Raw genomic sequence first — 144,179 nt, 5'->3', positions numbered from 1 at the left:
CTACGCCCGGTGAGCTTCGGCCCTTTAAAGGGCAGGTTACCACACGATGTCCATCACCTCCACAATAGAGGCAGAGGTTTGAGGTGAAGCGGCGCTGGCGCTCTGCAGGAGTGAGGGAGGCTCGCCCAATCTCCATAGGCTCAGACTGATCAAGCTGACCTGGGTGAGTGGCAGTAGATGACAGGAGCCCAGTCGGATCTCTCCGAATGCCGGTAGTAGGTGGACCTTGGCGCCCCCTCTCACGACGACGGGTCTGTATCCTTCTGTCGATCCTGACAGTCAGTGCGATGGCTTCATCAAGAGTGGAAGGCAGTTCATGGGAGACCAACTCGTCCTTGATATAGTCAGCCAAACTATGGAAGAACGCGTCCACCAACGATGGTGTGTTCCAAGAACTTCGTCTAGCCAGGGTTCGGAAGTCGATGGAATGGTCTGCGACTGTACGTCTGCCTTGTCGAATACTGAACAGTTCACGAGACGCCTCTGCGGTGGGTGAATCCAGGTCAAACACCTTCAGCATCTCCTCAGCAAACAGGTCGAAGGTTGCACATGCGGGGGTTTGACGTTCGAACTCTGCTGTTCCCCAGAGTCGAGCTCGGCCCGTCAGGTGAGTGATGGCATACCCAACTTTAGCCCCCTCCGTGGCGAAGGTCCTTGGCTGCAAGGAGAACTGAAGTCGGCAGCTAGTCAGGAATGGCCGGACCTGGGTTGAATCGCCGTTGAACCGCTCGGGGTTTCCAATCTTGGGTTCCGGAGCAGCGGCTGCAATGACCGGGGCAGGTAACTCGGGGGGCTGGGCTGGTGGGCAGACTGGCTGGGGTAAGGTTGGTGAGGAGTTGAATGATCATGGCGAGTTGTTGTTGCTGCTGCTGGAACTGCTGCTCATGCTCATCGGTTTCCATGTCGGGGAAAGTGTGCGCTGAGTCCATAATGGTCAGATCGTACTGTCACGATTCAGACAGACGACCAGAGGACCACAATTGCGTCACACCAGAAAGTTTATTAAACTTAAGGGAAAAGGGAAGTAGGGGAGTGAATGAAGGCTCCAGGGGTAACAGGGATCCCGTCCAATGCGCTGGGTCTGTGCCCCCCAGTGGCAGCGATACGTCCTATGAAGCCGGTGGTGGGTGGTCCAGAAGTCCTGGGGGGGGGGAGACACAGACACAACAGGGCGGAATGAAACCAGGCAGCAGTACAGTTCAAGGGAAATCCAAAATACGTAGTAGCAAGGCAGAAGGCTGGTCAGAGTTACCGGGATTGAAGAGTAGTCAGGAGTCGTAATGGCAGAAGCAGGTCTGGATCTCCTGAGGCAGAAGAGTATCCAATAAACAGGCAGGTCCGGGGTCACAAAACCAGGGTGAGCCAGAAGCGCGAGCAAACAGGTTCCGGGTGTGAGCTTTGCAGACGATCTGACACCGGAGAGCTGAAAGACAGGGCCTTAAATACTGGGAGAGGTAGTGGGTAATGCAGCGCAGCTGGCAGAGTAATTAGAGCAGAGCAGAGCAGGGACAGGTGGAGCTAGTTAGGCTGAGTAGAGAGAGTGGTGAGCAGAGTGGAAGAAAATTAAGGTGGTAACCCGGTGGAGTGAGAGGCCCATGACAAACAAAAAAATCCAGAAAAACGCATGTCAAAAATGTTATTAATAGATTTGCATTTTAATGAGGGAAATACAGTGGGGGGAAAAAGTATTTAGTCAGCCACCAATTGTGCAAGTTCTCCCACTTAAAAAGATGAGAGAGGCCTGTAATTTTCATCATAGGTACACGTCAACTATGACAGACAAATTGAGAAAAAAAATCCAGAAAATCACATTGTAGGATTTTTTATGAATTTATTTGCAAATTATGGTGGAAAATAAGTATTTGGTCACCTACAAACAAGCAAGATTTATGGCTCTCACAGACCTGTAACTTCTTCTTTAATAGGCTCCTCTGTCCTCCACTCGTTACCTGTATTAATGGCACCTGTTTGAACTTGTTATCAGTATAAAAGACACCTGTCCACAACCTCAAACAGTCACACTCCAAACTCCACTATGGCCAAGACCAAAGAGCTGTCAAAGGACACCAGAAACACAATTGTAGACCTGCACCAGGCTGGGAAGACTGAATCTGCAATATGTAAGCAGCTTTGTTTGAAGAAATCAACTGTGGGAGCAATTATTAGGAAATGGAAGACATACAAGACCACTGATAATCTCCCTCGATCTGGGGCTCCACGCAAGATCTCACCCCATGGGGTCAAAATGATCACAAGAACGGTGAGCAAAAATCCCAGAACTACACGGGGGGACCTAGTGAATGACCTGCAGAGAGCTGGGACCAAAGTAACAAAGCCAACCATCAGTAACACACTACACCGCCAGGGACTCAAATCCTGCAGTGCATTTTCAAGGTCCTGGAGTGGCCTAGCCAGTCTCCAGATCTCAACCCCATAGAAAATCTTTGGAGTGAGTTGAAAGTCCGTGTTGCCCAGCGACAGCCCCAAAACATCACTGCTCTAGAGGAAATTTGCATGGAGGAATGGGCCAAAATACCAGCAACAGTGTGTGAAAACCTTGTGAAGACTTACAGAAAACGTTTGACCTGTGTCATTGCCAACAAAGGGTATATAACAAAGTATTGAGAAACTTTTGTTATTGACCAAATACTTATTTTCCACCATAATTTGCAAATAAATTCATAAAAAATCCTACAATGTGATTTTCTGGATTTTTTTTCTAATTTTGTCTGTCATAGTTGACGTGTACCTATGATGAAAATTACAGGCCTCTCTCATCTTTTTAAGTGGGAGAACTTGCACAATTGGTGGCTGACTAAATACTTTTTTTCCCCACTCTAAGTATTTGACCCCTCTGCAAAACATGACTTAGTACTTGGTGGCAAAATCCTTGTTGGCAATCACAGATGTCAGACGTTTCTTGTAGTTGGTCACCAGGTTTGCACACATCTCAGGAGGGATTTTGTCCCACTCCTCTTTGCAGATCTTCTCCAAGTCATTAAGGTTTCGAGGCTGACGTTTGGCAACTCGAACCTTCATCTCCCTCCACAGATTTTCTATGGGATTAAGGTCTGGAGACTGGCTAGGCTACTCCAGGTCAAATACTTATTTCCCTCATTAAAATGCAAATCAATGTATAACATTTTTGACATGCGTTTTTCTGGATTTTTTTGTTGTTATTCTGTCTCTCACTGTTCAAATAAACCTACCATTAAAATTATAGAATGATAATTTCTTTGTCAGTGGGCAATCATACAAAATCAGCAGGGGGTCAAATACTTTTTTCCCTCACTGTATTTTGTTTTGATACCTAAAGGGGGCTCTACAATTCCATATCAAATAGCTATATGATCCATGGTTTGACCATCGTAAAATAATTCCAAATGTAAGCTTAGTAGAAGCCCCCATGCCCCCCCCACATGGCTTAGACTTTTAGGTAAAGATATTGTGATAGCTTCGCCTCGTAGCTACAGTGCCTTGCAAAAGTATTCATACCCCTTGTCATTCATTTTTCCTATTTTGTTGCATTACAACCTGTAATTTAAATTGATTTTTATTTGGATTTCATGTAATGGTGAAGTGGAATATAAAAAAAACTTGTTTAAAAAAATTCTACAAAATAAATAACGTAAAAGTGGTGCGTGCATATGTATTCACCCCCTTTGCTATGAAGCCCCTAAATAAGATCTGGTGCAACCAATTAAATCAAATCAAATGAAATTGTATTTGCCACATGCGCCGAATACAACAGGGTGTAGACATAACAGTGAAATGCTTACTTACAGCCCTTAACCAACAATGCATTTATTTTTTAATAAAAAAGTAAAATAAAACAACAACAAAAAAATGCTGAGAAAAAAAGACCAGAAGTAAAATAAAATAACAGTAGGGAGGCTATATACAGGGGGGTACCGGTGCAGAGTCAATGTGCGGGGGCACCGGCTAGTTGAGGTAGTTGAGGTAATATGTACATGTGGGTAGAGTTAAAGTGACTATGCATAAATAATTAACAGAGTAGCAGCAGCGTAAAAAGATGGTGTGGGGGTGGGGGGGCAGTGCAAATAGTCCGGATAGCCATGATTAGCTGTTCAGGAGTCTTATGGCTTGGGGGTAGAAGCTGTTGAGAAGCCTTTTGGACCTAGACTTGGCGCTCCGGTACCACTTGCCGTGCGGTAGCAGAGAGAACAGTCTGTGACTAGGGTGGCTTTGACAATTTTGAGGGCCTTCCTCTGACACCGCCTGGTATAGAGGTCCTGGAAGGCAGGAAACTTGGCCCCAGTGATGTACTGGGCCGTACGCACTACCCTCTGTAGTGCCTTGCGGTCGGAGGCCGAGCAGTTGCCATACCAGGCGGTGATGCAACCAGTCAGGATGCTCTCGATGGTGCAGCTGTAGAACTTTTTGAGGATCTGAGGACCCATGCCAAATCTTTTCAGTCTCCTGAGGGAGAATAGGCTTTGTCGTGCCCTCTTCACGACTGTCTTGGTGTGTTTGGACCATGATAGCTCGTTGGTGATGTGGACACCAAGGAACTTGAAGCTCTCAACCTGTTCCACTACAGCTCTGTCGATGAGAATGGGGGCGTGCTCAGTCCTCTTTTTTTTCCTGTAGTCCACAATCATCTCCTTTGTCTTGGTCACGTTGAGGGAGAGGTTGTTATCCTGGCACCACACGGCCAGATCTCTTACCTCCTCCCTATAGGCTGTCTCATCGTTGTCGGTGATCAGGCCTACCACTGTTGTGTCGTCGGCAAACTTAATGATGGTGTTGGAGTCGTGCCTGGCCATGCAGTCATTGGTGAACAGGGAGTACAGGAGGGGACTGAGCACGCACCCCTGAGGGGCCACCGTGTTGAGGATCAGCATGGCAGATGTGTTGTTACCTACCCTTACCACCTGGGAGCGGCCCATCAGGAAGTCTAGGATCCAGTTGCAGAGGAAGGTGTTTAGTCCCAGGATGAGCTTTGAGGGCACTATGGTGTTGAACGCTGAGCTGTAGTCAATGAACAGCATTCTCACGTAGGTGTTCCTCTTGTCCAGGTGGGAAAGGGCAGTGTGGAGTGCAATAGAGATTGCATCATCTGTGGATCTGTTGGGGCGGTATGCAAATTGGAGTGGGTCTACGGTTTCTGGGATAATGGTGTTGATGTGAGCAATGACCAGCCTTTCAAAGCACTTTATGGCTACAGACGTCAGTGCTACGGGTCGGTAGTCATTTAGGCAGGTTATCTTAGTGTCCTTGAGCACGGGGACTATGGTGGTCTGCTTGAAACATGTTGGTATTAGAGACTCAGTCAGGGACATGTTGAAAATGTCGGTGAAGACACTTGCCAGTTGGTCAGCACATGCTCGGAGTACACGTCCTGGTAATCCGTCTGGCCCTGCGGCCTTGTGAATGTTGACCTGCTTAAAAGTCTTACTCACATCGGCTATGGAGAGCGTGATCACATAGTCATCCGGAACAGCTGGTGCTCTCATGCATGCTTCAGTGTTGCTTGCCTCGAAGCGAGCATAGAAGTGGTTTAGCTCGTCTGGTAGGCTTGTGTCACTGGGCAGCTCGCGGCTGTGCTTCCCTCTGTAGTCTGTAATAGTTTTGCCACATCCGACAAGCGTCAGAGCCGGTGTAGTACGATTTAATCTTAGTCCTGTATTGACTCTTTGCCTGTTTGATGGTTCGTCGGAGGGCATAGCGGGATTTCTTATAAGCGTCGGGGTTAGAGTCCCGCTCCTTGAAAGCGGCAGCTCTACCCTTTAGCTCAGTGCGGATGTTGCATGTCTTCTGGTTGGGGTATGTACGTACGGTCATTGTGGGGATGACGTCATCAATGCACTTATTGATGAAGCCAGTGACTGATGTGGTGTACTCGTCAATGCTATCTGAAGAATCCCGGAACATGTTCCAGTCTGTGCTAGCAAAACAGTCCTGTAGCTTAGCATCTGCGTCATCTGACCACTTTTTTATTAACCGAGTCACTGGTGCTTCCTGCTTTAGTTTTTGCTTATAAGCAGGAATCATTACCACATATATCACATAGTTAGTTACATAAAGTCCACCTGTGTGCAATCTAAGTGTCACATGATCTGTCACATGATCTCAGTATATATACACCTGTTCTGAAAGGCCCCAGAGTCTGCAACACCACTAAGCAAGGGGCACCACCAAGCAAGTGGCACCATGAAGACCAAGGAGCTCTCCAAACAGGTCAGGGACAAAGTTGTGGAGAATTACAGATCAAGGTTGGGTTATAAAAAAATATCAGAAACTTTGAACATCCCACAGAGCACCATTAAATCCATTATTAAAACATTTAAAGAATATGGCACCACAACAAACCTGCCAAGAGAGGGCCGCCCACCAAAACTCACGGACCAGGCAAGGAGGGCATTAATCAGAGAGGCAACTAAGAGACCAAAGATAACCCTGAAGGAGCTGCAAAGCTCCACAGCGGAGATTGGATTATCTGTCCATAGGACCACTTTAAGCCATACACTCCATAGAGCTGGGATTTACGGAAGAGTGGCCAGAAAAAAGGGGGGTTGAATAGTTATGCTTTTTCTGTTTTTTTGTCTTATTTCTTGTTTGTTTCACCAAAAACATTATTTTGCATCTTCAAAGTGGTAGGCATGTTGTGTAAATCAAATGATACAAACCCCCCAAAAATCCATTTTAATTCCAGGTTGTAAGGCAACAAAATAGGAAAAATGCCAAGGGGGGTGAATACTTTCTCAAGCCACTGTATGACCACATCACAGCCATGATAAAAATGTCATAACACATGGTCTCTCATTTATTTGTGCATAATTAATGTTTGATCCCATGAAACCACACAATCCTTAGTTTTGGGCTAACAATATGCTTTTGCTTGTGGGCGTGCAGATGTGTACCAATTTCTATTAAATGTCTGTCCATTTAGGGAAGCCATTTTGGCACAAGGGAACCCCCAAAGGTAAAAGTTCTGTTGCCTCTTTAAAACAGACAGCTCTGAAAAGTAATATCTCAAGAATACCCCAAGCATACTCTGCCAAATTCTAACCTTAACTACAACAATTTGTTTGTGAACAATGTCCTCGTATGGCTTGTCCAAGGTCATTGAAACCATTTGGACATTTTGTGATTCATTATATTCTCAGCTCCAGGGATAGTTTATTTTTCTAGTAAAGTAGACTGGTAATCATTTGGATGAGTACACAGTGTACTTGTAGTAATCACATTCGTCCCAGACAATTTGACTCATAGCCTCCAATAGATGTAATGGCGATATTTCTCACACAATGTTTAGTATTTCGTGACAGACTGTTAACATAAATGTTAACTACACAAATCGAGTAGCTGGTCAGCATGTGAGATTTGGTTCTGGGCAGGGTTGGGGTCAATACCATTTCAATAGGCATAGAAAATGGATACGCATGGATGCGCGTCACAATGGTAAAATGTAAACACAACTGTCTCTAAATCTACAAGGTGTTTCCAGTAATGTTTACTTTTTGACGTTCTAAGACGTCTCCACTTTCCAAGCATATTCAGTCAATCCAGGAAGTTAACAGAAATTACAATTAGAATTTCAGTTTACTTCCTGAATTGTCTTAATTGAAATGGAATTGACCCCAACCCTGGTTCTCAAATCAAATACATTTTTATTTGCAACATGCGACAAATACAGGTGTAGACCTTACAGTGAAAGCATCCTTACAAGCCCTTAACCAACAATGCAGTTTGAATTTTAAAAAATAGATAAGTAAAAAATAATTAAAGAGCAGCAGTCAAAATAAAATAACAGTAGGGAGGCTATTTACAGGGGGTACTTTACAGAGTCAATGTGTGGGGGCACCGGTTAGTCTGGGTTCCTATGTTTGACAACTAAATATTTGACAACTATAAGTGGTTTAGTCTTACATCAATGCTTCTTACCAGCAGCGGACACTGTACATAAATGCATGTGTAGTAGTGGCTATATTACTTTTCCAAGGCCAATCAAAATCGAGTATTCAACAAAGTCATGGTATATCACTTTGTATGACAGAAACCTAAGACACATTTCCGTGGACAATAAAGTTGTATTGCATTGTATTGTTTTTACAGTTCCCTCACACTTTGCCAATGGTCTTCTCCATTACTCCCTATCCCTTATGCATCCTGTTGTTTTAGTCCTGCATGAGCCTGACACTCGGCTTCCTCTGCCCACTGAGTACAAGAGTGAGTATCCTGTCAGGAAATGTTGTCATTCAGTTACATCTCACCTTCAAAGTTCTCACACCCTTCCCTATGGTATTGGCAGAGTGTGAGTGAGGGGCACTGCACAGGGTAGACACACATACGCTGCGTCCGAAATGGCACCCTATTCCTTATATAGTGCACCATTTTGACTAGGGCCCATATGGCGCTGGTCAAAAGCAGTGCACTATATAGGGAATAGGGTGCCATTTGGGACCCAAGATACCCAAACACGCAACCACACCGGTCCCATTGAAGCCGTTCTTACACAACATAGGTTAAGAGAGAACAGGGGGATTTGAGGGAAATGGTTGTTTACTCTTGAGGATATAGGAAACATCACAGTAAATGTGTCATCAAGGCATATTTCACGGGTCAAAGTCAAAATAATATTAATTCTTCCCCGCATTTAAACTGGTTTTATAAACAGTTTTGGGGGTTGTTTGTGTTGGTTGCATCCGTTTGTTTATGCCACAAAAAAAGATTCCATGATGCACACCTGGTATGCTAAAATCCAACTTGACCCATAGCCACTATTCCACAGCCAATCCTGTAGATCTGAAATGATTGGGCACGTGGAAGCAATATATTGTCATCGCAACCCAGCCAATCATAAGGCAAGATAAACTATTAGCATATTGCTTATGTAATGTAAGCCTATATACACACAAGCCTATCACCTATATGCTTATCTATATGTGGATGGGGGAAGGGGCGGGGGTGTTCTACTAAGCTTACATATGGAATTGTTTTAAGATGGTCATACCATGGATCATTTAGTTATTTGATTTGGAATTTTAGGACTCCTTTAGGTATCAAAACAAAATATGTACAAATTATTTGATTAAATATTTTACTACTATAGCCCATAGAAACACATTGAATAACACATTCATAAATGGCAAAAAAAAATACATTTAAAAAATGTAACATAAGGAATGAGATTTTGAAGGATCTGTCCTATATCTAAGAGATAAGCTCAGGAAATATTTGTGTTTTTCTGGACACATATTTAACCCCTTATTTTTGTTGCTACAAAACTACCTCGGGTTACCTTCAGACGAGTCCCGTGACACTTGTGGGGGTCGTAGAGCAAAACAGAGAACACCATAGTGTTTGAGAGAGTCTACACTTTCCATAGAGTAGTTATGTAGACCAAACCGTTTGGACGCTACAGAAGTTTTTGTGAGAAGACCGGTTTTCGGGATGCATCATGGTCTGACAAACACCGCAGATGCAGAAGGCTGACATAGGCAGATGTGGTGGATTGAGACACAGCCCATGAACAAAAACGGATATCTCTAGTTTACACTGATGGGGATTTTTTGTATTATGTTACTTAGATTGACGCACGGGTGTATCAATAGACTCTTAAGAGTCTTTACAGATTTAGGTAATGGAGATGATACAGTGCATTCAGAAAGTATTCATACCCCTTGACTTATTCCCCATAAAATTACAGTTACAGCCTGAATTCAAAATGGATACAAAATTATAATAATCTCACCAATCTACACACAATACCCCATAATGACAAAGTGAAAACATGTTTTTAGAAATTTTAGGAAAATTATTGAAAATGAAATACAGAAATATTTCATTTCCAAAGTATTCACACCACTGAGTCAATATATGTTAGAATCACATTTGGCAGTGATTACAACAGTGAGTCTTTCTGGGTAAGCTTTCCACTCCTGGATTGCACAATAATATACAACGGGTGGGACTAATCCTGAATGCTGATTGGTTAAAACCGCATTCCAGCCGGTGTCTATTCCAAAATTACCACCGGCTAAATCTGTGACGTTAAAATGGCTATTTACTTTGTTCCATCTGACTGAGTAATCCACTGTCTCATCAGCCCAGCCAGGCAATTTACAAAGTTGATATCCACTATAAAAAGCATCTAGACATTATTTCACATTATTTATTTTAGACTAACATTTAGTTTTCAACAGCGGAGATTTGTATAAACCTTGCTGTCTGCCTCTCTGTCATTTGCAACATTGTTTGAATATTCAAATTCGATCTCCAGCTGTCCCATAGTAATGAACGTGTCGGGAGTCGGGACGAGAGTTGAATCAGCTGGTATCATTTGTATGGATATATACAAAGAAATGTAAATTGAAAAAAGGGTTTAGGCCTGGGCATAGCACTATTACAGCAACCACTTTAGTTGTTAATGATCTTGTCAATGCTCTAGACACTAAAATGAAATGTGCTTTTGATATTGTTGATACATTTTCCCTCTAAACTGGGCCTGCACGCAGTAGCCCCGTCCGGGACTGCTGTGCAGAAGAAAATCAGTATTAGCCCATGGAGAGAAGCACGAGATTGAATTTCACTAAACTTTCTAGAGTTTTCCCTGTTAGTTAACACTATCAACGTTTCCCTTTACTGTGGCAATTGTGAACGAATCAACGCAAAATTAGCCACTTTCAATGCAACATACCGAAACAAAACGAAGTATGCAAGACTTAGTATGCGAAGCTAACTACACAATATATTTTGTTGTAGGCAGAACACATTGGAGTAGGATTCTATTGCATTGACATGCATGACTCAGCGCTGCAAATCCAACTCGAACGTGTACACCGTTTCGGACAAAGAGGGCCAAATTTGCCTTTTTTAAGGACAAAGTAATGGTTAAAAGCCAAGGAAAAATACTTGCTGGCACGAAAATAGGCATGATTGATCAGTTCCCGAGGGAGATTGCAGAACGGCGCAAAGTTCTGTACCCAATCTTCAAGGAAAACAGATTAAAAGGGAAGCGTGTTGCTCTCGTTGTTGATAAACAACAACCAAATGTTCCGTGACACAAAGACTACTCCATGGCTATTCTGAAAGTTCTAATAGAGGAGTCGAATAATGGAACACCCAATACTAGTCATGGTATGGATTGTAATAATAAAACATATTTATAGTAGGTATAGTAATTTATAGAGGGATAAGACAGTATTACAAGAAAAGATAACAAGGTAAATAATACATCTTCAAATACAACTAAATTAGAACACAAGTACTCAACCTACATAGTGGAGATAAAAACATAGCAAACAGAAGACATAGAAGGCACAGTATGTGGGTATGTGTGGATGAATTGTGATGGAAGGCGTGGTGTGCGTTTTGGTGTTTGAATAAGTGTGGCGTTAAGTGAGTGAGAAAGGAAATGGTTGCATATCCCAGAACCAACATATGTCTGTGAGCAGGGGTTGTGAGAGAGAGCTTTCAATTTTGTGCAGATGAAGGTTATACATTTTAAAGTATAGTATACATCTAATATATATTTTATTGTCCTATCATGATGGAACGATCCCCAACCCTATATCCTAGGCACCCACCTGAGCGACCCATACACCAAAGAGAAGTCCCCATCTGTTTTATGGACCTGCTGTGAGTTGCCTATATGCAGCCAAAACAGGAAAATAAATGCGGTCAGAGACCTACATGAGCAGCACCACCCCTCAAGATTCTGAGCCTGCCTGGCAGGGTTGGTCCTACAAAGCCAGAGCCCCCTGATGGGAGAGCATTATATACAAGGAAATTCTCAAAGCTGCTAATGAGAACCTTGACGACCTTGTACCTAGCCGGTGGGGATTACGGTGGTGTACCCCCACCCAGGTAGTGGCAGTGCTGGCAACACTGGCTGCAGTAACCCATGGGGAGGGGGTCACACTCGGACAATCAGAGAGGGGGCTTATCATTGTGGCCCAGGTGGCACAAAATAATCAAAGGTCTGACTGCACGAAGATGCTTGGGAAAAATGGTTACAACGGGGGACCAGAGTGTTTGTGTCTGAGGTGAAGAGGGTGGATCTGATCTCCATCACCTAGGACTTGACATAGATTAAATAAATTAACCAAATCTCACATTGTTTTCAATTTCTGCTCAATCTTGCATGCTTTCTCAATCAGCTGTAACTGTATATGCATTCGTAAATCAGGTCCTTTCTTGAGTTGGGCTCTGGGATGTAACAACCATTGAGCATCTGATTTTATGGTTGATTGTGGAGGAAAGGGGTTGTGTGTTAGAGTATGTGAGTATGCGCGTGTGTGTTTATCCCACATCTGTTGCAAGGGGGTAAGGATGTTAGGGAGAATATAGGATGAACCACAATAATTGTTTGCTAAAATAATAATTGCTCATCAAAAATGAAATGTGATACAATGGCAATCCGGGTTATATGTTAAAATCCTACGCATGAACTGCCGACATTATTACATACTAATTGATAATGATGGAAAATAAGATATGCAAGATATTTGAGAATAGATATATATTTTTTTTAATAGTTATATATATATATATTGAGGTGACAGCATTGGAAATGCTTTTGGCGGTTAACCTGCTTCTGTTTTGTGGGTGGCACTGTGTGCTGTTTTCGATGGATGGGTCCTGGCCTCTCGGGGCCCTAGGGATACGGAGGGACGGGGGTGGGATGCCGATCACTGGGATGATGGCTCATCTTGGGATGGGGAGGGGCTTTAGCGGGGGAATTAGTGGAGAACAATTGGAGGGTTACTTAGTAGTAATGCAAATATCATGGTACAGCTATATGGACACTCAATCATTACGGTATTTTTTATTGGTAAATTTACAAAATATATAATGATAAATAGACTTGAAACTTGTATCTCATTATGGTGTATGATGAAATAAGTATAGCCAGTTATAATTGTAATGGCTTAGCTGATAATAACAAAAGAAGAACAATATTTACATGGCTCAAAGAGAAGGAATATAATATCTATTGTTTACAGGAAACTCATTCAACAATTCTAGATGAAGTTGCGAGGAAAAGGGAATGGGGGGGGGAGAAATATACTTCTCCCATGGGCAAAGAAACTCAAAAGGGGTGATGATATTAATTAATAGTCATTTCAATCCGAATGTGCAAATTGTCCAAATAGATACGCAAGGTAGATGGATTATTTTAAATATGTTATTGGACCATAAACAGATATGGCTCATTAACCTTTACGGACCAAATAATGATGATCCACACTTCTTTGACAATATATATAATAAATTATCAACCCTGCAAGCAATTCAAGACAATATTATTATGGTGGGCAATTATAATACTGTTTTAAATAGCTCAATGGACCATAAAGGAAATCACACCACAAACAATCACCCTCATGCTCTTAAGAAAATCGTGAATGTCATGGATACATTAGAACTAGTAGATATATGGAGGCTTAAATATCCTGATCTAGTGAGATATACATGGCGGAGACTCAATCAAGCTAGTCGTCTTGAGTTCTTTCTTATGTCCATCCGGTTTGCTTCTATATGCCATATAAAAAAAGTGTTGATAGGGGACAGAGTGCGGTCGGACCATCATATAATTGGCATATACATTACTCTTACTGAATTTCCACGTGGGCAAGGATATTGGAAATTTAATCAAAGCCTATTGGATGATAATTTATTTTTAACTAGGACAAAGGAATTTATAACGGATTTTTTCCGACATAACATAGGTACAGCAAATCCCCTTATTGTATGGGACGCCTTAAATTTGCCTTTAGAGGCCATGCAATTCAGTACTCATCCGAAAACAAAAGCAATTTAGGTCAAAAAGTTTATACTAACAAAGGAAATAGAAGGTCTAACAGAACAGATAGACGGCAATAAAAACTGTAACATAGAGGCTCAGAATAAATTAGAGGAAAAACAAAAAGAAATGGAGAAACTTATTCAAGAAAGATCAAGTGTAATCAGAGGTGGGTAGAGTAGCCAAAAATTGTACTCAAGTAAAAGTACTGTTACTTCAGAATAATATGACTCAAGTAAAAGTAAAAAGTAGTCATCCAAATAATTACTTGAGTAAGAGTAAAAAAGTACTTGGTGAAAAAACTACTCAAGTACTGAGTAACTGTTGAGTAACGTCTGATTTATTTTTTAACACAAGACAACAATCAGACAGACAAAAATACAAAATAATCATCTTTAATGAATTACAAAATAGCTTAAATTAAAATAATTCAGGTAAATTCAAGTATTAAAAAATAAAATAATAAAAAATAAAAAATAAATAAGCACAAGTAACACAAATTTCCAAACCTTTATACTTTTTTTTACCAGGCAGAACTAGAATGAGGCAGCCCATAAACTCTCATAAACTGTGTGTGTGTGTCTCCACAGTGACAGAACAACAGAAGGAAACACAAACATTTCATACCAGGCATGCTGAACAGAAAACTGCACACCAGAAGGAAGCGGTCAACGTAAAATAATCAATAGGTGTTGATTAGGCCTACTCAGTACCTTTGTATTGCATGGCAAGCAACAGCCCTTTTTCCGTGTGCCTAGAAATGAATACTCTGATCTGTGATTAGGCCACACTGCACATCTCACTGAGCAGAGGAAAAGAGCAGCAGTACACATCAACTGAAAAAGCACCAGTCCATGATAGATGGCCAAATAAAACAATATTGCAGGCCTAGTATCCCAGAACACAAATTAAGCTGAATGCATGTTCTCTAAAAGGCATTAGAGGAGAGTGATGTAGTTGTAGATTGGGCATTATGTTTACTCCCAGTTCCAATATCTAACAAGAAAAGTCAGCAAAAAAAAGTCACACTAACTATATTGCCACCCTGTGGTTTGTCACTGACACACTATAATCCTAAATGACAGTAACATTATACAGAGTTATATAGGTCAATGTCTACTGGTTCACATTTGAATTGATAAACAAGTATATTTACTAGCATTTAAGATGTTCTCCTCTGTGGTCCAGGATGTTCTGAATCTTGGTAGGAGTATTGCTGCTGCAATCAGCTCAGGCTCTTTCATGACATCTCCAAAACGTTTCTGGATCCCTTGCTGCAGGGCGTGAATAAGAGGTGTACACATTTTGCAAGTTGACTCCAACTTCTTCAGCTTGTCCCGCAACTGGTAAAGTGTTGGCAGCAGGAGGCCCATATGCACAGATGATTCCCCTTGGAGGATATTAAGGGCCATGGCAACAGGCTTCATCACAGCAGCATACTCGACCAAAACCCATTTTCAGCTGGATTGAACCTATAAAAGATGTAACGATAAAACAATTACTTATAGCTATTTCTGGTACAATGTCTTTATTATGCATTGTACATGTTAAATACAAAAAAAATATATATACATATATTTCATTCAAGTCATCCACAATTGTCACACCACCATGCAAAGAAAACTTAGTTACTTGAGACAAGTGGATTCACCCATTAATCAGCAAGGCTTATTTACTTTTATTATTCTTTAAAAACAAAATATACATTTTGTCAACTTACATCTTTATCTTTAATGCTGTGCAGACATTGCGAATTGCTTGTTCTCCTTGCTCTCGGTGAATGCGCACAATCCTTTCTACAGCGAGGAACAGGGAGCTCCAGCGTGTCTGATTGGGTCGGAGAAACTGTAGCTTGCATTCACGTTCCACTGTTTCATGAGCCATGGTTGACCTGCTGGTTTTATTCCAAAGAGCATGACATTTTGCAAAAGCAGACCGAGACAGCCTCTTGTAGGTTTCGTTTGCGCAGTGGCATCAACTGTGGATATAAGATTGAGGAGATGGCATGCACACTTTTGGTGCCTTGGAAGTTGGTACTCAAGGCCTGTGTTGTCATCCACGATTGCAGACATCTTGATACTCCACCTCTGACTCACTCTGATCTTCTGTTGCATCATCAAGGATGGAGTCACTCTCCTCTTGTACATTGATGGCTTCCTCCTCTTTCTCCTCACCATATAATCGAAAGGAAGTTTGAGCCACTGTCTGTTGTCGTCCTGGTCACTTTTTCCCTGATGTGGTACTCGGAATGTATTTCCTCTAATGCAGCAGCAAGGACATCAAACGTGTGTGAGCCTTTGACAGGTCTACAAGCCAATGTGGAGTGCCTATCCAGTGACAGGTGACACCTAAGTAGCTACGTTAGCAACATAGTTCACAGCACTCAGCTTTTGATGATTATGCTCTTCTTGTGTTTTGCAGCTTCTTGTATTCTTGTGCATAACGTTTTCCTTGTCATTACTGTATGAGGTTGCAAGGTTTCTATCAAAGTATTGAAGGATGGCGTCTCAACCACAGAAAATGGTTGGTTGGCCTCACATACAAAATTTAGCATCAGCTTGTCAAGCGTTGCTTGTGTTACCTGCCCTGGGGCAGCAAAGGCTGTGATTTTTGCATTTTTCACAAGAGTATCACTGGAAGAGGAGGACTTACGCTTTCTGTGGTTCTCTAGTAAGTCTGTACTTTGCCAGTTTGTTGGGGTGAATCCTCTGTGGACAAAAAAAAATATGTGAGGCTACAGGGAGATCAAGACATTAAAAGATACTTATTATCACATCAAATGTGGATATATATATATATATATATATATATATATATATATATATATATATATATATATATATATATATATATATATATATAGAAAATGTTTAAAACATATGTAACCTAAAAGACAAACATTCGCCTATCCACAGCAAAAAAAAAACGAATTTAGGAAACTTACCGCTACATGTTTCCTCAAGTTAGATGTTGAGTTCTTGAATGCTGAAATGTCCGTTTGTTTTGGTAGACACAGAAGACACCGCATAATGTAGCTGTTCTTTCGCACTTTTACTAAGGTAAACATGCTTTCAATATGAGGCCAGGGGGCGGGTGTTCCTCCTCGTCTGTGTCTGCATTGCCGACGGCTAATTCTGACATTTTTGTGTTGCTATGACTGTAAAGCCAACCCGTCCCGCCACTGAGATTGAGTATGGTAAAGTGACGAGACTGCACAACTACGTTTGATTGGTGAAACACAGTCACGTGGTAGAGCCTTAGCGGAAGTCTCTCTCTGTCAAAATAAAACATTAAAATAAGGCATATGCGGGGGGATAAAGACAATGAATACCAAAGAGGTAAAAAGAAAAGTAACGACCTCAGTGTAGCCTAATGTAGCGGAGTAAGAGTACAGTTTCTTCTTCACAAATCTACTCAAGTAAAAGTAAAAAGTATAGTGATTTAAAACTACTCCTAGAAGTATATTTTTTTCAAAAACTTACTCAAGTAAATGTAACGGAGTAAATGTAACTCGTTACTACCCACCTCTGAGTGTAATATATTATCAAAATAAAGCAAACTGGATGGAATATGGGGAAAATGCACCAAATTATTTTTTTATCTACAACATCGGAATGCTACCAAAAATAATTTAATGAAACTGGTTACAATTGACCCATGATTCACCAAATTATATTTTGAAGGAAGAAACAAAGTACTTTAAGCATATGTTTTTGTTTCAGTCGCCTCCATCTCCTCTAACTGAAGCTAATTGTAGAGATTTTTTTTTCTATTGATAATGTCAAATTAACAGCCATACAGAAAGACTAATGTGAAGGTGAAATTACAGAGGAGGAACTTCTGGATGCAATTAAAGACTTTAAGTCCGGGAAAACTCCAGGGTTGGATGGCATACCAGTCGAGGTATACCAAACCTTTTTTGATATACTAAGAGGACTGTTGTTAGCATGTTTTAACCACTCCTATGTAAATGGTAGATTATCAGACACTCAAGAAGAAGGTCTGATTTCATTATTACAGAAACAGGATACAAGTGGAAAATATAAAGATCCAGTCCATTAAAAAAATTGGAGGCCCCTTACACTTCAGTGTTGTGATGCAAATATTCTAGCAAAATGTATAGCGCATAGAATTAAAAAGGTTTTGTCGGACATTATTCATTCTAATCAGACAGGTTTTCTACATGGAAGATACATTGGAGATAATATAAGGCAAGTATTGGAAACAATAGAACCCTATGGAAAATCTAAGAAACCAGGCCTGCTATTCATAGCAGACTTCGAAAAGGCATTTGATAAAGTATGACTGGGGTTTATATATAAATGCCTGGAGCATTTCAATTTTGGAGAATCTCTTATAAAATGGGTCAAAATCATGTATAGTAACCTTAGGTGTAAAATAGTAAATAATGGCTATTTCTCAGAAAGTTTTAAACTGTCAAGAGGAGTGAAACAAGGTTTTCCACTATCGGCCTATCTATTTATTATGGCCATCGAGATGTTAGCTATTAAAATCAGATCCAACAATAATATCAAGGGATTAGAAATCCAGGGCTTAAAAACAAAGGTATCATTGTACGCTGATGATTCATGTTTTCTTTTAAATCCACAACTAGAATCCCTCCACAGCCTCATAGAGAATCTAGATACATTTTCTAACCTCTCTGGATTACAACCAAATTATGACAAATGTACTATATTACGTATTGGATCACTAAAAAATAAAAATTGTACATTACCATGTAGTTTACCAATAAAATGGTCTGATGGTGATGTGGATATACTCGGAATACATTTCCCAAAGGAAATACAGTGAGGGAAAAAAGTATTTGATCCCCTGCTGATTTTGTACGTTTGCCCACTGACAAAGAAATGATCAGTCTATAATTTTAATGGTAGGTTTATTTGAACAGTGAGAGACAGAATAACAACATAAGAATCCAGAAAAACGCATGTCAAATATGTTAGAAATTGATTTGCATTTTAATGAGGGAAATAATTATTTGACCCCCTCTCAATCAGAAAGATTTCTGGCTCCCAGGTGTCTTTTATACAGGTAACGAGCTGAGATTAGGAGCACACTCTTAAAGGGAGTGCTCCTACTGTCAGTTTGTTACCTGTATAAAAGACACCTGTCCACAGAAGCAATCAATCAATCAGATTCAAAACTCTCCCCATGGCCAAGACCAAAGAGCTCTCCATGGATGTCAGGGACAAGATTGTAGACCTACACAAGGCTGGAATGGGCTACAAGACCATCGCCAAGCAGCTTGGTGAGAAGGTGACAACAGTTGGTGCGATTATTCGCAAATGGAAGAAACACAAAATAAATGTCAATCTCCCTCGGTCTGGGGATCCATACAAGATCTCACTTCGTGGAGTTGCAATGATCATGAGAACGGTGAGAAATCAGCCCAGAACTACACGGGAGGATCTTGTCAATGATCTCAAGGCAGCTGGGACCATAGTCACCAAGAAAACAATTGGTAACACACTACGCCGTGAAGGACTGAAATCCTGCAGTGCCCGCAAGGTGCCCCTGCTCAAGAAAGCACATATAGTGGGGAAAAAAAAGTATTTAGTCAGCCACCAATTGTGCAAGTTCTCCCACTTAAAAAGATGAGAGAGGCCTGTAATATTCATCATAGGTACATGTCAACTATGACAGACAAATAGAGGGAAAAAAATCCAGAAAATCACATTGTAGGATTTTTAATGAATTTATTTGCAAATTATGGTGGAAAATAAGTATTTGGTCACCTACAAACAAGCAAGATTTCTGGCTCTCACAGACCTGTAACTTCTTCTTTAAGAGGCTCCTCCGTCCTCCACTCGTTACCTGTATTAATGGCACCTGTTTGAACTTGTTATCAGTATAAAAGACACCTGTCCACAACCTCAAACAGTCACACTCCAAACTCCACTATGGCCAAGACCAAAGAGCTGTAAAAGGACACCAGAAACACAATTGTAGACCTGCACCAGGCTGGGAAGACTGAATCTGCAATAGGTAAGCAGCTTGGTTTGAAGAAATCAACTGTGGGAGCAATTATTAGGAAATGGAAGACATACAAGACCCCTGATTATCTCCCTCGATCTGGGGCTCCACGCAAGATCTCACCCCGTGGGGTCAAAATGATCACAAGAACGGTGAGCAAAAATCCCAGAACCACACGGGGGGGACCTAGTGAATGACCTGCAGAGAGCTGGGACCAAAGTAACAAAGCCTACCATCAGTAACACACTACGCCGCCAGGGTCTCAAATCCTGCAGTGCCAGACGTGTCCCCCTGCTTAAGCCAGTACATGTCAAGGCCCGTCTGAAGTTTGCTAGAGTGCATTTGGATGATCCAGAAGAGGATTGGGAGAATGTCATATGGTCAGATGAAACCAAAATATAACTTTTTGGTAAAAACTCAACTCGTCGTTTTTGGAGGACAAAGAATGCTGAGTTGCATCCAAAGAACACCATACCTACTGTGAAGCATGGGGGTGGAAACAACATGCTTTGGGGCTGTTTTTCTGCAAAGGGACCAGGACGACTGATCCGTGTAAAGGAAAGAATGAATGGGACCATGTATCGTGAGATTTTGAGTGAAAACCTCCTTCCATCAGCAAGGGCATTGAAGATGAAACGTGGCTGGGTCTTTCAGCATGACAATGATCCCAAACACACCGCCCGGGCAACGAAGGAGTGGCTTCGTAAGAAGCATTTCAAGGTCCTGGAGTGGCCTAGCCAGTCTCCAGATCTCAACCCCATAGAACATCTTTGGAGGGAGTTGAAAGTCAGTGTTGCCCAGCGACAGCCCCAAAACATCACTGCTCTAGAGGAGATCTGCATGGAGGAATGGGCCAAAATACCAGCAACAGTGTGTGAAAACCTTGTGAAGACTTACAGAAAACGTTTGACCTGTGTCATTGCCAACAAAGGGTATATAACAAAGTATTGAGAAACTTTTGTTATTGACCAAATACTTATTTTCCACCATAATTTGCAAATAAATTCATTAAAAATCCTACAATGTGATTTTCTGGAAAAAAAATTCTCATTTTGTCTGTCATAGTTGACGTGTACCTATGATGAAAATTACAGGCCTCTCTCATATTTTTAAGTGGGAGAACTTGCACAATTGGTGGCTGACTAAATACTTTTTACCCCACTGTATACAGGGCCGTCTGAAGTTTGCCAATGAACATCTGAATGATTCAGAGGAGAACTGGGTGAAAGTGTTCTTTGGCATCAACTCAACCCGCCGTGTTTGGAGGAGGAGGAATGCTGCCTACGACCCCAAGAACACCATCCCCACCGTCAAACATGGAGGTGGAAACATTATGCTTTGGGGGTGTTTTTCTGCTAAGGGGACAGGACAACTTCACCGCATCAAATTGACGATGGACGGGGCCATGTACCGTCAAATCTTGGGTGAGAACCTCCTTCCCTCAGCCAGGGCATTGAAAATGGGTCGTGGATGGGTATTCCAGCATGACAATGACCCAAAACACACGGCCAAGGCAACAAAGGAGTGGCTCAAGAAGAAGCACATTAAGGTCCTGGAGTGGCCTAGCCATTGTCCAGACCTTAATCCCATAGAAAATCTGTGGAGAGAGCTGAAGGTTCGAGTTGCCAAATGTCAGCCTCAAAACCTTAATGACTTGGAGAAGATCTGCAAAGAGGAGTGGAACAAAATCCCTCCTGAGATGTGTGCAAACCTGGTGGCCAACTACAAGAAACGTCTGACCTCTGTGATTACCAACAAGGGTTTTGCCACCAAGTACTAAGTCATGTTTTGCAGAGGGGTCAAATACTTATTCCCTCATTAAAATGCAAATCAATTTATAACATTTTTGACATGCGTTTTTCTTGATTTTTTTATGTTATTCTGTCGCTCACTGTTCAAATAAACCTACCATTAAAATTATAGACTGATCATTTCTTTGTCAATGGGCAAACGTACAAAATCAGCAGGGGATCAAATACTTTTTTCCCTCACTGTATAACATTGTAATAGCTACATAGTGATATATACAAAGCCAAGTTAAACAACAACAATTTCGTCTGTGTTCACGCATCCCATGCGCATATGTCCACCCATACTCACAGACTGGAATAACACTGTTCAGGTAAGGCAATATTTACTCCCTTGGAGAGTGTGGGTGAGGCTGGCTAGCCAATCAGGACCTGGAGAGACTGCATGGCTAGAGCATGCACAGGGGTGACACACATGGCTATTGTCCGATTGGCTGAAGCCATGAGCTGGAGGAGATGTCATCTCTCACGTGAGGGGGAGAAAGGGTGAGGATGGGTGCGAGAAAGCAAATAAACAAATGCTCACACAAACAGTGTTAAGGGCTGTAAGTAAGCATTTCACGGTAAGGTCACCTGTTGTATTCGGCGCATATGACAAATACAATTTGATTTGATTTATATAGCGTCCTGTAGCGCCCTCAGCAGGGGGATTCTGTAACACAAATTGTGAGATATTTGGCGAAAAAGACAGACATGTCTGTGTAGAATTTCCCCATAGGGAAACAATGGGGCAGCCTCAGAGTTCCAACAGTAATGTCTAATTTCTGCCATTTTAAAGGCTAGCGTTTGATGACAGCGGAGCTCGCTGTCCAGCCTTACGTCATTACAAAAGAGGAGATTACCCTAATTAAAGTTCTAAGAGCAGTTTTGTATTTAACCAGCTAACTATTTATCTACTACCATTTGCCTTTTTAGTGTTTTACATTTATTGGTATGAACTAGGCTTCTATGTGAAAGTGTGGCAATAACTTATTCACGTTTCATTATTTTACAGGTCTACTCCTCTGATGGCAGGCAAACAGGCAGGCAGGTGGCACACTTCTGAAAACAAACTTCTCAGAAAAGCAAAGCCTCTTTTGAGAGCTACCAGATAAAAAAAGAGATTTTCAGTGTCCGTGTGTTTATATACACTGCTCAAAAAAATTAAGGGAACACTTAAACAACAAATCCTAGATCTGAATGAATGAAATAATCTTATTAAATACTTTTTTCTTTACATAGTTGAATGTGCTGACAACAAAATCACACAAAAATTATCAATGGAAATCAAATTTATCAACCCATGGAGGTCTGGATTTGGAGTCACCCTCAAAATTAAAGTGGAAAACCACACTACAGGCTGATCCAACTTTGATGTAATGTCCTCAAAACAAGTCAAAATGAGGCTCAGTAGTGTGTGTGGCCTCCACATGCCTGTATGACCTCCCTACAACGCCTGGGCATGCTCCTGATGAGGTGGCGGATGGTCTCCTGAGGGATCTCCTCCCAGACCTGGACTAAAGCATCCGCCAACTCCTGGACAGTCTGTGGTGCAACGTGGCGTTGGTGGATGGAGCGAGACATGATGTCCCAGATGTGCTCAATTGGATTCAGGTCTGGGGAACGGGCGGGCCAGTCCATAGCATCAATGCCTTCCTCTTGCAGGAACTGCTGACACACTCCAGCCACATGAGGTCTAGCATTGTCTTGCATTAGGAGGAACCCAGGGCCAACCGCACCAGCATATGGTCTCACAAGGGGTCTGAGGATCTCATCTCGGTACCTAATGGCAGTCAGGCTACCTCTGGCGAGCACATGGAGGGCTGTGCGGCCCCCCAAAGAAATGCCACCCCACACCATGACTGACCCACCGCCAAACCGGTCATGCTGGAGGATGTTGCAGGCAGCAGAACGTTCTCCACGGCGTCTCCAGACTCTGTCACGTGCTCAGTGTGAACCTGCTTTCATCTGTGAAGAGCACAGGGCGCCAGTGGCGAATTTGCCAATCTTGGTGTTCTCTGGCAAATGCCAAACGTCCTGCACGGTGTTGGGCTGTAAACACAACCCCCACCTGTGGACGTTGGGCCCTCATACCACCCTCATGGAGTCTGTTTCTGACCGTTTGAGCAGACACATGCACATTTGTGGCCTGCTGGAGGTCATTTTGCAGGGCTCTGGCAGTGCTCCTCCTGCTCCTCCTTGCACAAAGGTGGAGGTAGCGGTCCTGCTGCTGGGTTGTTGCCCTCCTACGGCCTCCTCCACGTCTCCTGATGTACTGGCCTGTCTCCTGGTAGCGCCTCCATGCTCTGGACACTACGCTGACAGACACAGCAAACCTTCTTGCCACAGCTCGCATTGATGTGCCATCCTGGATGAGCTGCACTATCTGAGCCACTTGTGTGGGTTGTAGACTCCGTCTCATGCTACCACTAGAGTGAAAGCACCGCCAGCATTCAAAAGTGACCAAAACATCAGCCAGGAAGCATAGGAACTGAGAAGTGGTCTGTGGTCACCACCTGCAGAACCACTTCTTTATTGGGGGTGTCTTGCTAATTGCCTATAATTTCCACCTGTTGTCTATTCCATTTGCACAACAGCATGTGAAATTTATTGTCAATCAGTGTTGCTTCCTAAGTGGACAGTTTGATTTCACAGAAGTGTGATTGACTTGGAGTTACATTGTGTTGTTTAAGTGTTCCCTTTATTTTTGTTGAGCAGTGTATTAAGGGGTTCTTACTTTGGCAGATAATGTTACCCATCTAAAGAAAGTGTTTTTAAATTATTAACCAAATGTATTGTGTTTTTGTTTTACGTGTATGGCCCATCAGTTTCATTGTTTATTGTTATGCTGTAAATTGCAGTGGCGATTTTAGCATGTAAATCTTGGTGGGGCAAACTCTAGCATTTTTTTTTAGATGCATGCCAGCAAAAACACTACACAAAATGTTATTATTTTATTAGGCCTAAGTGGTTGAAAAAGGGAGGAAAATACAATCTTGAGAATCCACTTTTAGACAATATACCAATGCACAGACAGCGCATTGCACAAACAAAACCACCCTCACAATATCAACTGGAATTACATGTCTATTACTGAAGTTTTTGTTGAAAAAAAATATGGAATGGGAAGAGAATGTCACTGGTAAACATGGTTACAGATCCAACAATATATATCCCCTCCTCATGAAGAAAAGCGCGAGCTAATTATAATACATAATGTAAACAAAACAATGAAATAATTCCAACATCGCCTAAAATGATTAATAAGACACTAATGAGATATACCTATATAAGCAATATAACAATTGAAAAAGCAAGAACGAATCATGACGTCAGTGATCTTCAGATTGGAGCTCTAGAAAGAGGCCTGAGTTCCCGAATTCGAAATCCGACTTGGATGACCGAATGTATTTTCCCAGTACAAGCACATTTCTTTCCGAGTTCCCAGTTGTTTTGAACGCACTGAACCAGTTCCGAGTTTCCAGTTGTGGATTGACAGCATGGCCAATGTATTTAACCATTTCTGGCCCATCGTGTTGCGTGTGAATGTTTATCCTTTTAAACTTGGAAAATACCCTTTCAGACAGATGTTATACATCCTTAAACCCAGGCTTGGACCACACACACACACCTTCTCCACCGAATAGCAGGCAGGGGAAGCAAAATAAGGATTGCTTTGCGACGCTTGAAGTTTGCCATTGATTCCTTCCAAGCCACTCATTGTTGAATTTGCGATTTCCGACTTGTTGTGTGATGTTTATGTCCAATGGCTGATGAGCACTGATACGTTTGATCTATAATTTCTATTCATATATCAAGGATTGAAAAGGATTTGCCAGTAGATTTGTCGACATGATACATGATGACTGCTTGTCTAGCTTGCTAGCGAAGACTGAAAGTATGATGTTGACGTGTTCAGTCCAATCAAAGCTACAGTAGATATAACTGCTAAATGACTAAACTGCTAAATGACTAAAATGTAAAAGAAATTAAAAAATAACGTGATTTGACGTCATTCTATCTGTGGACAATGACCTTCAGCGTTCTTGGACGGGCACTTCTAATGTAAATCTATGGCAGAACCCAGGGGGGCTTGAACTGCCTAGCTCCCCTGTAGATTCGGCAGTGACGTAGTGTCCCCATGAGTGACAGAACACTGAGCCAATCACGGTACAACTAGAGAAGATTACCACCTCATACGCTCTGTATTTTCACTGGCTGCCCCTCCACGACAGAAAGCACTGAGCTAGGCTGAAACACCTGCATTTTGGAGCTGCCTTACTCAAGAAAGAGACCATGTTTGCATGCGGCTTTGTAACTCAAGAACATTTTTTATTTTTGTATTGTTTGTAAACTGATGTGAGACACGAGTTAATGCCAAAATAACATGCAAAACATTTTTTCTTTTTTTTGCTTAACAGGTGGGGCTCAAAACAGGTGGTGCAGCCACCTGCCCTGAATGACAGGTCGCCATTGGTTGAAAGTGGAACCCGGGCGGCAGGTAGCCTAGGGGTTAAGAGCATTGGGCCAGTAACAGAAAGGTCGCTGGTTCGAATCCCCAAGCAGACTAGGTAAAAAATGTATTGCTTTGCCCTTCAGCAAGGCCCTTAACCCTAATTGCTCCTGTAAATCACTCTGGATGGAGTGTCTGCTAAATTACTAAAATGTAAATGATAAAACTAACTAGCAAATGTTTTATTTATTTATATTTTTGCAATTCTGAGTAATTACTACTTCAGTAAGAATATACACTTATTCAGTGACTTTTTGATGATCTGATCAACAGTTTGAAAATGAAGGTAATGCAATTGCTAAATACTTCCAATAGATGGTAGCATAATATCATGAATGACATTTCTGAAGATCAGTTTTCTCCTTGGATACACGACTCCCCCTCAGCCTCACTATCACAGGAAAACTCCCACGCACGTTTTCTGTCCCTTTCCATACTGCAGGCCTATTTGTATTAGGCCAATGTCTCCCGGTTCTTGTCCCGGGGGCTCAGCACTGGGTTTTCTCTAGAAGGGATACAGCGTTTGTCAAAATTGACTTTTCGTAGCAGGTTTAGGAGAACTTATGCATCAGGTTAGGATAATTAACGTAGCAGGTTAGGAGAATTAGGTTAAGGTTAGGAAAAGGGTAGGGTTAGCTAAAATGCAAAAAAAACTAAATAAAATAAAAACATCTATTTGACAGAAGCTGTATAGCATCTAGACATGACCGTAGCCAAAGGGGATGGGGGTGTGTGCCCTTCTGGGCCCCCGGGGCCAAGATTGGGAGACAGTGTCGGGCATATGCAATCATCAAATTAATGATGGTTAATATTGATGAATTATTCTTTGGACGAGGCTGCGGATCCGACTTTTCTGAACCCATCTTCGGAACCTTGTTTTCCTAACCCAAGCTCACAACCTAGTTGGGGTTTTTGTTGTCAATTGTTTGGCAGTGTTGTCTTGTATGAATAAGTTGTTTACTCTGAGATGCTTTGTGGATACAGGCCCTGGTTGGTGTTCTCTCCTGTGTGTGTTCTTTCGGATATGATACCAGCATATCACCCAATAGAACGAAGTCTTTTTTGTGAGTTCTTATTTTGTAGTCTAGACAGTCTATCTACAGAGATGCTTTAGGACTGGCAGGAAAGTGATATGACAAGGGGCCTACAAGGTAACTCCTTGAATCCCAGTTTATAAAACACACTTGGTTTTGCTCACTAAAGCAAATCTACTGAGTGGATCTAAATCATCCATATGATACGATACCAGTAGATACTGATAGGAAAGTGTAACGATACAGGGGGCCTCCAAGGTAACTCCTTGTTAAACTTGAATGGCAGGTTATAATCATAACTTCAGTCTCTTGATTTGAGTTCTAATATTTAGCTTTGTTGCTCTCCCGAACCCAAAACAAAGGCTCTTTAAGAGCCAACTCCCACCTTCCCATCCCAGCCCCTAATCATACTCTCTTTATAAGACTGTATATATGCATTATTTTTATATGACTTCTTTGTATATTGTTTTAAATGTCTGCCTCTCACTAGCTCTAGTTGGGGCTATATTGAAATGCACCAAAAACGTGTGATTACATTCACTAGCATATGAGTGTCGGTGAAACAATCTTGAACACAGTTTTCTTTGACAAAAACCAAAAGCTTTTTTAAGAGCCGAATCATTAATAATGAAGTGCAAATTTCCATTGTCTGTGTGTGTCTGTTACATTTTAGATATTACCCAGCTACAGATGAATGATTATTATTACCAGTTTTTAATGGTCATATTTAGAAATTATACTTGATTACTATTTCAATAACAATTATCAATAATCCTGAACATTAATTCAGTCGCCTCTGGTCAAGAAAACCAGGTACTGCAATTCTCAATTATACCATAAGGTGGCAGCACGACCACAAATTACATTTTCTCTGAGGTTTCTTTAAGATTTCAGACGCTTGTGACTGACAATAGAGTGCTAACCTAATTTACATAGTTCAATAGATATATCAGTAACATTGAAATGGCATGCCATTGCCCTAAAAATAAAAAAGTAAGCATCACGAGTCAATTGAGCAAATCCACTATGAACTAAGATGCACGCAGCTCATATTATTGACACTTTCAAGAGGGCACATTAGCAGGAAGATTCTCGCCTGGGAATAGTAGCCAATCATATGCATACATTTAAGTTGCTCGAGACCATTGCCCGAGTCGTGACGGACTGCACACAATTAGCCAAGGACATGCATGCAAAAGATATTTACATTATTTATGAACATTGGCATAAAAGTAAGTCGCTCTGGATAAGAGCGTCTGCTAAATGACTAAAATGTAAATGTAAAAATAAAACAAACTTGTATTTTGAGTTTTGGGATACAATTTATATTCTTCAAGAATCAAAAGGGATCAATGGTATTCATCATTACTTGTGGTCCTCTGTAGCTCAATTGGTAGAGCACGGCGCTTGTAACGCCAGGGTAGTGGGTTTGATCCCCGGGACCACCCGTACGTAAAAATGTATGCACACATGACTGTAAATCGCTTTGGATTAAAGCGTCTGCTAAATGGCATATTATTATTATATTATTTATAAGTCCAAAATTGGATGTAGCAACTATGAATTTTGCTTTAACATACAGTGCATTCAGAAAGTATTCAGACCAATTCCCTTTTTCCACATTTTGTTACGTTATAGCCTTATTCTAAAATGGATTACATTTTCCTAATCAATCTACACACAACACCCAATAACGACAAAGTGAAAACAGGTTTTTTGAAATATTTGCAAATGTATTAAAAATAAAAACAGAAATACCTTATTTACATAAGTACTCAGACCCTTTGCTATGAGACTCGAAATTGAGCTCAGATGTATCCTGTTTCCATTGATCATCCTTGAGATGTTTCTACAACTTGATTGGAGTCCACCTGTTGTAAATTCAATTGTTTGAACATGACTTGGCAAGGCACAAACCTGTCTATATAAGGTCCCACAGTTGACAGTGCCTATCAGAGCGAAAACCAAGCCATGAGGTCAAAGGAATTGTCCGTAGAGCTCCGAGACATGATTGTGTCAAGGCACAGATCTGGGGAAGGGTACCAAAACATTTCTGCAGCATTGAAGGTCCCCAAGAACACAGTGCCCTCCATCATTCTTAAATGGAAGAAGTTTGGAACCACCAAGACTCTTCCTAGAGCTGGCCGCCCGGCCAAACTGAGCAATCAGGGGAGATGGGGAGATGGGAGAACCTTCCAGAAAGACAAACATCTCTGCAGCACTCCACCAATCATGCCTTTATGGTAGAGTAGCCAGACGAAAGCCACTCCTCAGAAAAAGGCACGACAGCCAACTTGGAGTTTGCCAAAAGGCACCTAAAGGACTCTCAGACCATGAGAAACAAGATTTTCTGGTCTAATGAAACCAAGATTGGCCTGAATGCCAAGCATCACACCTGGAGGAAACCTGGCACCATCCCTACGGTGAAGCATGTTGGTGGTAGCATTATGCTGTGGGGATGTTTTTCAGCGGCAGGGACTGGGAGACTAGTCAGGATCGAGGGAAAGATGAACGGAGCAAAGTACAGAGAGATCCTTGATGAAAACCTGCTCCAGATTGCTCAGGACCCCAGACTGGGGCGAAGGTTCACCTTCCAATAGGACAACGACCCTAAGCACACAGCCAAGACAACGCAGAATTGGCTTCGAGACAAGTCTCTCAATGTCCTTGAGTGGCCCAGCCAGAGCCCGGACTTGAACCCGATCGAACATCTCTAGAGAGACCTGAAAATAGCTGTGCAGCGACGCTCTTCATCCAATCCAACAGAGCTTGATTGGATCTGCAGAGAAGAATGGGAGAAACTCCCCAAATACAGGTGTGCCAAGCTTGTAGCGTCATACCCAAGAAGACTCGAGGCTGTAATCGCTGCCAAAGGTGCTTCAACAAAGTACTGAGTAAAGAGTCTGAATACTTACACTACCAGTCAAAAGTTTGGACACACTTACTCATTCAAGGGTTTTTCTTTATTTTTACATTGTAGAATAATAGTGAAGACATCAAAACTATGAAATAGCAAATATGGAATCATGTTATAACCAAAAAAGTGTTAAACAAATCAAAATACATTTTATATTTGAGATTCTTCAAATAGCCACCCTTTGCCTTGATGACAGCTTTGCACACTCTTGGCATTCTCTCAACCAGTTTCACCTGGAATGCTTTTCCAACTGTCTTGAAGGAGTTCCCACAAATGCTGAGCACTTGTTGGCTGCTTTTCCTTCACTCTGCCGTCTGACTCATCCCAAACCATCTCAATTGGGTTGAGGTCGGGGGATTGTGGAGGCCAGGTCATCTGATGCAGCACTCCATCACTCTCCTGGTTAAAAAAGCTCTTACACAGCCTGGAGACGTGTTGGGTCATTGTCCTGTTGAAAAACAAATGATAGTCCCGCTAAGACCAAACCAGATGGGATGGTGTATTGCTGCAGAATGCTGTGGTAGCCATGCTGGTTAAGTGTGCATTGAATTCTAAATAAAATCACAGTGTCAGCAGCAAAGCACCCCCACACAATAACACCTCTTCCTCCATGCTTTACGGTGGGAACTACACATGCGGAGATCATCCGTTCACCCACACCACGTCTCACAAAGACACAACGTTTTGAACCAAAAATCTCAAATTTGGACTCCAGACCAAAGGACAAATTTCCACCGGTCTAATGTCCATGTTTCTTTGCCCAAGCAGGTCTCTTCTTCTTACTGGTGTCCTTTAGTTGTGGTTTCTTTGCAGCAATTCGACCATGAAGACCTGATTCAGACAGTCTCCTCTGAACAGTTGATGTTGAGATGTGTCTGTTACTTGAACTCTGTGAATAATTTATTTGGCCTGCAATTTCTGAGGCTGGTAACTCTAATGAACTTATCCTCTGCAGCAGAGGTAACTCTGGGTCTTCCATTCCTGTGACGGTCCTCATGAGAGCCAGTTTCATAATAGTGCTTGATGGTCTTGCGACAGCATTTAAATAAACGTTCAAAGTTCTTGACATTTTCCGTATTGACTGACCTTCATGTCTTAAAGTAATGATGGAGTGTCGTTTTGTTTGCTTATTTGAGCTGTTCTTGCCATAATATGGACTTGGTCTTTTACCAAATAGGGCTCTCTTCTGTATACCCCCCTCCTACCTACCTTGTCACAACACAAATGATTGGCACAAACGCATTAAGAAAGAAATTCCACAAATTAACTTTTAATAAGGCACACCTGTTAATTGAAATGCATTCCAGGTGACTACCTCATGAAGCTGGTTGAGAGAATGCCAAGAGTATGCAAAGCCGTCATCAAGGCAAAGGTTGGCTATTTGATGAATTTGTTTAACACTTTTCTGGTTACTACATGATTCCATGTGTTATTTCATGGTTTTGATGTCTACACTTTTATTCTGCAATGTAGAAAATCGTAAAAATTTAAGAAAAACCATTGAATGAGTAGGTGTGTCCAAACTTTTGACTGGTAGTGTATGTAAATGTAATATTTCAGGGGCGGTTTTGGCAAATATTTATAGAAACCTGTTTTTACTTTGTGATTATGGGGTATTGTGTGTAGATTGATGAGGGGGAAAAAGCTATTTAATCAATTTTAGAGTAAGGCTGTAATGTAACAAAATGTGGGAAAAGTCAAGGGGTCTGAATACTTTCTGAATGCACACAGACAGGAAATTAGTTGTTTTTAATAAATATGGTGGCCTTTGTTTCTGCTGAGCTGTTTGCTGCCTGCAATGCCTGCCGTCAGGAGTGGACCTGTGAATATTCAAAGAGACAGCTGTGAAATAAAAAAAAGTATATTTTTCTTATTAATTCCAGAGATCAGTCTCAAACCTGCCCACGCCAATTGCTGGTCTTTCACATTGAGGTTCCTAGGTCACACCCAGTTCAAACCACATTTGAAATAATAATAAAACAAATTGGCTTGTTTATTAGAAGTGTTCTGCCTTGCAATAACAAATACCATAAAATTCAAAAACAGCAAATACTTTGGTTTATAAAAAATAAATGAAAATGCTATTTAGTCCTATAATGGTATTTACTAACAAAATATAAAGAAAAAATAGTTTCTAAAAGTGTTGTAGGCTACCGTACCCTAGGGTTACTGACTGTTGTGGGTTAGGGTTAAAATAGGTATAACCAAAAATGTTTAATGGCTATACCTAGGGTTAGATTTTTCTTTCCAGCAAAAAAAAAAAAAACTGTATGGGTTTATAACTCTTGCTCCTTGCCGTGGCCATCTGCGGGTACTACATACCTCTTTCGATGGGCTCATAATCTGAGGTAGCAACTGCATTAGATCCACAAATCAATGAGCTAGTCCCATCCATGTGGTTTGAACTCAGTGAGCATATGCTCAATTCAATGCCTACAAACGAACAGATTTAGACGCATATCAAATGACCCAGCAGCCATTTAGTAACAAAAATGGTCAAAAAAAATTATCCTGCCAATTTAAATTGCCCACATCTTGAAAAAGAGGACAGGGACAACTTTCTGAAAAAAATCGTCAACCATGACCAGAAAGGTTGGTGCCACAGTGTTCAATAGAACTAATAGCAGCTGACAGGGTGAAAAATGCCCTAAAATAATGCCTGTTTTTCATGATTACTTCAAAACTACGGCAAGCAGCTGGGACATACGGTAATATTACGAAATTGGACTCCATGGCGGATGTAATTAATACATTTTAATCAGGAAAAAAGCGTTGTTAAAAATGTAATGTGTCCAGCCTAAGAAGAATCGCGCTAGCTAGCTTAGCAGCTAGCTAACTTAAAAATAGCTTGCCAAATAACTTTACATAATCAATTTCGGTAGATAGCATCAGACTACAATGTTAGTTACCCTTGTAGCAAACTCTTAATAACAATGACTTGGACAATAGCTTCCAAAAACGAATTACAAAGAGAAAATAAAGCTTGAGACCTAGCCAGAAAAGACAGACCTTTTAATTTACAGATGGCTTCTTCGTTGGATATGCGCAATCAGGACATGCGCAAGCAGATTGCACATGTTGTGTTTCGCTTAACAGGTTGTACCAGGAAAGTTGGCGTATGTTATACCTGGCTTAAATGCCCCTCGAGCGGAAATGCTGTGTCTTCAGTTTCGTTTTCCATCTTCTACGTCACCAACAGCTCTGGGTAACTTCCCTTTTGTAATGTATCCACTAGGTGGCATCTTTACAGTATTTCATATACATTCATTGATTTCAACAACAAATTGTTCTTTGCAGTCTTTATTTGTCTTTCAAATACAGGAGAGTTATTTAATGTAGACTCAGCGATATGACGTAGATGCAGAAAGTAAACAGCATAGTGGGTCAATTTCCGCAACTACTAAGAGCATTGAAGCGCGAGGCTCAACTTCCCCGCTGTTTTGGTCCCGTGGCTACCACGCTACAACAGTCTGAAGGAACCCGTGCACATGCGCAGATACTGTGTGTGACTGTGACAGAAGTCTTGCATCTCGCTCATCTCAATATCTGCGGCGCTGCTCGCAGCAATACGTTTCGCTGAGTATCTAATGTATAAACAAAGATTTGTCAAGAAATGTACAATATTTACACAGACTTTCTTAACAAGGAAAATATATTTTTCCACCCAAAATAAGTCATAGTAATATGCAAAACATCAAACTGATAAAAATGAAATGACCATTTCCTCCTTAAATATTACTAATTTATAACCATTCCTGTAAGGGAACTTGATGTTTCTTTCTCTTTGCACCTGCATGATTCTGATTAACTAAAGCACTACAATGTCGGTTTCAAATATACTCTCCCATTCGCTCCTTTTACAGACATAGTTGATGCCACGTTTCCATCTCATCCACCCATCTTTTGTATCAGAGAAAAAAGGAAGACAGCTTGGATATGTGCGTGTATGTACAACGTTTAACCTTTGAAAAATGTTAATGAAAATGCTAAAAGCGGCATCCCAGCACTTGTGAGAGTTTGTTAAAAAACCTCCTCATATAAATAATTAAAATGTGTTTATATACTATCACATAGTTCACCGGTGCCGCCGCCTACTGTCGCATAGAACGAGTGAGAATTAACACCGTTATGTTGCATCCTTTCCACAGACAAGCCCATATATATTCACATCACTCACTGCACTCCTCTAACACAATGTTTAAAAACAAATAATTTATGTAAAAACAAAACAGTAATAGATTCTCTAAAACGTTTTTTGACGCACAGGTTTTACAATGTCTGTAAGACAATCCACCGTGACTTGGTGCAATAGCTCCTCCTTCTGCCTTAGGTGTCTTTGCCTCCTGATTGGTCAGTCTCATCTCTTGACCAATCAGGAACAACCCCAGCTCCTGTGGGGTCATCATCCCTTCTCAAGGTCAAGTCAATTCATTTCTATATTTTAGTCATTGAATTACTAAGGAGAGGTCACTCTCCAAGGTCACACCTACCGACCCTCTTGTTCCTAGTGTGGCCTTTCAAGTTGTCCGTCGGACCCACACGACTCCAGGTGGGATGGGGCCTCCATTACCTTGTTTCCCCTCGTTCGCCCACCTCACCATTCCTGGGGCCTAGTTTCTGTGCCTTTTGTTATTTCGCTCTCCCTTTTCTTTCTGTCTTCCATCCCCTCTGTCTGTCTCTCAGGCCTTGGCGCTGAGCGTGAGCAGCTCGATGAAGGAGTTGAAGAGCGTGTCCAGCCAGCCCTGGTTGGCCATACACTGCTGCACCACCTCCTCCTGCCCAGGGTCCTCAGCTGCCTGCTCTATAGTGTTGGTCTGCCAGGGAAGACAACAGTAATACAATATGAGGTCTGCCATGGAAACACAAACATAAGCACAATATACAGTGTATTTAGACTATGGTAATATTATGTCTACTTGAAAAAGTAGAAGTACATGTCTCTAGGCTATGTTGTGTCTACCCAAGGAATATAAACACAACATATTATGTATGCTGGGAAAAACACAATATTCATATAAAAGAAATTGAGAGAACACTCATTTAGAATGCCTGATACTTTAACAGTACGTGTGTGTGTATGTATATATTATATATATATATATATATATATATATTATATATATATATTATATATATATATATATATATATATATATATATATATATATATACACACACATACATACGTGAGTGTGTAAAAGTGTTAAACTTCAAGAACATTGACAAGAGGGAGTAAGCCTACTTAAATATTGGGAGCATTTTGTTTCTGATACAGATTTTGTGTCTCCGTCCCTTACAATCAAAGCATAGTATTCCTGTAACTCAATGAACTGCTTTTGTAATGGAAAAATATTTTAGGGCCAAATTTGAATTGCGATTAACTACTGAAAAATCATGCAATTATTTATTTTAAATCGTTTGACAGCGCTAATATAAACACAATATTTAGAATTCCAAATCAACCATTGCTGGTTGGCAATTAAGTATGAATAAAATGTACTGTATGTCAGCAGGGGACAAAAAACACAATATATCTGGAGTGTTTAAGCAAGGATATGGGAATTTAAAAAAAACATTGGCTAATATTTCTGCTAGGTAAATTGAAACAATATTTCAATATCAACAAGAGAAATACACTACCAGTCAAAAGTTTAGACACACCTACTCATTCAAGGGATTTTTTTTTTATTTAATTTTTACATTGTAGAATATATTTAATATTTGAGATTCTTCAAAGAGCCACCCTTTGCCTTGATGACAGCTTTGCACACTCTTGGCATTCTCTCAACCAGCTTCACCTGGAATGCTTTTCCATCAGTCTTGAAGGAGTTCCCACATATGCTGAGCACTTCTTGACTGCTTTTCCTTCACTCTGCGGTCCGACTAATCCCAAACCATCTCAATTGGGATTAGTTGAGGTCGGGGGATTGTTGAGGCCAGGTCATCTGATGCAGCACTCCATCACTCTCCTTCTTGGTAAAATAGCCCTTACACAGTCTGGAGGTGTGTTGGGTCATTGTCCTGTTGAAAAACAAATGATAGTCCCACTAAGCCCAAACCAGATGGGATGGCGTATCGCTGTAGAATGCTGTGGTAGCCATGTTGGTTAAGTGTGCCTTGAATTCTAAATACATCACAGACAGTGTCACCAGCAAAGCACCCCCACAACATAACACCTCCTCCTCCTCCATGCTTTCCGGTGGGAAATACACATGCGGAGATCATACGTTCACCCACATCGCCTCTCACAAAGACACAGCGGTTGGAACCAAAAATCTCCAATTTGGACTCCAGACCAAAGGACACATTTCCACCGGTCTAATGTCCATTGCTCGTGTTTCTTGGCCCAAGCAGGTCTCCTCTTCTTATTGGTGTCCTTTAGTAGTGGTTTCTTTGCAGCAATTCGACCATGAAGGCCTGATTCACACAGTCCCCTCTGAACAGTTGATGTTGAGATGTGTCTGTTACTTGAACTCTGTTAAGCATTTATTTGGGCTGCAATTTCTGAGGCTGGTAACTCTAATGAACTTATCCTCTGCAGCAGAGGTAACTCTGGGTCTTCCATTTCTGAGAGCCAGTTTCATCATAGCGCTTGATGGTTTTTGCGACAGCACTTGAAGAAACTTTCAAAGTTCTTGAAATTTTCCGGATTGACTGACCTTCATGTCTTAAAGTAATGATGGACTGTGATTTCTCTTTGCTTATTTGAGCTGTTCTTGCCATTATATGTACTTGGTCTTTTACCAAATAGGGCTATCTTCTGTATACCCCCCTACCTTGTCACAACACAACTGATTGGCTCAAACACATAAAGAAATTCCACAAATTAACTTTTAATAAGGCACACTTGTTAATTGAAATGCATTCCAGGTGACTACCTCATGAAGCTGGTTGAGAGAATGCCAAGAGTGTGCAAAGCTGTCAAAGGCAAAGGGTGGCTATATCTCAAATATATTTTGATTTGTTTAACACTTTTTTGGTTACTACATGATTCCATATGTGTTATTTCATAGTTTTGATGTCTTCACTGTTATTCTACAATGTAGAAAATAGTAAAAGAATAATGAAAAACCATTGAATGAGTAGGTGAGTCCAAACTTTTGACTGGTCCTGTATATATTAAATAGGTGTTACAATAATATTAAATACAGGGCGGATGTCCTTACCTCTTTCTTGCAGTGTAAGAAAGTATGATATTTATAATGATGCAGTGAATGATAGAGGCTGTAGATCCGACAGGATTCTGTTGACAGTTTAAGGTCCTGTGGGAAGACAGAGGTTAAACTAATAGATTAAAATCAATATATGGAGAGAAACATTGAATCAAGGTTCAACAGCGCAACATGGGAATACACATGACACACACACACACAGGCAAATACCTACAAACACACACTATCAACTTATGGAAGAGATGGCCAACCCAACCTAGCAGCTGTTGAACTGATTGTTGGTAATGCCTTTAACACAAACACACACACACACTGCAAATACCCACACAAACACAATGCAAATACACCCCCCCTCCCAAACACACACATTTGAAATACTTTATTTGAATCAACAAATTACATTACGTTACAGTCGAGAAGGATTAAAACAATTCAACGGACACAGATAGTGCCTTCAGAAAGTATCCATACCCTTTAACTTATTCCACATGTTGTTGTGTTACAGCCTGAATTCAAAATGAAATAAACATATTTTTTAGTACGATACAGCTATTGATTGCCAACAGATAGGCCTAGTGCACGGTTCTGACGGTCTGCCTGGTGGCCGACCTGACTATATCGTGCCCCTCCCCTTTCTCTGTCCCTCGCTATGAAAGATGCAAGTGTTTATGTTCTCAGAAGTATGGCATCTAAATCAGTCTGCTCCGTTCAAAAAAACTGAATCTTACACTCGGAAATGGGAGCCGACATAGGAAGTCGACGTGCAAGGAGTCGAGGAATCAATAATTTGGGAGACGATTCCACCACTACGACATCGTCTTTAAGAGTTGGGAAAATGGCTGAGAAAGGCAGGCGACAGCAGCAAAGTCCTGTGTGGCAATAGTTTTATGAATTTCTATTGTTTTAACGGAAAACCGATCAAAGAAATTGCAGTTTGGTAACCAAGGCTGTTCAGGCATGACATGATGGGGTGGTATTTCAGCAACTTGGCAGCAAAGGTCTGCTCCATGTAGGAGTAAAAAGAGCAACCCACTTCAAAAATGAGCCTTCCGGCCTCCCTCCACAACATCATCTGCCATATTTGGTATACAATGAAACACATCGGAACTACCTACAAACACACACACACACACACCTGTGGTTTGGGTAGGCTCTTCTTGACTCTGTTGAGGGTCTTGCGGTTGTAGCCCTCCCCACTGAGCCGCATCCTCACAGCTCCTGAGTCCAGGGGGTCCGCCGCCATCTGAGGGTACGTGTGCAGTGCCTCCTAAACGGGTGGAGAGAGAGAAAATGGAAGGAAAGATGTCAAGAAAAATAGAATGAAATAAGGTAGACCTTGAACATTGAAAGGATAGAACTTCTAGGTGCCCAATCCTTGTATCATGTCTTTTGGAGATAAAATATTAAATTCTACAAAACATCAATGCCAAATTGATGAGAACACTGACAAACAAATACATACAACAGATGGACAGAGCGAGAGACACATTCATAGATACATTTACCTATAGAGTACCAGTCAAAAGTTTGGACACACCTACTCATTCAAGGATTCTTCTTTATTTTTACTATTTTCTACATTGTAGAATAATAGCGAAGACATCACAACTATGAAATAACACACATGGAATCATGTAATAACCAAAAAGGTGTTAAACAAATCAAAATATATTTTATATTTGAGATTCTTCAAATAGCCACCCTATGCCTTGATGACAGCTTTGCCCACTCTTGGCATTCTCTCAACTTGATTCATGAGGTAGTCACCTGGAATGCATTTCAATTAACAGGTGTGCCTTCTTAAAAGTGAATTTGTGGAATTTATTTCCTTCTTAATGTGTTTGAGCTAATCAGTTGTGTTGTGACAAGATAGGGGGGGCTATACAGAAGATAGACCAATTTGGTAAAAGACCAAGTCCATATAATGGCAAGAACAGCTCAAATAAGCAAAGAGAAATGACAGTCCATCATTACTTGAAGACATGAAGGTCAGTCAATCCGGAAAATTTCAAGAACTTTGAAAGTTTCTTCAAGTGCAGTCGCAAAAACCATCAAGCGCTACGATGAAACTGGCTCTCAGAAATGGAAGACCCAGAGTTACCTCTGCTGCAGAGGATAAGTTCATTAGAGTTACCAGCCTCAGAAATTGCAGCCCCAAAAAATGCTTCACAGAGTTCAAGTAACAGACACATCTCAACATCAACTGTTCAGAGGGGACTGTGTGAATCAGGCCTTCATGGTCGAATTGCTGCAAAGAAACCACTACTAAAGGACACAAATAAGAAGAAGAGACCTGCTTGGGCCAAGAAACACGAGCAATGGACATTAGACCGTTGAAAATGTGTCCTTTGGTCTAGAGTCCAAATTGAAGATTTTTGGTTCCAACCGCCGTGGCTTTGTGAGACGCGATGTGGGGGAACAGATGACCTCCGCATGTGCATTTCCCACCGTAAAGCATGGAGGTGGTGGTGTTATGCTGTGGGGGTGCTTTGCTGGTGACACTCTCTGTGATTTATTTAGAATTCAAGGCACACTTACCCAGCATGGCTACCGCAGCATTCTGCAGCGATACGCCAACCCATCTGGATTGGGCTTAGTGGGACTATCATTTGTTTTACAACAGGACAATGACCCAACACACCTCCAGACTGTGTAAGGGCTATTTTACCAAGAAGGAGAGTGATGGAGTGCTGCATCATATGACCTGGCCTCCACAATCCCCCGACCTCAACCCAATTGAGATGGTTTGGGATGAGTCGGACCGCAGAGTGAAGGAAAAGCAGCCAACAAGTGCTCAGCATATGTGGGAACTCCTTCAAGACTGTTGGAAAAGCATTCCAGGTGAAGCTGGTTGGCAGAATGCCAAGAGTGTGCAAAGCTGTCATCAAGGCAAAGGGTGACTATTTGAAGAATGTCAAATACAAAATATACTTTTGAATTTGTTTAACACTTTTTGGGTTATAACATGATTCCATAAGTGTCATTTCATAGTTTTGATGTCTTCACTATTATTCTAAACATTTGGAAAATAGTAAAAAGAAAAGAAAAACCCTTGAATGAGTAGGTGTTCTAAAACTTAAGAAAGAAAGAAATAATAATATATATATATATATATACACACACACAGTGCATTAGGAGAGTATTCAGACCCCTTGACTTTTTCCACATTTTGTTACGTTACAGCCTTATTCTAAAATGGATTGAATAAAAAAAAAATGTCATCAATCTACACACAATACCCCATAATGACAAAGCAAAAACAGGTTCAGAAATCTTTGCACGTTTATTAAAAATAAAAAACAGAAATACCTTATTTAAATAAGTATTCAGACCCTTTGCTATGAGACTCAAAATTGAGCTCAGGTGCATCCTGTTTCCATTGATCATCCATCAGATGTTTCTACAACTTGATTGGAGTCCACCTGTGGTAAATTCAATTGATTGGATATGATTTGGAAAGGCACACACCTGTCTATATAAGGTCCCACAGTTGACCGTGCATTTCAGAGCAGAAACCATGCCATGAGGTCGAAGGAACTGTCCGTAGAGCGCCGAGACAGGATTGTGTGGAGGCACAGATCTGGGGAAGGGTACCAAAAAATGTCTGCAGCATTGAAGGTCCCCAAGAACACAGTGGCCTCCATCATTCTTAAATGGAAGAAGTTTGGAACCACCAATACTCTTCCTAGAGCTGTCAGCAGAGAAGGGCCTTGGCCAGGGAGGTGGCCAAGAACCCAATGGTCACTCTGACAGAGCTCCAGAGCTCCTCTGTGGAGATGGGAGAACCGTCCAGAAGGACAACCATCTCTGCAGCACTCCACCAAATCAAGCCTTAATGGAAGAGTAGCCAGATGAAAGACACTCCTCAGTAAAAGGCACATGACAGCTTGGGCTGTTGCGGTGACCGTATTACCGCCACACCGGCGGTCACGAGTCATAAAGGTAGTCAAATTCCACATAACCGTTTATCATGGTAATTAGGCTTCTCCAAGCTCTGATGCTGCTGATGGTCATTAGTAGCCTACCAAACTTACCAACTGCCTGGTACTCAGCACTCTATTGTCCCTCTAAGCACTCTGACATCAATGCAAATGTAATCGAAAATCAAACACTTCATGAGAGCCCATGAGCTCGTGTTGCACAACATTTCTATAGGCTATGCAATTGCGTTACAAAACAGAGTGATGACCTCTACTAAAAAGAGGATCCCATCAGCTTTCTATAGGCTAGGCCTACTATATTTATCTGGCTGGCATGAAAATGAACCACAGGAAAAGCGTCCTCCATTCACTATTTAAGTGCAGAGATGACGTATTTTTTCCCCAGCCCGTTTCGAGACAGGTGCATGACAATGGTCCATTCTAAATCAAAATAAATTTCACACATACAGTTGAAGTCAGAAGTTTACATACACCTTAGCCAAATACATATAAACTCAGTTTTTCACAATTCCTGAAATTTAATCCTAGTAAAAATTCAGTCTTAGGTCAGTTAGGATCACCACTTTATTTTAAGAATGTGAAATGTCAGAATAATAGTAGAGTAATTTATTTCAGCTTTTATTTATTTCATCACATTCCCAGTGGGTCAGAAGTTTACATACACTCAATTAGTATTTGGTAGCATTGCCTTTAAAATTAATTAATTTGGGTCAAACGTTTTGAGGAGCCTTCCACAAGCTTCCCACAATAAATTGGGTGAATTTTGGCCCATTCCTCCTGACAGAGCTGGTGTAACTGAGTCAGGTTTGTAGGCCTCCTTGCTCGCACACGCTTTTTCAGTTCTGCCCACAAATGTTCTATAGGATTGAGGTTAGGGGTTTGTCATTGCCCCTCCAATACCTTGACTTTGTCGTCCTTAAGCCATTTTGCCACAACTTTGGAAGTATGCTTGGGGTCATTGTCCATTTGGAAGACCCATTTGCGACCAAGCTTTAACTTCCTGACTGATGTCTTGAGATGTTGCTTCAATATATCCACATCATTTTCCTTCCTAATGATGCCATCTATTTTGTGAAGTGCACCAGTCCCTCCTGCAGCAAAGCACCCCCACAGCATGATGCTGCCACCCCTGTGCTTCATGGTTGGGATGGTGTTCTTCGGCTTGCAAGCATTCCCCTTTTTCCTCCAAACATAACGATGGTCATTATGGCCAAACAGTTCTATTTTTGTTTCATCAGACCAGAGGATATTTCTCCAAAAAGTATGATCTTTGTCCCCATGTGCAGTTGCAAACCGTAGTCTGGCTTTATTATGGTGGTTTTGGAGCAGTGGCTTCTTCCTTGCTGAGCGGCCTTTCAGGTTATGTCGATATAAGACTCGTTTTACTGTGGATATACAGTGGGGAGAACAAGTATTTGATACACTGCCGATTTTGCAGGTTTTCCTACTTACAAAGCATGTAGAGGTCTGTAATTTTTTATCATAGGTACACTTCAACTGTGAGAGACGGAATCCAGAAAATCACATTGTATGATTTTTAAGTAATTAATTTGCATTTTATTGCATGACATAAGTATTTGATACATCAGAAAAGCAGAACTGAATATTTGGTACAGAAACCTTTGTTTGCAATTACAGAGATCATACATTTCCTGTAGGTCTTGACCAGGTTTGCACACACTGCAGCAGGGATTTTGGCCCACTCCTCCATACAGACCTTCTCCAGATCCTGCAGGTTTCGGGGCTGTCGCTGGGCAATACGGACTTTCAGCTCCCTCCAAAGATTTTCTATTGGGTTCAGGTCTGGAGACTGGCTAGGCCACTCCAGGACCTTGAGATGCTTCTTACGGAGCCACTCCTTAGTTGCCCTGGCTGTGTGTTTCGGGTCGATGTCATGCTGGAAGACCCAGCCACGACCCATCTTCAATGCTCTTACTGAGGGAAGGAGGTTGTTGGCCAAGATCTCATGATACATTGCCCCATCCATCCTCCCCTCAATACGGTGCAGTCATCCTGTCCCCTTTGCAGAAAAGCATCCCCAAAGAATGATGTTTTCACCTCCATGCTTCACGGTTGGGATGGTGTTCTTGGGGTTGTACTCATCCTTCTTCCTCCAAACACGGCGAGTGGAGTTTAGACCAAAAAGCTCTATTTTTGTCTCATCAGACCACATGACCTTCTCCCATTCCTCCTCTGGATCATCCAGATGGTCATTGGCAAACTTCAGACGGGCCTGGACATGCGCTGGCTTGAGCAGGGGGGACCTTGCGTGCGCTGCAGGATTTTAATCCATGACGGCGTAGTGTGTTACTAATGGTTTTCTATGAGACTGTGGTCCCAGCTCTCTTCAGGTCATTGACCAGGTCCTGCCGTGTAGTTCTGGGCTGATCCCTCACCTTCCTCATGATCATTGATGCCCCACGAGGTGAGATCTTGCATGGAGCCCCAGACCGAGGGTGATTGACCGTCATCTTGAACTTCTTCCATTTTCTAATAATTGCGCCAACAGTTGTTGCCTTCTCACCAAACTGCTTGCCTATTGTCCTGTAGCCCATCCCAGCCTTGTGCAGGTCTACAATTTTATCCCTGATGTCCTTACACAGCTCTCTGGTCTTGGCCATTGTGGAGAGGTTGGAGTCTGTTTGATTGAGTGTGTGGACAGGTGTCTTTTATACAGGTAACGAGTTCAAACAGGTGCAGTTAATACAGGTAATGAGTGGAGAACAGGAGGGCTTCTTAAAGAAAAACTAACAGGTCTGTGAGAGCCGGAATTCTTACTGGTTGGTAGGTGATCAAATACTTATGTCATGCAATAAAATGCTAATTAATTACTTAAAAATCATACAATGTGATTTTCTGGATTTTTAGATTCCGTCTCTCACAGTTGAAGTGTACCTATGTTAAAAAATTACAGACCTCTTCATGCTTTGTAAGTAGGAAAACCTGCAAAATCGGCAGTGTATCAAATACTTGTTCTCCCCACTGTAGATACTTCTGTACCTGTTTCCTCCAGCATCTTCACAAGGTCCTTTGCTGTTGTTCTGGGATTGATTTGCACTTTTCGCACCAAAGTACGTTAATCTCTAGGAGACAGAACGCGTCTCCTTCCTGAGTGGTATGACGGCTGCGTGGACCCATGGTGTTTATACTTGCATACTATTGTTTGTACAGATGAATGTGGTACCTTCAGGCGTTTGGAAATTGCTCCCAAGAATGAACCATGCAATACATCCACAGGTACACCTCCAATTTACTCAAATTATGTCAATTAGGCTATCAGAAGCTTCTAAAGCCATGACATCATTTTCTGGCATTTTCAAGCTGTTTAAAAGGCACAGTCAACTTAGTGTATGTAAACTTCTGACCCACTGGAATTGTGATTCAGTGAATTATAAGTGAAATCTGTCTGTAAACAATTGTTGGAAAAATTACTTGTGTCATGCACAAAGTAGTTGTCCTAACCGACTTGCCAAAACTATAGTTTGTTAACAAGAAATTTGTGGAGTGGTTGAAAAACGAGTTTTAATGACTCCAACCTAAGTGTATGTAAACTTCCGACTTCAACTGTATATTATTTAATATATGTAAAGACAAGATTAAATCAAGAATAGTCTAATGGGTGACAATATTAGCCTATCATTTGTGAATGATGTATTATCACTTGTGAATGATGCCCAGTTTAAGGTAAGAAACAATGCCTTTTTTTTGGCGAGTTTTTCGAATCATAGTCACACACCTCATGTAGCCTCACCCATAGCCCTATATGTTTTGATAAGGTTTGTATCACAACTAAAGTGGCCAAATAACTTCTTAAAATTAAGCACATTAATCCGCTTTACAACGGGTGTAGAGCCTAACTGGCATCCATACTGTATGCATCGCGTGAGTTTCAAGTTTGGGGAAGATAATGTTCACCATAGAAATGCACCTTTATAATAAAAGCATCACATGCATAATCGCATTTGTGGTCACTTTTGATAATGGTGTTTTCCCGCTAATGGAACATTCACACTTATAGCCTACTGCAGTGTGCGCATTGCTGCGCTTATATTGTGAAGAAATAGCCTAATAGTTTATCAACATTTTAAGCTAAATGTTGTGATATGTTGCGTCAGCCTCATTGCATAAAAAAGTTAATGCTAGTCGTTGTATTAATTTGGTATCTATCGCATCCCACAATTGTCCCAGACTATGTATGGAATATCTATTTTTCGCACAGAATGTCAACTTTTGTACGATGGGGGATGTAGATTGATTCGTTAGGCCTACTCATCTTGTTGGCTGACAAAAAGTAAATGTGGACAGTTCTTCCAATATCTTCAATATGCACCTCAGAATTGGATAAGGGCGAGCACAATTGCGTCCCCAATGTGTCGGTCTACACTTGTAGCCTGTGAGAAAGACCTGATCATGTGATGGAGAGCCGTATGAGTTAGATGAGAGGTGCTTCGGAACAGGCAGCACTCAGGGAGAAGGGCTGCAAAAGGAATGGATTTTTTTAGGGTGCATTACAGCCACACAAAGGGGACGCTTCCGGGAAATTCGAGGCATTATCAAGTGCTTCTCAAATTGTGAATGAGAGACTGACGAAGAGTGTACAGCCTCTGAAAAAAAACAATGCCGAGCTAATGCCTTTCAAGCGACTTTTTCAAATCACAGTCGCATCATGCAGCCTTACAATGTATTAAAAATCTAAACATATAGCCCAACGTTTGTAGAACAAATAAAGTTACATTAATAACTCTAAATTAAGCATATAGGAGTACCTATTTCTTTGTTAACCGCTCTCCACAGAATAGAATGTGCGCACTCCCACAAATGGTTTGGAGAAAATATCCTTTCTATTTTATTCAGCTTTGTTCAATTGTATTCTTCATACTATAAAATAATGCCACGGAATTGTAAGCAAATCTTGTCTGCTAAATGAACTAGTGTAGCCCACAGCCATATGGCATAGCCAGATCAGGACAATGCAGAGTACGCTATTCTGTTCTTCTGAAATAGACTGCATTTTCCTCATAATCATGTTTCTTTAGACCTGTCTAAAATAAATAATGGATTTATTGTGAAGGTGTAGGCTATATTACATGGATTTATTAGACATTTTAAAATGTAGATGTTCCAAAGGTCTGCATCAGTGGCTTGTAAGCTGTGAGACCAACAGTTATTTGCTTGACAATCACCGGCTGACGAAATATCGTGACCGCCACAGCCCTAGTTGCATGCTTGGAGTTTGCCAAAAGGCACCTAAAGGACTCTCAGAACATGAGAAACAAGATTGAACTCTTTGGCCTGAATGCCAAGCATTACATCTGGAGGAAACCTGGCACCATCCCTACGGTGAAGCATGGTGGTGGCAGCATCATGCTGTGAGGATGTTTTTCAGCAGCAGAGACTGGGAGACTAGTCAGGATCGAGGGAAAGATTAACGGAACCTGCTCCAGAGTGCTCAGGACCTCAGACTGGGGCGAAGGTTCACCTTCCAACAGGACAACGACCCTAAGCACACAGCCAAGACAACGCAGAAGTGGCTCCGGGACAAGTCTCTGAATGTCCTTGAGTGGCCCAGCCAGAGCCCGGACTTGAACCCGATCGAACATCTCTGGAGAAACCTGAAAATAGCTGTGCAGCAATGCTCCCCATCCAACCTTACAGAGCTTGAGAGGATCTGCAGAGAAGAATGACAGAATCTCCCCAAATACAGGTGTACCCAAGAAGACTCAAGGCTGTAATCGCTGCCAAAGGTGCTTCAACAAAGTACTGAGTAAAGGGTCTGAATAATTATGTAAATATGATATGTTTATTTTTAATAATTTAGCAAAAAATTATAAAAACCTGTTTTTGCTTTGTCATTATGGGGTATTGTGTGTAGATTGATGAGGGGGGGGGGGGAAACAATTTAATACATTTTAGAATAAGGCTATAACGAAACAAAATGTGGAAAAAGTCAAGGGGTCTGAATATTTTCCGAAGGCACTGTATATATTTACATTGAAGAAAAATATTTACACAACATGTAATGTGCTGGTCCCATGTTTCATGAGCTGAAATAGAAGATCAAATAAATGTTCCATATGCACAAATTTGTTTACATCCCTGTTAGTGAGCATTTCTCCTTTGCCAAGACAATCCATCCACCTAACAGGTGTGACATATCAAGAAGCTGATTAAACAGCATGATCATTGCACAGGTGCACCTTGTGCTGGGGACAATAAAAGGCCACTAAAACATGCAGTTGTGTCACACAACACAATTCCACACGTCTCAAGTTGAGGGAGCGTGCAATTGGCATGCTGACTGCAAGAATGTCCCCCAGAGAATTTAGCAGTACATCCAACCGGCCTCACAACCACAGGCCACGTGTCTGGCATCGTGTGGGCGAACGGTTTGCTGATGTCAACGTTGTGAACAGAGTGCCCTATGGTGGCGGTGGAGTTATGGTATGGGCAGGCATAAGCTACGGACAACGAACACAATTGCATTTTATCGATGGCAATTTGAATGCACAGAGATACCGTGAGGACATCCAGAGGCCCATTGTGAGGTCCATTTATTTAAAGGTACACTACCGTTAAAAAGTTTGGTGTCACTTAGAAATGTCCTTGTTTTTGAAAGAAAAGCATTTTTTTTTGTCCATTAAAATAACATCAAATTGATCAGAAATACAGTGTAGACATTGTTAATGTTTTAATGGCTATTGTAGCTGGAAACGGCTGATTTTTAATGGAATATCTACATAGGCGTACAGAGGCCCATTATCAGCAACCATCAGTCCTGTGTTCCAATGGCACGTTCTGTTTGCTAATCCAAGTTTATCATTTTAAAAGGCTAATTGATCATTAGAAACCCTTTTGCAATTATGTTAGCACAGCTGAAAACTGTGTGCTGATTAAAGAAGCAATAAAACTGGCCTTCTTGAGACTAGTTGAGTATCTGGAGAATCAGCAATTGTGGGTTCGATTACAGGATAAAAATGGCCAGAAACAAATAACTTTCTTCTGAAACTTGTCAGTCTATTCTTGTTCTGAGAAATTAAGGCTATTCAATGCGAGAAATTGCCAAGAAACTGAAGATCTCGTACAAGGCTGTGTACTACTTACTCCCTTCACAGAACAGCGCAAACTGGCTCTAACCAGAATAGAAAGAGGAGTGGGAGGCCCCGGTGCACAACTGAGCAAGAGGACAAATACATTAGTGTGTCTAGTTTGAGAAACAGACGCCTCACAGGTCCTCAACTGGCAGCTTCATTAAATAGTACCCACAAAACACCAGTCTCAACGTCAACAGTGAAGAGGCGACTCCGAGATGCTGACCTTCTAGGCAGACTTGAAAAGAAAAAGCCATATCTCAGACTCCCCATCTTAGTCTTTTATTTTTATTGGCCAGTCTGAAATATGGCTTAAAAAAAAGCAGTTTCCAGCTACAATAGCCATTTACAACATTAACAATGTCTACACTGTATTTCTGATCAATTTGATGTTATTTTAATGGACCAAAAAATTGCTTTTCTTTCGAAATCAAGGAAATGTGTAAGTGACACCAAACTTTTGAACGGTAGTGTATGTGTGACAAACAGATGTATATCTGTATTCCCAGTCATGTAAAACCCATAGATTAGGGCCTAATATTTATATTTTTTAATTTACTGATTTTCTTATATGAACTGTAACTCAGTAAAATCTTTGAAATTGTTGCATGTTGCTTTTATATTTTTGTTCAGAATATATACATTGAGAGTATATTCAGAGCAGGTTACCTGGTGCTGAGTACTCATGTTGACTCTCCTTATCAGTCTCCTCTTCTGTTCCACGATGATGCCGTCAATCTTCCTCATCCCAGGGAGGTACAGCTCATCTGAGGGAACCAAATGGAGATGGAGAGGAAAGCCTGATTAAACTGATATGTTTCACACCACTGTCAATCATTCCAAACCTGAGGGAGGCTAACCAGGGGCATATTCAGTTGATTAAATGTTTTGCTACATGCGCAACTGTTTGTACTGAACAACACGCTTTCCCACAACGCTGTGCACTGTTCAACATTCCACTAGGTATGTTTGCTCCAGTTTGGTGTGTGTGGTGGGGTGTGGCCTGATCAATATGGGTGTGACCATTTGAAATCTCAAAACTAAACACAATCACCCTCTCAGCCACCATAATCACAACATTCAACTGGTCATTCAAAACAGCACTGTTTCCATTCAAATGAACGTTGTGCCCTGCTTTCCCTTACCAAACTATTTACTGACATATTACAGCTGACATGACAACACTAGTTGCTTCTAAAAAATGAGCACAAAGCAAACAAGGGGAAAAGTCAAACTATACCGCCGATGTCAAATGCAGACCTAACACTAACTGTACCTGATTTCACACTGTATGGCCGACGCAAATCGCACTGTGCTGACTCAGATACTTTCTTCTCACCTTGTCCTTTCTAGCATGGTTCCAGCAGCTATGGTGAACGCGTAACCAGGCCAGCCCAGTTCAGCTCGGCATGGCTCGGTTTAGCCCTATAGTGTGAATCAGGCTACAGTGTCCCTTTCTATCAACTCATAATCAGAATGATTTGCGAGCCAAATCCTCAACTTTGGATACGCATGAGCCAAGGGGCATAGGAAAGTTAGGATTTGTCCCAAAGGGTGGCGGGTAAGTTAGGATTCGTCCCAAACGGGGGCAGAAAGTCTAACTTTAACTCCCTGGATGCCACTGGGATGTATTCAGTGAGGTGAAACATTCAGAATGTTTTCAGTTAAATGTTATGAATAGATCAGACATGATTCCCAATTCTAACATGATAAATCATCATATCTCTTCTACACAATACATGTCTATCTGAACATTCTGTAACTTTACGCGCTCCTGAAGAGGGCAAGACAACACCTTTTTCCCCCTCAGGAGACTGAAAAAATGTGGCATTGGTCCCCAGATCCTCAAAAAGTTCTACAGCTGCACCATCGAGAGCATCCTGACCGGTTGCATCACCGCCTGTTATGGCAACTGCTCGGCATCCGACTACAGAGGGTAGTGCGTACAGCCCAGTACATCACTGGGACCAAGATTCCTGCCATCCAGAACCTATATACTAGGCGGTGTCAGAGGAAGGCCCAAAAAATTGTCATAGACGCCAGTCACCCAAGTCAAAGACTGTTCTCTCTGCAACCGCACGGCAAGCGGTACCGGAACGCCAAGTCTAGGTCCAAATGGATTCTCAACAGCTTCTACACCCAAGCCATAAGATTGCTGAACAATTAATCGAATTGCGATATAGATCAAAACACGAGTGAACTGTTGGAATCATAGAAGTAGAATGACATTTAAGAAGCAAAGTGGAAAGCAGCATTGTTCTTGTTGTTTGGAACAATCGGTTAACTGCATTTCACCTAACAGAACAGCATGCAAACTTATAGTGAATCTAAGGTGAGAAGGAACTGCGCTGCTTGAGTGACAGGGGGCAAGGCTTTGTATGTGTGGGAAGCAGCTGCAACAGGAGACCGGGAACGAGACGACAGAGTAAACTATAAAAATGGACGTTACACGCGGCTGATTGGCGTTTTCAAAATATTGCGATATGGAGATTTTTTGTAGAGCTGGGCGATACTGACAAAAATCCATATCACGATAAAATAACCTATTTTTTGCAATACCGATAAATTATATTTTTGGAAGGCGCAGTTACTCTCCTTTAGCGCCTTTTTTACATAATGTCAAAGACATTTCCATAATATATTAGCCTAAGTCATTTGGTTACCAGGTGATCCAGCAAAAGGCCGCAAAGGAAAATAAAGCATGATAAACATTTTCCCAACTCAACTTTATTCTGAAAAGTTACCAAGTGTAACTCACATTAAACGGAGATATGGACAATTGACAAGGGCAAAGTGCCCTGAGCGCTTGTGTCAAAATCGTTCAGGGTAACCTTGCCCTCCATTGTAAACAAAAAATATTTCCCAAACCCCTGATTACGATCTCAACTCTGTTCTTTATTTTCAACTATTTGAAATGAGTAGCTAAATAACAAAAATATAAAAGTATATTGAATAATAGGCTGAATATTATCTTAAATAATAAATATCAGCAACAAAAAGCGCTGTTCAGTTTCTCTTAAATAATATCAGCAACAAAAAGTACTGTTCAGATTCTGATCTCTTAAATAATAATCAGCAACAAAATGCGCTGTTCAGTTTCTCTTCTTTTAAATACACTGAACAAAAATATAAACGCAACATGTAAAGCGTTGGTCCCATGTTTCATTAGCTGACATAAAAGATTGCAGATATTTTCCATATGCACAAAAAAATCTCATTTTGAGCACAAATTTGTTTACATCCCTGTTAGTGAGCATTTGTCCTTTGCCAAGATAATCCATCCACCTGACAAATGTGGCATATGTGCAAGGAACAATACAAGGCCACTCTAAAATGTGCAGTTTTGTCACACAACACAATGCCACAGATGTCTCAAGTTGAGGGAGCGTGCAATTGGCATGCTGACTGCAGGAATGTCCACCAGAGCCGTTGCCAGATAATTAAATGTTAATTTCTCTACCATAAGCCGCCTCCAACTTTGTTTTAGAGAACTTGGCAGTCCGTCCAACCGGCCTCAAAACCACAGACCACGTGTAACCACGCCAGCCCAAGACCTCCACATCTGGCATCTTCACTTGCGATATAGTCTGAGACCAGCCACCCGGACAGCTGATGAAACTGTGGGATTGCACAACAGAATAATTTCTGCACAAACTGTCAGAAACCGTCTTAGGGAAGCTCATCTGCTTGCTCATCATCCTCACCAGGGTCTTGACATGACTGCAGTTCGGCGTCGTAACTGACTTCAGTGGGCAAATACTCACTTTCAATGGATGTTCACTTCCGTTTTGAGCGCGTCACTTGTCTCTGTGCTGCTGTGCTGTTTGTGGCTTGGCTATCTGCCAAACTTCTCGGTTTTTACTTTTTTTAAACTGTTTAATCAATCTTCATTTAACACATTTTACCAACGTCTTAGTTATTTTTTTAACTACTTTTTTAATTCAACTTTTTCACCCCGGACGCTTTATATGGACATGGTCCTACAGGACCTCCACCAGCAGAAGGTACGTAGTAACATTAACACTATGCCATCTAATTGCAGTCGCTGTACTCATAATACACAGGAAAACTATCACCTTATGGTGAAGATAGTCATGTTGCAAGCTTCAGATGCAATCGTTAGGCAAGGGCAATTTAAATGTAGGAAAGGATGAAACAGCGCCTGTGCCACCAGTAAGTACAGATAGTAGTATAAATCCCCCTGCACAGTCCCCACAGCCGGACAATTTTCTCAAGTCTTCTGGAAAGAAATGCTGTCGGCATGCTCAACCAGTGTCACTCATTCAGCTGACAGAAACTTTAAACCGGTTCTCCCCATTAAGAAACGAGTCAGAGGCCGAGCCTTCTCAGGTCTCTCCTCCACCTGTTTCGGGATCTGAGCCACCGAAGCCTCCCACCATTAGCTCGGACAAATTGAAAACCCTAGTCATTGGCAACTCAATTACATGCAATATTAGACTTTAAAATAATCATCCAGCGATCATACACTCTTTACCAGGGGGCAGGGCTACCGACGTAAAGGCTAATCTGAAGATGGTGCTGGCTAAGACAAAAACTGGCGAATGTAGAGAGTATAGGGATATTGTTATCCACGTCGGCACCAACGATGTTAGGATGAAACAGTCAGAGCTCACCAAGAGCAACATAGCTTCAGTGTGTAAAGAAAGATGTGTCGGCATCGAGTAATTGTCCCTGGCCCCGTCCCAGTTAGGGCGAGTGTTGAGCTCTACAGCAGAGTCTCACAACTCAATCGCTGGTTGAAAACTGTTTTCTGCCCCTCCCAAAATAATTTGTAGATAATTGGCCACCTTTCTGGGACTCACCCACAAACAGGACCAAGCCTGGCCTGCTGAGGAGTGACAGACTCCATCCTAGCTGGAGGGGTGCTCTCATCTTATATACCAACATAGACAGGGCTCTAACTCCTCTAGCTCCACAATGAGATAGCCAGCCTGCCAGCTTAGTGGAGTCTGCCACTAGCACAGTCAGTGTAGTCAGCTCAGCTATCCCCATTGAGACCATGTCTGTGCCTCAATCTAGGTTGAGCAAAACTAAACATGGCAGTGTTCGCCTTAGCAATCTCAATGGAACAAAGACCTCCTCCATTCCTGTCATTATTGAAAGAGATTGTGATATCTCACATCTCAAAATAGGGCTACTTAATGTTAGATCCCTCACTTCCAAGGTAGTTACGGTCAAATAACTAATCACTGATCATAATCTTGATGAATTTACTGTGTTAAACGAGGCCTCTCCTCCTGGTTACACTAGTGACCATATCCCCTGCGCATCCCGCAAAGGTGGAGATGTTGCTAACATTTACGATAGATTCCTAGAGGCCCTTCCAGACTCCCTCTACCAACTCAAGGACGTCGGAGCACAAAAATCACTTAACGACCTAACTGAGGATCTAAATTTAACCTTGCTTAATACCCTAGATGCAGTCGCACCCATAAAAACATTTGTCACAAGAAACTAGCTCCCTGGTATCCAGAAAAGCGTGCTCCTCACAAATGGATCCCGGTTTCAACTGTACCGGGAAGATGGCAGACAGGTATGGCGTTGTGTGGGTTTGCTGATGTCAACGTTCTGAACAGAGTGCCGCATGGAAGCGGTGGGGTTATGGTATGGGCAGGCATAAGCTACGGACAACAAACACAATTGCATTTTATCAATGGCAATTTCAACGCGCAGAGATACCGTGACGAAATCCTGAGGACCATTGTCATGCCATTCATCCGCCACCATCCCCTCATGTTTCAGCATGATAATGCACGGCCCCTTGTCACAAGGATCTGTACACAATTCCTGGAAGCTGGAAATGTCCCAGTTCTTCAATGGCCTGCATACTCACCAGAAATGTCACCCATTGAGCACGTTTGGGATGCTCGGAATCGACGTGTACGACAGCCTGTTCCAGTTCCCGCCAATATCCAGCAACTTCACACGGCCATTGAAGAGGAGTGGGACAGCATTTCACAGGCCACAATCAACAGCCTGATCAACTCTATGCGAAGGAGATGTGTCGCGCTGCATGAGGCAAATGGTGTTCACACCAGATACTGACTAGTTTTCTAATCCACACACCTACCTTTGGAAAGGTGGCATCCTATGCCAGTGCCACGTTAAAAGTCACAGCTCGCAGATATAGTGTGGTTATAGCCTACATTATTATTATGGACAAAAGAGCAAGATTCTTTTTATTTGTCAAACGGCAGCCAAGCATCGATGATCATGTCACCAGAATAAATGGGTTAGCTAACAACAATTCTAGATGGCCAGATTGCTGGCATGAATGACAAGAAACTGCCGTGTGGGGAATCTTAAGTGGCTCGTTTCATCTCGTTATTGATACCATGTCTAGTTTTGAGGTGTTTTGACTGATTTTTCATGTCAATGCTAATATGACAAAAATTCACTAGCTAGCCAACCAACAACTGTTACGATGTATGTAAGAGAAACCAAGTGAGCGTTGTGCAAATGTATTCATGTTTTCAATAAACATTGGAGATTAAATATAGCTTACATGTCAACAATCTAAGCCAACCCCGTTTGTTTTGCCCGATAGTTGCGCACACCTCGGTTTTGTTGCTAAAAAACAACCAGTCTATAGGACCCTCAATATTTATTGGAAAGAAGCATCATCAAGCTCATCACCTTGCACTTTCACTGTGAAGTTCATAACTTATTTAATATGTAGCCTAAAAAAACTGCATGACTCCAAGTTTACTTCGATATGAAGGTTATTATATCAATATTTGCGCATAAAAGCTTTTCCACCGACATTTCTCAGATAATACATTTTACAGGCAAAATGATCCCACCTTGTCTAGCGTATTTAGTTTTGTCGACATTTGGATAGTATACCGACATAAGGCCTGTCATAAAAAAATAAATATCCGTCATGTACTTTACTCGAATAAAAAGGCTGGATGGAAACCTGGTTAGTGTCAGCACATTTTCAGTGTCAGTACATTTGTAAACAGTACATTTGTAAACTGAAAAAAAAAAAAATACTGGCCTTCAGGCCCATCATACTCTAGGTTTTTAGCCAGAAAAACCAACATATTGACCTTGTCTGGTTTCAAACATGATCGGCGGCATGTAACAATGTTGCCACCTGTGCTGAAAACTCAAATCAGATGGCGAGCTGGTGGCAGGGATACACAGGTACTTCCGTGCCAGTTTGCTTATTGTAGAAAAGTTGATATGATGCAACTTCCACTAAGCCAGTGGGATCCTCTTCAATGTCTACCAAAGCGGAAAACATGTAGCTATCCATCTCTGCTTCCAGTGCTCCCCGTAGTGACACAGTGGGGACAGATGTTGAAGCTGATGTGTCGCTTCCCTTGAAAAAGCTCCCCAAAGACTTCCTGGCCCTTTTCACCTCTGGTGCACTAACTGCACTTGCTTCTTGGGGTTCTGTGCTCACTGTGGGCCTCACCACTGTTGGTGATGCTGACTCCATCTCCATTTTCACTTTTGTTTTGATCGAGGGGACATTGTGTGCTCTGATGTATTTGATCTTGAATCTGGGGTAAAGAAAACAGGCCAGGGCCAGCTGCTCCTTTTCATTCAGGTAGCCCAAGATGTTTCTCTTGATAGACTTGGTCAGCGATGTTTCCTCCTCCTCCTCCACTTGAGTTGAGGATATGCAGAAAAGGCTTCACAAATGACTCACATAATGTTCTCCTGAGAGTGCATCTCTTAACTTCCATCACTGGGCTAAGAGCTTTGTTGATAGCCTCCAGGAGGTCGATGTCTTGCCAGGAGGGCGACAGGTTCCTGGTCTTCTTGTCTGCAGAGAGGATTTGTATGATGGCTCGCTGTTGCTCCTGGAACCTTGCAATCATCAGCCGCCTGGATCCTCATCGTGTTACACAGGCAGTTTTCAGTTTGTGTTGTGGCAGCTTGAGCTCCTTCTGTGTCGTCACCAGGGCCGCTGACTTTTTCCAGCTGTATGAAAAGGTGCTGCCCACCTTCTTGCACATCGCTATAGCTCGTCCTACACAGGGATCTTTCATGGAGTTTTCTGTTGAAAATTAAACACAGAAAAGTGGCTAATTAAATAAAACAAATGCATTTCATTACTTCAATTGATAAAATGTAATGCATATGGTTTATGAGATAATATAATGCTGCTACAGAAAGAGACCTGTATTTTAAACATTCATTGATTTATGCATTTATGTCTTATGAAGACATGAGACTGATTTTAAATGTAATAGTATTTTAAACTAAGTTCAAATCCGTTAGTATATTGGTGTTAGGTAATTGTAACATTATTTGGTCCAAACACAATCAAAATGTATGCCTATAACTTTTTGCTCAATTTATATTTCACTTTATTACAATACATACCGATGGCGAGGTGAAGTCTATGGCCAAAACACTGCAGCCTCGTATCCATTTTAGGTTGGTGGCCTTCACAACGTTTGCCTCACGGTTCGTTGGGATGCACACCTGCTTCTCCTCTGGCTGATCCCAGGCTGCTAGCGAGTCCTGCAGCCCCTGGGCTATCATCTCCCCAGTGTGGTCCTCTGGAAAGTAGGCAGTCTGCAAGCACCTGTTGCGAAGCTTCCAAACGTCATCGATGTAGTGCAGTGCCAATTACATGTAGGGCTCCAGCTTCCTGCTGGACCTATGAGTTGTCACGAAATAGTTCACCCGTTTCAGCTCCGATGCTATTTTGGCATGACATTTCTTGTACAAATGCCGTTTGTGAGAAATATTTTATTGATGACATTTTGTTCAACTGTTGAAATTACCACGTCTTTTGCTATGTGGTACGTTATGGCATCTGTTATTTAATTCCATCAGTGAGTGCATAGGGAGTTCTGTGTGCAAACGATTCCGTAATGGATTGTTGCCCCTGGGCTTTCCTCTCGCGATGACGCTCGTTCGCCAAATGTTTCTTTGCCATGCATTTGTCATGCTGTATTACATGCCTGTGTTTCAAATGGTAGAATAAGTGGTTTGTGTTACCTCCAGTGGTTGCTATAGTTTTGCAACAGTTCAAGCACACCACCTCACTCTGCCTGTCCCTAGGTTTAAAACCAAAATAGTTCCAAACAACCGACACTGCATCCTTCTTTGGCAGTAATTGTTCTTGGCTTTCCGGGACTGCATTTTCCTAATTTTTCACTGCTAATGAACAAGTTTACTCGCAACATCACTTGGGAGAACTGCCAACAAAAGGTGTGGTAAGCATGGGATAGAAAATGGCTCTGATTGGCTGCTGTAGTCTTGGTTCAAATAAAACGGCGTCGATGAAAGTGTTGAGATCCGGGAGTGCAATGCTTCTTCCTATGCCGTTTCACTTTCATATATGCCGTGCTGCTCCATAGGCTATTGGTTAATGCACGCAGGAACATTGTGTAATCACAGAAAATTACCGACATATGCAAAATTGCTTCTGTATGAGTTAGAAATGTCAGTGTCGGTAATAGTCGGTTTATCGTCCCAGCTCTAACCTCTTGCTATATGGATATTGCACATATCAATATTGCGATTTCGATTTGAATTCGATTAATTGTGCAGCCTTAACCCAGGCCCATTGGTGTGTTGTGTTAGAAACAGCTGTTTTTACAATAAACTGGTAGAGTATTTTGTGTGTGTGTGTGTGTGTGTGTGTGTGTGTGTGTGTGTGTCAGCCATGTTACGAAGGTGGATATTGACCGCGCAACCGCCGTTAACTCGATCCAGCTTGTAACTGCGTGTTTGTGTCGAACATGGCTGGTCTAACGTCAAACTCTTCATTGAGCCAATGCTGAAATAGCAATCCATGGAGGAGTCAAGTGCCACATTTACATTTTTGCCGATATCAAAATGAAAGACAGGTTATCCTGCAAATTCAGCAGGATATAGTGGGAAATAGGCTATTAGAAGTGCCGTCATTATTTTATTAATTATATTGTTAATGTTGTCTTTGGTGTGCTTATCAATGCACAAACCCCCTTTTCCCCACTCTTAATAAAAACTAAATATCGATAGGTCATACGAAAGTTTTATAGCGCATGAAGTTTCAAATGAATCCTATCATTACTAAAATGTGTAATGTGATATGTATTTTAATATGGCTATTTTTAACACAAAAGAACATCTGACTAATAAAATATTTAAAAATCAGTCATCTTTCTCAAATATGGTCCAGAGAAGAGGATGATGACCCATTTTTTGCGAGAGTGAGGGAATCTAATTTGATTGGTCCTCGAGCCTTAAACACTTCATTCAGGATGGAGTTAGCAGGTTAAAGCTAAAGCATTCGTTGCCATAGAAATGTACCTGGCTAAAAGGTGAGCCACCTTCGTGTCAACGGTTATCCCGAGTTAAATAGGAATTGACCTAAGTTAGCGCAGTAACTCCTCTATCCAGCTTCGTAGTTCACCCCTCAGGGCTGTGCGTGTGTTCTGCTCTCACCGTCTGTGTCATGTTGAGGTCCAGGGCCGTGTGTGTGTGTGTGTGTGTGTGTGTGTGTGTTCTGAGCTCTCACCGTCTGTATCCTCCAGGGCTTGGATCATGTCGGGGTCCAGGGCCGTGCTGACCAGCATCTCCACATAGCTCCTGAACATCTCCCGCATGGCCCGGTTGTTCACCCCACCTTGCATTGTCACTGCATAGAGGTTACACGCACACACACATACAGGGGTTAGACACGCATGGCATACACACCAACACACATAGGGTTGTCACACCTGTATCACAATATTCAGACGTATCATGTCAAGGAAATTGAGGAAAACAGCAAAATGGTTTCTTATGTTGTAACCCAGAGTCACATTTGTTTAATCTCCAAGCTATTGCACACAATACGTAACATAACAGTCTTAAATGACCAAAGAGTGTAGTCTGCATTACGTTTTCCTTTTTGCAATGGAACATGTTGTATCATATTATCGTGACAACCCCACACACACACACACACACAGCTCTACCTAATTGCCGAATACATTCCTGAAAGCTTTTATTTTCGTCTCCCCTCCTATTCACTGCCTGGCGCACCCAAACAGCCATTCTATTCCATTTATTATGGGGCATATACAGACACCTATTACTCCCCTGACCATTACAGAATCCCTCCACCCAGTTGGACTGCACAAATACTGATACATATGGGATAAACATACAGTGCCGTCAGAAAGTATTCACACCCCTTTACTTTTTCCATATTGTGTTGTGTTACAGCCCAAATTTAAAATGAGATTTGTCACTGGCCTACACACAATACCCCATGATGTCAAAGTGGAATTATGTTTTTTGAAAAATATTAAAAGCTGAAATGTCTTGAGTCAATAAGTATTCAACCCCTTTTTGTTATGGCAAGCCTAAAAATAGTACACCCAATCACTACAAAGATACAGGCGTCCTTCCTAACTCAGTTGCCGGAGAGGAAGGAAACCGCTCAGGGATTTCACCATGAAGCCAACACAATAATAGTGTTTTACATGAATTTTGAATGACTACCTCATCTCTGTACCCCACACATACAATTATCTGTAAGGTTTCTCAGTCGAGCAGTGTATTCCAAACACAGATTCAACCACAAAGACCAGCAAGGTTTTCCAATGCCTCGCAAAGAAGGGCACCTATTGGTAGATGGGTAAAAAATAAATAAAAGCAGACATTGAATATCCGTTTGAGCATGGTGAAGTTATTAATTACACTTTGGATGGTGTATTAATACACCAAGTCACTACAAAGACACAAGCGTCCTTCTTAACTCAGTTGCTGGAGAGGAAGGAAACCGCTCAGGGATTTCATCAGGAAGCCAATGGTGACTTTAAAACAGTTAAGAGTTTAATGGCTGTGATCAGAGAAAACTGAGGATAGATCAACAACATTGTAGTTACTCCACAATACTAACCTAATTGACAGAGTGAAAAGATGGAAGCTTGTACGGAACAAAGATATTCGAAAACATGCATCCTGTTTGCAACAAGGCACTAAAGTAATACTGGAAAAAATTTGGCAAAGCAATTAACTTTTTGTCCTGAATACAAATGTTTGTTTGGGGCAAATCCAATAACGCATTACTGAGTACCACTCTCCATGTTTCAAGCATAGTGGTGGCAGCATCATGTTATGGGTATGCTTGTAATCGTTAACGACTGGAGAGTTTTTCAGGATAAAAAAAGAAATGGAATGGAGTTAAGCACAAGCAAAATCCTAGAGGAAAACCTGGTTCAGTTTGCTTTCCACCAGACACTGGGAGATTAATTCACCTTTCAGCAGGACAATAACCTAAAACACAAGGCCAAATCTACACTGGAGTTGCTTACCAAAAAAACAGTGAATGTTCATGAGTGGCCGAGTTACAGTTTTGACTTAAATCTGCTTGAAAACCTACGGCAAGACCGGAAAATAGTTGTCCAGCAATGATCAACAAACAATTTTGAAAAGAATAATGGTCAAATGTTGCACAATCCAGGTGTGGAAAGCTCTAAGAGACGTACCCAGAAAGAGTTACAGCTGTAATTGCTGCCAAAAGGTGTTTCTACAAAGTATTGACTCAAGTGTGTGAATACTTAGGTAAATGAGATATTTCATTTTCAATACATTTGCAAACATTTCTAAAAATATGTTTTGACTTTCATTATTGGGTATTGTGTAGAGATCAATTTAATCAATTTTCAGAATTCAGGCTGTAAAAAAATGTGGAATAAGTCAAAGGGTATGAATACCTTCTGAAGGCACAGTGTTCCAATTGGCACTATAATCCCTTCATAGTGCACTACCTCTGGTCAAAAGTAGTGCAATATATAGTATGTATGGTGTACCAACAATAATCAGTACAAAACTGCTTCACAAAATAAAATATTATGGGCTACATTCCAAGACACAGTTCATGACTAGTCTTGGACTAAAAAGCTATTTCAATTGAGAATCTCCATTGAGAATGCATTTTACTCCTGGACTAGGCTTAATCTGTGTCTAAGAAACTGGCCCTATAGGCAAAAAACGCTTCTCACTCTCATCCTCGCTGGCTGCCTCCTCGGATGAGTCGGAATCAGACGACGAGGGGACCTCCTTCAGCCACTTCCTCTTTTTCAGAAGCGGTTCCGCCTTGACCTTTGCTGGCTTCAACTTGGGAGGCCGCTCTACCTTCTTCCCTTTCTCCACTCCCCCTTTCTTCTCCTTCCCCTTCCCTCGTTCCGTCGTTGCCACTGTGGCGGCCCGTTTCTCAGGCTTCTGAGATGGCTGCACCCTCTTCTCCTTCTCCTCTCTCTGCTTCTCTTTCTCCCACTCCTCTTTCACCACCGCAGCCGCCTTCTCTTTTTCTCGCAGTTCGTTCTTTGCCCTTGTTCTCTCCCTGGGCTTACGCTGCACTGGCTCTCGTGCCGTTGCCACTCGCTGCTCCCTCTCCTCCTTCTCAGCTCGAGGCGGGGTCTGGGTGGTGAGAGGCGGGGAAGCCATTTTGGGAAGGGCCTGTTGCCTGTTGAAGATGAGTAGGGATTTGAATAAAGAGAAGGCAACCATATTTCAGATGCCCAGTTCTATAAGCACCCACTTCCAACCAAATCGCTGACTACAAACCCTAATTTTGTGGGGGTCATGCCTTCTCACCCCCCTAGCTGGCAGATTTTTTCAGTATGCTGGTTACTTCAGATTTTTGGGAACACACTGGATGGCTTGATGTTAGTGCAAACACCATGTTAGCTCTTTAGGCTAATATTTTCTTCTTAAACATTGTCCATGGACATTCAACAGGACAGCACACTCTGAAATGTATATTTTAGAGGTGCAAGTAATAAACCTTCAAAACATATATTTCGGACAGCACTGTCCTATGAATTGTTCAATGACAAGGTGGAAGAAAACCTTTGAGAAGTAAAGGCATATACAATGTACACCAAAATAGAGCCATTTTCTGTTTACCATCAAACGTCACGTTCGAGTGATGCGCAAGCATCCCGACATCAGAAAGCTCTGTAGCAGGATAGCTAACGCTGATGTCATGACCTTGACAAACTTAACAGTGACTGGGTAATGACCATGAAAACACTCAAGACCGATGGCTATAGCCATGTTCAACAAGTATATTATTCTTCTGGCTTTATCTGGCTCTATTTGTGATTTTACCTTGCCTCACTGGCTTGCTAGGTAATCAATCCTCTGACGATAACCATCTAATTATGTGTTTGTTACCTTGCACGAGCTGCATTTGAAGTTGCAGGTCATCTTATCCACTGCTAGGTTAACAAAAGAGGTTTCTGATGAAGACCTGCGCACGCAACTTTTCATGATGCGGCCGGGAAATGGGTGTATAGAATAGATCCCGATGGGTACCTCAGTCCGGATGGTCTGTGCCATGGTCGTCGAGAGCACACTCTCACGTAGTCCTTCTTGTTGACGTTTTCCAGGAACTTGACGTACAGGCGCTGGTACCGCATCTTGGCGTCTCCAAAGTAGCCCAGATACTGAGGAAGAGAAAGAGTAGCCATTTTGTTTATTGGGATGCCTGATAACTACTTATTGAACAGCTAGTCATCCTGGGGTCCACACAAATCAGTTGGTCTGTTCCAGGTCATCTTTATTGCTGTCGTGCTACACAGTTTATTAGGTTCCATATTCATAAAGTGTCTCAGAGTAGGAATGTTGACCTAAGACCAGGTTCCCACTGTCCATGTCTAATAATCTAAAAGGCAAAATAGTCCGCGTGCTGATCTAGGAACAGTTTAATGTCTCAGGAATCACATTAATATGATATAGCACTCGTGAGATGCTCAGCGACTGCAATTAAGACGACCTGAAATGCAACCAACAATCACACAGACGGACACAGAAACAAGCAATCTGTGTTGAGATTGAACAGTGATCTTCATTGTTGGGTCAGTGGAACATTAGGCACCCAACTGTGGAAAAGGTACTGAAACAGGGAGAGACTATCTGGACTTGTCCTACTTGACGCTCATTTGTTTTAAACATTTTCCATTGCGTGCCCTGCTGATAGACAGAAAGGTGCATTATGTTTTGACATTGAGCAGTGTTGGGTCAGCGGAACACAAAATTAAGAGTACAGATTATTGTATGGGAAGAAATACAAACGTTTTTGAGAAAGATCATTTGAAAAATACAATTGTATTGAGTAAATGTATGTATTGGTTTGTTTTCATTTTGACAAGAGATGAAAAATGAAATGAATTGAGGGTTCTTTGTTGACGTAAAAAATCGAAATTTACAGATTTTAAGGTTGTGGGGTCGGGTCGCGAGAAATTCTTTGGGGGAAAAAAATGGGGTCCCCAGAAATTCTGGCGGAGAAAATGGGGTCCCAGCTGAACAAGTTTGAATACCACTGTGTTGGGTGGACAGACTGACTGACTCACATTGCTGGTGGCACAGAACTGCCTCTGTCCGTTCTTGATCTCGGGGCTGAACTTCTGCAGCAGGGCTTTCTGCACCCTCCAGATGGGGGGAGGCTCTCGACCGGTCTTCAGGGCAAGCTGGGGACAGAGGGGTGAGGGAATTAATACAGCACATCCTGAACACACATATACCACATACGGACACACACATACTCACACAATCAACTTACGGAACAGATGGACTATACGGACTAACCATCCAACCTATCGACTGGTTAGTGATGCCTTTTTTACACACGCGCACAAAAACACACAAATACCTTCATTGTTGCGATGTCTTCTACGCGCACCACAAACTCGTCCCTCTCTCGGAAAATGCCTTCCCCTCCGCTCTCGCTCTCGTCATCCTCGCTCTCTCCAGCGATGGCAGCGTCCTCCTGCTTCTGGGCCACATGCAGAGAGGTGACCTGAGGGGCGGGAGCATCTTCCGGGGACGCGGGGAGCTCCAGTGAGGGGGAATCGGAGGCCGGGGGAGGGGAGGAAGGAGGAGTCGGGGAGGAGGGAGGGAGGGTGGCGGGAGCAGGAGGAAGAGGGGAAGGAATGGAAGGAGGGAGGGGGCTCGGAGGTTGGGACTGCTTCTGCTGTTGTGCCGCCTCTTGTGGGGGCAGGGGTGATGAAGGGAGAGAGAGGAGAAGTAAGGGGGAAGGCGGGGGAGAGGGAGAGAATGATTGAGCGGGGGAGGCAGAGAGAGGTGGGGGCGCGGCTGGTGCCACTGGGGACTCTGGGGCAGAGGCTGGAATAAAAAGGAGATAAGTGGTGATTGTTCTTCAAGAATCAAATGCGATTCCACGCCAGAATAGGCCAAAAAAAGTTTTGGTAGAATGTTCTGTCAATTCTCACATAGAAACTACATTGGGAGGAAGGATGTTTAACATGCTTTTTACATTTGTATCACAAACAATGAAAAAAACAAAGGGAAGAAAATGATTAATGTGGCCATTTTAGGCACGTTTTAGACATATACAGTGCATTCGGAAATTATTCAGAACCCTTGACATTTTCCACATTTTGTTGCTTTACAGCCTTATTCTAAAATGGATTACATTTATTTTTTCCCCCTCAATCTACACACAATACCCCATTATAACAAAGTGAAAACAGGTTTCTAGAAAATTTAGCAAATGTACCAAAAATAAGAATTCAGACCCCTTGCTATGAAACTTGGAATTGAGCTCAGGTGCATCCTGTTTCCATTGATCATCCTTGAGATGTTTCTACAACTTGATTGAAGTCCACCTGTGGTAAATTCAATTGATTGGACATGATTTGGAAAGGCACACACCTGTCTATATAAAGTCCCACAGTTGACAGTGCATGTCAGAGCAAAAACTAAGCCATCAGGTCGAAGGAATTGTCCATAGAGTTCCGAGACAGGATTGTGTCGAGGCACAGATCTGGAGAAGGGTACCAAAAAATGTCTGTGTTCTTGGGGACCTTCAATGGTGCAGTGGCCTCCATCATTCTTAAATGGAAGAAGTTTGGAACCACCAAGACCCTTTCTACAGCTGGCCGCCCGGTCAAACTGAGCAATCGGGGGAGAAGTCGCAGGGACTGGGAGACTAGTCAGGATCGAGGGAAAGATGAACGGAGCAAAGTACAGAGAGATCCTTGATGAAAACCTGCTCCAGAGCGCTCAGGACCCCAGACTGGGGCGAAGGTTCACCTTCCAACAGGACAACGACCCTAAGCACACAGCCAAGACAAGGCAGGAGTGGCTTCGGTAGAAGTCTCTGAATTACCTTGAGTGGCCCCGCCAGAGCCCGGACTTGAACCCGATCGAACATCTCTGGAGCCACCTGAAAACAGATGTGCAGCAATGCTCCCCATCCAACCTGACAGAACTTGAGAGGATCTGCAGAGAGGAATGGGAGAAACTCCCCAAATACAGGTGTGCCAAGCTTGTAGCGTCATACCCAAGAAGACTTGATGCTGTATTCGCTGCCAAAAGTGCTTTAACAAAGTACTGAGTAAAGGGTCTGAATACTTATGAAAAATGTAATATTTCCAGTTTTTTTATTTGTATAAATTAGCAAAATAAAAATAAAAATGTAAACTGTTTTTGCTTTGTCATTATGGGGTATTGTGTGTAGATTGATGAGGGGGGAAAACAATGTAATCAATTTTAGAATAAGGCTGTAATAACATAACAAAATGTAGAAAAAGTCAAGGGGTCTGAATACTTTACGAATGCACTGTAACAATTCAGACCCTTTACTTCAGTACTTTCTTGAAGCACCTTTGGCAGCGATTACAGCCTCGAGTCTTCTTAGGTATGACTCTACAAGCTTGGCACACCTGTATTTTGGGAGTTCCTCCCATTCTTCTCTGCAGATCCTCTTAAGCTCTGTCCAGTTGGATGGGGAGCATTGCTGCACATCTGTTTTCAGGTGGCTCCAGAGATGTTCGATCAGGTTCAAGTCCGGGTTGTTGTCGTCTTGTTGGAAGGTGAATCTTCACCCCAGTCTGAGGTCCTGTGCGCTCTGGAGCAGGTTTTCATCAAGCATCTCTCTGTACTTTGCTCCGTTCATCTTTCCCTCGATCCTGACTAGTCTCCCTGCCGCTGAAAAACATCCCCACAGCATGATACTGCTGCCACCACCATGCTTAACCATAGGGATGGTGCAAGGTTTCCTCCAGACATGACGCTTGGCATTCAGGCCAAAGACTTCAATCTTGGTTTCATCAGACCAGAGAATCTTGTTTCTCATGGTCTGAGAGTCTTTAGCTGCCTTTTGGCAAACTCCCCAGATCTGTGCCTCGACACAATCCTGTCTCGGAGCTCTATGGACAATTCCTTCGACCTCATTGCTTGGTTTTTGCTCTGACATGCACTGTCAACTGTGGGACCTTATATAGACAGGTGAGTGCCTTTCCAAATCATGTCCAATCAATTGAATTTACCACAGGTGGACTCCAATCAAGTTGTAGAAACATCTCAAGGACGATCAATGGAAACAGGATGCACATGAGCTCAATTTCGAGTCTCATAGCAAAGGGTCTGAATACTTACGTAAATAAGGTACGTTTTCGTTTTGTCATTATGGGGTATTGTGTGTAGATTGATGACGAATGTTTTATTTAATCAATTGTAGAATAAGGCTGTAACGTAACAACATTTGGAAAAAGTCAAGGGGTCTGAATACATTCCGAATGCACTTCACATGCCTCCTGTAAGTCCCTATGATCCGTGACCGTACATGATACAGACAACATCTTGGTGTCATTATAGTATGTTCTAACATATGGAGTACGTCTAGATTCTGAAATATAATTTCACATTATTTTATTCAACATGAAAAATATTAGTATCTCATAGGTACCCTATTTGATTTTGTTCATTTTAAGACATTGTTTGGAACAATATACTCTACATCACATTTCCAGAGTGGGCTCTCTGCTAATTTTGACGTTATGATACAGTTGAAGTCGGAAGTTTACATACACTTTAGGTTGGAGTCATTAAAACTTGTTTTTCAACCACTCCACACATTTCTTGTTAACAAACTATAGTTTTGGCAAGTCGGTTAGGACATCTACTTTGTGCATGACACAAGTAATTTTTCCAACAATTGTTTACAGACAGATTTCACTTATAATTCACTGTATCACAATTCCAGTGGGTCAGAAGTTTACAAACACTAAATTGACTGTGCCTTTAAACAGCTTGGAAAATTCCAGAAAATGATGTCATGGCTTTAGAAGCTTCTGATAGGCTAATTGACATCATTTCAGTCAATTGGAGGTGTACCTGTGGATGTATTTCAAGGCCTATCTTCAAACTCAGTGCCTCTTTGCTTGACATCATGGGAAAATCAAAAGAAATCAGCCAAGACCTCAGAATCTTTTTTTTGTAGATGACCACAAGTCTGGTTCATCCTTGGGAGCAATTTCCAAACGCCTGAAGGTACCACGTTCATCTGTACAAACAATAGTATGCAAGTATAAACACCATGGGACCACGCAGCCGTCATACCGCTCAGGAAGGAGACGCGTTCTGTCTCCTAGAGATGAACGTACCTTGGTGCGAAAAGTGCAAATCAATCCCAGAACAACAACAAAGGACCTTGTGAAGATGCTGGAGGAAACAGGTACAAATCTTTTTACATTCACAGTAAAACGAGTCCTATATCGACATAACCTGAAAGGCTGCTCAGTAAGGAAGAAGCCACTGCTCCAAAACCGCCATAAAAAAGCCAGACTATGGTTTGCAACTGCTCATGGGGACAAAGATCATACTTTTTTGGAAAAATTTCCTCTGGTCTGATTAAACAAAAATAGAACTGTTTGGCCATAATGACCATCGTTATGTTTGGAGGAAAAAGTTGAAGGCTTGCAAGCCGAAAAACACCATCCCAACCGTGAAGCACGAGGGTGGCAGCATCATGCTGTGGGGTTGCTTTGCTGCAGGAGGGACTGGTGCACTTCACAAAATAGATGACATCATGAGGAAGGAAAATTATGTGGATATATTGAAGCAACATCTCAAGACATCAGTCAGGAAGTTAAAGCTTGGTCGCAAATGGATCTTCCAAATGGACAATGACCCCAAGCATACTTACGAAGTTGTGGCAAAATGGCTTAAGGACAACAAAGTCAAGGTATTGGAGTGGCCATCACAAAGCCCTGAACTCAATCCTATAGAACATTTGTGGGCAGAACTGAAAAGGCGTGTGCGAGCAAGGAGGCCTATAAACCTGACTCACTTACACCAGTTCTGTCAGGAGGAATGGGCCAAAATTCACCCAACTTATTGTGGGAAGCTTGTGGAAGGCTACCCAAAACGTTTGACCCAAGTTAAACAATTTAAAAGGCAATGCTACCAAATACTAATTGAGTGTATGTAAACTTCTGACCTACTGGGAATGTGATGAAATAAATAAAAGCTGAAATAAATCACTCTCTACTATTATTCTGACATTTCACATTCTTAAAATAAAGTGGTGACCCTAACTGACCTAAAACAGGGATTTTTTACTAGGATTAAATGTCAGGAATTGTGAAAAACTGAGTTTAAATGTATTTGGCTAAGGTGTATGTAAACTTCCGATTTCAACTGTAAATGTTATGTGCACCACCAACACAGTGAATGGGAACATTTATTCAAAGGGAACTCCTTCCATTGGTGATTTGCCAAATGCGCAATCCTAAAGAAGGGCTGTGATTGGTTAAAGACCTATAATGTCAATTTCTATGTATAAAATTGGTCATAGCCCACTCTGGAAATGTATGTATTTGAAGAGTATATTGTTCCAAAAAATGCTTAAAAAAGGGTACTTTTGAGATATTACATTTGTTGAATAAATGACATTTTTTATTTCAGAATTAAGACCTACTCCATATGAGAGCACACTATAAGGCGGTTCCCCAACTGGCGGCCCGAATTTGGCCGCCAGTGGGGATTTTATTTGGCCCCCCAAATAATTGTTGTTCTTGTTGGACATAAAACACTAAAAACACAAGCAAATCAGCTCCAAGTGATTAAACATTTTGGAAATCTGTTCCAAAGTATTCCCACGCATAGTAGAGATAGATGTGATCGTACACAAATGAAAGCAAGGTTTGAAATTATTATGTTTTAGTCAAATATTATAGCTGTTTGGGCTTCTTGCAGTCAATTTGCAGTCTATAAATAAATTTATATTTTAAGTCATTTAGCAGACAGTCTTATCCAGAGCGACTTACAGGAGCTATTAGGGTTAAGTGCCTTGCTCAAGGGCAGAGACAGATTTTTCACCTAGTCGGCTCAGAGATTCGATCCAGCAACCTTTCGGCTACTGGTAAAACACTCTTAAATGATTTGTAATTATGTTCCTGCTCCCTGACCATCCGCTCAAGAAAAAGAAATCGGCCCGCAGCTGAATCTAGTTGATGATCCTTGCTATAAGGAGTATAATTACACCAAGATGTCTGTATGATGTACGGTTCGGTTCACGGATCATAGGGTCTTACAGGAGGCATGTATAGTTCTAAAATGGGCCTAAAATAAATCATGTTTGTGATACAAACATGTTTATGATACAGTGGTCCTCTGTAGCTCAATTGGTAGAGCATGGCGCTTGTAACGCCAGGGTAGTGGGTTCGATACCCAAGACCACCCATACGTAAAAATTTATGCACACATGACTTTAAGTCGCTTTGGATAAAAGCGTCTGCTAAATGGCATATTATTATTATTATACAAATGTAAAAAGCATGTCAAAGATCCTTCCTCCCGATGAAGCTTCTATGTGAGAATTTCCAGAACAATCTGAGACACCAAACATATTTTTGGGCTGTCTTGGTGTGGAATCGCCCAATGGGTATTTATCATTCATTTAAATTACCAAAAACAGCTGTAAAGATCAGAGTGGGCCTTTAAGGTCATTTAATTCAAACTATCATCATAACATTGGGGCTATCATTTCTTTTAATAATTGATTTACAATGTGTGCAACAGGAAATTGATTCAAGGTCCGAATTCTACAGCAACTACACAGCCCAAGGCTAAAATAATTATTTTTCATGAGCTAAGCAGTGAAAATCAATTCTAAGAACAATGGGACATGAGCTGAAACAACAAGACTATGAACAAAAGTCTTGTAATAAGAAAGTGGGAAAAAAAATTGTGGTTCCACAAAGAGATAAACAATATAACAGCCTACATACATTATCTGCCAATAAAACATAGGCTATTAGTACCCAATGATATTCGATTTCATAGCCGATATTATGTGACAATATTGTATCCCATTGTCCACATACTTCTGTGTGTGTGTGTGTGTGTGTGTGTGTGTATGTATGTATGTATGTATGCACGTACGTACGTACGTACAGTGGGGAGAACAAGTATTTGATACACTGCCGATTTTGCAGGTTTTCCTACTTACAAAGCATGTAGAGGTCTGTAATTTCTTATCATAGGTACACTTCAACTGTGAGAGACTGAATCTAAAACAAAAATCCAGAAAATCACATTGTATGATTTTTAAGTAATTAATTTGCATTTTATTGCATGACATAAGTATTTGATCATCTACCAACCAGTAAGAATTCCGGATCTCACAGACCTGTTAGTTTTTCTTTAAGAAGCCCTCCTGTTCTCCACTCATTACCTGTATTAACTGCACCTGTTTGAACTCGTTACCTGTATAAAAGACACCTGTCCACACACTCAATCAAACAGACTCCAACCTCTCCTCAATGGCCAAGACCAGAGAGCTGTGTAAGGACATCAGGGATAAAATTGTAGACCTGCACAAGGCTGGGATGGGCTACAGGACAATAGGCAAGCAGCTTGGTGAGAAGGCAACAACTGTTGGCGCAATTATTCGAAAATGGAAGAAGTTCAAGATGACGGTCAATCACCCTCGGTCTGGGGCTCCATGCAAGATCTCACCTCGTGGGGCAACAATGATCATGAGGAAGGTGAGGGATCAGCCCAGAACTACACAGCAGGACCTGGTCAATGACCTGAAGAGAGCTGGGACCACAGTCTCAAAGAAAACCATTAGTAACACACTACGCCGTCATGGATTAAAATCCTGCAGCGCACGCAAGGTCCCCCTGCTCAAGCCAGCGCATGTCCAGGCCCGTCTGAAGCTTGCTAATGACCATCTGGATGATCCAGAGGAGGAATGGGAGAAGGTCATGTGGTCTGATGAGACCAAAATATAGCTTTTTGGTCTAAACTCCACTCGCCGTGTTTGGAGGAAGAAGAAGGATGAGTACAACCCCAAGAACATGGGGGTGGAAACATCATTCTTTGGGGATGCTTTTTTGCAAAGGGGACAGGACGACTGCACCATATTGAGGGGAGGATGGATGGGGCCATGTATCGCAAGATCTTGGCCAACAACCTCCTTCCCTCAGTAAGAGCATTGAAGATGGGTCGTGGCTGGGTCTTCCAGCATGACAACGACCCGAAACACACAGCCAGGGCAACTAAGGAGTGGCTCCGTAAGAAGCATCTCAAGGTCCTGGAGTGGCCTAGCCAGTCTCCAGACCTGAACCCAATATAAAATCTTTGGAGGGAGCTGAAAGTCCGTATTGCCCAGCGACAGCCCCGAAACCTGAAGGATCTGGAGAAGGTCTGTATGGAGGAGTGGGCCAAAATCCCTGCTGCAGTGTGTGCAAACCTGGTCAAGACCTACAGGAAACGTAAGATCTCTGTAATTGCAAACAAAGGTTTCTGTACCAAATATTAAGTTCTGCTTTTCTGATGTATCAAATACTTATGTCATGCAATAAAATGCAAATTAATTACTTAAAAATCATACAATGTGATTTTCTGGATTTTTGTTTTAGATTCCGTCTCTCACAGTTGAAGTGTACCTATGATTACAGACCTCTACATGCTTTGTAAGTAGGTAAACCTGCAAAATCGGCAGTGTATCAAAGACTTGTTCTCCCCACTGCGTATATACAGTGGGGGAAAAAAGTATTGTCAGCCACCAATTGTGCTAGTTCTCCCACTTAAAAAGATGAGAGAGGCCTGTAATTTTCATCATAGTTACACGTCAACTATGACAGACAAATTGAGAAGAAAAAAAATCCAGAAAATCACATTGTAGGATTTTTCATGAATTTATTTGCAAATTATGGTGGAAAATAAGTATTTGGTCAATAACAAAAGTTTCTCAATACTTTGTTATATACCCTTTGTTGGCAATGACACAGGTCAAACGTTTTCTGTAAGTCTTCACAAGGTTTTCACACACTGTTGCTGGTATTTTTGCCCATTCCTCCATGCAGATCTCCTCTAGAGCAGTGATGTTTTGGGGCTGTCGCTGGGCAACACGGACTTTCAACTCCCCCCTCCAAAGATTTTCTATGGGGTTGAGATCTGGAGACTGGCTAGGCCACTCCAGGACCTTGAAATGCTTCTTACGAAGCCACTCCTTCGTTGCCCGGGCGGTGTGTTTGGGATCATTGTCATGCTGAAAGACCCAGCCACGTTTCATCTTCAATGCCCTTGCTGATGGAAGGAGGTTTTCACTCAAAATCTCACGATACATGGCCCCATTCATTCTTTCCTTTACACAGATCAGTCGTCCTGGTCCCTTTGCAGAAAAACAGCCCCAAAGCATGATGTTTCCACCCCCATGCTTCACAGTAGGTATGGTGTTCTTTGGATGCAACTCAGCATTCTTTGTCCTCCAAACACGACGAGTTGAGTTTTTACCAAAAAGTTCTATTTTGGTTTCATCTGACCATATGACATTCTCCCAATCCTCTTCTGGATCATCCAAATGCACTCTAGCAAACTTCAGACGGGCCTGGACATGTACTGGCTTAAGCAGGGGGACACGTCTGGCACTGCAGGATTTGAGTCCCTGGCGGCGTAGTGTGTTACTGATGGTAGGCTTTGTTACTTTGGTCCCAGCTCTCTGCAGGTCATTCACTAGGTCCATTCACTTGTGATCATTTTGACCCCACGGGGTGAGATCTTGCGTGGAGCCCCAGATCGAGGGAGATTATCAGTGGTCTTGTATGTCTTCCATTTCCTAATAATTGCTCCCACAGTTGATGTCTTCAAACCAAGCTGCTTACCTATTACAGATTCAGTCTTCCCAGCCTGGTGCAGGTCTACAATTTTGTTTCTGGTGTCCTTTGACAGCTCTTTGGTCTTGGCCATAGTGGAGTTTGGAGTGTGACTGTTTGAGGTTGTGGACAGGTGTCTTTTATACTGATAACAAGTTCAAACAGGTGCCATTAATACAAGTAACGAGTGGAGGACAGAGGAGCCTCTTAAAGAAGTTGTTACAGGTCTGTGAGAGCCAGAAATCTTGCTTGTTTGTAGATGACCAAATACTTATTTTCCACCATAATTTGCAAATAAATTCATAAAAAATCCTACAATGTGATTTTCTGGAGAAAAAAAATTCTCATTTTGTCTGTCATAGTTGACGTGTACCTATGATGAAAATTACAGGCCTCTCATCTTTTGAAGTGGGAGAACTTGAGAACTTGCACAATTGGTGGCTGACTAAATACTTTTTTCCCCCACTGTATATATAAATCATATATTTGCTGCTGCAGTAACTTTTATTAAAACCTTGTCGTACAAATACGACAAAGTTGCTGATAACAATCCCTTAATCTCGATTCTCACAAGGACTAAATATTTATTCTCCTTTTGCCATACCGGCATTGGCAATCATCGACAACAAAATATAAATCAATATGATCTGTATCGGTCCGGTATTTCCCTTACCTTCCAATCTGGGTGCACCAAGTATCTCCAACTCTGGCTCCTCTTCTTCAATATCATTCACTTCACTCTCATCATCACCCCCTCCTCGCATCTTCCTCTCTTCCTCCTCATCATTCTCCTCCATCTCCTGGTCCTCTCGCTGTAGTACGGCCGGCTCGGCTGCCTGGGGCTGGGTGTGAGGGTTGTGTGAGGGGAGTTGGGGGCTGAGGGCGGGCGGCTGCAGGGCGGTCGGTGTGAGTGGGTCATGGCTGGGTTGGTCTTGGGACTGGGATGGGGGAGAAGGCGGGGGCGGCTGGAGCGAGGCCAGCTGCGGCGTGTCGTAGAGAGCCGAGATGGCCGAGGAGATGCTTTTCTGCAGGTCTTGGTTCTTGCCCACCGAATCCTCCTCGTCTGAGGAGAACGAGGGCAGCGTCTCCAGGTTCCTCTTCAGCTCGTCGTCCAGGGTGCGCTTGCAGGGGCTGGGGCAGCCCCCCAGGCCGCTGTTGCCCTTGCCCTCGCCGAAAGAAGGTGGGGGCAGTGTTGGAGGGGGTGCTGGGGACAAGGGACGGAGCCCTTCAGATTTGAGAGGGGAGGCGTCACCATTTCCTGATTCCATTCCCAGGGGCATTTCCAAGCCCGGAGGTCTCTTTCCCGACTTGAGGAAGTCCATGAAGGTGGCCATGCAGCCCGCTTTCTCATCCCTCTGAGAGAAAGACAGAGAGGGAGAGGTTCGGGGGGGAATAGAGAGAGCGAGAGAAAATAGTTAATGAGAGAGGGAAATAGTGGTTTCCCTCTTCATTTTACAAGCTAAGGCTAACATTTTGTCACATACAACACAGGATTAACCATTAATGCTGACTGATTGAGTGGCCAAACAAAGTCTAATCGTCCCTTACCCTTCCATCCATCCCCTCGCCATCCACTCCGTCACTCTGTATCTGGATCTTCTGCTTGCTCTTGTCCTGGGTCCTGTTGGAGTCTGCCCCTCCGCACAGGGGTCCAGGACTCAGGCCAAGGGAGGGAGCAGACCCTACCGAGCCGTCTGACAGAGCGGGGTCCGTGCCGGACAGAGAGTCTGTCCTCAGCAGGACTTCGGAAGAGGACATGGAGCCGATGGGCAGTTTGATCTAAGACAGGAAAAATAGGAGAAAAGTTAGGTTAAAACGCCAATAGAGTACAGTACAGTAAACTTTGCTATTCCCGCCACCTTAAAGGAACATTACACTCCAAAATGAATGCGATCGCATCCCATGTCATCATGAGTTCGCATCCCATGTCATCAGTTGTGTAGATCCAGGTATATGGGATGTGGTTTAATCTTGACATTAGACTACTTTAGAGATATGAAATCGTTTGACAAACTTTGATTTAAAAGTGTAATGTCCCTTTAAGTATAAGCCTGCAATGACATCAACATTTCCCCCTGGGAATGAATAAAGTTCAGTTCAATTCAATGTATCCACACTCACCTTGAGATGTGGTATGGGCTCCTGATGCTGTGGAGCCTGGTGGTGGAGTTGATGCTGTTGCCGATTAAGGTGGTGTTGCTGCATCTGCTCCTTCCCAGTTATCTCCATGAACATGTCGTCTCTCCTCCCTCTCCCTCGGCCTCCGCCGCCACGGCCCCTGCTCCGTTTGCCCTCAATTCCTCCTCCATACCCCCTTCCTGCTTCGGTTCCTTCTCCCATCTCACCGCCCATCATTCCGCGGGGCGCGTGCTGCTCGGGATGCGGGCGAATGCGAGGCCTACCCCTGGGCCTAGGAGGCCCTGCTCTCTTTGGCTTGGTGGGCTTGCGGCCTCTCTTCTTGGGCCCGTCCTGCGGCAGGAGCTGGGGAGGGGGGCAGAGGGAGGGGTAGCCGGACGAGTGGTAGTAGTCGAGGTCGCCCATGAGGGGGCTGAGCGTGCCTCCTCCTCCGGCCCCACCTCCACCTCCTGTTTTACGGCAGCTGGAGACCAGGTCGGGGAGGAGGTCAGGGAGCCGGCGGCTGTTCAGACGGATGTCCGCCGGCTGGTTGTCCTTGTCCTCATCATCCTCAAACTCATACTCCTGCGCGTAGCTCTTTTTGGGCAGTGTGTTGGGGTCTCGGCGCTCCTTGAGCAGGTGGAACGAGCTCGACTTGAGGAGCTTCTTGGGGCGCGACGAGCAGAAGATGGGCGAGGTGAGGCCTCCGGGGCCGGCGCCAGCTCCACCGGTGCACGCGCCTGAACCTGAGGACTGGATCAGGCCCAGCTGCGCCGTGTTAACGGTGGAGGGCAGCTCATGTGTCTTGAGAGAGTCCAGGTCCAGGGTGCGGTTTCCGGACTCGGAAAGCCCGTGGCAGTACTGCCCATATCCCTGGTCGCCGCCGTGGTGGCCCAGCATTTCGTACCCGGCTCCTCCGCTTCCCCCTCCACTTCCTCCTCCTGAATTAGCCTTCATGGGCTCCTCATGGCCCCCTCCTGGTCCCTCCTGGTTCATCTCCTCCTGCCCTGGGCCTGCGCCTTCTCCGGCACAGCTCGACTTGGAGAAGTCGTCTGAGCAGAACATGTCCTCCATGCCAGGGAAGAAGGAGCGGTCCTCGTCCTGCAGGAGCGAGTCCGGGAAGCAGATAGAGGTGAGCGTGACAAAGCGGTTCTGGCTCTGCTGGCGCTGGCCACAGCTTTTCTCCACAGGGCTGACCGTGTCGAACGGGTGCTGCTCGGTGCGCTGATGCTGGTCCATTTGGACCTGCTGGCCTGGGGTGAGCTGGGACGGGTGGGACTGGGACTCCTGTTGCTGGGAGTGGGTGGAGGGAAGGGGCTGAGGGTGAGTGTGAGACTGGGGGTGAGCGTGGCCATGGGAGTGGGGGTGGTGCACCGAGTGGCTTTGCTGGTGGTGGGAGTTGGGATGTTGATGGCGTTGGGGGAGGTGGTGCACGTGCAAAGGGGCAGATAAGCCCATGTCGGGCTCAGAGAGGAACGAGTGGAGCTCCGAGGCGGAGTGTTGAGGGTGATGGGCCGAGAGCCTCTGCTGCTCTTGCTGCTGCTGCCTGTGGCACTCTGCGCTCCCGCCGCCTCTTCCCCCTCCTCCACCACCTCCTCCGCCTCCTCTCCTCTCCTCCACTCCCCCTCCGTCCGCACTGGATGTCTGGGAGAGCGAGCACTCCAGCATGTCCAGGGAGGACACCACCGAGCTTTGCTGTTGTTGCTTGGACTGGCTCTGGTCCTGCCGAGGAGGTCCGTGGTTGTAGTGAGCGGCCGCCGCTGTGACCTCCAAAGCCTGGGACTGGAGTTGTAGCTGAAGCTGGGAGGCCTGCTGGGTCTGAGACTGGTGTTTGCCAGCGCCCATTCTCCCTCCAGCTCCATCCATCATAGCTTGTTGTTGGCTCACTGAATGCTGCTGCTGATGGGGCTCCATCTTGTTGCGAGTGGTGTGAGACAGCACAGACTGGAGCAGGTGGGGCGGCTGGTGGGACTGGTCCGTGGGGGAATCCATGAGGGAGGCAGAGGATTGAGAGTGCTGCTGCTGGACCTCAGGGGTCTTGCGTGGGTACACCAGCTCTGAGCGCTCTTGTGGATTCTTCTGCAGCTCCATGTGAGTGTGGGACTGAAGGTGGGTGTGGGAGGCGGCGTGCTGCTGCGGGTGGGAGTGTTGGGGGCCCAGGGAGTGCTGGGAGTACGGGTCGCCCCGGCCGTAGTGCACCACCGACCCCAGGGAGTCGTGGTGGTGTAAGTGGGGGTGGCTTTGCTCGGCGCCTCCTCTTCCTCCTCCACCACCACTCCTGCCACCGCCTTCGCTGTCATTCCTTGGTTGTTGTTGCTGTTGTGGATGTTGCTGTTTCTTGAGAGACATCTCCAGCTGGCTGTCTAGGCCCGTGACCGCCCCTCCCGATCCGGCACCGGCGCTGGAGGTGGCGCTGTGGGTGCGGATGACGCTCTGGAGGTGGTACCTCTCCTCAGAGCTCTTGCCCAGCTCGTAGGACAATAGCCCTTTGCCGGTGTCCGTGGTAGAGGGGACAGGCTGCAGAGGTGCCTGTTGTTGGACCTTCTGTTGAGGTTGTTGCTGCTGGGAGTGGTGGTGGGATGCCTGGGGTGTGGGACTGGCCTGGGCTTGGAGAAGGTGCTGGATCAAGAAGTCGTCATCGTCATCCACGTCCTCTTGAGACCTCTGGGAGCCCACACCTAGCATACTGCTGGGGTCGGACTTGGTTTTGTTGGAGGTGGGATGGTAGGACTGGGGCTGGGACCGGGGGCCTCTGGTGTCGGGGGGGGCTCTGCTGTCGGGGTAGCCCTGAGGGGAGGACATGAAAGTGGGGGAGAGGACCGAGGAGATGTATTTGTTGGAGCCCGTTCCTCCCGGGGACTGTGTGGGGCAGGCAGGGGCGGGGGAGTGCAACCCTGGACGGATGATCCCAGAGTTGGCCGACGGGGAGGGGCTAGACTCAGGGATATGGTAAGACCCTCCTCCGGCACCACCTCCTCTCTCATTGGCCATACTGCTCCCGGCTCCTCCTGAGCCGGAGTTCCCGCTTACTGCGCTGCTGCTACCACCGCCTCCTGAGGTTCCGCCCCCCGACGACCCGCTCGACTGTAAAAGGGCGGGGGAGTGGCCTGGGCCGTAACCTAGCGATGGACATCCCGCGCCGCCCAGAGAGGATGGGAGGGACCCATAGGCAGAGTCAGCCCCGTAGACCACATCCGCCGAGTACAACTGGCTTCGCCCTCCCAGGCTCCCGTAGCCTTTTCTTCCCCCGGCTGAGCTCAGGTCCTGGGCCTGAGGGGAGCTGAAGCCACCATACGACTGGGGGAGGTGGGAGGGAGGGGGCTGGCTGGGCGAGTATGACTGGTTCTGCTGTTGTGGCGGGGTTTGGCCTGTGAGGGCGGCAGCGGGGGTTTTCACTGGGGGCACGGGTGAGCCGTAGCCCGAGAGGCTGTGCTTAGTTAAAGGTTGCTGGGCAGATGTGGATGAGGTAGGAGGGGGCTGCTGCTGGGGAGCTGGAGTGCTCTGAGGGAGAGGCTGCTGTCTAGAGGGGGCCGAGCTGGAGCTGGAGGGGGGGAGTGAGTTGGAGGGGTGGGCTCCCGAGGCAGAGGAGGAAGAGGAGGTTGTTGAAGAGCTGGAGGACGCAGAAGGGGGCGTGTGAGGGGTGCGGGAGGAGGATGCCGAGTTGGCCGAGGAGTAGCCGCTGCTGGAGTTGCTCTTGGCGCCCTTCCCTGCTGCTGAAGAAGGGGTGGAGATCGAGTAGGGGGGCTGGATGATGGGCCGGTACACCTGTTCCGTCCGGGAAGAGGCCTTGTGGTCTGAGGAGGGGCTCTGGTCACCCAGGGGGCTGCAAGAGAGGCCGGCCTGCCTGTGGTGGGCGATCTGCTGGTACCCAGCCCCGCCGCAACTGAGGTAGTGCTGCAGGGAGTGGGCCGCCGAGGAGGAGAGCTGGGACTGGGACGGCGTGGGCCGCTGGTAGTGCTTGATCACACTGTCCTGCCGAGGCACAGCCCTCTCTTGGATCGAGTTAGACTGGGCCTGAGCCTGGGCTTGCACCTGAGCCTGGGCCGAGGAGAACACTGAGGCATTGTACAACTGGGAGGACTGGTCCTGCAGCTGAGAGGACAGCAGGTTGAACTGGTGGGACTGGAGGTGCCGCGCTGATGAGGCCTGGGCCGACGAGGCACCTGTGGGATCCTGGCCGCCCCGGTAGGCTGTGGCGGCGCCCTGGGAGGATAGGAGGCGGTCAAAGCCCAGGCTGGACTGAGAGGGACCCTTGATGTGCAACAGAGGGTCGTGGGGGGAGAGGAGTCCATTGGAGGTGGAGTTGAACGTGGGCGTGTCCTGGAGGGTGGGGAAGGAGCGGCTGGAGAAGGAGGCCGGGTGCTGATAGGCCGACAGGGCCGAGGAAGAGGTGAAGGAGCCCGAGCCGGGGAGGGGCCCGGAGATGAAGAGCTCAGCAGGGGCCGGGGTGTGTATTGCTGTCAGGGCCAGATGGAGAGACAAGACGACGATTATTCAAAACCCGTCAATCTGTCAACAGAAAAAAACTGACAAGCATGACTAAATAATTGTACTCCCACCCTCCCTTAACATGTAAAAGGCTAAAAGAATCCAATATGCAAATGTACCAACATAATCTCACCAACAATGCGGGCATGCGAGAGGAATGACAATTTGATAGAACATGTGAGGCGTTGGAAATGTCATATCGACTTTTGCGAACCCGTTTTGAATGTCAACACAGGTCTGGTCACATGCTCACCTGTCTGCCAGGACGGCGTGCGGAACTGGGAGAGGAGGGAGGAGGCAGAGGGGGGAGCCTGGGGACCCCGCTGGGATTCCAGAGCGGAGATCAGGTTCATCACCGAAGCGTCTGGGCCAGAGGGGCTGGCATGGTGCAGGCCGGTTTCAAATAGTCCAGAGAGACCTGATGGGACAACAAATACAACCATGAGTAAACCGTGACGACCATGTCCCTTTTGACAGATTATGCAAACTCAACAGGACATTTAGAGAGATAACTATATCTACAATGCCTTGCAAAAGTATTCATTCCCCTTGGCGTTTATCCTATTTTGTTGCATTATAACCTGGAATTTAAATTTATTTTTATTTGGATTTCAGGTAATGGACACACACAAAATAGTCCAAATCGGTGAAGTGAAAAAAATAACTTGTTTCAAATCATTCTAAAATATTAATAACGGAATAGCGGTGCGTGCATATGTATTCACCCCCTTTGCTACGAAGCCCCTAAATAAGATCTGGTGCAACCAATTACCTTCAGAAGAAGTTAGTTAAATAAAGTCCACCTGTGTGTAATCTAAGTGTCACATGATCTGTCACATGATCTCAGTATATATACACATGTTCTGAAAAGCCCCAGAGTCTGCAACACCACTAAGCAAGGGGCACCACCAAGCAAGCAGCACCATGAAGACCAAGGAGCTCTCCAAACAGGTCAGGGACAAAGTTGTGGAGAAGTACAGATCAGGGTTGGGTTATAAAAAAACATCTGAAACTTTGAACATCCCACCGAGCACCATTAAATCCATTATTAAAAAATTGAAATAATATGGCACCACAACAAACCTGCCAAGAGAGGGCCGCCCACCAAAACTCACGGACCAGGCAAGGAGGGCATTAATCAGAGGCAACAAAGAGACCAAAGATAACACTGAAGGAGCTGCAAAGCTCCACAGCGGAGACTGGAGTATCTGTCCATAGGACCACTTTAAGCCGTACACTCCACAGAGCTGGGCTTTACAGAAGAGTGGCTAGAAAAAAGCCATTGCTTAAAGAAAAAAAATAAGCAAACACGTGTGGTGTTCGCCAACAGCCATGTGGGAGACTCCCCAAACATATGGAAGAAGGTACTCTGGTCAGATGAGACAAAAATGGAGCTTGTTGGCTATCAAGGAAAGCGCTATGTCTGGCGCAAACCCAACACCTCTCATCACCCCGAGAACACCATCCATTTTTCCATCGGCAGGGACTGGGAAACTGGTCAGAATTGAAGGAATGATGGATGGCGCTAAATACAGGGAAATTCTTGAGGGAAACCTGTTTCAGTCTTCCAGAGATTTGAGACTGGGACAGAGGTTCACCTTCCAGCAGGGCAATTACCCTAAGCATACTGCTAAAGCAACACTTCAGTGGTTTAACGGGAAACATTTAAATGTCTTGGAATGGCCTAGTCAAAGCCCAGACCTCAATCCAATTGAGAATCTGTGGTATGACTTAAAGATTGCTGTACACCAGCGGAACCCATCCAACTTGAAGGCGCTGGAGCAGTTTTGCCTTGAAGAATGGGCAAAAATCCCAGTGGCTAGATGTGCCAAGCTTATAGAGACATACCACAAGAGACTTGCAGCTGTAATTGCTGTAAAAGGTGGCTCTACAAAGTATTGACTTCATGGGGTGAATAATTATGCACGTTCAAGTTCTTTTTTTGTCTTATTTCTTGTTTGTTTCACACACAAAAATATTTTGCATCTTCAAAGTGGTAGGCATGTTGTGTAAATCAAATGATACAAACCCGCTAAAAATCCATTTCAATTCCAGGTTGTAAGGCAACAAAATAGGAAAAATGCCAAGCGGGGTGAATACTTTCACAAGCCACTGTATGTGATAAAATTGCATCACTGGGCTGAATAGGTCAAGGAGTGTCCATTACACCAAAATACAAAACGTAGGCCTAACAGATGTTATAAATCTAATTTGGCCCTATATGTTACCAGGTAAAATACAGGTTTTTCCCCCCACACAAAAAGGGGTTTCCATTGAAAATACATTTTTCAGTGACTGCAACCTTAGTGCCATCAGCACTGCCAGTCATATCATCCCGAGGGCACTGTACTGTGGTGACAAAATTATAAGGTGTGTGACATGTCTCTCACCCAAACTCCGACCTGCTCCCCAAGCCCCGCCTTGGCCAGAGCTGCCCGGGTGGTGATTGGTGGCATAGCCCTGCAGAGGGTGGGGAGTGCCGTAGGCTTGTCGATGGAGAAGCTCCGACTCAGGGTGTGATGATCTGGAACTTCCATAGACGAGACTAGGGAGGAGAAGAGGTAATTTATTCAACTGTTCAAGTCCAATTGTCTTCATCTTCATAAACTTTTGTCCAAAATGTACCCTCTGGGAGAGGCCGTGAAATTTAAACAGATGCAAATCCTATGTAAATAGGCCTACTAAATAAATACACTAAGAGGATTGTTTGGTTTGAATGTCATGACTAACTACAGCACACCCTCTTCAGAAAACTTTGCGATCTTATTAAAAGTTATTCAGATGTGTAAATCAATTTAGCACATCTCCATCCTAATAAAATTACTGTAGGTCACCATTCTTCACATTGTAAGAATTTAGAATATCAGACTATAGATTAGACAAAATCAACTCCGAATACATACTAAAATATGATTGCCATCTTAAAGCCTGCTGTAGACTTCATTTACAATTCCTGTCTGTGATATTTTACCAACACAGTACTTTATGCTTGTACTTACAGTATGGAAGCCCATTACCACCACCCCAAAAATAATTTGATAGTATCTCAAAAATGTTATACCGTCTCAATTTCGATATGTTTCTTCATTTGCAGCATTATGTGGTGAACTCCATCTATCCACGTTGCAGAGATCAGCACAGCAATCAGACAACAGAAACCGTGACTGAGCTTGCTATATGCAGGGTTGCATAGTGTAGGTCTACAGTGCATACGGAAAGTATTCAGACCCCTTCCCTTTTTCCACTTTGTTACGTTACAGCCTTTTTCTAAAAAAAATATTAAATACATTTTTTCCCCCTCATTAATCTACACCCAATACCCCATAATAAAAAAGCGAAAACAGGTTTCTAGAAAATGTTGGAAATGTATAAAAAAATAAAACAGAAATACCTTATTTACATAAGTATTCAGACCCTTTGCTATGAGACTCGAAATTGAGCTCAGGTGCATCCCGTTTCCATTGATCATCCTTGAGATGTCTCTACAACTTGATTGGAGTCCACCTGTGGTAAATTCAATTGATTGGACATGATTTGGAAAGGCACAGACCTGTCAACATAAGGTCCCACAGTTGACAGTGCATGTCAGAGCAAAAACAAAGCCATGAGGATGAAGGAATTGTCAGTAGAACTCAGAGACAGGATTGTGTTGAGGTACAGCTCTGGGGAAGGGTACCACATTTTTTTTGCAGCATTGAAAGGTCCCCAACAACACAGTCGCCTCCACCATTCTTAAATGGAAGAAGTTTGGAACCACCAAGACTCTTTCTAGAGCTGGCCGCCCGGCCAAACTGAGCAATCGCCGTGACCAAGAACCCGATGGTCACTCTGACAAAGCTCCAGAGTTCCTCTGTGGAGATGGGAGAACCTTCCAGAAGGACAACCATCTCTGCAGCACTCCACCAATCAGGCCTTTATGGTAGAGTGGCCAGACGGAAGCCACTCTTCAGTAAAAGGACGCTTGGAGTTTGCCAAAAGGCACCTAAAGGACTACAAGATTATCTGTTCTGATTAAACCAAGATTGAACTCTTTGGCCTGAATGCCAAGTCTGGAGGAAACCTGGCACCATCCCTACGATGAAGCATGGAGGTGGCAGCGTCATGCTGTGGGGATGTTTTTCAGCGGCAGGGACTGGGAGACTAGTCAGGATCAACGGAAAGATGAACGGAGCAAAGTACAGAGAGACCCTTGATGAAAACCTACTCCAGAACGCTCAGGACCTCAGACTGGGGGCGAAGGTTCACCTTCTAACAGGACAACGACCCTAAGCACACAGCCAAGACAAGGCAGGAGTGGCTTCGGGACAAGTCTCTGAATGTCCTTTAGTGGCCCAGCCAGAACCTCTCTGGAGAGACCTGAAAATAGCTGTGCAGCGACACTCCCATCCAACCTGACAGAGCTTGAGAGGATCTGCAGAGAATGGGAGAAACTCCCCAAATACAGGTGTGCCAAGGTTGTTGCATCATACCCAATTAGACTCAAGGCTGTAATCACTGCCAAAGGTGCTTCAACAAATTACTGAGTAAAGGATCTGAATACTTATGTAAATGTGAATATTTTTTTTCGTAATAAATTTGCAAAAAAATCTAAAAACATGTTTTTGCTTTGTCATTATGGGGTATTGTGTGTATATTGATGAGGGGGGAAAAAACAATATAATCAATTTTAGAATAAGGCTGTAACGTAACAAAGTGGATAAGTTCAAGGGGTCTGAATACTTTCCAAATGCACTGTACTTAGGTAGTCTACATGATTACCTTTCCTACTAACCTTCTAAAAGTTGACTGTGCCAAATCCATTCATTATTCTACTAACTAGGATTGAATGGGAGACATGCTTTCCATAATGTACGTTTCATGCATATACATTCGAACAAAGATCACTATAACAAAGAGGTTCAGCAGTATTGTCTCAGGCAGTAGTATCTAAATATAGTGTAACCTACCAATCAATGTATATTTAGTGCCATGGAGGGCACAATATTACAATGTTGCAGTTCAGAAACGAGAGCGTTACCATCTATACCAAAAGCCTGGGAATCTGATGGAGACTGTAGAACTGTCATCAACGCATGCTTCAGTATTCCCCATTATATCTATGAGTATGTGTGTGCCCAGGCCCCATAGGCGTATCGAAAGACTCCCACCCTGGTCACCAACGTAGCTGACAGATGTAGAGAGAGACAAGGGCCTTAACAGAATGCAATCTAAAGCTTGTGTGGTCCAGAGACAAGAACTCTACCATCTATGGCAAAAGCCTGGGCTCCTGACGGGGACAATAGAATTCTCCCCACTGCATGTTACAATAGTAAAATAATCAGTTGGTCACCTGTTAAACTGATTCTACATTGAATTTGGTCTTTAAGATGCTCAAACAAGCGCGTTTATCTGTCGTTGGTGTTCTTCAACTCTAAAATGCACTACAACGTAAGACAAAACCCACAACAAAAACACAACAGGCAAATGCATATGTGGTCCCAATGTCTAAATAGTGACGGTAGGGCTAGTTCAAACTGCAGTAGGATGTTTCTCATAGGTGAGATAATCAGCCCATGCTTGGTGAATAGCACTTGGTTGGCACCTAAGATGCAGATTACGTGATTGGCAGACGTGATCAAGTTTTGATTGGTTTACAGTTTATTATTCAGCGGCGTGTGCCTGTCCAGCTAGCGGAAAAAAAGTATTTTGAAAAATATTGCAAGAATTGACATTGCCAACAACCGGAAATGTGTTCAGAAGGAATAAATATAAACAATATGTAAAAACAAGCTCCTCTGTTGACAGAGATAGATCATTTAAAAAACTAAAGCAGATAGCTAGCTAAAGGGTTGGGCGGTATCCAGATTTTCATATAGTCATACCAATACTTCTCCCATCCCGGCATTTACCGTATTACCGGTTTAGTACACAAGGGGGAGCCAAAAAAACACAAACGCCCATTGGGTGTCTATTACCAGAATACTAGCAAAATCTGCACAAGTAATAGCGAATGGAGGCTGCTAGCTAAATATGCTAATGAGCGCAAATGAAAATAAACAAGTTGCAAAGACAGGCAATCCTGTCATCAAGGCAAAGGGTGGCTACTTTGAAGAATCTCAAATATATTTTGATTTGTTTAACACTTTTGGTTACTACATGATTCCATGTGTTATTTCATAGTTTTGATGTCTTCACTATTATTCTACAATGTAGAAAATAGTACAAATAAAGAACCCATGGAATGAGTAGGTGTGTCCAAACGTTTGACTGGTACTGTATAGGTAGGAGCTACCGAATGTCATCGTTGGTGAGTTTGGATATTTACAAGCGAACGTGCACGAGAGACATTGTGCAAATTAACAAAGTTTTGACACATGCTTGTCTGAAGAAAGAGCAGTACTGGCGCTAAAGCAGCATGTGTCTGTGTGGAGTTTGGAGTCGCTACGGCAACGGGACTGCCTGCTGGCCAAGAACACAGAGGAGAAAAAACTCAAGGAAATCAAGCAGTGGCAGCTGTTCAGATGTCAAAGCCCTTTGGATGAGTTCGCTTTCTGCTGTGTTTGAGAACACTATATGATGCCCCGTCAACTTATTAATTCAGCCACTTGCTTAGATATTTTAGGGGTCGCGTTAACACATAATTCTGCATTTTTCCACGCAGGAATTAATTATAAAATGCACATGAAATATCATGCTGCATTTTGTAAACAGAGATCTAAAATGCTTCTTGTAATTTCTGCTCAGCTTCAGACTAAATTTGTGCTTCATTTGTAATTCTCCACTCAGATAAGAATTCACAAAAGGGCATTCTATCAGCAGACAGCGCTCTGACTGATGTGTAGCTACTTTTCTCTGGTACTTTTCTTGGTGTAGCCAGCCTACTTTTCTCCGGTACATTTAAAGATTAACTTTAAGCAAAACATTAGGAAATGTAGCTGGCTACATTCTTTATGATAAACATGATGGCCATGTATATTTTTTGCAAAAACGACATTTTTCATTGTAAGCTAATGTACTGGTGTGGCTGCCAGCCAAATAGCGTTGCACTCCTGTTGCCATCTAATGCGAATGATGCCATTTTCTGCCTAATGTCTTGCACTAATGTATTTTCCGTTAAGTAAAATTATAGTTGCACGTCCCTGATCATTCTATTGAAGCAAAGAAAGACTTGAGTTTCAATATAAAACGCGACCCCTGTCAATACACAGCTGGACTCTCGCTTTCTCTCGTTGTGTTATTTACAAACAAACACGTGACTGGCTCTGGTGAACTATGGTAAGCTTCATAATGTGAAATGAAGAACTCGATCTGCTTTATCTCCTGACGTATTGCACAAGTTGACTGCAGGTATTTACTTAAAAAGTAGCTACAAATATTAAAATGCATTTCAACTTCAAATAAATAGTTTCAACGGTATTGACAGTATTGAAAAACCATGACGTGGCTATCTCCAAATACCCCAGTAGATGGTATATACGGTATGCTGCCTCAGCCAACTAAACAGCCATGATCCGACCATGTACCATGCTAGCTTTTATCATTAGCTAGGTAGCCTACTAGCTAGCAAACCAAATCATGGTAGATATGGCTTGATGGCAATATGTTGAAAACACTGATACATCGAAATAAAGACTTAGCTACCGAATATATTTGATATCCTATCAAGATTGGGTGTAATGCATTGTAATTTAATTATACACAACAACCTAGAGTTGTGGTGTTATTTTAGGAGCCAATGTGTTGATTATCAATCATTATCATTCTTCATAGCACGAGTCGCCAACATTCGACCACTGGCATCTCGCGCTAATCACTTGCCAGCAAAATGTTACATTGTAACAACTTTGATACATCACAGGAGGAGGTATCTCAGTTACTATGTGAAACAAATGTGTCATGCAATGTCACAGAAGGAAAAACTGGTAAGATATAAATTGGGCATTGTAATGGCACTTTCCTTCCAATGCAATAGCCTCATGTGCATTTACCTATGACTAAAATATGGACTATTTTTTTACAGTCAATGTGTCAAACTATTCTAAAAGGACATAGTACTATAATTATTCTAATGGTCCAGACATATTCTCCAACCCATCCCCCTCTTTACTCTCGTTCCCTCCCCCTCCGTCTACCTAAAACCATACATTTAGTCTGTCAATCGCATTCTATGCATTTTCAAGAGCCCTGCTAGCTCGTCCCACCACCCCCACACGTCTTGCTCCATTCCATTTATAATACCAGTAACAACATGCAAAAACCTGGATGACAACGCGATGCTGCCTATAGGCAGGTTACAGATCGACGTCAATGTACCAAATTAACGACCAATCGATTACATTAAAGAAAAGAGAATGCAATGTATTAGCTAGTGTGCAAACATTATCTGGACTGGATCAAATGCTTACCTTGCTTTCGCCGATCTCTCATAACTCCATCCCGCTCCTGCGCCCAAATCACCGAACCCTGTTCCCGGGTAATTTCTATCCATTTTGCATTTATGAAAAATGTGTGACAAGGACGAAAGCACCGAGTAGTAGGAATTTTCACAGAATTGGGGTATCCGTCTTCCCCGTGATCGATTTTAGACTATTTACCCCGTTTCATAAGCAAATCCTCTGGATTGGAAAACAGCATATTGAAAGAGAAATGGAGGGGAGGAGAAAACTGGACAAAAAAGGGGGGTCTGGGGGTGTACTCCAACCACCTCCAATAATCAGTCTCTCCTGTCCTACACTTTCTCCAAATATCATTTCCACAACTGCCAAATTGCAACGACGCTATGCACGATCATGATAAATTATCGATAAATTGCAGAGAAACATTTGATCAAACGCATCCTTTCCTGCCGTATCTCATCCCCTTTATTTTAACTAGAGTAAATGCCGCGATCCGCGACTGAAAAGATTACCATCGATACCTCACGACTGTTGCAAACAGTATCAAAAGATAAGTTATCATATAACAGTAATTGTGATTTCTTTAGCATGCAAAATGCCTTCCCATTCTGAAATTGTTGTGAGCTAGCAGATGCTACTAGTATATAGCTAGCTAGCCCTGTCGACGCATCAAAATAAAACTGGGTTGCTATTTATATAGCCTTCTACCATTCCTTCTCTTTTTTACATTAGAAAATAATGATGACGACGATATCGCGATGTCTGGAAACCATAATCTAAATTCCGAAAATCAATGAAGACGAAAAGTAGGCCTCGTTTTTAATATTTTTTGTCATTTTCCTCGGAAGACGCCATTTTTGAAGGCGGCTGTCTCTCTCTCTTTTCTCCCTCCCCTAGCTCACGTCGCTCAAATACACGCGCACTCTGTCTGTTGTGTCCTCCATTCACCGGTTCTCACGGGTCGTCGCTTGTTACCACAGCGACAAAGTCATAACCCCCGCCTATTTCTACTATTTATCTTCTTAAAACCTGATTTTAAACCTAACCCTAACCTTAACCACACTGCTAACGTTAAATTAAGACCAAAAAAGCACATTTTTGTTTTCATTCATTGTTACGATATAGACCATTTTGAATTTGTGGCTGTGGTAACTAGTGTAAACTGTTCTCATGAGAAGGGGCAGGGCTATACCAGTAGGGGCTGTAACTCCGAGCTGGATCCTTTGACGTTACATCCAGTATAGCATCCAGCTCATAGTTACAACATCCTGCATAGCATCCGGCTCAGAGTTACATCCAGCATCCGGCACAGAGTTACATCCAGCATCCGGCTGAGAGTTACATCCAGCTCAGACATCCTGCATCTGGCACAGGGTTACATCCAGCATCCGGCTGAGCGTTACATCTAGCATCCCGCAGTTACATCCAGCATTTGGCAGTTACATCCAGCATCTAGCAGGATGTAACAATGAGCTGGATGTAGCACACTTCAAAATAAGAGTCTCCCTAAATGTCATGCAAAAATAGTCCTGTGATTTCCGATTTCAAAATAACAGTCCCTCAATTTGTCATGCCAAAATAAATCCTGAGATTTCTGATTTCAAAATAAGAGTCCCTCGATTTGTCATGCCAAAATAAATCCTACAACTCCCATTTCAAATTAAAAGTCCCTGAATTTGCCATGCCAATATAAAAGTCCTGCGAGTTCCAATTTCAACATAAGAGTCCCACGATTTGTCATGCATGTTTTATTTATCTATATTTTATTTCAATAGTAATATAAAACCCCAGGGGGAATCGAACCCACAACCCTGGCTGATTTTGTTCTCGGTGCCAGTATGATTTTTTATTATTTATTTTTTATTATGTATGCACTCTGGATAAGAGCGTCTGCTAAATGACTAAAAATGTAAAATGTAAATGTAATGTCATAAAATTAATTGTCAAGGCACATATATACATTAAACACAAGGTCATGCTGTTAACCCACCCCTTTGTTTGTGTTAGCCCAACTCATGTTAAGTTGCCTCTGAACAGAACGGACGCATCTGTGCCTGCATCTATGTCATATCACTGACTCTACCTTTGAAATAAATTCCACAAAGTTATTCTAGTCTCAGCCTCTTCCCTGGTTAAACATTGTGAGCTCCCACCAGATTTACAAACCTCTATTGTACTGTATTAATAGGCAGTGTTCCCCATTCTCTTGTTTAAACCTGGGGTGGCATAGGTCCACACTTATCCCTCTACAGCTACATACAGTATATATATATTTTACATCATATGATTTCCTTTTCATCAACAAGTAATATTATACAGAGAACCTTGCAGAGTACACAACTTATGTGGGAATTGGCACCGAGACCAAAATCAAATCAATAAAATGTATAAATACATTTGTAATGCTTGTTATTTTGACCATTGCAACTATCAACATAGGAAAGAAATACCACAACGTAGCACACACATACGTTTATGTAAATGATTAATGAGAAGATACACATAATGAAACAGCATGGGAATGGCAATGTTTTGGGGGCAGTATTAGCAATGCATTCAGCAACAAGGGTTTGTGTCAGACAAGACTAACCTAAAGACAGCAGTAAGGATTCATAAAATCATATCAGAAAAGGTTAACAAAATATTATCATTAGTTTATGATAAAACTGTTTCAATCAAACAATCACTTGATTCACTTTTTTAAATCTATCTTGTGAGGGATAGTGTTCTGGTGGTTTCCGTTTGATAAACACCTGTCAAACAGACAGCCTCTTATGTAATTGTGCCATTTGAAGCATTTGGATTGGGTAGGATCCTTCACAGCAATGCTTGTCTTTTCCTGTCAGTGTGGAGACGGTTGTAGACACAACATGGACCACAGCGGCAGCCACCTCTTTCACTTCAGCTCAAATTAGTGGTGTGTGGCATACATCCAGTTCACCCATGCAAAGGAATACAAAAAGCAGTATGAGTCAACACATGTAAGACCTTCAGTGATACTAAGAGGAGCATCAACATGTTTTGCAATATTGTCCAGAGAAACAATATTGTGTGTTTTGTTCTCTCAGACTGGGTTCTCGCAGACTGGGCTTCGATGTCCCCTCCTTTACCCAGCAGGATCTCCACCTCAACATGACCCGCTGTAGCAGCCAGGGTTAGAGGAGTGAACCCTGGGGACAGAGATTACTCTCCAACACCATCATACACAGATACAGACTCCCACTTCTACACACAAATTATCAAGTTCCCTGAAAGATGGACATCTAAATATAAAAATATAGCTACGTGGTGTGATGTATATGTGCATCGATGTCCACAGAGGGCTAGAGGGGGAGCATGGAGGGTGGGGACATTGTGTTGATGGGCGTCTGAGCTGTGGGTATGGGCGAGGTTGCAGTGTTCAACATAGGCACTCTTCTGCTCACCGCTACTGTCACGGGGGCGAGAGAGCTGTTAATAAGAGTCAACCTTCAAATAAAAAATACATCATATTTAACTGGACAAAAATATAAACGCAACATGCAACAATTTCAAAGGAAATCAGGCCCTAATCTATGGATTTCACATGACTGGGAATACAGATATGTGTCTGTTGGTCACAGATATCTTAACAAAAAGGTAGGGGTGTGGATCAGAAAACCAGTCAGTATCTGGTGTGACCACCATTTTCCTCATGCAGCGTGACACATCTCCTTCACATATAGTTGATCAGGCTGTTGATTGTGGCCTGTGGAATGATGTCCCACTCCTCTTCAATGGCTGTGCGAAGTTGCTGGATATTGGCGGGAACTGGAACACATCATAATAAACGTAGATCCAGAGCATCCCAAACATGCTCAATGGGTGAAATGCCTGGTGAGTATGCAGGCCAACTGGGACATTTTCAACTTCCAGGAATTGTGTACAGATCCTTGCGACATGGGGCCGTGCATTATCATGCTTAAACATGAGGTGATGGTGGCGGATGAATGGCACGACAATGGTCCTCAGGATCTTGTCACGGTAGCTCTGTGCATTGAAATTGCTATCGATAAAATGTAATTGTGTTCGTGTCCGTAGCTTATGCCTGCCCATACCATAACCCCACCGCCACCATGGGGCTAACATGTAGAAAAAATGTAGCTAATTTATTTTGCCAAATACGCTTTTTGTGTGAATGGAAAATTTCTGGGATCTTTTGTTTCAGCTTGTGAAACATGGGACCAACACTTTACGTTTATATTTTTGTTCAGCGTAAATTAAATTAAAGATTTAATTTAAAACCAGTTGTGAATTATGTTGAAAATGTATTGAAACCATGTTCAGCATTAAGGAAAAGGATGGGGGACGGAACACTGTCTCTATTTTTTGAATTAAGGAACAAAGAATTAAGGGAGAACCAGCTTCTATCGTAACTGCACACATACCTGCCATGATGTTGTCCTGTGTGGGGAAGGCCACCATTAGTCCGTTGGGGGTCTGGTTGAGAAGGCCCTGTCCCATGCCTGTCAACTGCTGCCCCAACATCTGCTGCTGGCTCACCATCAGCCTCAGCAAGTCAGGGCTAGAGCTGTCGGAGTAGTCTTCCGTACTAACGTCTGGACTGCTGGGTGGCCAAGGTACGAAGCTGGTCTGCAAGGGCTGCACGGGTCATCCTTCAGGCCTTTGGCCTTCATGTACTCTTTGGTGAACTGCTCCTTGAGGATCATCCTCTTATTCTGCAGCTAGGCCTTCTCTATGGCTGAGATCCTCTGGCCCAGCTCGTTCAGCTTGCCCTCCGTCTCTTTCACGGTGCACTCCACGGTCTGGTATGGGTGGAAGGGGGCAGCAGTTCTGTCTGGACTGTCTGTATCAACGGGGTTACCCTGTAGGGGGCTCAGCCACTGCTTGGAGCTGCCTGAGACAGCCACACAGGACAACACAACCATTTAGCTACAAGGTTGTACCATACAGTATACAGTAATCATTACCTGTAATGCGTTGATGCCTTGTGCAGTCAACTGGTGTCTTGTTGTCTTCTTGGTCAGGGAATTAACAAAGTTAGACCTATTGGACTGACCTTTTGTGTTGACGAGTGGAGGTGTTGTGATGTTGGAGGGTACTCTGTCTGGCTCTTAGGGAGGCAGAACCATGGCCAGGGCTTGGAATCGAACTCATGGAGTCTGTTTGGGTTAGGTAAGATGTAAGTAGATATTACAAAAGTATATTTGGTATCAATATTTGTTATCAACTTGGTGTCAATACAACACCATCCAGACAAATAAATAAACATGTTTGCAGAAGTACAGTAGTTGTTTGTCTGTTAGTAAACCAGCTAAAGGTGTCATGGGAGGGGTGTGTGAGCTAAGATAGGTCTGGCGCGGGGACTGACAGGATGTTGTTGGGGTAGTCGAGGAGGTAGGACACCACAATGGTGTGACCACCCTTAGCACATCCTTTTCCTCTTCACTCTCTTTTCCTTCGGTGTCCTCCTCGATGCAGGATGATGTAAAGATCTCTCTCATGTCCATCTTCCAACTGTCAGGGACACCCTTGATTTTGAGGAAATGCACTGCCCCGTCCAAACTTGGGAGGAGCCAGAGCAAGTCAAGAGTTACCAATTAATTCGATCTCAATTCAGTTGACTAAGACATTTGATTTCTCCATAAGAATGCCCATTTAGTTCCTGAACTAAGTAGAATTGTGAGTGTAGAGCCCCCCTTACCTTTACTTGACGAGAACTCAGGATTAGAGATGCTGTCCCTGTTCACTTCATGGATCTCCTTTCTTGCACACAAAAACATCTAAATTAATGTGCAATCAAGCTAAACATTTTACCAATTGTGAGAAGACTGTATTAGCAAAAATACATGCATATTTACATTGCCCTAGGCTAGAACATGTGACAGGGCAAAAATAAAACAAGACATAATATTTGTAAACTGACCAGAATTTCCTAATAACTATACGACACAAAAGTAGGATGCCCAATGCTTACAATTTGGAGTGTGCAAATTACCTCATTAAACATTGGTCCTTCTTGACTTTCATTAGAGGGGGTTCTGTCCCCCTCCAATTCATGTTCCTGCAACAGAAAGACAGGCGTGAGTAAAACGGACACATGGAAACGCCTATTCAAGGAGTCATGCATCTAAACAACACCCAGGTTGCATCCTATATGGCACCCTATTCCCTATAAAGTGCACTACTTTTGACCAGAGCCCTATGGGCACGTCTGTGTGTACGTTCTCACAAGTGAACATCAGCGCCGTGTCTCCCCGCCGCCGTGGTGGTGTGGACATTGGCTCCTGAGGAGAAAAACACAGGTGTCAAATTACACACAGAGGGTTGTGTGTGTGTTAAGGATAACAAAGAAAAACTTGAGGAAATGTTGGTTTTGGTGATAACCAAGTTAATTTTGATAATGTAAGTATTGAGGATGATAGAATCTCAAATAGAGGTCAGTAGAGTTTGGTTTGAGAGAGCCAAACAGAGAGGCTGTCCAGTTAGGAAGTTCTGCTCACCTGCAGCCAGCACCAGTTATGGCCGTCTCCTGGGTCTATTCTGTCTGAGCGTTGATGTTGGCACCTGCAGACAACAGATACAACAGAAGGAGGATTTTAAATGGTTCTGCTTGGAACGCACATTAAAAGAGCACTAATCTATTCCCACTGTTGGCTATTGACCCCAGAACAATGATTTCAATTTATTTGGGAAAAGCTAGCTTGTACCTTTTACATAAACTCAATGAGATTATGAACGTAAAAGAGGAGTTTCATATTTTGCCTCAACACTGAGCTTGGACGGTCAATATGGTAGGTAAAATCTATCAACAAAACCACAGGTCTTGACAAAAGCTGTGTCTGGCAGGGGGCTACCAGAGAGAATGATAGAGGCCTCTAGTGGCCAAAAGGCCGTATTTGCATGGGTAGCACCATTGAGTACTTCCACCATTTGAATGCAGTCAACTGGGTGGGACTTCCAACTTCATTGGCTGATCCCTGCTGGTGGCCCTGTTGGAGTCATGTCCAACCGGGTCATCAGGAGGGATCAGCCAATGGTGAAAAAGAAAACTGACTACATTAAAATAGATAGCCTCAATGGCACTGCCCATGCTGTCTCAGATGCTATAATGGCACAGATGAGTCCTTTATCTACCTCTATGGGGGCTACCTAAGGATAGGAGTCGGTGAGTGTCTGGCAGGGCCACCATCTTCTCTTGGCCCTCTCGTGCAGCCTCCATGAGTGGATTGTATCCCTCATCATTGACCTCCTCCAGGTTGGTGCCCCTCTCGATTAGCATGGCAGCCAGCTATACAGTACGTGTCCCCAACAGGCCGCCAGCGTCAGCAGAGACGCAAAAGAGTCAGCAGGCATGTTGACCTGTGCCCCGCTCTCCAACAGCAGCCAGTGTGTGTCTGTACTCACCATACAATCCTCCATGAGGGCTGTGTACATCTTGTCAGCCCTAGCCTCTAACAGGAGGCATACCATGTCCAGGTGCCAGTAGACATTTAGCTAGCTATCATCGTCTGCTAACTAGCTATGTCAGCTAACGTTAGGTTACTCTTGAGGTCAGACTAGGGTAGCTAACGTTAGCTAGCTACAGTGGCTTGCGAAAGTATTCACCCCCCTTAGCATTTTTCCTATTTTGTTGCCTTATAACCTGGAATTAAAATGGATTTTTGGGGGGTTTGTATCATTTGATTTACACAACATGCCTATCAATTTGAAGATGCAAAATAAAAAAATAAAAAAAATCAAGAAATAACTTGAGCGTGCATAACTATTCACCCCCCCAAAGTCAATACTTCGTAAAGCCACCTTCTGCAGCAATTACAGCTGCAAGTCTCTTGGGGTATGTCTCTATAAGCTTGGCACATCTAGCCACTGGGATTTTTGCCAATTCTTCAAGGCAAAACTGCTCCAGCGCCTTCAAGTTGGATGGGTTCCGCTGGTGTACAGCAATCTTTCAGTCATACCACAGATTCTCAATTGAATTGAGGTCTGGGCTTTGACAAGGCCATTCCAAGACATTTAAATGTTTCCCCTTAAACCACTCAAGTGTTGATTTAGCAGTATGCTTAGGGTCATTGTCCTGCTGGAAGGTGAACCTCCGTCCCAGTCTCAAATCTCTGGAAGACTGAAACAGGTTTCCCTCAAGAATTTCCCTGTATTTAGCGCCATCCATCATTCCTTCAATTCTGACCAGTTTCCCAGTCCCTGCCGATGAAAAACATCCCCACAGTATGATGCTGCCACTACCATGCTTCACTGTGGGGATGGTGTTCTCGGGGTGATGAGAGGTGTTGGGTTTGCGCCAGACATAGCATTTTCCTTGATGGCCAAAAAGCTAAATTTTAGTCTCATCTGACCAGAGTACCATCTTCCATATGTTTGGGGAGTCTCCCACATGGCTTGTGGCGAACACCAAACGTGTTTGCTTATTTATTTATTTAAGCAATGGCTTTTTTCTGGCCACTCTTTCGTAAAGCCCAGCTCTGTAGAGTGTACGGCTTAAAGTGGTACTGTGGACAGATACTCCATTCTCCACTGTGGAGCTTTGCAGTTCCTTCAATGTTATCTTTGGTCTCTTTGTTGCCTCTCTGATTAATGCCCTCCTTGCCTGTTCCGTGAGTTTTGGTGGGCGGCCCTCTCTTGGCAGGTTTGTTGTGGTGCCATATTCTTTAAATATTTTAATAATGGATTTAATGGTGCTCCGTGCAATGTTCAAAGTTTCTGATATTTTTTTTATAACCACTCCAACAATCAGGCCTTTATGGTAGAGTGGCCAGATGGAAGCCACTCCTCAGTAAAAGGCACATGACAGCCCGCTTGGAGTTTGCCAAGAGGCACCTAAACGACTCTGACCATGAGAAACAAGATTCTCTGGTCTGATGAAACCAAGATTGAACTCTTTGCCCTGAATGCCAAGCGTCACGTCTAGAGGAAACCTGGCACCATCCCTACGGTGAAGCATGGTGTTGGCAGCATCATGCTGTGGTGATGTTTTTCAGCGGCAGGGACTGGGAGACTAGTCAGGATCGGGGGGAAAGATGAACGGAGCAAAGTACAGAGAGATCCTTGATGAAAACCTGCTCCAGAGCTCTCAGGACCTCAGACTGGGGCGAAGGTTCACCTTCCAACAGGACAACGACCCTAAGCACACAGCCAAGACAACGCATGAGTGGCTTCGGGACAAGTCTCTGAATGTCCTTGAGAGGCCCGGACTTGAACCCAATTGAACATCTCTGGAGAGACCTGAAAATAGCTGTGCAGCGACGCTCCCCATCCAACCTGACAGAGCTTGAGAGGAGCTTTAGAGAAGAATGGGAGAAACTCCCCAAATAGATTTAGATTTTAGTCATTTAGCAGACGCTCTTATACAGAGCGACTTACAGTTAGTGAGTGCATACATTTTTCATACTGGCCCCCCGTGGGAATCGAACCCACAACCCTGGCATTGCAAACACCATGCTCTACCAACTGAGCTACACGGGACAGGTGTGCCAAGCTTGTAGCGTCATACCCAAGAAGACTCAAGGCTGTAATCGCTCCCAAAGGTGCTTCAACAAAGTACTGAGTAAGGGTCTGAATACTTATGTAAATGTGATATTTCCGTTTTTTATTTCTCGTTATTGGTTATTGTTTGTAGATTGATGAGGGAAAAAAACTATTTAATCAATTTTAGAATAAGGCTGTAATGTAACAAAATGTGGATAAAGTCAAGGTGTCTGAATACTTTTCAAATGCACTGTATGGCTCCATTCAGAATCAAGCTAACATTAGCTAACTAGCTAGCTAGCTTAAAAATAGCTTGCAAAATAACTTTATCTAATCAATTTTGGTAGCTAGTATCAGACCACAACGTTAGAGTTACAAACTTTTAATAACAACGACTTGGACAATAGCTACCAAAAACGTATTACAAAGAACAAAAAAGCTTGCTACCTAGCCATAAAAAAAAGACATTTAAAGTTACCCGTCATGACAGCTGGGATTAATTGGTGGACATTGCGCCATCAGTCTCAATGGTAAACTGGTAACACACTTCGTGATTGACAGGTAGTTGCGCCAGAGAACACAGCCCATGTGAGTCTACACAGTCTACACTGCTCAATGCGGAGAGTTTGCGCTGCAAGCTGACAACACAACAACACAGGGGCACCATGTCATTCGCTCCTGCTTGCTGCAGTAAGGAGAGGGATGCAGCTAGATAGTGTAGCCAATATCAGGCCAGGGTGACAGCTAAAGCACATGTATTGTAGTGATTTAAGGGCTCTTCAGGAAGACTGACTGAACTGAACCGAATCTGTTCATCTCCACTTGACTCTCGCAGTGCGACAAACGTAATCAATTTGGGCACTAGGCGTGTATACCCGAGAGGCAGCTATAACTCTGAGGTAGACATCTCACTTGCTACGAAAAAGTAACCAGGAATGGAAATTAAGCTAACTCGAGGATAGTACTTTTCGGCACCGATTTTGGACCCAGGCTAGTACGAATAGTGGCCTACTAGCCTAGCTGGACAGTGCCCAAAATCCTGAAGTTCCATAATTGAAAGTAACCTTACTGTTGCATCTCTAGACCACTTAGGTTCCCCTTGTTGTTGGTTAAAGAAATTCAGGCTGATGCGACAAATAGGAATGCGGTATACAGTGGCTTGCAATAGTATTCACCTCCCTTGACATTTTTCCTATTTTGTTGCCTTACAACCTGGAATTAAATTGGATTTTTGGGGGGTTTGTATAATTTGATTTACACAACATGCCTACCACTTTGAAGATGCAAAATATTTTTTCTTGTGAAACAAACAAGAAATAAGACAAAGAAAACAGAAAACTTGTTCGTGCATAACTATTCAACCTCCAAAGTCAATACTTTGTAGAGCCACCCTTTGCAGCAATTACAGCTGCAAATCTCTTGGGGTACGTCTCTATAAGCTTGGCACATCTAGCCACTGGGATTTCTGCCCATTCTTCAAGGCAAAACTGCTCCAGCTTCTTCAAGTTGGATGGGTTCCGCTGGTGTACAGCAATCTTTCAGTCATACCACAGATTCTGAGGTCTGGGCATTGACTAGGCCATTCCAAGACATTTAAATGTTTCCCCTTAAACCACTCAAGTGTTGCTTTAGCAGTATGCTTAGGGTCATTGTCCTGCTGGAAGGTGAAACTCCGTCCCAGTCTCAAATCTCTGGAAGACTGAAACAGGTTTCCCTCAAGAATTTCCCTGTATTTAGCGCCATCCATCATTCCTTCAATTCTGACCAGTTTCCCAGTCCCTGCCGATGAAAAACATCCCCACAGTATGATGCTGCCACCACCATGCTTCACTGTGGGGATGGTGTTCTCGGGGTGATGAGAGGTGTTGGGTTTGTGCCAGACATAGCGTTTTCCTTGATGGCCAAAAAGCTCAATTTTAGTCTCATCTGACCAGAGTACCTTCTTCCATATGTTTGGGGAGTCTCCCACATGCCTTTTGGCGAACACCAAACGTGTTTGCTTATTTTTTTCTTTAAGCAATGACTCTTCCGTAAAGCCAGCTCTGTGGAGTCATGGCTCACATCAACACCATTATCCCAGAAACCCTTGACCCACTCCAATTTGCATACCGCCCCAACAGATCCACAGATGATGCAATCTCTATTGCACTCCACACTGCCCTTTCCCACCTGGACAACAGGAACACCTACGTCAGAATGCTATTCATTGACTACAGCTCAGTGTTCAATACCATAGTGCCCTCAAAGCTCATCACTAAGCTAAGGACCCTGGGACTAAACACCTCCACCTCCAGGTGGTAAGGGTAGGTAACAACACATCTGCCACGCTGATCCTCAACACGGGGGCCCCTCAGGGGTGTGTGCTCTGTCCCCTCCTGTACTCCCTGTTCACCCATGACTGCATGGCCAGGCACGTCTCCAACACCATCATTAAGTTTGCCGACGACACAACAGTGGTAGGCCTGATCACTGACAACAATGAGAAAGCCTATAGGGAGGAGGTCAGAGACCTGGCCGTGTGGTGCCAGGATAACAACCTCTCCCTCAACGTGATCAAGACAAAGGAGATGATTGTGGACTACAGGAAAAAAAGAGGACTGAGCATGCCCCCATTCTCATTGACGGGGCTGTAGTGGAACAGGTAGAGAGCTTCAAGTTCCTTAGTGTCCACATCACCAACAAACTATCATGGTCCAAACACACCAAGACAGTCGTGAAGAGGGCACAACAAAGCCTATTCCCCCTCAGGAGACTGAAAAGATTTGGCATCGGTCCTCAGATCCTCAAAAAGTTATACAGCTGCACCATCGAGAGCATCCTGACTGGTTGCATCACCGCCTGGTATGGCAACTGCTCGGCCTTCGACCACAAGGCACTACAGAGGGTAGTGCGTACGGTCCAGTACATCACTGGGGCCAAGCTTCCTGCCATCCAGGACCTCTATAGCAGGCGGTGTCAGAGGAAGGCCCTAAAAATGGTCAAAGACTCCAGCCACCCTAGTCATAGACTGTTCTCTCTGCTACAGCACGGCAAGCGGTACCGGAGCGCCAAGTCTAGGTCCAAAAGGCTTCTTAACAGCTTCTACCCCCAAGCCATAAGACTCCTGAAGAGCTAATCATGGCTACCCGGACTATTTGCATTGTCCCCCCCCCAACCCCCCTCTTTTACGCTGCTGCTACTCTGTTAATTATTTATGCATAGTCACTTTAACTCTACTCACATGTACATATTACCTCAATTACCTCGACTAACTGGAGCCCCCGCACATTGACTCTGTACCGGTACCCCCTGTATATAGCCTCCTACTGTTATTTTATTTTACTGCTGCTCTATCATTTTTTTTTTTTTTACTTAACACTTTTTTTTTTAAACTGCATTGTTGGTTAAGGGCTTGTAAGTAAGCATTTCACTGTAAGGTCTACATCTGTTGTATATCGGGCCATGTGGCAAATAAAATTTGATTTGATTTTAACTCAGCCGCAAACACTGACACATAATCCGTTAATCGCTTAAATACTCTAACATTGAAATTTAGGATATACAACCCTGCCCCCACCCTACCACTGACTGGATCCATGGAACTGGAACCATCTGTATATATCCTTAAAAACAAATAAACATGATTATCACTGTCTCACGTCCTCACCCCGTTCTCACCTACCCTCAATTATAACCACATCTACACTTGGTTTCGGAAACAACCACAGAGGAACGTTCCCAAATGCAATTGCCGGCCCTGTCTCTTTCTTCCCCAGTCCAAATTCTACCACTTTCTGCCCAATTGTCCACCCGCCAATGGTCCACCCGTAAGCCCTCTGCGCACCCACTCCTCGCTCCCAGCATTTCCCAGTTGCCGTGACCGCAGGATATCCTTCTGAACTCCCTTTCAACCTCGCCCAGTATGCTAATGCAAGTTTGTCCCACCTTATCCGCAGTGGCAATTCCCCACTATCCACCTACAATGCCTCAACAGGTGTCATCCTGTAGGATCCCACACACAATCTCAGGGCCCTTGACTGTATTCTATCCAGGCGCTGTAGTACCATTTTGGCTGCTGATCCATATACAAAGCACCCATAATCCAAAGATGACCTGATCAATGCCTGGTACATATACAACAGTGTTTGTCTATCCGACCCCCAATCATATCCTGCCACTTCCCTCATGAGGTTCAGCACCTTTCTACACTTAATTTCAATATACTCAACATGTCTCTTCCACGTAAGTCTCTCATCAAACCACATACCTAAATACTTAAACTCAGACACTCCAACTATATCCTGACCATATATTTGCAGCCTAACATCTTTAACCTTCCTCCTAGAAAACACCATAATGCAGGACTTGGCCGCAGTCCAGACATCCTAAACCCCCATGTTAGAGACCACAACTCCCACAGCTTCTTGCATCTTCCTCATCACATATTTCACATTCCCACCTCTCTTCCATACAGCCCCATCATCAGCATACAAGGCCACACCCACTCACTGTTCGACCTCCTTAAATATGTAATCTATCATCAGGGTGAACAACACCGGACTAACCGCACTTCCCTGAGGAGTACCATTGTCCACTTCAAACCACATTGACAATTCTGACGCCACCCTCACCCGTGTGACTCGATCAAACAGGAAGTCCAATTATACAGACATCCCCCAATGCCCAATGCACTCAACTAGATCAACAACCCTTCCCTCCACATGGTATCGTGAGCTTTCTCAATGTCAAAATACATAACACTCATCACCTCTTTTATTGTCAGGTCCTTGGCAATCTCTGTATGAACTGTCACCAGGGCATCCATGGCAGACCTCCCTCTCCTGAACCCACTATGTGCTCCGCTCATCAAACCCCTAACTTCCAAGAAATACATCATCCTACTCACTATAATTTTTTCCATCAAACTTACACATGTTGGATGTCAGCGTGATAGGCCTGTAACTGCCCACCCTAGCGGGATCTTTACCTGGTTTTACAAACGACAACAGCACCACACGTTTCCACCCAACAGGTATCACCCCAGTCCTCCACACCTTATAATACAACCCTAACACTGCTTCCATCACAGTGTCCGGTACATGCTTAAACATCACAAAACACACCCTATCTTCTCCAGGAGCAGTCCGCCCGCAGCCCTCCAACGCCCTTGTCATCTCAAACATAGACAACTCTGCATCCATAGCTTCTCCTGAATCCTGACCACCTCGGACATTTGCCTTTTCTTGACTTGATACAGATGTGACGTTTCCTTCTACCGACACTGTAATTCCAGCATTTTGTACCCTTTCCCATCATTTTTTAAAACATTTTCCAAACCGCACCAATTTACATCCCTCTAGTGGAGCAAAATTAATCCCTAACATAAAAGCTGATGAATGATAGGTGTACTCGTCTCGGAAGATTCCCTTCAAACTCTAACAGCACCGTAGTGCTTTCTATTCAACCCTCCCCTTTCTTACTGATCATAGAACTGTTTGGCCATAATGACTATCGTTATGTTTGGAGGAAAAAGGGGGTTGCTTGCAAGCCGAAGAACACCATCCCAACCGTGAAGCACGGGGGTGGCAGCATCATGCTGTGGGGGTGCTTTGCATCATGCTGTGGGGGTGCTCTTGACTTGATACAGATGTGACGTTTCCTTCTACCGACACTGTAATTCCAGCATTTTGTACCCTTTCCCATCATTTTTTAAAACATTTTCCAAACCGCACCAATTTACATCCCTCTAGTGGAGCAAAATTAATCGTTCTTTTCACCATCGCTCTCTTCCTTTGATACTCCATGAGATTCCTTTCTGTCAAGCCATTCTTAAGTACCCCATAGAGCTATATCCCTTTCTTGCACCACCTTTGAGCACTCATCTGTCCACCATGGCACCACCCGCCATCTTCCTTCCCACCGAACCCACTGGAACGGTCACATCTGCAGCTGATATAATTACAGACGTTACTGCCTCAGCGCACTCATCCACAGATCATGCCACATTGATAGCTTTTGTCCCGCCCGCTCACACAGGTACTTGAACATATCCCAGTTAGCTTTCTAACAGCACCACCTCATGTTATTGCCTCTACTCTGCACACACACACCCATATTGACCTTAGATCGAGCCGGAAAATGATCACTCCCTACCGTGGTTTGTCTCATCACTTCCCATTCACACCTCCCTGCCACCGCCACAGATGCCAATGTCAAGTCCAAGCATGACTCTGTAACCCTCACCACATTGATTCTCATCCCCCTCTTATCATTAACACACACTAACCCCCTGTTATCCATACATTCTTCAACTATACTCCCATGGTTATCTTTATGCGTACTTCCCCATATTTAATTATGGGCATTAACATCACCACACCATATTAACTTCCTACCCCTACACATCTTATCAATCCCTTCTAACTGTGCTAACATGAGAGGTTTGCAGGGGTAATAGAAATTAACTATTACTATGTTACCTCTATTCTTACATATTTCTATCCCCACACATTCCAAATCCTGTATCTCCGATACTCTGTACGCCATCCCCTCTTTAACGAACGTAGTAGAACCCCCACCCGACCCCTCCACTCTATCGCACCATACCGAACTGAATCCCGGAATCACGAACTCCAGTTGAGGTTTGAGCCATGTCATATACAAACTTCTTAAACTCCTGCCCGTTAGCTATTAAGCGTTCCATTGAAGGACAGTAAAAAACAGACTAAATAGGTTGTTCCAACCCATCACCTCTTGGTTGATTCAACATCTCATGCATCATTATTCCAGTTGCTTCTGTTATTCCCAGGAAATCTTTGGCCGCGCGGACCACCACATCTATGCGTGCAGACTTTTTCTTAACCTGATCACTCATATTCATCACACAACACATGAACGCCAAGAAGTCAACCCTGTTCACCACCAACAATTATTTTGTGACCGCACACTGATGGTCACATTTCGTGGAGACCCCAGTTTGTGCTACTCCCTCACCTCCCCCTTCCATCGGAGGCCGCTGCCCCAATTTCCTCACAGGTTCTGTACTTTGAACTCTCCGTGCTGCTTCAGCATACGTTACCTTGTTTGTGATCTTATATCTCTGTACCTCCGTTTTCTGCTTCTGTGCTATACATCCCCCAGACGCAGCACTATGTTCCCCGCTGTAGTTACAGCACCTTGCCTTGGCATCCACCCCACACTTTCCATATTCATGTGGTCCCCCACACTTCACACAACGTCTCTGCCCTTACAGATGCTAGCTACATGTCCCATGCGCTGACACTTAAAGCACCAAAGTGTTGCTGGCACAAAGTCCCTAACATAAAAGCTGATGAATGATAGGTGTACTCGTCTCGGAAGATTCCCTTCAAACTCTAACAGCACCGTAGTGCTTTCTACTCAACCCTCCCCTTTCTTACTGATCATAGAACTGTTTGGCCATAATGACTATCGTTATGTTTGGAGGAAAAAGGGGGTTGCTTGCAAGCCGAAGAACACCATCCCAACCGTGAAGCATGGGGGTGGCAGCATCATGCTGTGGGGGTGCTTTGCTGCAGGAGGGACTGGTGCACTTCACAAAATAGATGGCATCATGAGGAAGGAAAATTATGTGGATATATTGAAGCAACATCTCAAGACATCAGTCAGGAAGTTAAAGCTTGGTCACAAATGGGTCTTCCAAATGGACAATGCACACTTCCAAAGTTGTGGCAAAATTGCTTAAGGACAACAAAGTCAAGGTATTGGAGTGGCCATCACAAAGCCCTGACCTCAATCCTATAGAACATTTGTGGGCAGAACTGAAAAAGCATGTGCGAGCAAGGAGGCCTACAAACCTGACTCAGTTACACCAGCTCTGTCAGGAGGAATGGGCCAAAATTCACCCAACTTATTATGGGAAGCTTGTGGAAGGCTAACCAAAATGTTTGACCCAAGTTAAACAATTTAAAGGCAATGCTACCAAATACTAATTGAGTGTATGTAAACTTCTGACCCACTGGGAATGTGATGAAAGAAATAAAAGCTTAAATAAATAATTCTCTCTACTATTATTCTGACATTTCCCATTCATAAAATAAAGTGGTGATCCTAACTTACCTATAACAGGGAATTTGTACTAGGATTAAATGTCAGGAATTGTGAAAAACTGAGTTTAAATGTATTTGGCTAAGGTGTATGTAAACTTCCGACTTCAACTGTATATCTGTACTTGATGGCCTTTGACAACGTTATCGGATGTAATATTTGACTGGTTGGCTCAGAAAAAAACACCATTACTTTGTTCTCCTGTACCTCATCTCCCTGCCTGTTTGCTCTTCTAGATTCCCCACTTCCATCTATGTCCCCATCTGTGGTAAATCCACCCTCATCCCCTTTTCTGAACCTTTTCCCCAAAGGAATCTGTACAGTCGTATAGGTAGACACATCACTGATCCAACTACCTTCATCCATCTCAGACTTACTCCCATCTCAGCTACCTGCCATGCCTACCTCAGTCTCAGTACAGCTGTGCAGATCCATCTGATGCTGACGCTCAACCGAGTTCGGCCCGATCCCTGGTGCTAGCTGGGAAACCTACCAAATACAATACCATCACAGAGTTTATATCATACAAGCGCAGATAATTGTGTTTTGAGGTCAAGTGTTAAAAATATTACTAAGAAAATATCACCACTTTATAATATAACCAGTTATACTATGATTCCCAGACTGCATTGCAACTCCCAGCATGCAATACTCCACTGGCTAACTTGAGCAATTACCAAGTCCAGCCGAAGTCTAAATATACATGTCATTACACATTTATTTTGGGTTATAATCATGTTATAATGCTTGCATGAATAAAACGCAGAATATAATTAGTTGATTCGGCTATTTCAGCCACACCCGTTGCTGACAGGTGTATAAAATTGAGTACACAGCCATGCAATCTCCATAGACAAACATTGGTAGTAGAATGGCCCATACTGAAGACTTAGTGACTTTCAACTTGGCACCGTCATAGGATGCCACCTTTCCAACAAGTCAGTTCGTCAAACTGCCCTGCTAGAGCTGCACTGCAAGTGCTGTTATTGTGAAGTGGAAACATGTAGCGCGTAAAAATCATCTGTCCTCGGGCATGTAAAAAACGTCTGTCCTCGGCTGCAACACTCACTACCCAGTTCCAAACTGCCTCTGGAAGCAATGTCAGCACAATTATTGTTCGTCGGGAGCTTCATGAAATGGGTTTCCATGGCCAAACAGCCGCACACAAGCCTAAGATCACCATGCGCAATGCCAAGCGTCGGCTGGAGTGGTGTAAAGCTTGCCGCCATTGGTTCTCTGAAGTGATGAATCACACTTCACTATTTGGCAGTCCGACAGACAAATCTGGGTTTGGTGGATGCAAGGAGAACGCTACCTGCCCGAATGCACAGTGCCAACTGTAAAGTTTGGTGGAGAAGGAATAATGGTCTGGGGCTGTTTTTCATGGTTCGGGCTAGGCCCCTGAGTTCCAGTGAAGGGAAATCTTAACGCTACAGCATACAATTCCATTGTAGACGATTCTGTGCTTCCAACTTTGTGGTAACAGTTTGGGGAAGGCCATTTCCTGTTTCAGCATGACAATGCCCCTGTGCACAAAGCGAGGTCCATACAGAAATGGTTTGTCGAGATCGGTGTGGAAGAACTTGACTGGCCGGCACAGAGCCCTGACCTCAACCCCATCAAACACCTTTGGGATGAATTGGAATGCCGACTATGAGCCAGGCCTAATCGCCCAACATCAGTGCCCGTCCTCACTAATGCTCTTGTGGCTGAAAGGAAGCAAGTCCCTGCAGCAATGTTCCAACATCTAGTGGAAAGCCTTGCCAGAAGAGTGGAGGGTGATATAGCAGCAAAGGGGGAACCAACTCCATATTAATGCCCATGATTTTGGAATGAGATGTTCGACGAGCAGGTGTCCACATACTAGTGTACGTTCATACCATAGGCACCGATCAACTGTATTACACTCAAAATCATTCGAATTCAGATGCTAATCTCGCTGACATATACAGTATATACAGTCATTGCTGATGACATTAGCTAGCTAACCAAACCCATTATGATGGTTAGTTAGCATGCTAGCCATGACCCTGACAGATACCTCCATGCAAGACAGACCGCATAGGGCACCTGGATGCCCCACCAGGGGGAGCCCTCGAGTGTATGTTGAACTACAGTAAATGCGGAAGTTGAACGAGTGAGACGTCCCTGGGCTCCAAGACAGACTGTATAGTGCACCTGGACGGCCCCGCCAGGGGGAGCTATCGAGTAGCTGTTGAGCTAGATGAAGAAGTAGAACGAGCGAGATGTCTACCTCAGAGTTATAGCTGCCTCTCGGCTATACACGCCTAGTGCCCAAATTGATTACGTTTGTCGCACTGCGAGAGTCAAGTGGAGATGAACAGATTCGGTTCAGTCAGTTCAGTTCAGTCAGTCTTCCTGAAGAGCCCTTAAATCACTACAATAAATGTGCTTTCGCTGTCACCCTGGCCTGATATTGGCTACACTATCTAGCTGCATCCCTCTCCTTACTGCAGCAAGCAGGAGCGAATGACATGGTGCTCCTGTGTTGTTGTGTTGTCAGCTTGCAGCGCAAACTCTCCGCATTGAGCAGTGTAGACTGTGTAGACTCACATGGGCTGTGTTCTCTGGCGCAACTACCTGTCAATCACGAAGTGTGTTACCAGTTTACCATTGAGACTGATGGCGCAATGTCTACCAATTAATCCCAGCTGTCATGACGGGTAACTTTAAATGTCTTTTTTTTATGGCTAGGTAGCAAGCTTTTTTGTTCTTTGTAATAAGTTTTTGGTAGCTATTGTCCAAGTCGTTGTTATTAAAAGTTTGTAACTCTAACATTGTGGTCTGATACTAGCTACCAAAATTGATTAGATAAAGTTATTTTGCAAGCTATTTTTAAGCTACATAGCTAGTTAGCTAATGTTAGCTTGATTCTGAATGGAGCCATGCAGTGCATTTGAAAAGTATTCAGACACCTTGACTTTATCCACATTTTGTTACATTACAGCCTTATTCTAAAATTGATTAAATAGTTTTTTTCCCTCATCAATCTACAAACAATAACCAATAACGAGAAATAAAAAACGGAAATATCACATTTACATAAGTATTCAGACCCTTACTCAGTACTTTGTTGAAGCACCTTTGGGAGCGATTACAGCCTTGAGTCTTCTTGGGTATGACGCTACAAGCTTGGCACACCTGTCCCGTGTAGCTCAGTTGGTAGAGCATGGTGTTTGCAATGCCAGGGTTGTGGGTTCGATTCCCACGGGGGGCCAGTATGAAAAAATGTATGCACTCACTAACTGTAAGTCGCTCTGTATAAGATCGTCTGCTAAATGACTAAAATCTAAATCTATTTGGGGAGTTTCTCCCATTCTTCTCTAAAGCTCCTCTCAAGCTCTGTCAGGTTGGATGGGGAGCGTCGCTGCACAGCTATTTTCAGGTCTCTCCAGAGATGTTCAATTGGGTTCAAGTCCGGGCCTCTCAAGGACATTCAGAGACTTGTCCCGAAGCCACTCATGCGTTGTCTTGGCTGTGTGCTTAGGGTCGTTGTCCTGTTGGAAGGTGAACCTTCGCCCCAGTCTGAGGTCCTGAGAGCTCTGGAGCAGGTTTTCATCAAGGATCTCTCTGTACTTTGCTCCGTTCATCTTTCCCCCGATCCTGACTAGTCTCCCAGTCCCTGCCGCTGAAAAACATCACCACAGCATGATGCTGCCAACACCATGCTTCACCGTAGGGATGGTGCCAGGTTTCCTCTAGACGTGACGCTTGGCATTCAGGGCAAAGAGTTCAATCTTGGTTTCATCAGACCAGAGAATCGTGTTTCTCATGGTCAGAGTCGTTTAGGTGCCTCTTGGCAAACTCCAAGCGGGCTGTCATGTGCCTTTTACTGAGGAGTGGCTTCCATCTGGCCACTCTACCATAAAGGCCTGATTGTTGGAGTGGTTATAAAAAAAAATATCAGAAACTTTGAACATTCCACGGAGCACCATTAAATCCATTATTAAAATATTTAAAGAATATGGCACCACAACAAACCTGCCAAGAGAGGGCCGCCCACCAAAACTCACGGAACAGGCAAGGAGGGCATTAATCAGAGAGGCAACAAAGAGACCAAAGATAACATTGAAGGAACTGCAAAGCTCCACAGTGGAGATTGGAGTATCTGTCCACAGTACCACTTTAAGCGGTACACTCTACAGAGCTGGGCTTTACGAAAGAGTGGCCAGAAAAAAGCCATTGCTTAAAGAAATAAATAAGCAAACACGTTTGGTGTTCGCCACAAGCCATGTGGGAGACTCCCCAAACATATGGAAGATGGTACTCTGGTCAGATGAGACTAAAATTTAGTTTTTTGGCCATCAAGGAAAATGCTATGTCTGGCGCAAACCCAACACCTCTCATCACCCCGAGAACACCATCCCCACAGTGAAGCATGGTAGTGGCAGCATCATACTGTGGGGATGTTTTTCATCGGCAGGGACTGGGAAACTGGTCAGAATTGAAGGAATGATGGATGGCGCTAAATACAGGGAAATTCTTGAGGGAAACCTGTTTCAGTCTTCCAGAGATTTGAGACTGGGACGGAAGGTTCACCTTCCAGCAGGACAATGACCCTAAGCATACTGCTAAATCAACACTTGAGTGGTTTAAGGGGAAACATTTAAATGTCTTGGAATGGCCTAGTCAAAGCCCAGACCTCAATTCAATTTGAGAATCTGTGGTATGACTGAAAGATTGCTGTACACCAGCGGAACCCATCCAACTTGAAGGCGCTGGAGCAGTTTTGCCTTGAAGAATTGGCAAAAATCCCAGTGGCTAGATGTGCCAAGCTTATAGAGACATACCCCAAGAGACTTGCAGCTGTAATTGCTGCAGAAGGTGGCTTTACAAAGTATTGACTTTGGGGGGGTGAATAGTTATGCACGCTCAAGTTATTTCTTGTTTGTTTCAAAAAAATATAAATTTTGCATCTTCAAAGTGGTAGGCATGTTGTGTAAATCAAATGATACAAACCCCCCAAAAATCAATTTTAATTCCAGGTTGTAAGGCAACAAAATAGGAAAAATGTCAAGGGAGGTGAATACTATTGCAAGCCACTGTATACCGTATTCCTATTTGTCGCATCAGCCTGAATTTCTTTAACCAACAACAAGGGGAACCTAAGTGGTCTAGAGATGCAACAGTAAGGTTACTTTCAATTATGGAACTTCAGGATTTTGGGCACTGTCCAGCTAGGCTAGTAGGCCACTATTCGTACTAGCCCGGGTCCAAAATCGGTGCCGAAAAGTACTATCCTCGAGTTAGCTTAATTTCCATTCCTGGTTACTTTTTCGTACATGTGTATTTGACCAGACCTGAGAATTGTTTCTTGTCTGAATAAGTACCACAGCAAGGGCTCTAGTTTGTACTATACATCTATTGTTAATATTGTCAGGAGAGATCATCTGAAATCAGTTTTTCCTCTCTTTCCTCACATCTGATTTTTGTGAGTGCCCAGATCAACGAGACCTTCAAAGAGCAGGTCCTATGTTTAAAACGGATGAACTCATTCCTCATCAAGTAAGAAGGCTCAGAAAAAAGTTGTCTTAATAATTGTGATAATGGCTTCACATTGAGGTTAGTAAACATATCTCAGGGAATTCAATGTACTGTACATCTCATCTACAAATGTCAAATATTGGATGTTCAGGTACAGAGAAGAGGTGATCGCCGAAAAGGAAGACCACTTGGGAGACCGGCAGCTCACTCAGTGCTACGTCCAGTACATGACTACCATCATCAACAACTGTCAGACATTCAATTGAGTCCCACAGGTATTTCACTGTAAATCAGAATATGTTCATTCATAAATTCTCTGACCAAATATGGCTAATGTATAACCATACATCTGCTAATAGGGAGTCTATCAATAGTCTAAAAAGGAAGTACTCTAATCCTCAGAGCCCTCTCAGAATTGTTTTTCTGGATCTTGTGTGACAGTGATGTGTTGTATCTTGTATTTACAGTATGTGATGGGTTTAGGAGATGACCAGCAAGGCCCATCGCAGATTGGTGGTTGAGTGCATCAAAGCCGTGATTCAGAAAAGGGTCACCTTTAAAAACGCAAACGAGTGGAAAGAGGGAGCATTTCCTCTTCAGGAAACTCACTGCTGTAAGTGGAATACATGTGTATTTTCCCCCAAGGAGATCATCATCAGAAAATACACACGTCTTGATCTAACTATTCAGTCAATTTAAGCCAAAGACTAATGATTTCTGATGTAATTAAGCCACCTTTTCACTGCTATTTCCGCTTATACTGTTATTGGTGTGTATGGTAATGTATGCTGCTGTTATAACTTGTCTGTCCTATCTCTGTTCTCCTCCAGGCTGAGGGGACTGACCGACTGTGTGACTCCTTCACTGCCATAGCCGAGGTGTTCAAAATCCGACCCCACTGCGATCTGCTGCAGCTATTCACCAGGTGATCTCTTTGTATTTAGAGTGGAACATCCCCCTCAACAACCTAAATGGACTTGTCAAAAATCGAATGCAGCAAAAACTATTTTTGAGTGGCAACATCTCTTTCACATAGAAATCACCAATTCTCTGCCAATGTTGGTTGCAATGACCCAACATCGTGAACATTTTATAGACCATATGAATTTTAAGAATAGTGTATGTTTTCGCAAACTTAATGTTTTTGTAATTTGTAATCACTAATGTAGGATTTTAGTAGTATAACTATACTTTTAATGTGTAATTAGAGAAAGTATTTTATGATGTTTGAAATATGAGTAATCTGCTATGAATTCCTTATTGTTATTGTGAAATAAAGATTTTATCCTAAAAGACTGAATGGATGAATCGGTCTTTCATGTAGATTCTTTAGAACTACCAATTTATTGTTCATCACTAACCACGTTTCCATCTGACCATTTCATGTGGATGAATTACCTGACACATGAAGAAAGTCACGACCTGGCTGATGAAAACATGAAATGCCGGTAAAATGGTATAAATGCCGACAGACAAATTATTCGTTCGACATGGCGGGATCTTTTTGTGTCTGTAAAATTAATTATGTGAGAAATGGCGGTGGAAATGCCTTAATGAGCAAATATGAATATAGTAACCATCATATCAAAGTAAAATTGGAGTCACGCGATTATATGTTGTGCGGTCTTCCCACTATGTCTCTGGAAAGCATGCAGTTTATTAGGCTACAGATTAAATTAATTCTGATGAACTTCACAGGGTGGTAAATGTGCAAGGTGATAAGCTTGATGCTCCTTTCCAAATAATATTGAGGGTCTTATTCAGGTGACATGATGATCGATGCTTGGCTGCTGTTTGACAAATACAAATAATATCGCTCTTATCCATTATAATCTCATAATGTAGGTAGACAACACGCATCTCCGAGCTGTTGGCTAGAGTGCATGTGCCAAGACCAGAGTGGGCACATTTGCTATATAACACAACAGTTTTTGTGACAAAACCACCAGTGGAGTTGAAAATGCGATGGAAACCCATTTAACTTGTATTTTTTATTCGGAATATGGGAATTTAACGGAAAAAGTTATCACGTATCTTTTATCCACAAAAAGTCAGTTTGATGGAAACACAACTCTGGTGGGAAAATGTGCATATTGCTTTATGCAGATTTTTGAACATTCGCATGAAAATCTGTTGGAAATTGGATGGAAACCTAGCTACTGTCAAATCTATATTTATCTCAAGACTGCAGGTAACAAATGTAGGTAACAAACTAACATGCCTCCAGTGTTTCTAGTTGCATTCCTTCTTCTTACCCTTGTATCCTGCATCCCTCCTGCCAAATATCTCTAATTGTGTGATTTAGGCATTCAGATAGTGAAAAGTTATCATTTTTCAGGTAGCTATTAGTTGATATTCAAATATGAACCAAATAGTTCAAAATATGAGTACAAACAAGTTATTTCCAAACGTTTCTTGATGAAGTGGGCAGCCTGCTGTATACAATGAGAGTTGGGCCATTTTGACCCAATCGTCTAAGATGTTAGGTGTGCTGTTATTATAATTGTACTAATATCAGAACAAACAGGGTTCAGTGCAATTCATCTATGTGTAAGTTGATAAATAAAGCAGTTTGGAGAGCCTGACACATACATTTTTTTTAAAGAAATGCAAAGAATCTGATGTTTCTATGTCAAACGGTTTTGTTATATTTCAGTCTTCTGTGATGTATATAAAGTGTAATATTGGAATGCAAACTCAAAATGTAATACATTCCAACTCTATATCTGACATTGTACAGGTGTCTTTTTTTGAATCCCATAACCATGTGCGTGAGGTGTATACTTTTGTTTGAAAGTAGATTTGTTTAAGACTACCAAGAAACACTGTCTGAACCTGATTTAGCCCACTGCAGTAAAAGGTTATTAAGTAATGAGTTTAAGACAGTGACCATACAATTAGGATAAAAATTACTATGCATGTGGGGTTACTATGCTATCTGGACAATGGATGCAAGGACAGACAGTTAACATATGGCTGAGTTGATACAAGCAATACAAAGACTTACAGTGGGGAAAAAACGTTTTAGTCAGCCACCAATTGTGCAAGTTCTCCCACTTAAAAAGATGAGAGAGGCCTGTAATTTTCATCATAGGTACACGTCAACTATGACAGACAAATTGAGAAAAAAAATCCAGAAAATCACATTGTAGGATTTTTAATGAATTTATTTGCAAATTATGGTGGAAAATAAGTATTTGGTCACCTACAAACAAGCAAGATTTCTGGCTCTCACAGACCTGTAACTTCTTCTTTAAGAGGCTCCTGTCACGATCGTCTTGACGAGAAGTAGACCAATACGCAGCGTGTTGAGCGAACATGATTGACTTTATTACCGTCAGTGATAATAAGCACACTAAACAAAAACAATAAACGACTTGTGAAGTCCACGGTGACAAAGACCGACAAGGAACAAAAACCCACAAACACAAAGTGAAACACAGACAGTTAAATATGGCTCCCAATCAGAGACAACCAGCACACAGCTGACACTCGTTGCCTCTGATTGGGAGTCACTCAGTCAAACATAGAAAATGACGAACTAGAAACACCCAACATAGAAACAGAACACAGAACACATAGAATGAACACACCCTGGCTCAACATATAGAGTCCCAGAGCCAGGGTGTGACAGTACCCCCCCCCTAAAGGCGCGGACTGCGACCGCGCCTAAATATGAGCAAAACAGGGGAGGGCTGGGTGGGCATTCCTCCTCGGCGGCGGCTCCGGCTCCGGGCTTGCCCACCACCCTCCAACAAACCCCCCATAGCGCCCCTGGTCCGGTCTGGCCCCGCTGGCTGGAACTGGACTGGACGTAGCAGGAGCGGTAGGCTTCAGCTCCTTAGTGGAGCAGTTGAGCGGTAACTGAATTGGCACCGATGACCCAGGCACGGGTTGTGCCGGACTGACGACTCGCACCCCTGGCTTGGTGCGAGTGGCAGGAACGGGCTGGGCCGGGCTGGCGACGCACACCGTAGACTTGGTGCGAGTGGCAGGAACAGGCCGGACCGGGTTGTCGACGCGCACCGTAGACTTGGTGCGTGGAGCAGGGACAGGCCGGGCTGGGCTGGCGACGCACACCGTAGGCTCGGTGCGTGGAGCAGGAACAGGCCGGACCGGGCTGGCGACGCACACCGTAGGCTTGGTGCGTGGAGCAGGGACAGGCCGGGCCGGGCTGGCGACGCACCCCATAGTCTTGGTGCGTGGAGCAGGGACAGGCCGGGCTGGGCTGGCGACGCACACCGTAGGCTTGGTGCGTGGAGCAGCAACTGGCCGGACTGGGCTGGCGACGCACACCGTAGGCTTGGTGCGTGGAGCAGGAACAGGCCGGGCTGGCCTGGCGACGCACACCGTAGGCTTGGTGCGTGGAGCAGGGACAGGCCGGGCTGGGCTGGCGACGCACACCGTAGGCTTGGTGCGTGGAGCAGCAACTGGCTGGACTGGGCTGGCGACGCACACCGTAGGCTTGGTGCATGGAGCAGCAACTGGCCGGACTGGGCTGGCGACGCACACCGTAGGCCTGGTGCATGGAGCAGAGACAGGCCGGACAGGGCTGGCGACGCACACCGTAGACTTGGTGCGAGGAGCAGGAACAGGCCGAACCGGGCTGGCGACGCGCACCGTACACTTGGTGCGAGGGGCTGGAACAGGCCGGACCGTACTGGGGACACACACCACTGGCTCTACCTCGGGATCTGGAACGGGCCGGACCGGACTGGTAACACACCCCAGTACCTCTCGCCGTGCCTCTACACCTTCCCTCCCTGCTTTGACCAGTGGCCCCCGTAACCTGGTGGCCTTCTGAATCCGCCCCTTTTCTGCCTCCGTCAGCCCCGTCGTCCATGCCGTGTGCCCCCCCCCTAAACATTTTTTGGGGTTGCCTCTCGACCGTCCAACGCTGACACTGCTTACGCCGTTGCTCCTCTCTCCGTCGCCTCTCAATTGTCTCACTCCATGGTCGGCGATCCATCCCGGCCAGGATCTCCTCCCAGGTCCAGGACCCCTGCCCGTCCAAAATCTGTTCCCACGTCCAGGCTGCCGATTCCTGGACACGCTGCTTGGTCCTGGTATGGTGGGTTTTTCTGTCACGATCGTCTTGACGAGAAGTAGACCAATACGCAGCGTGTTGAGCGAACATGATTGACTTTATTACCGTCAGTGATAATAAGCACACTAAACAAAAACAATAAACGACTCGTGAAGTCCACGGTGACAAAGACCGACAAGGAACAAAAACCCACAAACACAAAGTGAAACACAGACAGTTAAATATGGCTCCCAATCAGAGACAACCAGCACACAGCTGACACTCGTTGCCTCTGATTGGGAGTCACTCAGTCAAACATAGAAAATGACGAACTAGAAACACCCAACATAGAAACAGAACACATAGAATGAACACACCCTGGCTCAACATATAGAGTCCCAGAGCCAGGGTGTGACAGCTCCTCTGTCCTCCACTCGTTACCTGTATTAATGGCACCTGTTTGAACTTGTTATCAGTATAAAAGACACCTGTCCACAACCTCAAACAGTCACACTCCAAACTCCACTATGGCCAAGACCAAAGAGCTGTCAAAGGACACCAGAAACAAAATTGTAGACCTGCACCAGGCTGGGAAGACTGAATCTGCAATAGGTAAGCAGCTTGGTTTGAAGAAATCAACTGTGGAAGCAATTATTAGGAAATGGAAGACATACAAGACCACTGATAATCTCCCTCGATCTGGGGCTCCACGCAAGATCTCACCCCGTGGAGTCAAAATGATCACAAGAACGGTGAGCAAAAATCCCAGAACCACACGGGGGGACCTAGTGAATTACCTGCAGAGAGCTGGGACCAAAGTAACAAAGCCTACCATCAGTAACACACTACGCCGCCAGGGACTCAAATCCTGCAGTGCCAGACGTGTCCCCCTGCTTAAGCCAGTACATGTCCAGGCCTGTCTGAAGTTTGCTAGAGTGCATTTGGATGATCCAGAAGAGGATTGGGAGAATGTCATATGGTCAGATGAAACCAAAATATAACTTTTTGGTAAAAACTCAACTCGTCGTGTTTGGAGGACAAAGAATGCTGAGTTGCAGCCAAAGAACACCATACCTACTGTGAAGCATGGGGGTGGAAACATCATGCTTTGGGGCTGTTTTTCTGCAAAGGGACCAGGACGACTGATCTGTGTAAAGGAAAGAATGAATGGGGCCATGTATCGTGAGATTTTGAGTGAAAACCTCCTTCCATCAGCAAGGGCATTGAAGATGAAACGTGGCTGGGTCTTTCACCATGACAATGATCCCAAACACACCGCCCGGGCAACGAAGGAGTGGCTTCGTAAGAAGCATGTCAAGGTCCTGGAGTGGCCTAGCCAGTCTCCAGATCTCAACCCCATAGAAAATCTTTGTAGGGAGTTGAAAGTCCGTTTTGCCCACCGACAGCCCCAAAACATCACTGCTCTAGAGGAGATCTGCATGGAGGAATGGGCCAAAATAAAAACAGTGTGTGAAAACCTTGTGAAGACTTACAGAAAACGTTTGACCTGTGTCATTGCCAACAAAGGGTATATAACAAAGTATTGAGAAACTTTTGTTATTGACCAAATACTTATTTTCCACCATAATTTGCAAATAAATTCATAAAAGATCCTACAATGTGATTTTCTGGATTTTTTTTCCTCTTTTTGTCTGTCATAGTTGACGTGTACCTATGATGAAAATTACAGGCCTCTCTCATCTTTTTAAGTGGGAGAACTTGCACAATTGGTGGCTGACTAAATACTTGTTTTCCCCACTGTATTTGACAAAAACAAAGAATGGGTTAAAACGTTTTATTTGGAGTTATATGATGGGGTAAGCCAGGACAGTCAACCAATAAAATAATCACAAACAGGGGTAAAAACATTATCAATAAATTAGTCTAAATTCAAGCTGATCAGAAATTGTGATATCCACTATTGGATTTATCAGCATGCGCTACAGTGTCAGTTGGCTGGGATTTCAACATTTATACAGTTAATAATAAAATATGGCTTGTGCGAGCCGAAACAGCATCTCCTTAATGTTGAGTGCCATGCAGACAGCCCCTACCCCCTCTAAAGAAAACTTGAGGACAAATAGATTATTTTACCCTTCATTTTGACCTTTTCGACCCCTTGCCTTTCCGCTGCAAATTGTCAGTGTGCTGCTGTAACTCAAAACTAAGGTTTTAGGTTATTCTGATGTGATTTCACTTTCAAACAAGTTGTTTGAGGGCAATCGCTTAGCGAAACTGTCTTAATATTTTTCCGATTTGTAAACATTAGTGGTGGCCAGCCACATATTTGTTTTTGAAGTCTCCCATTAGATTATCCAATACTAGTTCCTTGTTGTTCTAGTTTTGATATCATAACACAGTTACTCTACTCCAATTAAGGTATAAGCCATAATCAAGGGGTATATAGCATTTGAAAATACAAAACATGTTGCCTACAGTGGCATGAACTAGTTGCGTAATACCACAGGAGGCTGCTGAGGGGAGGATGGCTCATAATAATGGCTGGAAGGGAGAGAATGGAATGGCATCAAATGTATTTGATACCATTCCACTCATTCCAATCCAGTCATAACCATGAGCCCGTCCTCCCCAATGAAGGTGCCACCAACCTCTTGTGCGTAATAAACAATTTGGACTGGTGCCCAGATATCACATTTGCGGCATTACCTGACGGTCAACAAGATTGTGTCCCTCACCTGGGTCCTCAATTAATACTTACAAAAGTAAGTCTGTAATGCCCTCTCTGTGATTCAAATAAAGGGCCCTGTCTTTTCATGTCACATAACCTGGATTTTAACCTTTATTTTAAGCCTTTTCCAGAAATGAGAATTTGACCAAAAATGAAAGCAATTGAATAAGGATGGTGCTGGACCATCTGACATAAAAAGAAAAGGGGACAGTTTGATGAAAAAGGTTTAAAGGTAGACTCTGCGATATGACGTAGATGCAGAAAGATAACAGCTGAGTGGGTACATTTTCTGAACTACTAAGAGCTTAGAAGCGTGATGCTCAACTTCTCAGCTGTTTTGGTCCCTTACCTACCATGTTGTAACTGTGTGAAGCAATGCACAGATACTCTGTGTGAGGGCAAAGTCTTGCATCTCGCTCGTCGCAATATCTTCGCTGAGTATACCTTTAAATAAAGGTTAAAATCCAGGTCATGTGACATGATAAACCAAAACACAGGGCCCTGTACATGAGTCACAGAGAGGGCAGTACAGACTTACTTTTGTAAGTATTCATTGAGGAATCAGGTGAGGGGGGACACAATCTTGTTGGCAGTCAGGTCATGTAGTATCAGTAATATCTGGGCACCAGTCCAAATTGTGTTTTTTGCAACTAGTTCAAGTCACTGTCACCAACATTAGAATAGAAATGTATGATTGGAATGGTGCTCAGATATCACTAATGCTAAATGAGTCACTGAGAGGGATGTACAGTCTTATTTTTGTAAGTATTAATTGAGAACCCAGGTGAGGAGGGACACAATCTTGTTGGCCGTCAGGGTTTCTGCAGCCAGTTCCTGCACCCTCATGGACACAGTGTTATGGTAGAACTTGAAGAACCTGTTAAGGTGTTGTAATGTGTTGGGAAGCACTGCACCAGTGTCACTGCTCACTGTGGCCTTCAGCCTTGCCCATGGTGCACTGCAGCACTATCCACAGTTGCTTGGCCAGGTCGTTGATGGTTTGTGTCCAGTCATTGCTGCCTTCTGCCAGGGAGTTTGGGATGTCCTTCACGTTCCCCAGGGCATTGTGGAGCTGACAGAGGCCTGAACGGACCCCGTCTAACGGATTGGATTGCAGCCTGGAGAGTGGGGACAGACAATTGTAAATGGTTTGATAGGGTTTTACATTAATCAAAGGGCAGAACAGAATGCTGCCAATGTCAAAGCTAAATAAATTATTTTCTACCTTCAGTCATGCTTCTACTAAAACTCCAGATCTAACTGGTTGATCAATAAATCATGGGATTTATGTCAGTTGCTAGGTCGTAGCAGGTGAATGATTCCTTTTCTAATGATTATGATAGCTAGCTAGCTAGCTAGCTATGGCTCCATACAGAATCAAGATAACGTTAGCTAAGTAGCTAACTTAAAAATAGCTTGCAAAATAACTTTACGATATAGATTTTGGTAGGTAGTATCAGACTACAACGTTAGAGTTACAAACTCTTAATAACAATGACTTACTTGGACAATACATTTAAACTTACCTGCCATGAGCTAACAGCTGGGATTCATTGGTGGGCATTGCGCAATCAGTCTCAGTGGTAAACTGGTAACACAGATACATGAGACAGATATTTCACCGGATGTACAGTTGAAGTCGGAAGTTTACATACACCTTAGCCAAATACATCTAAACTCAGTTTTTCACAATTCCTGACATTTAATCCTAGTACATATTCCCTGTCTTAGGTCAGTTATGATCACCACTTTATTTTAAAAATGTGAAATGTCCGAATAATTACATTTACATTTTAGTCATTTAGCAGACGCTCTTATCCAGAGCGACTTACAGTTAGTGAGTGCATACATTATAAAAAATGTTCATACTGGCCCCCCGTGGGAAACGAACCCACAACCCTGGCGTTGCAAACGCCATGCTCTACTAACTGAGCTACATCTCAGCTACAACTGAGCTACATCCCTAATAATAGTAGAGAGAATGATTTATTTCAGCTTTTATTTTTTTCATCACATTTCCAGTGGGTCAGAAGTGTACATACACTCAATTAGTATTTGGTAGCATTGCCTTTAAATTGTTTAACTTGGGTCAAACGTTTCGGGTAGTCTTCCACAAGCTTCCCACAATAATTTGGGTGAATTTTGTCCCATTCCTCCTGACAGAGCTGGTGTAACTGAGTCAGGTTTGTAGGCCTCCTTGCTCGCACACGCTTTTTCAGTTCTGCCCACACATTTTCATTAGGATTGAGGTCAGGGCTTTGTGATGGCCACTCCAATACCTTGAGTTTGTTGTCCTTAAGGCATTTTGCCACAACTTTGGAAGTATGCTTGGGGTCATTGTCCATTTGGAAGACCCATTTGCGACCAAGCTTTAACTTCCTGACTGTCTTGAGATGTTGCTTCAATATATCCACATAATTTTCCTTCCTCATGATGCCATCTATTTTGTGAAGTGCACCAGTCCCTCCTGCAGCAAAGCACCCCCACAGCATGATGCTGCCACCCCCGTGCTTCATGATTGGGATGGTGTTCTTCGGCTTGCAAGGCTCCCCTTTCTCCTCCAAACATAACGATGGTCATTATGGCCAAACAGTTCTATTTTTGTTTCATCAGACCAGAGGACATTTCTCCAAAAAGTACGATCTTTGTTCCCATGTGCAGTTGTAAACCGTTGTCTGGCTTTTTTATGGCGGTTTTGGAGCAATGGCTTCTTCCTTGCTGAGCTGCCTTTCAGGTTATGTTGATGTAGGACTCGTTTTACTGTGGATATAGATACTTTTATACCTGTTTCCTCCAGCATCTTCACAAGGTCCTTTGCTGTTGTTCTGGGATTGATTTGCACTTTTCGCACCATAGTACGTTCATCTCTAGGAGACAGAACGCGTCTCCTTCCTGAGTGGTATGATGGCTGCGTGGTCCCATGGTGTTTATACTTGCGTACTATTGTTTGTACAGATGAATGTGGTACCTTCAGGCATTTGGAAATTGCTCCCAAGGATGAACCAGACTTGTGGAGGTCTACAATTATTTTTCTGAGGTCTTGGCTGATTTCTTTTGATTTTCCCATGATGTCAAGCAAAGAGGCACTGAGTTTGAAGGTAGGCTTTGAAATACATCCACAGGTACACCTCCAATTTACTCAAATTATGTCAATTAGGCTATCAGAAGCTTCTAAAGCCATGACATCATTTTCTGGAATTTTACAAGGCACAGTCAACTTAGTGTATGTAAACTTCTGACCCACTGGAATTGTTATACAGTGAATTATTCCTGGTTGATGAAACTTTAATTTCAATCTGTCTGTAAACAATTGTTGGAAAATTTACTTGTGTCATGCACAAAGTAGATGTCCTAACCGACTTGCCAAAACTATAGTTTGTTAACAAGAAATGTGTGGAGTGGTTGAAAAACGAGTTTTAATGACTCCAACCTAAGTGTATGTAAACATCCGACTTCAACTGTATAAATGTGAAGCATCTGGTTGGCGTTTCCTCTCACTACCAAATATGGTGGTGAGAGGAAGCACAGCAGCAGGCAGTGGGAGAAGATGGAGCGAGATGGATTTTGGCCGAGATTCTGCAAATGTTCTCATCAATGAAACATTTGAACTCCATACAGTTTTCTGTTTCCAAATCTATAATCTGTAACAAACAGAGTGTACTAAGTTTGGTAGACTTGACTTACTGTTTATAGAGACTACTTTGTTTAGGACGAGTATACTAAGTAGTGGGCATTTTCCTAATGAACGTCATGCATATTCAGTAAGTCACAAAAAGTATTCATCCTCTTCTTGGCAGTAGCTAGCTAGCTTGTTCCAAATAGATATCGAGCTGGCTAGCTAATTCACAAAGAACAAAAAAAAACATACTTGGCTGAAATAGCTAGAAATCGATGTATTTGCAAGTTTTGCCACTACAGTACTCAGTCTGTGAATCAACTTTTTTTTCACGATAAGAAACATCTGTAATCAATAAATACCTTGTTTACTGTAAAATGTTCTCTGTGATTTTGTTTAGGGAAAGCAATATAAAAAACGAATAATTATGCCAAGCTAATTTCCAGCTTGATTATGAAATTGTTGAGCTGGAATCTCATGTGTTTGTTGTCAAAGATACTGATAACTACTGCAATTATTATGAAGATAGAAATATGAGGCTACGTGCAGCAATCGGCTGCAATACTGTCCAGAGGAAGGGAGGAAAATCCCTCTACCATAAAGGCCTGATTGGTGGAGTGCTGCAGAGATGCTTGTCCTTCTGGAAGGTTCTCCCATCTCCACAGAGGAACTCTGGAGCTCTGTCAGAGTGAACATCGGGTTCTTGGTCACCTCCCTGACCAATGCCCTTCTCCCCCGATTGCTCAGTTTGGCCTGACGGCCAGCTCGAGGAAGAGTCTTGGTGGTTCCAAACTTCTTCCATTTAAGAATGATAGAGGCCACTGTGTTCTTGGGGACCTTCAATGCTGCAGACATTTTTTGGTAACTTCCCCAGATCTGTGCCTCAACACAATCCTGTCTCGGAGCTCTACGGACAATTCCTTCGACCTCATTGCCTGCTTTTTGCTCTGACATGCACTGTCAACTGTGGGACTTTATATAGAGAGGTGTGTGCCTTTCCAAATCATGTCCAATCAATTTAATTTACCACAGGTGGACTCCAATCAAGTTGTAGAAAGTTCTCAAGGATGATCAATGGAAACAGGATGCACCTGAGCTCAATTTCGAGTCTCATAGCAAAGGGCCTGAATACTTATGTAAATAAGGTATTTCTGTTTTTTATATTTTACATATTTTCAAAAATTTGTAGAAACCTTTTTTCACTTTGTCATTATGGGGTATTTTGTGTAGATTGATTAGGATATTTAAAAAAAATCAATTTTAAAATAAGGCTGTAACGTAACAAAATTTAGAAAAAGTCAAGGGGTCTGAATACTTTCAGAGTGCACTGTATGTAATAAATAAAGAGAAGATGCATTTGGAGTAATTATTGCATGGTGAGGCACACATCGTTGGCTATGTAATCAGTAGTGTGCTGTATCCATGACTACCCATCTAATCAATCACTAAAGCAATGATCACTGATAGATAAAACATGCTAGCTACCAGCAAGGAAACAAGACTGGGTTTAACACAACTAGCACGAAGAGGCAGCATGGCTAGCTAACGTTAGTTGACCAATGTGTCCAGTTATATTACATCCAAGGGTATCCCAGGGTATGCTGCACAATCAATAGAAGCCATCATTTTTGTGGCACTGGGTCATTGCAAAGCAATTTATCGAGCTGTAGAACACCATTATTTACCTCTTAAGTTATGGTAGATATCTGTAAAACATTGTATAGGAAACTACATATGTTCTGTTGCCCTATGATTAGATTAGGTCAGAATACCATAAAATATAGTCTACTATAATTATATGCATCTTCAGAAAATAGACAAAACTCAAAAGGTTGTACATTTAACAAACATTTATTAAATGCCCGTTAACATGGTGAAAAATATAGAACATATAGAAACCATGAAAGTAGAGCATGCGTCCCTCTCAATAGGAAAATGATACAAAAAAGAAAGACATACACCATGTGTAGAACTAGAGTATCACTTCAAAAGATCAATCAGGTTTAAGAGGGCAGCAACTGAAAATGTTTCATAGGATAGGATAAAGTGTGGGTCTTTTTTCTATAATATGTTCTCCGTTATTGGGGGTGTTGCTAATCAGGGAATGGTTGATATGGTGGTATCTCACAGAGAGGAATGTGTCCGTTTTGATTGAAGAAAAGGAGTGTGACGTAGAAATCTATGGAGGAGGGCTCTCAGACAAGAGAACAGCTTCAAGCTGGACTTCCTTTGGGAAGCAACACGGTGGATTGACACATGGACATTTAAGTACGTTTATTTCAAATGAATACATATTAAATATGCCATGCTTCTTCCACCTCAAACACTTCCAGACTAGGACCCACTCACTGACACACTTTGCAGAAATCAAGATTATATTACTCCTATAATGCAGTACTATTTGGACTCCCATTCTGACTACTAGACACACTATTTGACCAATGGAGGCTGCTGAGGGGAGGACGGCTCATAATAATGGCAGGAACGGAGCAAATGGAATGGCATCAAACACATGGAAACCATGCGTTTAATGTATTTGATACCATTCCACCTATTCCACTCCAGCCATTACCACGAGCCCATCCTCCCCAATTAAGGTGCCACCAACCTCCTGTGTATTTGACACAGTATAATGCATCCCAAACAGGATCATAAAAAATATTCACCCATTTTTTTTTAGGTCAGGAACTACTCCACCATGCCAGCGATGCTTCAAACTAACCCTACAGAGTGTTCCAAAAAATAATGAATGAAGCAGAGGAAAATGCTTTAAAATGTCTGTGCACAGCCAAACTTAAATCAGGACAGTTTAGAGGTAAGTTGCGAGTTGTAATGTAATATCAGGTTTGTCTTAAATTGAATTAGAGGTCCCAAACCCAACCTGTCGAATACAATGTAAGGCTAACACATACAAAGCAGAAAGAGGACGGTTTCCAGTATACAGGACAACAACAACAAAAAGTAGTCTGTCTGACCGCTCGCTCCCACCCGCAGCCTGAAAGATGCTGACCGCGCTGCAATGATCTCTGTCGGGACCCACAGCCATCTACATTGAATCATTGAATCGCATAAGTCAAAAAAAGTATCTTTGCTCTCTCTCGCTCATTGCTTGCAAATCGCTGTTGAAATCAAAATTATTGCGCGCAAATATTAATTTACAAGTTTGCCAATGCGATAACAACTACAAATTAGTTACAGGTTTGAGAATGTGTTTACGACTACAGATTATTATTTAGCGTTCACTACTCATCAGTTACACACTTACAAATTGTGTTAACAACTACAAATCTATTCTACATGCTCAAATCATTATGTCAATGTTTAACCTCCATAGGCATCATTGTAAAAGAGACACACAATTGCATTGGCCTGCTGCGTTGCACATCTTGAAGTCAAGAAAAAGCTGGCGACTTTGCTTGCTTCATCAATGGCAGACCGAGCAGTAGCCTAGTGAGACACAGAACGCCCTGAGAGATAGTCAGCGCAGGGAAAGGATGCCACCCTGAGGGAGAATGCTCAGCTCAGAGAGGAACTGGACAAGACCCACCTCGACAACCAGGTCAGTTACAACACTTTCTGACCAAACCTGGAACATAAAAAAAACTCACACTGAAATGATGTGATGTTGCCAAAGGTACAGATTTTTGGGGGGAGGATTAGAGCAAACAGTAGTAGAGAACATCATGATGTCCTATTCATGATATACTGTATAAACCCAGCTCTCAAGATACCGACAGCAGAGTATACAACAGAAATAGACTCAACTCTTACATGCTGACTAAACCGGGCACGCGAGTGCATCCGCGTGCGCTATCGCGCGCATGTTGATTTTGTCCATCCACACCAGATGCGATCAGCACACGCAGGTTGAAATATCAAAACGAACTCTGAACCAACTATATACATTTGAGGACAGGTCGAAACACATGAAACATTTAGCTAACTAGCTTGCTGTTGCTAGCTAATTTGTCCTGGGATATAAACATTGGGTTGTTATTTTATCTGAAATGCACAAGGTCCTTTTTTTCTGGATCTTTGTAGAATTTTGACCCATTTTGAGTCATACAAAGTAATGTGTTCTCTACTCCGACAATTAATCCACAGATAAAAGGGGAAACCTAGTTAGTTTCTAGTAATCTCTCCTTCAGTCATCTTCTTCTTCTTCTGTGGACTTTAAGTGGCGATTGGCAACCAACTTTAAGGTGCATTACCACCACCAACTGGACTGGAGTGTGGACCTCAGTTCATCTTTCAATCACCCACGTGGGTATATGCTCCTAAAAACAATGAGGAGATGGGAGAGGAGGGACTTGCAGCGCATCACACGTCAAAAATAGAGCCAAGTTCTACTTTAGCGCCTGGCTACGCAGTTGCTCGTTGATGCGTGCGAGCAGTTAGGAAGAAATTATTGAATTTTTATGTATTTAGTTATTTCACCTTTATTTAACCAGGTAGGCCAGTGAGGGCTAGCCAACGAGAGCATACAGGTCACAATGGTGGGTAGTAGGGCTAGGGCTTTGGTGACAAAACGGATGGCACTGTGATATACTACATCCAATTTGCTGAGTAGAGTGTTGGAGGCTATTTTGTAAATGACATCGCCGAAGTCAAGGATCGGTAGGATAGTCAGTTTTACGAGGGCATGTTTGGCAGCATGAGTGAAGGAGGCTTTGTTGCGAAATAGGAAGCCGATTCTAGATTTAACTTTGGATTGGAGATGCTTAATGTGTGTCTGGAAGGAGCATTTACGGTTTAATTTGTAGTTGTCCACATATTCTAAGTCAGACCCGCCGAGAGTAGTGATTCTAGTCGGGCGGGCGGGTACAAGCAGCGTTCGATTGAAGAGCATGCATTTAGTTTTACTAGCGTTTAAGAGCAGTTGGAGGCTACGGAAGGAGTGTTGTATGGCATTGAAGCTCGTTTGGAGGTTTGTTAACACAGTGTCCAATGAAGGGCCAGATGTATACAAAATGGTGTCTTCTGCATAGAGGTGGATCTGAGAGTCACCAGCAGCAAGAGCGACATCATTGATATACACAGAGAATAGAGTCGGCCTGAGAATTGAACCCTGTGGCACCCCCATAGAGACTGCCAGAGGTCCAGACAACAGGTCCTCCGATTTGACACATTGAACTCTATCTGAGAAGTAGTTGGTGAACCAGGCAAGGCAGTCATTTGAGAAACCAAGGCTATTTAGTCTGCCAATAAGAATGCAGTGATTGACAGAGTCGAAAGCCTTGGCCAGGTCGATGAAGACGGCTGCACAGTACTGTCTTTTATCGATTGCGGTTATAATATCGTTTAGAATAACGTGTATGTGTACATTTATTTTGTAACGCTCGCGCACGCAACACGAGCGTTGTGGTCAGTATGTTACATGGAAAAGCGGGACAACAGGAAAAGCGGCAAGACAAAAAATAATGTAGACAGAAGTAGACATGTACATTTGTTGGTGTTTGTGTACTTCTCTGTAAAATTGATCACATTCCTGTTTTATGACTGTTAATGATATATTGCAAGATCCAGTGCATTATCTTAAATGACTTTCAAACTGTAGAAGTCTATCCAGATGGGTGGACATTTCAACGCAGATTTCAATGTCAGCAGCAGATGAGGCCTACAGTAGAGTTGTTGCCAAGATTGTGCCACTGCACTATACGCTACATTGGATTTATCTTCATGTTTTATTTTTTCTTTCCTGCTGCCAGGACCAACCAGCTGCCTGGCCAAGTCCACTCCTGCCTCCCTGCTGCTTGCCCCTCACTGCGCTGGTTAACACAGGGTTACTCAAACTATTTATTTTTCAATGCTTGTGCCATAACTTGTAACATACCTTTGTAGTAATCTGACTCCACAATGAACCACACACAAAAAACTGATTGTATAGAAATCCGCAAGAAAAAAAAGGGCTATTTACTTAGGTACAGGTGTTCTGGTTGCAGGTGCTTCACAAAACCTGTGATGGATCAGATATTCATGGTCACTCATGGAGCTGCTTCCTTGGTTTCTCCACGTAGCGGTCCAAATCCTGCAGACTGCTATAGACCAAGAGACAAATGTTGTAATGTGAGCCCACGAGTGGACAGAGTACTACATTCCAGGCCAAGATTTACAGGTCTGTAATTAACAGCACTCCCTTTCAGCCCATCACAAGACCAATAAACTTGCCAAGAGCAAAAAATGACATTTAAACATGTTTTCTTATCAATTAAACTGATGAATTCATGACATGTTGATATAACCTGCAAAACAATGTGATATTTTTCCTATGTCATAATAGAGGTATAATGTGGATTTTGCTGTAACATAAAATGTATGGAATTTACCATGGTCATGTTTGAACTCTACAGACTATGTATTTCATCCTAGAGATTGTTTTTCTTATTCAAAACACATTTTTACATTCTGTGAACACTTATGAGGAAATCTCAGGCTTATCACATGTGAGCAATTTTCTGAATCAACGGGGCATTCCCGTGTCACACTGTCCGGTCATTAGAGCCTGCCTTCTGTGAGTCTCCCTATAAATAACACACCTTACTAACCAGAAATCTGATCAAATACTGCAAGGCGAGGCCACACCGGTGGGTTGAATGATCCCATTTCCGTGGAACCAAAACACAGATCGAGTAAGCTTTATCCAGCGCAGACAGAAGAATCACCTGAGACGAACTTTGCCAAACAACACCTGAGACGAACTGCTGACTCTAATCTCTCCCAAAAGGGGACCCGAACATTGTATTGCACCCTAGTGCCTTATACAAACTGACAAGGTTTGTTTCTTCGACCGAAAGCTCCAACGCCAGGACCACTGACACTTTTCCCTGTTTACCAGTCCTTCATAACGGAAACCCAACTGAATCAAACACTAAAAATACACGTAAATACATAATTGCATTGAATTTCCCTTTGTGTGATGCTGTGTCTGTGTGAAAGTGGTGGCAGTAACTGATTATTGTACGACTTATAGTCTTAATTACATATCATGATTAATACTGTCTCTGCATTGTCCACATTCAGATGCAAACTGAAAGGCTAGCTCCACTGGCGATTCCTGGTTGATGAAACTTTAATTTCAATCTGTCTGTAAAGAATTGTTCGAAAAATTACTTGTGTCATGCACAAAGTAGATGTCCTAACCGACTTGCCAAAACTATAGTTTGTTAACAAGAAATTTGTGGAGTGGTTGAAAAACAAGTTTTAATGACTCCAACCTAAGTGTATGTTCTGACTTCAACTGTATGTACTGTTGTATCTGCTGAGTTGAGTACAGAAGTTCATTTATATTGACCTGTGGAGATTCTCACCTCAATATCTGTGTTGTATTCCGTTAGACTCTACCCTACCTTACTATTGTATCTCTTAACTACCTATTTTTCCAACTTATTTAGTCTAGTAAATAAAAGCGTAAATGAATTATTTGTGGCTTTGAGTTAATTTACAAGCGATTGGGTTCTTGAAGTTTCCGAACTCGATGACCATTCAGAATAAGATTATGGTAAATTGACTGTTGATTAAGACTATTGTTGATGTAGGATTGGTAAAACGGTTAATGATAACTACTGATAGAGTTAATTCAAGGGGTCTCTCTGTATCAAAACCCTTAATGGTGACCCTTTAGGTTAATTTGGATAGGATAACCACATTAATTAAATTAATTAGATAAATTAATTATTCCAGTTATTTATCAGTAAATTATCTTGAATATCCATAGCCAAAGTCACAACACACAAAAACATATTTCAGATATCAGCCACAGATATGCACTTCTATAAGAATTAATGACACTTATTAATGTATTCTATGAGTATCTATTGCAATATATATATATATATTTTAATACATTGTTTAATTTAAATAAAAGAGTGGACTGTAGTTTTGACATTCTGTAGACTGCATTAAGGTATATAAACTCAGCAAAAAAAGAAACGTCCTCTCACTGTCAACTGTGTTTATTTTCAGCAAACTTAACGTAAATATTTGTATGAACATAACAAGATTCAACAACTGAGACACAAACTGAACAAGTTACACAGACATGTGACTAACAGAAATTGTATAATATGTCCCTGAACAAAGAGGGGGTCAAAATCAAAAGTAAGTCAGTATCTGGTGTGGCCACCAGCTGCATTAAGTACTGCAGTGCATCTCCTCCTCATGGACTGCACCAGATTTGCCAGTTCTTGCTGTGAGATGTTACCCCACTCTTCCACCAAGGCACCTGCAAGTTCCCAGACATTTCTGGGGGGGAATGGCCCTAGCCCTCACCCTCTGATCCAACAGGTCCCAGACGTGCTCAATGGGATTAAGATCCGGGCTCTTCGCTGGCCATGGCAGAACACTGACATTCCTGTCTTGCAGGAAATCATGCACGAAACGAGCAGTATGGCAGGTGGCATTGTCATGCTGGAGGGTCATGTCAGGATGAGCCTGCAGGAAGGGTACCACATGAGGGAGGAGGATGTCTTCCCTGTAACGCACAGCGTTGAGATTGCCTGCAATGACAACAAGCTCAGTCTGATGATGCTGTGACACACCGCCCAAAGACCATGACGGACCCTCCACCTCTAAATCGATCCCACTCCAGAGTACAGACCTCGGTGTAACGCTCATTCCTTCGACGATAAACGCGAATCCGACCATCACCCCTAGTGAGACAAAACCGCGACTCGTCAGTGAAGAGCACTTTTTGCCAGTCCTGTCTGGTCCAGCGATGGTGGGTTTGTGCCCATAGGCAACGTTGTTGCCGGTGATGTCTGGTGAGGACCTGCCTTACAACAGGCCTACAAGCCCTGAGTCCAGCCTCTCTCAGCCTATTGCGGACAGTCTGAGCACTGATGGAGGGATTGTGCATTCCTGGTGTAACTCGGGCAGTTGTTGTTGCCATCCTGTACCTGTCCCGCAGGTGTGATGTTCAGATGTACCGATCCTGTGCAGGTGTTGTTACACGTGGTCTGCCACTGCGAGGACGATCAGCTGTCCATCCTGTCTCCCTGTAGCGCTGTCTTAGGCGTCTCACAGTACGGACATTGCAATTTATTGCCCTGGCCACATCTGCAGTCCTCATGCCTCCTTGCAGCATGCCTAAGGCACGTTCACGCAGATGAGCAGGGACCCTGGGCATCTTTCTTTTAGTGTTTTTCAGAGTCAGTAGAAAGGCCTCTTTAGTGTCCTAAGTTTTCATAACTGTGACCTTAATTGCCTACCGTCTGTAAGCTGTTAGTGTCTTAACGACCGCTCCACAGGTGCATGTTCATTAATTGTTTATGGTTCATTGAACAAGCATGGGAAGCAGTATTTAAACCCTTTACAATGAAGATCTGTGAAGTTATTTGGATTTCTACTAATTATCTTTGAAAGACAGGGTCTTGAAAAAGGGCCGTTTCTTTTTTTGCTGAGTTTTTTTACATTGCATAAATGTATTTCATTAAATACACATCAGCTTAGCAACACAACTGCACGATTTGTGTCTGACGCTGAAGGCGCAGTTAACGTAGTAGATGTCACTGTTAACAAACACACAGGGTGCACTGGACTGTACAAATCCACTCTCAACCATTTCAGCTGCTACTGTATCTCTTTTTGTCGTTCATGTATGTCCTTGCCCATCCTCTTCCTGTAGCACAGTTGTGCAAATGTTTGCACATGCCTGTAGAAAAGGATAACAAGGAATTAATTAATCCAGATTATTAGCACAGACAATGAGTCTGAATGTCTGATACTTGTGTTGCCTTACATTAAGGAAGATATGTAGAATAATATAGTCTCTAATGCAGAATTCATCTGACAAATTAAGTCACTTTATTAGGTATAACAGATATCATTAGACACCAGTCAGGCTTTATGAAATGGAACGATTGCTAAATAATTTATATGAAGTAATTGTGTGCGGCAGGTCTATTCCTGCAAGCTATGTGGGAATATTTTTGTGTTATTTCTCATTCTTCTCCCTTCAGGGCAGCTGTGTATTGGGGGAAACATATTACCACCAGGAGCCATCATAGCAAAGTTTGAACTAGCTTCAGTGAAATGTATTACTGCAGCTAGACAAAACTTTCAGCTAGACATCACATTCTGAAAGGGATATTCTTCTTACCACCAGTACATGATAACGGACAGGAGCAATGCAGCAAGATGACATTCATGGTCTATTGAATGTCCTGGTTTGAGGAAGGGATTTTGCAGGTGTGGTCCGTCTCCCACTCGATGCGACTATCCCATCCCTCTGTTTGCATGATGGCTACCTTCTCCTCAGCTGATTTTTTCCCCTTGTAGCCAAGCGTTCTTCAACCTTCCTGCTTTTTGCAGACCATCGACATACCTTTAACAGAGTATGGTCAGATAGAGGAAAACCTCCTTCATAGTTTTTAATTCAATTCTGATAAATTAAACAGATAATACCTATTGAGTCCTCCACCATGACCCCTGCAGGCCACTGTTGCCTCTACATGGCACTAGACATGTCATCTCATCTCACCATGGAAATCCATCTGCATATGTCTCTGCAATAGGGTAGATCCCTCTGCAATAGGGTTGACCTCACAGTGTGAAGGACTATACCCCCGCCCCCTCTATGTATGATTATGTAAATACTTTGTATAGTGCACTCTGCTTTTAGTGATCACAGATATTATGGTCAACCTCTTACGATGTAAAAGATTCATGGGACAGAATCATTGTTTAAATACTTTGCTTTTGTAGTAATCAAACAATCCACTTATTGTGATCATTTGACAAAATGTTAACAATAATGGAATGATGAGATTGAAAGGTTTTAAATTGATGAAAGATTAATGTCTGCACTGCAGACGGGGCCAACTATAGTAGAGATTAGCTGAGCACAGAGCACATCATTGCAAATTGTGACATTCAAACATAGAATTGAGGCAGTAATGTCCAGCCTGAACAAAACATACCTGAAAAAATCCATTGACTTGACGTGTTAGAGGAGTTTCCGGAAATCGTCAAGTCTCCGGTTGGCTGTCCTTTCAGGAACTGATATTTCAGCTGCAGGAAGAATCTACAACATAATATGGCATTCTAAGACAGTGATGGTACACAAAACAATACTGGAAAGACAAGGACTGACAGTGATGGTACACAAAACAATACAGGAAAGACAAGGACTGACAGTGATGGTACACAAAACAATACTGGAAAGACAAGGACTGACAGTGATGGTACACAAAACAATACAGGAAAGACAAGGGGCCTGTTGCACAAAAGTAGAATTAAGACATCCGGGATAAATGACTCAGCTGAGCTCAATGAAGCCAAAACATGTGCGTCCAGGCTTAATTGGTTGCACAAAGACCAAGCCAGGATGAGCAGACACGGATTCATTAAGCCAGGTGAAACCAATCCTGGATAGGTGCGCGCTCACGGCTCACTCAAATAGACCCCGCCACAGATCACAGATTAACTGATTTACCATGGCAACTAGAGCCGCGTACTTTTCCCCGTCGGAAGCACAAATCCTCATGGAGGCATACGAGGAGGTAAAAGATATAATTAAGAAGAAAGGCAACACCGCCACAGTGATAAAGCAAAGAGAAAAAGCGTGGCAAAGTATTGCAGACCGCCTGAATGCGTAAGTAGTGCACAATTACACACTCACCGCTCCGCTGAAACATCACAATTACAATTCAAATATTTAATTCACATCTCCAAAAATGCAGTTGTACTGTAATTATGAAACGGTTAAATTTTTTAATTGAAATGCACTGCAGATATGAGTGAAATTGTGTAAAGTAACTCCATCACACTGTATAAAGCTATGATACATTTTTTGATATTTTTACTGAAAACAAGACAAAAATACCAAGTAATTTTTTTGCTAGTGGAGCCTTCCTGTACTCAGTGGGGGATGCAGAACAGCTGAACAAGGCCACAATTTGCCGCACAATAAGGAGTGTGTGTCTGGCTATCAAAGCATTAGCAGATGTCTTCATCTCCTTCCCTGGCCACAGAAGACTCTGTGACATCAAAGAGGAGTTCTATAGGATTGCAGGTAAGAGGATCTACAAATTACAGGACAACTGTTAACACATAGTAGGATACTCATTACTTTGTGTGACAGGTTTCCCCAATGTCATTGGTGCAGTGGACTGCACACACATAAGGATAAAAGCCCCTCAGGTGCCCATGAGGCCGATTTTGTGAATAGGAAATCCTTTCACAGCATTAATGTTCAGGTGAACATAACTTTTTGATATTGTCCATTGACGAACACTCTGCATTGCCAGTGATGTGCATTGATTGGTGTAATATTCCTCATCTTATGATTTCAGATGGTCTGCAATGCTGACTGTGTGATCAGCAATGTTGTGGCAAAATGGCCTGGCTCAGTCCATGACTCCAGAATCTTTCGGGCCTCTGAAATCTATCAGTGCCTATCACAAGGTAAGCCACACAACCCCTATTTATAACCATCATGGCTGTGTCAAGAATATCACTGTGTTTATGAGGTAGTAATGATGAGATTTTGTGTTGACAGGTGAATTCTCTGGTGTGTTGCTGGGAGACAGGGGGTATGGCTGCCAGCCTTTTCTCCTGACACCTTTCACAGACCCCCAGGAAGCACAGCAGGCCTACAACCATGCCCATGCCAGGACCAGGGCCAGAGTTGAAATGACCTTTGGCCTCCTGAAGGCACGCTTTCACTGCCTTCACAAATTAAGGGTCAGCCCTGTTAGGGCATGTGATATTACTGTGGCTTGTGCTGTCCTCCACAATGTGGCCTGCCTGAGGAAGGAGAGGGCCCCCAGAGTGCCACCAGCCATGGACTGGGACAATCCGGCAATCTTCCCTGATGACGACAGTGGTCGGCTGCTGAGGGACCAATATGTGTTGAATTATTTTAGTTAGTATGTGTGCTTTCAATTTTGGTTAAATATAACCTGCGGTGGCAGAGGAATTTGGGTTTTTTTTGGGTTCGTTTTTTTACGAATTTGGCCTCTTATGATGTTTGTGCGGTATACTGTGTGTAATACAAGGCTGCAGGGAGGCTACTGCATCCATTCATTTGTCTGTTCAGTTGATGTGTATGGATTTGTCCTGCATTTATTTTAGTGTGCAGACATGCAGGGTGTGTTATATACAGACCTTTGAATGTGTATGTATCATTTTGTATAATATGCTTGGATTCTGTGCTTTCCATCTTGTAGAGTCACTGTGACTTCAGTTTCGAAAGGAGCTGATGGTTTACCTGCTTTGTTTTGTCCTTATTCAATAAAGGAACATAATGTTACACATTGTGTTTTTATATTCATATGGAATGTGTATTTGTTTATATGACAGAGTACTAGGGCCACACTGAAGAAAAAGGATAAAGTCATAAATTTATGAGGCTGGTTCTTTCTGCAGAAAAGCTACATATTGTTTTTACAGTTTTGATACTTATGACAATGTGATACTTAATATTCTGGCACATCAGCATGTCTTTGTTTATGAAACCATACTGAAGTACAATTTCACGAAATGCCCCACATCTGTCATTTTAACAACTGTCCTCCTTTAAAACAACTGGTTACAATATTATGACTTGTGTTTTTTTCCCCTCTGTGGCCCTAATATTCTATCATTTTATATATAGCCTTATAGTCTATGGGAAACTGTAAATTATCTAATGATAGCAACATCATCTAAAAATCATTTTTTATCCAAAATCATTGAAATTAATGATCACAAACGTTTAAATAATGACAGTGGGTCTAGTTATATGTGATAACAATGTATAGTGAGCAGTGAAATAACTATTGGTTTCCATTTGTGGTGACTGCTGACTGACATTAGGGATGAGATTAAATAGATCCTGGAATTTAGCCTGGTCTGGAGCAGGCTAGCTCCACAGAATAAATCTCCATGGTAATTTATACCATAACATATCCTCCTGCCCCCTATCCATCTTTAGTGCAACCGGATTACGGATCAATTGAGCCAGCATCACCAAGATATCCTGGCTTAATCCCTTATCCTAGTTTTGTGCAACAGGCCCAAGGACTGACAGTGATGGTACACAAAACAATACTGGAAAGACAAGGACTGACAGTGATGGTACACAAAACAATACAGGAAAGACAAGGACTGACAGTGATGGTACACAAAACAATACTGGAAAGACAAGGACTGACAGTGATCAGCATGTTAGTGGTAAATAAATAGAAATACAGTGCTGCTTGAAAGTATGTGAACCCCTTGTGCAATTACAGATTTTTTCAGTTTTTACCATGAAATCTTCCTTTAATCAGAACCAGTCTTTTTGATCTGTCATAATACCATATGTTGGTGTAGAGGAAATCATGTGTGTAGCAGAAAAACAAAATTAAAAAGGAATTAGTGCAGGTGCAAAAATAAGTGAATCCCAAGTTGCATTGGTTAAATCAAGTAGGTAAGTAGAATCAGGTGGGTAAATAATTAACTACCAAATGAACCAATCAAATGAGAGATCGTTAGGAAAGAGTTTAGGTGGGACTCTGATAAATAGAGATAAGAAACCTGGTCAGTTTGGTGTTACTGATAGAAGAATTTAGAAGTGACTAATTATTACACTCCGAAAACTGTGTGAAATGTGTTGGAATCATTAAACTGTAAACTAGTAGTGTGTGTGCGTAGGACAAAGTTAAGATTAGGACATTGTGTTACTGTTTAGCAATATGAGTAGGAGGTCGGCCAGACAATGAAGGGGAAGGAGAACTGTCTACAGACAACTTGTGATAACGGTGAAACTAATAACAGGAAGTAGGCCCCCAACTCAAGGAGGGAGAAAACCATTAGACTTGGAGGAGATTAGGGAACATGTTGCAGAATATGACAATGATTGTTATGTGTACAATGGGAAAATACAGCCCGCCTAAAGCGGGGTGGGATTCTTTTACTGATGACGTGTGTGTATAAAAATGAATGTGCGCCCATTCAAGGGCAGAACGTTCTCATGAATAAAACCTGATGATTGTATGCTGGGCCACTAGGTCTGATTATTAGAGATTTACAACCTCTGGGATACAGACTGAGTAATAAGTTCATTTTTGAAACATTGAGATAGAAATTCTCGTGACAGTTTCCCATCCAGGTGAATGCAAAGCACACCATGCCGAGAGGAAAGGAGATCTCAGAGGACATCAGGACGAGGGTAGTGAGAGCCCATCAGTCTGGGGAAGGCTATAAAATAATCTTTAATAGATTTGAGCGCCATCAGTCCACTGTGAAGCAAATAATGTACAAATGGAGAGCATTTAACATGACAGCAACTCGGTCTAGAAGTGGACGCCCTTCCAAAATATCCCCAAGAGCCACAAAAACAATAATAAATCAGGTAAAATCCAACCCAAACATAACATCTAGAGATTTGCAGATCTCCCTTGCTGCATCTTTTTATTTTTTATTTTTTTTATTTAACCTTTATTTAACCAGGTAAGCCAGTTGAAAACAAGTTCTCATTTACAACTGCGACCTGGCCAAGATAAAGCAAAGCAGTGCGATAAAAACAACAACACAGAGTTACATATGGGGAAAAAAAAAAAACATAAAGTCAAAAATACAACAGATATAAATATATATACAGTGTATGCAAATGTAGCAAGTTATGGAGGTAAGGCAATAAATAGGCTGTAGTGCAAAATAATTACAATTAGTATTAACACTGGAATGCTAGATGTGCAAGAGATTATGTGCAAATAGAGATACTGGGGTGCAAAAGAGCAAAATAAATAACAATATAGGGATGAGGTAGTTGGGTGGGCTAATTTCAGATGGGCTGTGTACAGGTGCAGTGATCGGTAAGGTGCTCTGACAACTGATGCTTAAAGTTAGTGAGGGAGATAAGAGTCTCCAGCTTCAGAGATTTTTGCAATTCGTTCCAGTCATTGGCAGCAGAGAACTGGAAGGAATGGCGGCCAAAGGAGGTGTTGGCTTTGGGAATGACCAGTGAGATATACCTGCTGGAGCGCAGACTACGGGTGGGTGCTGCTATGGTGACCAATGAGCTAAGATAAGGCGGGGATTTGCCTAGCAGTGATTTATAGATGGCCTGGAGCCAGTGGGTTTGACGACGAACATGTAGTGAGGACCAGCCAACAAGAGCGTACAGGTCACAGTGGTGGGTAGTGTATGGGGCTTTGGAGACAAAACGGATGGCACTGTGATAGACTACATCCAATTTGCTGAGTAGAGTGTTGGAGGCTATTTTGTAAATGACATCGCCGAAGTCAAGGATCGGTAGGATAGTCAGTTTTACGAGGGCATGTTTGGCAGCATGAGTGAAGGAGGCTTTGTTGCGAAATAGGAAGCCGATTCTAGATTTAACTTTGGATTGGAGATTCTTAATGTGAGTCTGGAAGGAGAGTTTACAGTCTAAACAGACACCTAGGTATTTGTAGTTGTCCACATACTCTAGGTCAGACCCGTCGAGAGTGGTGATTCTAGTCGGGTGGGCGGGTGCCAGCAGCGTTCGATTGAAAAGCATGCATTTAGTTTTACTAGTGTTTAAGAGCAGTTGGAGGCTACTGAAGGAGTGTTGTATGGCATTGAAGCTCGTTTGGAGGTTTGTTAACACAGTGTCCAATGAAGGGCCAGATGTATACAAAATGGTGTCGTCTGCGTAGAGGTGGATCTGAGAGTCACCAGCAGCAAGAGCGACATCATTGATATACACGGAGAAAAGTGTCGGCCCAAGAATTGAACCCTGTGGCACCCCCATAGAGACTGCCATAGGTCCAGACAACAGGCCCTCCGATTTGACACACTGAACTCTATCTGAGAAGTAGTTGGTGAACCAGGCGAGGCAGTCATTTGAGAAACCAAGGCTATTTAGTCTGCCAATAAGAATGCGGTGGTTGACAGAGTCGAAAGCCTTGGCCAGGTCGATGAAGACGGCTGCACAGTACTGTCTATTATCAATCGCGGTTATAATATCGTTTAGGACCTTGAGCGTGGCTGAAGTGCACCCATGACCAGCTCGGAAACCGGATTGCATAGCGGAGAAGGTACGGTGGTATTCGAAATGGTCGGTGATCTGTTTGTTAACTTGGCTTTCAAATACTTTCAAAAGGCAGGGCAGGATGGATATAGGTCTGTAGCAGTTTGGATCTAGAGTCTCACCCCCTTTGAAGAGGGGGATGACCGCGGCAGCTTTCCAATCTCTGGGGATCTCAGACGTTACGAAAGAGAGGTTGAACAGACTAGTAATAGGGGTTGCGACAATTTCGGCGGCTAGTTTTAGAAAGAAAGGGTCCAGATTGTCTAGCCCAGCTGATTTGTAGGGGTCCAGATTTTGCAGCTCTTTCAGAACATCAGCTGTCTGAATTTGTGTGAAGGAGAAGCGGGGGGGCATGGGCAAGTTGCAGCGGAGGGTGCAGAGTTGGTGGCCAGGGTAGTGGTAGCCAGGTGGAAAGCATGGCCAGCCGTAGCAAAATGCTTGTTGAAATTCTCGATTATTGTAGATTTATCGGTGGTGATAGTGTTTCCTAGCCTCAGTGCAGTGGGCAGCTGGGAGGAAGTGCTCTTATTCTCCATGGACTTTACAGTGTCCCAAAACTTTTTGGAGTTAGTGCTACAGGATGCAAATTTCTGTTTGAAAAAGTTAGCCTTTGCTTTCCTGACTGCTTGTGTATATTGGTTCCTAACTTCCCTGAAAAGTTGCATATCGCGGGGGCTATTTGATGCTAATGCAGTACGCCACAGGATGTTTTTGTGCTGGTCAAGGGCAGTCAAGTCTGAGGAGAACCAGGGTTTATATCTGTTCTTAGTTCTGTATTTTTTGAATGGGGCATGTTTATTTAAGATTGAGAGGAAATTACTTTTAAGGAACAACCAGGCATCCTCTACTGACGGAATGAGATCTATATCCATCCAGGATACCTGGGCCAGGTCAATTAGGAAGGCCTGCTCGCTAAAGTGTTTTAGGGAGCGTTTGACAGTGATGAGGGGTGGTCATTTGACCGCGGACCCGTTACGGACGCAGGCAATTAGGCAGTGATCGCTGAGATCCTGGTTGAAGACAGCTGAGGTGTATTTAGAGGGTAAGTTAGTCAGGATGATATCTATGAGGGTACCCATGTTTACGGATTTAGGGTTGTACCTGGTAGGTTCGTTGATAATTTGCGTGAGATTGAGGGCATCTAGTTTGGATTGTAGGATGGCCGGGGTATTAAGCATATCCCAATTTAGGTCACCAAGCAGTACGAACTCTGAGGATAAATGGGGGCAATCAATTCACAGATGGTGTCCAGGGCACAGCTGGGGGCTGAGGGGGGTCTGTAGCAAGCGGCAACAGTGAGAGACTTATTTCTGGAAAGGTGGATTTTTAGAAGTAGAAGCTCAAACTGTTTGGGCACAGACCTGGATAGTATGATAGAGCTCTGCAGGCTATCTCTACAGTAGATTGCAACTCCACCCCCCTTTGGCAGTTCTATCTAGATGGAAAATGTTATAGTTGGGGATGGAAATTTCAGAATTTTTGGTGGCCTTCCTAAGCCAGGATTCAGACACTGCTAGAACATCAGGGTTGGCGGAGTGTGCTAACGCAGTGAATAACTCAAACTTAGGAAGTAGACTTCTGATATTTACGTGCAAGAAACCAAGACTTTTGCGATTACAGAAGTCAGCAAATGATAGCGCCTGGGGAGTAGGAGTGATACTGAGGGCTGCAGGGCCTAGGTTAGCCTCTACATCACCAGAGGAACAGAGGAGGACTAGAATAAGGATACGGCTAAAGGCTTTAAGAACTGGTCTTCTAGTGCGTTGGGTACATAGAATAAAGGGGGCAGATTTACGGGCGTTGTAGAAAAGATTCAGGGCATTATGTACAGACAAGGATATGGAAGGATATGAGTAAAGTGGAGGTAAACCTAAGCGTTGGGTAACAATGAAAGAGATATCATCACTGGAGGCATCAATTGAGTCGGTCTCCGCGTGTATGGGGGGGTGGGACAAAGGAGCTATCTAAGGCAGGTTTAGCTGGGCTGGGGGATCTACAGTGAAATAGTACAATTAGAAATAACCGAAACAACAATAAGCTAACCATGTTGACAAGGGAGAGAGGCATAAAGCAATCACAGGTGTAATTTGAGAGAGCTAAGACAACAGCTGGTAATGACGACACAGTTTGGGCTGAGGCTAAACATAAACAGGATGCAGTACCGTAAAAAGGAACAGTCCAGCAGACATCAGCTGTATAGCGGAGTTATCATAAGGTCCGGTGAACAGCAATAGGATAGTTCGGAGGCTGCTAAAGCACTAGCGAGTAAGAGGCCATGGCTAGCGTGTGCTAGCGGGCCGGGGCTAGCAGATGGAATCTTCGTGGTCGACGTCGTAACCACATCAGACGATTTCGTCGGCAGACCAGTCGTGTAGGATCGGCGGGGCTCCGTGTCAACACTAGGTGGTCCCGTCCGGTTGACAGAGAGGTAGATAGCCGGGAGATGGGCCTAGCTCAGGATGATTAGCCAGACCACAACGTCCATTTTGTTGCAGCTAGCTGGTAGCGATGAATCCGGAGTTAAAGGTCCAGTGATTCAGTGATTCCGGCAGAAAAACGTATATGTTCTGGGTCGATAACGCGCTGTGCAGACTGGCCGAATAATAGTCCAGACTAGAGCTGGCTGGTGAGTGGTGCAGGCCACGGACAATGGTGAAAAACCGCTAACGGTAGCTGATAGCAAGTAGCTAGTTAGCTGGCTACTCCCGTCCGGTAGACCTAGAGGTAGATATGAGCCTGGCTCTAGGCTAGCTCGAGGCTAACTGGTGCTTGCATCGGGGGCAGTGGTGATTAGCCAGACAGCAACATCCATTCGGTTGCGGCTAGCTAGTTGCGATCCGGTGATTAATGTCCAGTGATTAATGTCCAGTGTGGTCCTCTGTAGCTCAGCTGGTAGAGCACGGCGCTTGTAACGCCAAGGTAGTGGGTTCGATCCCCGGGACCACCCATACACAAAAATGTATGCATGCATGACTGTAAGTCGCTTTGGATAAAAGCGTCTGCTAAATGGCATATTATATTATATTATATTATTAAATTAATCCCGCAGAAAAAAATCCAATGTTCTGGGTGAAATACCGCTAACTGTGGCTAATAGCAAGTAGCTAGTTAGCTGGCTAGCTAGTTTCAACTGGAGATTCTAGATAAAAGGTAAGTCAATAATAGAATCCGTTCCACATTGAGTGAGGCGGGTTGCAGGAAAGTATATTTTGTAGGATGAAAAGTCTGATAGGGGAAAAAAAACTGGGTATTTACAGGCTATTTACAGACACACGACAAAAACAGAACTGCACTACTACGCCATCTTGGATTATCTCAGGTAACTGTGCATGCTTCAACAATAAGAAGAACACTGAATCGAAATGCCATTAATGGGAGTGTTGCTAGGAAGAAGCCTCTGCTGTCATAAAAGAACCAAACTGCCCATCTTAACTTTGCCAGAGACCACCTGGACAAACCTGAAGGTTTCTGGAAGTCCATTCTCTGGACCGATGAGTCCAAAATTTACCTTTTCGGTCACAATCAACACCACTATGTTTGGCGAAAACCCAACACTGCCTACCACCAAAATAACCTTATCCCAACAGTCAAGCATGGTGGTGAGAATGTCAAGATCTGGGGCTGCTTTTCCTCCTCTGGACCTGGACGACTCCACATCATTAAGGGAACCATGAATTCTGAGGTATACCAGGAGATTCTTGAACAGAACGTCAGGCCACCAGTAAAGGAGCTAAAACTGGGCCGAAAATTGGTCTTCCAACAAGCCAACGATCCAAAGCATTCAAGCAAAGCTACCAAAGAATGACTCAGGAGAAAGAAGATTTGTGTTTTGGATTGGCCAAGTCAAAGTCCTGGCCTAAATCCAATCGAGATGCTGTGGCAGGACCTGAAGTGGGCAGTCCATGCCAGACACCCCTCAAACCTCACTCAATTGGCTGAGTTCTGTAAATCCCTTAAAACAGATGTCAGAGACTGATTACTGGCTATAGGAGATGTTTAGTCCAAGTTATCGCTGCTAATGGAGGTGCCACAAGCAACCGACTGAAGGGGTTCACATATTTCTGCACACATCAAATCTGTGTTTCTGTTTAATAAACCACTTTTGTTAAATAAACAATGAAAATATATCATATTTTTTTGTTTCTGTCATTTATTTGGAATGTCTTTATTATGAATTGTGGTTTAGATAACGATTTAATGTTTATTTTAATATTTTATAGTAAAATAATGACCAGCCCTGTAGAGTTCACATCCTTTCAAGCAGCACTATATAACAGAAATTCCTAACAATGGAGGAATCATTCTTGTTATAATAATGTATAAGATCATGACTGGGTATTTAAACTGGGTTTTTTTTCAACAATCAATGAATAGCTATATAATATGAATTTAAATGGCCGTGGAACAGACAATAATGCCTTTTAATACCTCTCTGTGAGATTGTTGGTGTTGCTATTCTTATGGAAGAACGTCCTGCCATAGTCAGCCCACATGGAGGATGTGTATTGGCATAAAAACATAATCGTACTTCCTGTATGTGATGCAGAATACATTTGAATCAATGAAAGTAAAATACAAAATGCAGTTAATACAAAACATTAAGAACACCTGCTCTTTCCCTGACATGGACTGACCAGGTGAATCCAGGTGAAAGCTATGATCCCTTATTGATGTCACTTGTTAAATCCACTTCAATCAGTGTTGGTAAAGGGGAAGAGACAGGTTAAAGAAGGATTTTTAAGCCTTGAGACAATTGAGACATT

At 43.2% G+C, this 144,179-nt stretch overlaps 1 protein-coding gene and 1 long non-coding RNA gene across 3 annotated transcripts; one reads left to right on the top strand and one right to left on the bottom strand.

Moving 5' to 3' along the window:
• Positions 1-33,303: 33,303 nt before the first annotated feature.
• On the bottom strand, positions 33,304-88,999 carry LOC121547169 (proline-rich protein 12-like). Of its 2 annotated transcripts, XM_041858300.2 has the most exons (15): positions 88,089-88,999; positions 82,095-82,249; positions 79,958-80,122; positions 75,223-79,673; positions 74,650-74,880; positions 73,775-74,456; positions 63,843-64,315; positions 63,544-63,660; positions 62,507-62,637; positions 61,189-61,652; positions 58,713-58,832; positions 48,890-48,987; positions 38,327-38,458; positions 37,186-37,281; positions 33,304-34,833 (listed from the first exon to the last, which is right to left on the bottom strand). In XM_041858300.2, the coding sequence occupies exons 1-15, from the start codon at positions 88,169-88,171 to the stop codon at positions 34,699-34,701; spliced, it is 7,533 nt and encodes a 2,510-aa protein (XP_041714234.2). In that variant the 5' UTR covers positions 88,172-88,999; the 3' UTR covers positions 33,304-34,698. The 2 variants fall into 2 exon arrangements, with proteins under 2 accessions (XP_041714234.2, XP_045065680.1); XM_045209745.1 differs by lacking the exon at positions 82,095-82,249.
• Positions 89,000-110,821: 21,822 nt separating this feature from the next.
• On the top strand, positions 110,822-112,258 carry LOC121547052. Its single transcript, XR_005996483.1, has 4 exons — positions 110,822-111,131; positions 111,262-111,385; positions 111,578-111,723; positions 111,941-112,258. It is a non-coding gene; the product is annotated as an uncharacterized LOC121547052 (long non-coding RNA).
• The last annotated feature ends 31,921 nt before the right edge of the window (positions 112,259-144,179 follow it).

The sequence above is a fragment of the Coregonus clupeaformis genome, chromosome 31, assembly GCF_020615455.1.
Source record: "Coregonus clupeaformis isolate EN_2021a chromosome 31, ASM2061545v1, whole genome shotgun sequence".
Taxonomy (NCBI): Eukaryota; Metazoa; Chordata; class Actinopteri; order Salmoniformes; family Salmonidae; genus Coregonus; species Coregonus clupeaformis.
Note: the sequence above shows the minus strand (reverse complement) of the source record. Positions and strands in the feature narration are given on the sequence as shown.

What these genes read in the sequence shown, in the direction of transcription:
- LOC121547169 (XM_041858300.2), bottom strand. Translation starts at nt 88,171, where the DNA reads ATGGATAGAAATTACCCGGGAACAGGGTTCGGTGATTTGGGCGCAGGA. An exon ending in GGGAGCAGGTCGGAGTTTGG is followed by an intron (nt 80,123 to 82,094) that starts GTGAGAGACATG and finishes TTGTCCCATCAG; the next exon opens with GTCTCTCTGGACTATTTGAA. An exon ending in TCTTACACTGCAAGAAAGAG is followed by an intron (nt 34,834 to 37,185) that starts GTAAGGACATCC and finishes CTTCCCTGGCAG; the next exon opens with ACCAACACTATAGAGCAGGC.